General features: G+C 39.6%; 4 protein-coding genes across 18 annotated transcripts in view; 3 read left to right on the top strand and 1 right to left on the bottom strand.

Annotated features, from left to right (window-relative positions):
- The window catches only part of si:ch211-200p22.4 (phosphatidylinositol-binding clathrin assembly protein), a 54,383-nt gene extending 34,012 nt beyond the window's left edge, over window positions 1–20,371 (top strand). For 3 of the 6 annotated variants that reach the window (XM_058393982.1, XM_058393981.1, XM_058393979.1), the window contains 9 exons: window positions 3,527–3,666; window positions 3,844–3,944; window positions 5,390–5,500; window positions 9,224–9,355; window positions 10,774–10,804; window positions 10,907–11,042; window positions 13,800–13,859; window positions 13,958–14,071; window positions 15,238–20,371. In XM_058393982.1, coding sequence (XP_058249965.1) covers window positions 3,527–3,666; window positions 3,844–3,944; window positions 5,390–5,500; window positions 9,224–9,355; window positions 10,774–10,804; window positions 10,907–11,042; window positions 13,800–13,859; window positions 13,958–14,071; window positions 15,238–15,252 — 840 coding nt within the window. In that variant the 3' untranslated portion in view covers window positions 15,253–20,371. Of the gene's footprint in view, window positions 1–3,526; window positions 3,667–3,843; window positions 3,945–5,389; window positions 5,501–9,223; window positions 9,356–10,773; window positions 10,805–10,906; window positions 11,043–12,800; window positions 12,882–13,799; window positions 13,860–13,957; window positions 14,072–15,237 lie in introns of those variants that run through there. The other 3 variants (XM_058393980.1, XM_058393983.1, XM_058393984.1) reach the window with 3 other exon arrangements.
- Window positions 20,372–25,114: 4,743 nt separating this feature from the next.
- On the top strand, window positions 25,115–34,833 carry zgc:92429 (uncharacterized protein LOC445063 homolog). Its single transcript, XM_058394609.1, has 11 exons — window positions 25,115–25,935; window positions 26,555–26,604; window positions 27,219–27,275; window positions 27,907–28,061; window positions 28,466–28,569; window positions 29,590–29,642; window positions 30,980–31,050; window positions 31,592–31,694; window positions 33,143–33,262; window positions 33,689–33,751; window positions 33,876–34,833. Exons 1-11 carry the CDS (start codon window positions 25,872–25,874, stop codon window positions 34,197–34,199), a joined length of 1,164 nt encoding a protein of 387 aa, XP_058250592.1. The 5' UTR covers window positions 25,115–25,871; the 3' UTR covers window positions 34,200–34,833.
- A 221-nt stretch (window positions 34,834–35,054) lies between these two features.
- On the bottom strand, window positions 35,055–119,476 carry si:dkey-172j4.3 (diacylglycerol kinase eta). 10 transcript variants are annotated; one of them, XM_058394603.1, is made up of 30 exons: window positions 119,312–119,476; window positions 118,251–118,470; window positions 64,823–64,933; window positions 64,663–64,743; window positions 60,109–60,213; window positions 59,767–59,899; window positions 59,521–59,627; window positions 59,300–59,425; window positions 58,662–58,764; window positions 57,600–57,759; window positions 57,202–57,310; window positions 56,978–57,117; window positions 55,869–55,953; window positions 55,540–55,625; window positions 54,630–54,729; window positions 54,004–54,229; window positions 53,572–53,670; window positions 52,311–52,392; window positions 51,311–51,418; window positions 49,884–49,980; window positions 49,525–49,632; window positions 48,288–48,401; window positions 48,060–48,194; window positions 47,290–47,453; window positions 46,549–46,663; window positions 45,852–45,944; window positions 45,058–45,174; window positions 43,715–43,826; window positions 42,418–42,548; window positions 35,055–36,942 (listed from the first exon to the last, which is right to left on the bottom strand). In XM_058394603.1, the coding sequence occupies exons 2-30, from the start codon at window positions 118,401–118,403 to the stop codon at window positions 36,868–36,870; spliced, it is 3,375 nt and encodes a 1,124-aa protein (XP_058250586.1). In that variant the 5' UTR covers window positions 118,404–118,470; window positions 119,312–119,476; the 3' UTR covers window positions 35,055–36,867. The 10 variants fall into 10 exon arrangements, with proteins under 10 accessions (XP_058250586.1, XP_058250591.1, XP_058250588.1 ...); XM_058394608.1 differs by having other exon boundaries at window positions 45,852–45,941; XM_058394605.1 differs by lacking the exon at window positions 42,418–42,548 and having other exon boundaries at window positions 45,852–45,941; window positions 119,312–119,474.
- Window positions 119,477–139,149: 19,673 nt separating this feature from the next.
- gpr185b (G protein-coupled receptor 185 b) lies at window positions 139,150–143,224 on the top strand. The gene is made up of 2 exons (XM_058394135.1): window positions 139,150–139,678; window positions 140,423–143,224. The coding sequence occupies exon 2, from the start codon at window positions 140,425–140,427 to the stop codon at window positions 141,421–141,423; it is 999 nt and encodes a 332-aa protein (XP_058250118.1). The 5' UTR covers window positions 139,150–139,678; window positions 140,423–140,424; the 3' UTR covers window positions 141,424–143,224.
- Window positions 143,225–144,179: the final 955 nt, after the last annotated feature.

Here is a 144,179-nt window from a genome sequence, read left to right as displayed (position 1 = left end):
ATTCGGACAACCCTAAATCTTGGATTGATTTCTAAATATATTGATGTCAATAATTTGTGGTGTCCTCTTTTTTCCCTTTGCTATGCCACATTAAACTCTTCAAGCCTGTGTATTTGAACAAGCAAAAGAGAAAATAGCGAACGAAAGTAGCTTAGTGGTGTTAACTCACTGTGATTGTTGTGTAATGATGTTTGGTCGTTATTGCTACACATACGGTTATACAATCCCATTTCTTGCCATTTGCACGCTTGTGTGTGTTTGTTTCTGCTTGAATGGTGATGGCAGGCTCTGCTACTCTGATAGGAAAATGTCAATCATTTATGCTCATTAGAATTTTACGCCACACTCATCGGTTCTGGAGGTCAGTTGCCGAGGCTTTTATCCGGTTTCGGTCACGCTGTATAATTCAGACTTATCCGTGTGTGTGTAAAAGTTTAATATTTTACACCATGTTGCCTGGAACTTATTAAATATGTTTTAATCAGCGTGTTATTAATACAGAGGGTTTTCACTTCTCTAACGGATTATCGTGAAAGGATTACAGCAAGCAAGGACGGAATACCTAGGTGGACAGCCGCACGGATAATATTACAGGACGTTAGGCGAGGACATTCACAGCAAGGTTTCAAATAAATACTGTTTATGTCCCTACTATTTGTATACAGGCTAATAGTTTCAGGCTTATTTCAGTAAGCCTGAGTGACATGGGAACTTTTGCAGTGAGATAAATATATACGCAGTGTAGCTCAGATCCTCCACAAGCTTTTCTTTTTCTTTTTTTGTTTGTCTGTGAAGAGGAAAAAAACCTGAGTCTAGAAGCTCCTGGTCTGATGAGAAAAATGAACATGTTCACAGATCAGTGTGTGATGAGAAAGATTCAGCACTTCCTTTGGTGTTTTTAGAACAGCTTGGATAGGGTCAGACCCGTGCCGCTCGGGGAACACGGTGTCCTTCTCTCAGGTAGCACCGCATGCACACCCGCATTTGTTTACACCACACGTCGTCATCGTCACGGCAATGATTACCCCCCCGGTGACGAGAGGGGCGTGAGGTTAGCCAAACTCCTTTGTCTTTGTCGGGAGACTTTGTCGTCCCATAAGGAACACACACACACTGTAGCCTCAGGACACCTGGAATGTGTCCTGGAATGCACTCTGCATTTAGATAAGCTGGATTTAGTAGCTCAATATAGTACCTGGAACTGGGCAAATGTTCAGAGAAGCTATGATGTCTAAACTAGTCCCACTGATCACCACTGGGATTAGTGTGTCGGGTATTTGTATGCCATTTTTGCAGGATTTTAATACAAGTTTATGCTAATTATTGAGGGTGCTTGTACACTTGACTTGTTTTGTTTGTCGGAATAAATACTAGAGGATTTTATGTGCTGATAAGGGGGCCTAACTGGCCGAGTTTTCTGTCTACACCAGCCTTCACGTCAATAATGAAGCCGAAATTAAGAGGTGTAAGTGATGCAGATGTTATTTGACTTCACTGTAGTTTTGGAGACAAGTGAAGAGAAGTCGCTTGTATAATGTGACTGTATGCAACTGCACTTAAAGTGGGACATTGTGTACCATCTGTCTCAAAAATAACCAAGTTACATTACGACGAATATTGATTTTCTATTCAGCTTGTCATAAATCTCCTTAAATGCCCTAACTAGGCTATTTTTCATAGACACTGTACTCCATCCTCTGCCTCTACCCCCCAGTGTGTATGATATGATTGGTCTGGAGGTTAAACGGTACTAGATGTCATTTAGGTTCCTTTTTGGAAAATTTCTTTTGCAAGCTGTGCTATGACCAAAAAAGAAAAAGTGCTGCAGCAGCATTTTTAAAGTACCTGCATTATGCATGCATATTTATACATATAATACACGGGTTAGAGGATGAGCAGGGCAAAAAAAGTGGCCCTAGTCACTTAATTTATGGGCACGGATTTAGTTTTAAGCGCCCTTCCCCGTGTTGTGGAGGACGTTCGTAAGCCATATAGGCCCCTCGTATGTAAAACAGGCTGCTATATTTGCTGTTTGCATGTGTGTGAGATGAAGGCAGTTATTCTGTTTGCTTAGTGGTTGCTTCAGGACGGTCTATAGTCAGCCTCTGCGGTATGTTTCATAGCTAGACAGGGTTTGGTTACGTGGTCACTGTTGTTGTTCAGAGGTTATAATATGTTTCAGCAATAGGTTGGGTTGTGGTTGCTTTTGTGTGTCTGTGTTTGGGGTGGGGTTATCAGCTCTGTCATTTCTAGTGGATGTGGGATCATTTTTGCATTTTGATTGCTTGGTTCATGTATTTGTGCCTGGCTCATTTCTTCCAGGCCGAACTGATCAGCTTTCTCTTGACAACATTCAAGCATTTGCACATTTTGATTCGATGTATTTGTCTGAAGAAAATACGAGAAAGCCTAGCACAATCTCCATTTTGATACAAACATACATTAAGAACGTCAGAACACAAACACAGTGTGAAGCTGTAGTCATAGCAACAAAATAGATGTCTCACATCACCCTACGAACACTTTCATTAAAAAAAAAGAGTTGCACATCTCTATAGCACTATAACTGTGCTTTATTGGAATTTGACATTAACATTAAACTATTTGAGGAGGAGAAGAGCGATGTCAAAATAGCCAACTGTTAAATGATCAGAGTAAGAAATTTGTTGCCTGGATGAAATGACCAATAAAGTCTTTTACATTTCTGTGATTTCCAGCATCTGATACCAGTCAAAAGTTTGGACACACCTTTTAATTCAGTGTTTTTTGTTTAGGGATTTATTTTCTACGTTCTAGAACAATACTGGAGATTTCAAAACTATGAAATAACACACATGGACTTCAGTAATCCATATGTAATGACAACAAAAAACAGTCCGTTGTTATTGTAAGACACGAAGGTCAGGTGTTCTGGAATAGTTCTTGCAAGAACAGTATTGTCAAGTGCATTTGCAAAACCCATCAAGCACCATGATGAAACTGGCTCACATGAAGACCATCCCAGTAAAGCAAGACCAAAACTGACCTCTGCTGCAGAGGAGAAGTTCATTTAGAGTTACCATCCTCAGAAATCACCAATTAACAGCACCTCAGATTAGAGCCGTTATGAAGGCTTTACAGAGCATCAGTAGCAGACATATCTCAATATCAACTGTTCAAGCGACATTATTGTGTATTTCGGCCGCCTTCAGCATTGTTTAACAATGTAGAAAGAAATAAACATCAGGAAAGACCATGGAATTAGGTGTGTCCAAACTTTTGACTGGTAGTGTATATGAAACACACATGTATTGAAATACTTTGTAATTCATGTTTAATTATCTTTTCCCACCTGCTATGGTATATATACTGTGCTCCTCAGTGGAGTGTGACTGGTGCAGTATAGTTTACTGTATATTTAGATTCCTTCCCGCAGTCTGTCAGCAGCACAGCACATGCTGTCAGACACAGTTTGAAGACTTGCAGCTTTGCGCTTTTTTTGTCATCTGAAAAGTGAGGTGACAAAAATGTTTGTGTGTGTGTGTAGGACCAGCGGCTGAAAGAGATTAGCATGCAGACTCCCTCTGTATCCCCTGCTACTCAGTCTGCAAGCAGTGCCAACAACCATAGTGCAGCAGTGGATCTGTTCTCCAACCATAACACCACCCCTGCCCCCATCACCAACAGGTCTGTAAAACACACACACCGTTTTCTCTCTGTCACTTATACAGTGCACTACAACCCATAGTGGAATCTGTTACTCTTAGCTACGCACAGTATTGTCTATATTTTGCCTATGTCTCTAACACGTCATATTATAACGTCCTTAGAATAACTTTCTTTGCCTCTGCTTCTTACTTGCAGCGTGCCAAACCTCACCAGCGACCTGTTTGACCTCCAGCCAGCTTTCATCCCTGCCGTGCAGAGCACTCCATCCATATCCACAGCCAGCAGTGCCTGGGGAGGTAAGACTTCCTCTCTCTGATTTTTCTCTCCATTTGATAGATTTTAATAATTATTAAAAAAAAAAAAAAAAAAAAAAACCTGCTACCATTTCCCATCCACTAGCTAGCTCTTTCCTATTACACAACAGCTTAAGGTAAAATACATCTTGACCTGTTGCTCATTCTGAACCTTGCCATGATTGGCAAGGTTTGCTCTGATTGACAGGAGAGGGAGAAATCTCATTGCTCCCCAGAGAGCAGGACAACAATGCTCTCCTCAACCCCTTGCCATAGGTGGCTATGGCATTGTCAGGTTTCAAACTCATTCCCTTTCTCAAACCCACCCCACTACCTATGGCCCCTCATTTACTCACCAAGATCATCATGTGACATTGATTGTAAATAGTCTGTTCTTTTGTACTCCTCTGAATGGAGTTCTAACAGTGTTTGAGTGCTTTGACTACAGGCATTAGTGTTGATGTGGCCTGTGCTGAATGGTTACGCTCATCCATCTGGCCTGCCTTTACACAAAAAATGTGTGTAAAATGAGGACATTGTTGGAAGGGAAGATGGTCTGGGGGACAGTTTTGTTTTTTCTTTTTTGGCTTTCATGTAGTGTGTGGAGAACAGCAGGAGAGATAATGACTTTTCACATGTAACATGGTGGCACTATATGATGTTAAATGCTAATGAAGCCTATGATGTAAGCATCAGGAAAGTGTTTTCATGCATTTAATATCGTTCTGCAGCTGTGAATAGCACTGGAGATCAACAGTGTTATACCGATGGTATCACTGATGCTCAGAAAGTGTTAGTCCTTGCACTGATTATTTTCCTCTGACAGCCAGCATTTGCCAAAGATTACAATTTTTATTCATTAAAAAAACGACACATTATACATTTTATTGTTTATTGTTGCGTGAAAAAGACTTGTAATAGAGCAGCTGTAAACAGTCCCATAAAAGTTCAATAAAAATCTCCTGACGGAAAAACATCACCAACAATTAGTTTTTAAAAGTTTTTCCTTGTTATGCTCACATTAAGAAAGGCACATTAACATAAACCTGTGATTAGTCTTGCATACAGGATTGTTATTATATAAAAGGGCTTATACATAAGATATGGTCATCAAAATACCTATTAATTAGTTCATCTGCTGATTTGATTTTAAAAAGCTGCTATTTGGTGCCAAAAGGAGAAAGAAAGGCCTTTTCTTGACGGCTACTATAGTTTGTCAAGCAAACACATCTCTTGGATAGTTCTTAAACAGAAAAAGCGTCAGCATTAACACGTTAGATCTGAGCATTCAGGGCTGAAAAAACTCCAGGTCCTGGATATGTGCAGATCTAAACACATGACTAATAAACCATTGTGTTGTTATCTCCATGTGCAGAAGGTCAGGATGGATCGTTCAGTGTACAAGCCAGGACTAAGGTTTTGTGTACGCATGTGATTTTCTTCCTCAGGTCTAGAGAGTGGCGCTCCCCAGCAGGCTGCTCATATTTCCACCATGAATGTAGATTTTGACGCAGTGTTTGGATCTCAAGGTGCCAATAAAGATGTGAAGCCAGCAGCTGGTAAAATCCCCACTAAAGAGCTTATTTAAGCTTCTAACCCACTGCTGTACAAGTCAGCAAGCTGAATAACCTTTAACCTTCTGCTCAGCTAACCTCTCTGCTCTGCCGTGCTTTAACGGAGCCGGGTGAAGTGCTTCCTTTAACAGATCTGACCCACAAACTAAACCGCTATACTAAAGGAAAATGTGAAGGCTTCTGCTCTGGTTTGTGCCATTTTAAAGTGCTCTTCAGGTTCTTTTACCCAGGCCTCGGGTCTTCTTATGGTACAACACATTAAAAAGCAGCAGTTTAGTATCTGCCTTATGCTTATATACACACAAGATTCACATGTGCAGCTGTGGACATGCGATAAAACCCATCAAGTTATAATCACCGGAGGGGGAATGTAGAGTTATAAACCCCCATCTGCTGCCTGCTTCACTAGAGGAGTAGACAATATCCATCCAGCCATTCTAAACACTCTTCTTCTCTGTGTGTGTGAGGAAAAGACATTGACTAAATGTCCTATACACTTGCTGTCCACTTCATTAGGAATTCATTCAGTTGCCTAAGCAGCAGCACCACAATGCGAAACAATTATGCAGATAAAGGTCAAGAGCTTTAGTTACTGAGTTAAGAGTTCAAGTGCTTGCTTGTTTGGGGTTACTCACTAAGTGTTGTAACATGGTGTTTTTGAAATATCGGAAAATATTCATGGTTACATTGTTCATGGTAAAGCTCATTGTTTCAGGCTGCTTTGGTTCTAGCAAAGCCATAAGCTTCCTTTTTCCATTTGATCTTTTGCCTTTTACCCTTTCCTTACTCCTATTTTCTGTTTTATTTTTTATTTTTGCCCTTCTCATTCTTTGCTTGTACTTTCTGTTCCTGTCCCCTATATTCCCCTTACCGTTTCTGTCTTCCTCACCCCTTCACCTTTTCTCCTCGCTATCTGTCCTATTTCCTACCACTGTGACAGAACAAACAGTGTCTCTGCTGGTGTACACTTGTTAGCAGTTTGAAGTGTATGTGGTATTAAAGGGTGGTTGCTGACTCGCAATTTCTCCATCTGTTTGGTGCTTTTCACTTCAGGGCTCATCCACATAAAGCAGAAGGACACAGATAGATGCCTCTCAGCTCTCAGTAACCACAGTACTTCAATCTCTCTCTCTCTCGCTTTTGTTCTGCACTGTATTAGTTGTGTATTGTTCACACAGGCTTTCAATGCTGCTGTTAAAGCAGAAAGTCGGACTGGTTAAATCTGTTCACCCGCCTCTCTCTCTCTCTCTCTCTCTCTCTGTCTTCCTTTCTCTGTCTCTGTCTTTTCTGTCTCTCTCTCTCATACACACACTCACAAAATCATCCTTTCATTCTCCTATTATTTGTTTATTCATTCATTTTTTATTTATAGAGTTTAGCCTTCTGAGTGAGCAATAATATTGCACCTGCTCATATTCAATCTAAAATGAATCTTTGCTTATTCCAGATGATTTTCTTTGCCCCTGTTGTTTCTCTTATTGAATGAACTGTTAAGCATGAGAAAGGCAGCATGTGTTCTCAAGCACAAGCATCACAATACTTCTGAAACGGTTTAGTGTAAAAAATATAAAAGGAGATCAGATAGCGTTAGGAAAAAAAACCCCACAAAGAGCTGTGTAAAGAGACTAATAGAAAATAAATGTGAGATCAAGCTAAGTAGTGATAAGAAATCATTACTATCTAAAAGTAAAAATGTTTCTGAAGCATTAGATTAAACATGACAAGGTTTAGAAATTTGGAATATATATATATGTATGTCACTACACTGCTAACAATTTTATTTCTGTAGAGACGTGACTCCAGCCATTACAGTAGGATTAGGATATCAGGATGTCTGGTATGATTTGGACATGAAGGGTAACTTATTTAGCATGAGCTCTTATTTGTGGTACAACCCACACCCCCTACATTCCTGTTAATATATCGGTATCAATATTTATATCTTTCGCTACAGCTACCTCAGCCTGATTCTGCACAGCATTGTGTTGTATGGATTGTTGTACAGCTTCACATACTGTTGCTGCCATCTTTCCTTTATATCCTTATTTTACTTTATTTTATATTTTGCCTTTCATACCTATTTAAAAGTAAATTCTGATTTTGTATTCCATTTTTATTTTTTAATCATCATTGGATTGTTTTTTTTTTGTTTTTTGTTTTTTTATGAATCATTTTCTCTCTCCCTCCCTCCACATCTCTATCTTCCTCCCTCTCTCTGTAATGTGTGCCATTAGCTTGAATAGCTGCTGAGGATTGTTTACAGGAGGATTTGCTGAATTACTCTGCACAATTGACTGATGGTAAAGCAGCAATCGAGCGTGTGAGGAGTCGCTGTATGAATCAGCTTTATGGCTGCACTTCAGGACTCCGTTCACTTCAGACTGAATGATAACGTTTTGTTTGTAGGTTGTTTTACAACCTCAATGAATAGCCATTGGGGAAACATGTACATTTAAAGTCATTTAAAGTGCAAAGGCCACATTGCTGCATCTCCATCTGACTTTAGACAGCGCCCTGATCTCCGTGTCACGTGTTAGGTGCTGAATAACAGGGTTTAATTTGTCATGTTACTTCCTGTTTCAAGTTTCACAAAGGCAGGAAATGAGACGGCGCAGGCTGCCAAGGAGCCGAATTACCCTCGATAGCACTTTTCCACCTAAAAAGTGCTGCCGCTAGGTAAAATGTGCGAAGAGGGAATTCGAACGAAAGCGACGGCAATACACCAAATACTGTAACAGTTTCTGCTGAAAAGCTTTAACTGAACCGTAAATCATCAAGCAGATGTAGGTCAGTAACTAGATGGATAGATTTCCATTTTATTTGTATAGAGCTGTTAGACAATAGACATAAATCTATTAAGATGTATATGTAGGTTTTTTTTTGAAGTATGGATGTAGATTTAGATCCAGAGATGATAATGGCAATGAAAAAGCATGAAGAGGAAATGATGAGAGGAAGCAGAGTTTCAGAACAGAAAGGGTATGAATCCTCTCCTGGGTGACACGTGGTAGTGAGACTGTAAAACTACAAGTAATGAATATTCGAAATATAAATGAATATTGTACGAACAATAAAGGCAACCTATTGTGTGTGGGGGGGAGAAGCTGTAGTCATCAAAAGTCCCATATAAAATTGTAGCTCCAGAGAAGCCAGAATCAATCCCAGATCCTGTAAAGCCTAGAGCTGAGCAGTGGATTCAGATGAGTTATTGCACAGTACACTGAAGAAACAGGAAAACAATGCACACACAACACTTGTTTCAGATTTGTGTGTGTGTGTTTCATTAAGTTGTATGATTGTGAAAACTGCCATGTGCTGAACACCATTCACTGGAGGTTTTAGTAATGTCTCTGTTCATCTGCCTTGCAGTGTGTAAGAGTGGGTGTGGATGGGTTTATTTATTTTTATATATATATATATATATATATATATATATATATATATATATAAATATATATATATATATTAATATATATATATATATATATATATATATATATATATAATATATAATATAAATAAACCCTGCTCAACTGTGTTAAGCAATTATAAACATATTGCTGCCTTCTGCTGCTCTCTGTCTGTCTGTTCGCTCTTCAGCATTATTTCTTTCAGAATGAAAAGACAGTTATTTTTGTTCTGTACCTGCTGACAAGCATCAGTTTTCAACATATTTTCCAAATTGTGTCTCTCTCGTCTTTCTCACAGGGTTCGATTCTCTAGGAGACTTATTGAAGCCCACTTTACCAGCTCACAGTCAGGCTCCCATGATGCCCCCACACACGGGAGGCAAGCTGCTGGCCAATGACCTCGATTCCTCCTTGGCCAACCTCGTGGGCAGTGAGTACACACTCTGTTTTCGTTCCACACTTCCCTCTCTGCTCTTATTCTACTTGTTCGTCAGCCAGATCCGATCAGACATCTTTTTTTCAGGCCACTTGCTTGTTCAAGCAGCGAGCAAGTTAGAGACAATGTGACATGACCGTATTGCAGGTTTCTATTAAACACTATTTGTGTGTATTTTCTTATTTTTACATGATCAAATTAGTTAAGCCTCATTTATGACCAGCCTCACAGAGCTTGTTTTTATTTACTCTGTTTTATCTAATGCTTACATAATGCTTACACAAATGTAAAATGCTTACACAAATGTTAAACCGCCTCCATTTATATCTGTCGTGCAACTGAAATCTACCGATTGTCATGCGACTTGGAAAGATGGATGTTCTTACACTTGTATGATTTCCGACAGCAATGCATCATGGAGACTCAGTAGTGTTTGAACAGTTCGATTTAAATCTGAGACCTGGGTGAATTTTACACCTTCATCCTTATGTGAATAAATTTGATCTGAGGATAAGGCAAATTGAAGACGCTAGGTGTAAACAGGCTCGCTCTGTCGGGTCTGTCATCAGACAGCTAACACGCTGTTATTTCTCAAAGCACCTTTTTGTCTCCCATCGCTCAGATTTCGAGTACATTTACTGCACAGGCATTTCATCAGACTCTAAATCCCTTCCTCACCTCATTTTACCCGTAAAACCTTAAATCCCCCAAATCCTAATACATATATAAATTATACATGATACTCCATTTGGGGGTTGAAGTAATAACTCTTTTTATATAACATCTGGCTGAAATGCATGGCAGACTTTGTGAAGTAGCTTCGGGTTTAAATGCACGCTGGTGCTTTTGTGGTTAATCTCTCACGATACATGAACCAGTGAGGTGTAAATATGTCCAGAACATATGCTTGCTGTGTGGTTAATTATTAAAATAAAAACCTGTTTCCGTCAATATCATTTTATGAGGATGCAGCATGTCATGCTCCTGTTTTATACCCTGCATTTACAAGGCAGATGGCATAAGGCAAAACAGGGAACTGTGTGAGAATACTGTAAGCCTTTTTGTTTTGGGAATAAATTAGCATGCTTGAACAAGGACATCCGAGTTTAAAAACATCTGATAAAAATGTTCAAGCCATTTATCTCGGGTTGGATTAGAGATCAGAGATGTAGGCACTAGTCTGGTTTAAGTCACATAACATGACTCAGCTGTGGGGGTCTGTAAGTGGTCTGTCAGGGGTTTGTTGGGGGTCTGTGGGAGAGTGCAAGCTTGTGTGAGGGCATGCTGGAGCAGTGGACATGCAGGAAAATGAAAGTCCTAATCATGCTATTGTGGGAGTGTAACAGACTCGTGCTGTTTTGATTAAGAGACTTTCTCTCTCATGTTCTGTCTTTTCATTTGTCATGTTTCAGATCTGCAGTTCAGTGGATCATCAGTTAAAAAGTGAGTAGCAGTTTTCTTTTCTTTTCTAGTGAACATAATCGCACTAATCTATGAAGCGAATTAGAAGTTGTGTGTGTCTGTGTGTGTGTGTGTGTGTTGCAGACCGGACATGCAGTGGACACAGCCTGGGGAGAAGAAGATGACCGGCGGCACTAACTGGCAGTCCAAAACTATGAGCAGCACGACTGCCTGGAGTCCTGCCCCCATGCCACCTGCTCCCATGCCTGTGCCCCACATGGTGAGAGAACACACACACACACACACCTTTAAAGGAGATTTTGTCTCCTCTCTCAAACACACGAAAGCTATAAATTCACTTGACATGACAGACTCGGCTCTGTGTTGATGATGCATCACAACACTTTATCTCCAGCTGCTGTAGATACGTTGTAAAGGCACTGCAAATTGAAATCTGCTCTCTAAAACAGACATTACTATAAAGCAGAAGTGTATAAAGGCAGAGATGTTACTGTATGATACAATATATTTTTTAACTTCAGAGAGCCACATGGTTTAATGGAATCATTATTCTGTATTTAGTTTCACAGAAATGAAACTCGATTTTTGTTCCAAGCATAGATTATTTTTTGGCTCAGCAGAAAACTGAGAAACGCAAACAAAATCCTTAATATAATTTTAACAGCAGGGTTGTGTTCAATCTAGCAGACACCCCCCCCCATTTTACTTACTAACTCGAGCACAGAAAAGTTACAGCAGACAGCACTCAGACTGTGCCATCACCATTTAATCTAATTAGCTATTATAAATAAAATAAATATATTAAAGCAAATTATACTCACACACATAGAGAGACTTGAACTGAAACATGAAGAAATGTTTCCCGCAATCTTTTTTCCACAGTCTGCTTGTACTGTCTGTTCCTAACCTTCATATTGGACTGACCAAACACGATACTTCTGTCCTGTGAATGAATAAATAAATAAGCTGCATCCTTATTACCTTCGTAATGCACTAATTAGTGCTGTAGCGTGTCACAGGCTCGCTGGTATCCACATGGAAGTAATGTAGAGCTCCAGTGTCTACAGTGTGTTCTGTAGGTGGGGAGCAGTGTTTAATTATGCGTTGTGAATCATGCTGCTAGCTGAGCTCTGGATGTTGGTTTTATCTCCTATAGTTTCTTCATTCTGTATGCATGCACTAAATCAGCTGTGTGTGTGTGTGTGTCTGTCTGTGTCTGTCTGTCTGTCTCTGTGTCGGTCTGTCTCTGTCTGTCTGTGTGTGTGTCTGTCTCTGTGACTGTCTGTCTCTCTGTGTGTGTCGGTCTGTGTGTGTGTGTGTGTCTGACGGTCGGTCGGTCTGTCTGTGTGTGTGTGTCGGTCTGTGTGTTGGTCTGTGTGTCTGTGTGTCGGTCTGTGTGTCTGTGTCGGTCTGTCTGTCTGTGTGTCGGTCTGTCTGTGTGTGTGTGTGCCTGTCTGTCTGTCTCTGTGTGTGTGTGTGTGTGTGTGTGTGTGTGTCTGCCTGTATGTGTCTCTGTGTCTGTCTCTCTGTGTGTTGGTCTGTCTGTGTGTGCGCCTGCCTGTGTGTGTGTGTGTGTGTATGTGGGTCTGTAGTAGTATTTCCTCTGTGTACACACACTGCTGTCTCCTGGGCTTTGGATTTTAAATTAGAGTGAATTTCAGTTTTGTGACCAGCTCTCTGTGGGAACGAACATATATCACTGTCTATTTAAGTGTGTGCTTCAGACTAACCTCTCACCCTCCTTCCTCTCTCCTCCACTCTGCCTTTTCTTTCTCTCTTTTTCTCCTCTCTCTTTCTCCACTGTGGTCAGCATTGGTTCATGCAAATGTCTCATGTCTAATGTCTTCTCCTTCTCCATTCCTTCCTCTTCTCTCTCTCTCTGTCACTCTCTCTCTCTCTGTCTCGCTCTGTCTTCTTGTCTCTTTCTCTGTCTCGCTCTGTCTCCTTGTTTCTTTTTCTGTCTCTCTCTCTCTCTCTGTCTCTCGCTCTTTTTTTCCCTCCCATATGCCTAACCCAGCAGAGTGGAATGTTCTATACTGGTTATGTAAGTACTCTATATGTAACGGAGCGAACTCTACTATAATTCAGTTTTTTTTCCCCAAAACTCCTTTTCTCCCTTCCACACGTGTGCACATCTCTTTTTTTTTTGTGTGTGTTTTTATTCACGTCATGCAAACCAAATGTAGATTTTCTTTTTTTTTTGCATGTGAATATGTAAATATTGAGTTTTACTTTTAGCTGCTTGACGCAAGTCTGTTGAAATTTGACGCACACAGTGCATTGTGTAGTACACTGTCTCAACATATGTTGATGTAGTTGTTTTGTGGTGGCGTTCTGTGTGTGTGTGTGTAGTGTCTGTGTGCTCTGCTTAATCTAATCTCCACACTGCTTCTGTCCCAGTCTGCCGCCTCCCTCTGTCTATACTGTACTGCATACAATAAATATAGCTGTAGCTTCAATGCCTTGGCATGTAACAGTAGGCACCCTGCATTCACACACGTGACCACGACCATGCGTTTTAGATTTAAGCTTGGGACTGGTGACTAGGAGCAAATTTTATGGCAGGGTACAAATGTGACAAATTCACACAACTTTTTTGCTAGTAAATTCCTCCAAGTCATCCTATGTGCAGGTGGAAAAAACACCTAATCATCACTGTGGACAGGACACACTCAAGTAATAATGATTGTACACCCACAAGAGTCAAAATTGGAGTGACCTGTAGCTGGCTAGTATGAATGCAGGGTTCCAGGTTTAGTTTCATGCATAAAAGTTCTTGATCCTGCTCAGACACAGCTGATTAAATCATCGGCAGAGTGAGAGGTAGGAACAGAACAGTGGACGATTTCTGGCACTCAGCACCAGTGTGTTAGTATAACCTTTCTACGCAGGAACATTAGCAGGCCAGTGGTGTAGTACTGTTCAGTACGCACTGTGATTTGTACTGTAGTATAGCCTGTGGTTCAGAAGCTGGAATGCCAGATGATGTCTATTCATTGTGCCCTGTTGTGTCCAGCAGGCTCCGGCTCCCATGGCCTTCCCCATGACCACACCTCAAGTGCCTGTGTATGGAATGGTGAGTTCCTTGTAGCTGCACAGAACACTAGCACATATGCACAAAATAACATGGTAATGGTAAATAAGGGTATGTGGGGGGGTGTGTGTGTGTGTTAGGTCCCTCCTCAGATGGGTCAGATGGGAGGGGTTCCAGTGATGACACCACAGCCCATGATGTACCAGCCTGTCATCAGATCCACCAACCCATTTGCTCCAGTTCCTGGAGCTCAGGTACACACACACACACACACACACACACACACACACACACACACCAGTGCATCTACAGAGCCATACTACCTTGACATCTGTTTAAACAGTACATACTCAGGCTCTAACATTATCTGGATTGAACAGATATAACATATAGCAAATTCATAATTATTATTTTAAAACTGTACTGAAAGGGTTGAGACTTATGTTAAGTCTGCATGTGGATACAATAAAATATTGGAGCCAGTAGAAGTTTTTACTTTGAGTGCAGATATGAGCTATGACGCTTCTCTGCCTGATGCTTAATAATAATAATAATAATAATAATAATAATAATAATAATAATAATAATAATAACTGCCTGGTCAGGGTCATAGTGCTTTAAATTAGGCTGCTACTTTATCTAGGTGAAATTCAACCACCTAAATTTGTTAGATAAATAATACAGGGTGTTTTTTTGTTGTTTTAACAAGCCTGTGTTAAGCCTTGCACTCATCTCTAGTTGAGCTCCTACAGAACTGATGTAGCTGTCAGACCCGGCTTGCTCTGTTTTCTTAGTGATGTCCAGTTTTTACAAAGGGCATAGTGGTAGGGGTCATATAACCTGATACAATACAGATACAAATATATTTGGGACACTGAGTAGATACAGTGGCATTGCCTTTCACCCTTACTGTATACACACACACACACTGTCCAAGCCTCCCATCTTCGTCCACCTTGTAAACACTTCTGTAACTTTGTGTGTGAGAGAATCATCCTGGAGGCTGAGGACTACTGTCTGCTGCATATTGTTGCTTGGTGAACTTGTTCTCAATCCAGCAGTGATATTAAAATGTATGAAAACCCCAGCACTCTGCTTATACCAGCCCTACACACCTCCATGTTGGTGTAACTGCTGAGAATGATCAATCACCCAAATAAAATCCCAGTTGTTGGTTTCTACTGATGGATGAGAAGGAGGGAGTGATGAATTGGGCATAGGGCAACAGTCAGTAATGGTGTACACATACAGATAGAGTGTATATGTGAGCTGCAAGCGTATATTTAGGATTCTCTGTGTGTATGTGGTATAAAAAACTACTGCAGTGTTTTCCTGTACACTTTATTAAGTGTGAGTTTGAAATGAACTCTCAAGTAAAATCTCATGTTGAAACCTGTTTTTCTGTCTCCCTTTGGTGCAGATGCAGTTTATGTAGTAGCGTTGTGTAGCGGCGTGCCAAACAGGACGGCAGAATGACCCACAGAGCAAATCGAGCAAGAGAGGAGACAAAGACACCACCCACCATCGAATTCAGGGAGCTGGAGGAGGAGTGATGAAGCATGTGAAGAGAGAGAGAGAGAAAATGCAGAAAGGAGGAGTACAGGAGACGCAAGAACATTTTTATTGCCAAGACTCTTCACATTAATATCTGACATGCCTCTCTCTCTCTCTCTCTCTCTCTCTCTCCCTCTCTCTCTCTCTCTCTCTCTTTCTCTCTCTCTCTCTGACACACACACACCATAACAGGGTATCAGATCAGCCTGTTACACTTTTTTTGGTTGTTTTTATTGTTAATGGCTCGTCAGTGTTTTATACATCACAGGTTCATTTGATCATGTCCTGAGGATTGTGTTTTAGTGAAACATTGTTTTCTAAATCCCATTTCATGTCTGGAGTGACGACATTGCTTTGCTATGTTCCTAAGATGGCCCTGAGCACTGTGTTCGGGTTCGAGCTGGGTGTGGAGGCACGGGCAGGCCGCAATTCTCCACCCAGGCTAGTCCTGTCTGGTTAGTCGCGTTCTCACAGCATTACACACGTCACTGCTTCTCTCAGATGAATCACCGTAGAGCTCTTTGCTTTCAATTCCGTTGAGAAGAGAGCCAAATTTGTTTATAATCTCTAGTAAATTGTGATGTTTGCCATTTCCAAGCACTTTAACTTTGTGTGTATGGTTTGTTAATGGATTGTATTCATTCACTGAGCTGGTCTCTGCATGTTTGGATGCATTTTCACTAATTCAGACACCAGAGTTCTTCTTCTTGTTCTTCTTCTTTAGTGAACTTGTTGGTGGCAGCCTCACTTTTGGGTCGACCTTAAACCGTCCAGCAATCTGTCCTTCCTGTGTGTTGGAAGATAAATATATTAGACAGCCATATTGGTGCTCCCACACTCAGGCCCCTGTGCTTTGATTTGGATGCATTTAATTCCTCCTGCCACTTCATTAAAAAAAAATTGTAGTTCCTCTGCTTGATCCTCTGACTAATACGTGTGTATTGTAGTCTAACGAGTACTACCCCACCCATGCAAATGATGGAACAGAGAGTCAGTTCGATTAGACCTCTTTTTATCTAAGCACTTACACGACACCTGTTCTATCTGTTTTTATATATTCCTGTAAACAGGGTCTTAGCTTCATGTGTATACTGATATTAGAAAAGCTCTTTTCAAAGATCATTGATAAGCCTTTGTTTTATGACACAGGGCTGTAAAAGTTTGATATCAGTATTTGAGTAATTTAGAATATTTTTCAAACATAAGGTAACACTTTCTTTTTAGCCAAGAGTAATAATAAAAATGGTGCACATACACTTGCAAATATGTGTGTGGCAGCCTGGGAAAATATTCCCATGGTGAACTTTTGACCTTTTCTACTACTACTGTAGAGAGCTACAGGTTTTCCTGAACTGAAATATATTTCTCTTCTCCTTCTATATATATATATATATATATATATATATATATATCTCTCTCTCCAACCTAAATTAAACTCCTAGCATTTTCAAATGTGGTTTCTCCCCCAGAAGTGAAAAAGGCAGAAAATGACCTTTAAAGATTTCATTCGGACCGCGGCGCCAACGCGTGGCTGACATTTTGACGGCCGCTATCAGATTCCAAACTGAATTGATTAGGCTTACGGCTGCTTTGCTACAGCATGCGACTTTCCAACAACTTGATCAAATCATGAGCCTGTTCAGTTTGTTAAACTGCCTCCTTATTTATTATCTTTTCACCAGGATAGCCAAGGCAGGTTTTGATGAACCTTGTTTTAGTGGGAATCATTTTGTTCGAGATGTCAAAGTTTGGGTAAAAAAACGTGACTCTTTTCAACCAATAATATTGCGTCTTTCAGCTCCCGGAGGAAACGGAGGAAACATGAATGTGCAGCTTTCTCTAAAACACTTCAAGCTAGGATTCTAAGCTGCCTATAAACATATTTGTTTGAATATGATCTGGCACGTTATATAGATGCAGTAAGAACAGGACTCGTCACGTGACTTGTGCGTCAGATATTTCCGTCTGATTTCTTTAAATGGAAGCAGACGTGATTAACAGCATTCTGCAATTAAAGCTGCCAAATTAACAGTTGTGATTTCAATTTGCTGTGAGCATATGCTGTCTCTCTTACACCCCCTCCCACTTTCCAGGCACATAGCCACGTTACAATACTCTCTCTGGCTTTGAGGGAAGTGAAGATCTGTGTGCCAATATTATTCAAAGAAATTAGTGCCTGCTGTTTATTGCCAAGTTTTCTCTTCATCTCTAAAACGAATATCTGCAAAGTGCGAGCGTTGTCATGGAAGCGCTGGCAAAGAATCGTTTCCATGGAAGAGGCGGCTCATGTCGGTTTGAAGGGCTTTGTTTTTGTCTCGTTCTAGTCACTGTGGTGAGCATAATGGCATGTGGGGGTCAAACTCCGGCGCTATTCTTTACTCTTCTGCCGCCTAGGTGATAATGCGATCTGTTTTTTTAATCATCTTCTCTTTGCCTTGTTGGTCACTTCTCTGGGGGAAAGAGAGAGAAGGCGAGGCGACAGGAAGTCTCCAAGCTGCTTCCGTATGAGCAGGGAAATGTCAGTCATGCGCTCATCAGACACTCATTGGCCGCAGGAACTTTCGTCATGATCTTCAGATTGTTTCTTAAGGAGCATTTTAAATCCTTCTACAATTGTACTAAAATCTCTGATTTGCGTCTCGTACCACTAACCCCGAGCCCTTGTGAGTTCTCTTTATAGAAAGGGCTGAGCAGCTCTGCTTCTGGGGGTGGAGCGAAGTTCTGGGCCAGAAAAATGTAAACAGAAGGCTGAAACAGAACAGTAGCAATACCTATAAAAGTGAGTGGCAGTTTTGCAAATAGTATGAATATTTCAGGGCCAGAAATACACGAATTGCAAACTGCTGCTTTAAGTTCTGGCGCGTGTTTTGGCATTTTATAAAGTCGCCTTGTGTTTTTGTATCAGTCTGTTGTTCTCGGAGCATTTTTCAGGCTCTAACTGCTCCTTTTCTATCCGTTTGCATGTTTTTAGCAGCCGTGTGTGTGTGTGCCGTGCCATGAGGTTTTTGTGTGTCTTGCACTTCTGGTTTTTGTCAGGTGAAAGTAGCGAGAGCTCAGTGTTGTGTTGATGTTTTTATTATTATTATTTTTCTTTTGTCAGAGTTAAAAGCATGATCTTCTCTGTAGTTTTGTTAACTTGTTTTTGTCAAAGGTGAGTAGAGAATGGTTTAACGAGAGTCCTAATGTGCCTGTCCTATTATAAATCTGTCCTAATGACCTTTTAACCCTTGTGTTCACTACTTGGCAGTGGATGTACTGTTCATGGCTCATACTGACAGCTGAAAAGGGTCTCTGAAACGGATGACCAAACAATGGATACGTCTTTTTTTTTTTTTTTTTTTGGTCAACAGTAAAGACACACTGATACCTGGTGACGCTCGGGTATGAGCGCTAAATAAGACACGGAGTAAAAGAAATGCACGTTATGGCCAAAAGTATGCAGACACTTGACCATCATACCCATATGTGCTTCTTCACCAGACAAGCACACAATTGTCTAGAATATCTCTGAGCAGTAAGACTTTCCCTTCACCTGAGCCTGTTGTGAACACCTTTGGGATGAATTAGACCAGGTCTTCTCAATGCCTGACCTCACTAATTCGCTCGTCACTGAATGTGCGTCAAAGCCTTTTTTAGCATAAGAATGAAGTACATTACTGCAGCCAAGAGTGACCAACTCCATATTACTGCTCATCAAGCACATGTGTGTGATATGATCATGTGTCCACATACTTCTGGTGTAGGATCTTGGCATAGCAGATGCACCAGGTGTGGAAAATGTTACAGCATTGTTCCACTTTAGGAAGAAAAAAAAAAGGTAATATGGATCATTATGACCAGACACAAGAGTTAAAACTGGTACCTGCTATGAATTATTTACTAACTATATTGAAGTTAGTTACAATGGGAACATCTGGACATGGTTTAGGGTTTGAACCAGAATTTTAATATATAGCAACTTTCTCATACTTAAGCTTGTTTTCTTCTAGCATAACAATGTTACACAAAATTCTCCTAGCCTAAGTCAGATTTGGGGTGAGTATATATAGCACTTATTGCACTTCTGCTACTCTACTTCCCTCTAGTGGACGTTATCAGAATTGCAACACGTTTCTGTTGGGGTTTGAGAGATCGTTGTATGTTTCATTTGATGTGTATATTCAGGAAATCTGTCTACTAAAAGCTTTGAATCGTCTCTGACATGAAGGCGTGAAGCTGAAGGTGTGTTCGAGTCGAACGAAATGTGACAAACTCCCTTTTCCTCTTCATCCTGTGTGTGCTAAGAGTGAGGCCTGTAGTTACAGCCACTGGCAGCTCTAGTTCATCCAAACCTCCTGAGCACACATTGTGAAGCCCAGCTTTCAACCTGACCTCAGTGCTAAAGCTAAAAATACAGACAGGGGTGTTCTCCTGGTCAGAGTCTGACTCTGAAGTTGATACAGGGCTCTTCTCACTTCAGCCATCAGGACACCTTTTAAAGAGAACATAAAAACCTGTGTTTTAAGTGGTGGTCATTTTGTCAGACCTTATGCACATGCACGCTTTTTTTTGGGGGGGGACGGGGGGGGACTTTCTTTTGTTGCCGGACATAGTCATGTATATACACATACTCTGCATTTTGAACATTTTATCCCTTTTTATTTTGCTTCTGATCTTCTGTACTGGAGATAATTGCCTCATATATAGATATATAGATATATATATAGATATATACACACTGTCTCTGTGTAAGTGCCGGGGTGGAAGGCTTCAGATTTTTAATTCATCGTCATCGTCATCATTATCAATGCCAAATGAGAGGAAGAGTGAGTGGAGGAAAAACCCATTTGTACATTTTTTTATTTTTTTTTCCCCTATTTATTTATGCAGAATATAAAGATTTTAATATGCACGGTAAATACATATAACATGAAATCATGCAAGTTTTGGGTTTGTTTTTCATTTTATTTCATTCTTTCAGTTTTTACCAAATGAAATAAAAGTCATTTTCCTTTCCTAAATTGCTTTTCTCGTCTGTCATTTCAACTGAGTTTAAAACCGTTATCCATGTACCATACACACTTCAGAATGTTGTACATGACGGATGGTTAAGTGAAAACATGCTTACATAATGAGATTGCTGGGAAAAGCGCAGGCTGGAGCGCGTATTCTTCTTCATGCCATCTCTCATCAAGATGTTTTCTGGTCTTCCAGCCGTCTATCTCTGTGAGAGAGAGAGAGAGAGAGAGTGTGTGTGTGTGAGTGAAAGAGAGTGTGTGTGTGTGAGTGAAAGAGAGTGTGTGTGTGTGAGTGAAAGAGAGTGTGTGTGTGAGAGTGTGTGTGTGTGAGTGAAAGAGAGTGTGTGTGTGAGTGAAAGAGAGTGTGTGTGTGTGTGAGTGAAAGAGAGTGTGTGTGTGTGAGTGAAAGAGTGTGTGTGTGTGTGAGTGAAAGAGTGTGTGTGTGTGTGAGTGAAAGAGAGTGTGTGTGTGTGTGAGTGAAAGAGAGTGTGTGTGTGTGTGAGTGAAAGAGAGTGTGTGTGTGTGTGTGTGAGTGAAAGAGAGTGTGTGTGTGTGTGTGAGTGAAAGAGTGTGTGTGTGTGTGTGTGTGTGAGTGAAAGAGAGTGTGTGTGTGTGTGAGTGAAAGAGAGTGTGTGTGTGTGTGTGTGAGTGAAAGAGAGTGTGTGTGTGTGTGTGTGAGTGAAAGAGTGTGTGTGTGTGTGTGTGTGTGTGAGTGAAAGAGAGTGTGTGTGTGAGTGAAAGAGAGTGTGTGTGTGTGTGAGTGAAAGAGAGTGTGTGTGTGTGTGAGTGAAAGAGAGTGTGTGTGTGTGTGAGTGAAAGAGTGTGTGTGTGTGAGTGAAAGAGAGTGTGTGTGTGTGTGAGTGAAAGAGAGTGTGTGTGTGTGTGAGTGAGTGTGTGTGTGTGTGTGAGTGAAAGAGAGTGTGTGTGTGTGAGTGAAAGAGAGTGAGTGTGTGTGTGTGTGTGAGTGAAAGAGAGTGAGTGTGTGTGTGTGTGTGAGTGAAAGAGAGTGAGTGTGTGTGTGTGTGAGTGAAAGAGAGTGAGTGTGTGTGTGTGTGAGTGAAAGAGAGTGAGTGTGTGTGTGTGTGTGAGTGAAAGAGAGTGAGTGTGTGTGTGAGTGAAAGAGAGTGAGTGTGTGTGTGTGTGTGAGTGAAAGAGTGTGTGTGTGTGTGAGTGAAAGAGAGTGTGTGTGTGTGAGTGAAAGAGAGTGTGTGTGAGTGAAAGAGAGTGTGTGTGTGTGAGTGTGTGTGTGTGAGTGAAAGAGAGTGTGTGTGTGTGTGTGAGTGAAAGAGAGTGTGTGTGTGTGTGTGTGTGAGTGAAAGAGAGTGTGTGTGTGTGTGTGTGAGTGAAAGAGTGTGTGTGTGTGTGAGTGAAAGAGTGTGTGTGTGTGTGAGTGAAAGAGAGTGTGTGTGTGTGTGAGTGAAAGAGAGTGTGTGTGTGTGTGTGTGAGTGAAAGAGAGTGTGTGTGTGTGTGTGTGTGAGTGAAAGAGTGTGTGTGTGTGTGTGTGTGTGAGTGAAAGAGAGTGTGTGTGTGTGTGAGTGAAAGAGAGTGTGTGTGTGTGAGTGTGTGTGTGTGAGTGAAAGAGAGTGTGTGTGTGTGTGTGAGTGAAAGAGAGTGTGTGTGTGTGTGTGAGTGAAAGAGAGTGTGTGTGTGTGTGTGAGTGAAAGAGAGTGTGTGTGTGAGTGAAAGAGAGTGTGTGTGTGTGTGAGTGAAAGAGAGTGTGTGTGTGTGTGAGTGAAAGAGAGTGTGTGTGTGTGTGAGTGAAAGAGAGTGTGTGTGTGTGAGTGAAAGAGAGTGTGTGTGTGAGTGAGTGTGAGTGTGTGTGTGTGTGTGAGTGAGTGTGTGTGTGTGTGTGAGTGGAGAGTGTGTGTGTGTGAGTGAAAGAGAGTGAGTGTGTGTGTGTGTGTGAGTGAAAGAGAGAGTGAGTGTGTGTGTGTGTGAGTGAAAGAGAGTGAGTGTGTGTGTGTGTGAGTGAAAGAGAGTGAGTGTGTGTGTGAGTGAAAGAGAGTGAGTGTGTGTGTGTGTGAGTGAAAGAGAGTGAGTGTGTGTGTGTGTGTGAGTGAAAGAGAGTGTGTGTGTGTGTGTGTGTGAGTGAAAGAGAGTGAGTGTGTGTGTGTGTGTGAGTGAAAGAGAGTGAGTGTGTGTGTGTGTGTGAGTGAAAGAGAGTGTGTGTGTGTGTGTGTGTGAGTGAAAGAGTGTGTGTGTGTGAGTGAAAGAGAGTGAGTGTGTGTGTGTGTGTGTGTGTGTGAGTGAGTGAAAGAGAGTGAGTGTGTGTGTGTGTGTGTGTGTGTGTGTGTGAGTGAAAGAGAGTGTGTGTGTGTGTGTGTGTGTGTGTGTGTGAGTGAAAGAGAGTGAGTGTGTGTGTGTGTGTGTGTGTGTGAGTGAAAGAGAGTGAGTGTGTGTGTGTGTGTGTGTGAGTGAAAGAGAGTGAGTGTGTGTGTGTGTGAGTGAAAGAGAGTGAGTGTGTGTGTTTGAGAGAGGGAGAGAGAGAGAGAGACTCATGGACTACTGGCCCTAGTGAAAGCCGACGGTGCGATGCTGCTGCTTCAGTTTCAACCTTAAACTCTGATTATTTTTTTTCTGCAATGATGCGCTCGATTCAGGACCAAGAAGCGTGCCATGTTTCCGATTTGAGTTGAATTTAGTTCTTGTTTTTCTTCTCTTGCATGTTGATTTGTTTTGTTTTTCTCTCTGACCTGCTTGAGGAACCGGACTTCCGTGTATTGTTTGCAAAGTTCTATTAAATATGGTGCTCTCTTCTTTTTTTTCTTTTTTTTTGTTTTTTCTTCTTCGTTGAGTAAACAATCTGTTGTGGATGTAATTGACGACTTCTGTGTATTTTTCCTGTTTTCTGAAAGCTAGTTTCTCAGTGGTTGCTGTGCTTCGTCCGAGTTCAATCTTTTTCATTTGAATATTTTTGTATGTTTTTCTTGGTTTTCTTTCCTTCAGTCACTTATGTTGTGTGTATTTGTGATGCAAGCTCTTACCATGAATCATGAATGAAGGCCTTGTGAAGTAATTGAGTTATCGCTTGTGCTCGCCGGTTTCTTAATAAAAACACATTTTTAACATTCGGGCTGTCGTCTCTGTTTGCTCTCAAACATTATGACGAGACTGTTGATTTTTGATTTTTATAAACTATTAAAATCTGAGCTGTATTCGTGCGTCAGAGTGTATTCTCGCCTCACTCCAAGCTTTGGATTCACTTCCTCCTCCAAGACCAGCATACATCTGTAACTGCAGAGGAATGAATAAACCCCGCTGCTAGGATTGTTTTTAATTATTCATGAGCAATATGTTTTGAAACGGTGCGAATTCCGTCACTGAGGTTCATTAGAGTGTTTGTGGTTCATTGCTTGTTTATTCCTGTTTGTGTTCATCAATCCCTTCTTTTCTTCATCATCTGAGAAAGAACAGTGCTTCTGGAGGTGGTCTGACTATAAAGTCTATTTATAGGCTTCTTGATGACGGTTTTCATTTCTGTTAAGCTGTGGTATTACTTTATAGGCTTACTGACTATATAGTCTATTAAGCTGGTATTACTCTTGTTAAAGTTTCTTCTAAAACAGAAACACACATCTGGTATAGAGGTCATGTTTATTAGTGAAGCCAAATTAATATTAGTTTAGTTTTGTTCATTTTGTTTATTTTCGTTCCAAACTTTTGAGGTCCTCCATCACTCACTTCCATTCACAGAGTGAAGCAGTGAGTGAGAAACAGATTCACATCTGATCATCAAGAACAGAATAATAACACACGGAGAATTCTCTTAAACATTAATCATAATCTCACACATAGGAAAAAGTCTCTCTTCCTTCCTTCCTCCCTCCCCCCACTTTTTTCCTTTCTTCTCTTCCCTTCCTTCCTTCCTTCCTTCCTTCCCTCCCTTTCTTCCCTTTCCTTCCTTTTTTTCCTTCCTTCCTTTCATTTCTTCCCTTTCCTTCCTTCCCTCCCTTTCCTTCCTTTTTTTTCCTTCCTTCCTTTCATTTCTTCCCTTTCCTTCTTTTATTTCCATTCTTCCTTCCTCCCTCCCTCCCTCCCACTCTTCCCTTGCTTCCCTTCCTTCCCGCCCTTTCCTTCTTTCCCTTTCCTTCATTCCTTTCCTTTCTTCCTTTCCTTTCTTCCCTTTCCTTCCTTCCTTCCTTCCTTCCTTTCCTTTCTTCCCTTCCCTTCCTTCCCTACCTTTCTTCCCTTTCCTTCCTTCCCTTTTCTTTGTTCCCTTTCCTTCCTTCCCTTTTCTTCCTTACCTTCCTTCCTTCCCTCCCTTTCTTCCCTTTCCTTCTTTTTTTTCCTTCCTCCCTTTCATTTCTTCCCTTTCTTTCCTTCTTTCCTTTTGTCCCTTTCCTTCCTTTATTTCCTTTATTTCCTTTCTTCCCTTCCTTCCTTCCTTCCTTCCTTCCTTCCTCCCTCCCTCCCACCCTTCCCTTTCCTTGCTTCCCTTCCTTTCTGCCCTTCTTCTTTCCCTTTTCTTTCTTCCCTTTCCTTCTTTCCCTTTTCTTCCTTACCTTCCTTTCTTGTCTTTTCTTCCCTTCCTTCCTTCCCTCCCTTTCTTCCCTTTCCTTCTTTTTTTTCCTTCCTTCCTTTCATTTCTTCCCTTTCTTTCCTTCTTTCCTTTTGTCCCTTTCCTTCCTTTATTTCCTTTATTCCCTTCCTTCCTTCCTTCCTTCCTTCCTCCCTCCCACCCTTCCCTTTCCTTGCTTCCCTTCCTTTCTGCCCTTCTTCTTTCCCTTTCCTTCCTTCCTTTCCTTTCTTCCCTTTCCTTCTTTCCCTTTTCTTTCTTCCCTTTCCTTCCTTCCCTTTTCTTCCTTACCTTCCTTTCTTGTCTTTTCTTCCCTTCCTTCCTTCCCTTTCCTTCCTTCCCTTTCTTCATTTCTTGAGTGTTTACCAGTTGTTTAATAACCGGACACATTACGATAAATTACAGTGTATTTTTAAGGTAATTATAGGAGTTTTCTTCATTGTTAGATTTTCATATTGTTCCTTAGATTTATTAGTCTGTATTTTTGCCCTGATGTCGAAGCAGTCTTCCTCTACAGGATGATAAATATATCTTTCACAGCCCTGTCATACTCTACCATTTTATCGAAATAAATATAAACTGTAGTACGATGACTTGACTACCTTTCCTCAGGCTTGTTTCCTGGCTCTGGCTCTCTGCTCCTGCTCTGTGTCAGTGTGAGGCTCTCAGCTCTCCTGCCCTGGATATCGGAGCTGTCAGCCTCTTCAGATAAAACCCAACAGCTGTGAGGCTCCTGACTATTTATAACTTTCATTCACACTGTTCCCCCTCTCTCTCTCTCTCTCCTTCTCTCTTTCTCTCGTCTTCTCTCTGATTTCCATTGCTCTTTCTGGATCTCTCCTTCTTCATGACTGAAAGTTCTGGAGGGTGAAGAAGGCGATAAGAGGAGGGTTTAAGAGTCCGTGACCAACCAGGCGAGCAGCAGAAGAACAACGGATCAGTAAAAGAGAAGTTCTGAAAACAAACTAAGTGCAGATCAGACCAGAATGGCTTCGCTGTGTTATAACAGAGGCTGCGGCGAAAGGTTTGATGAGGATAAGAACTCTGATGGTAAGACTTTCTTTTCCACATTTTCTGAATGAAACTTTTATCCATGACCTCTTGTGTGTTTAATTATAGTCAATGTTTAAGCGTAACAATTTCCTGAATAGTTAATCCTACTCTTAAGAAAACTCAGTGATCTTATCTAGAAGTGCACAGTCACATACCAATAGATCCCTTTCATTTATTACTGTGTTATTACATGTGAGTATTACGTATTAGGTAGTTTATCCTAAACTCTGACTCTAATTATGCTAAGAAATTTAAGAAAATATATATATATATATATATATATATATATATTCAGCATTTATTTTTTGGAAAAGTCTATTTCTTGGTAGATACAGTGAGAAGAGAGGAGCTGTGATTGTCCACGTGTTTGTAGAAAAGACTTGATAGTCACTCATGCTTCCTCACAGCTGTTCCTGAGTACCATAAATGTCCCCTGTTCTCCTCTCTGATTGGCTGCCAGTGGCAGGGACAGCTGACTAACACTGCTGTGTGTGGTACAGGGTGTGTGACTGCGCACATTTACACACACACACACACACACACACACACACACACACACACACACACACACAGAGATAGGAAGTGATGTGTAATGTGTGTTTCTTTCTGTGTTTAGATGCCTGTTGTTTTCATCCTGGAGTGCCTATCTTTCATGATGCCCTGAAGGTAAACACACACACACACACACACACTTATCCGCTACCTGCAATGCAAATGAAATAATTTCAGTTAAAAACAATTTTAAACTATTAAAAGCTTCACACTTCCCCAAACTCTCTGCTGAAGTTGTGTTTGAGAAGATCCAGGAGAAATTGAATGATTCAGATACATGCTGCAAATATTTCAAGAAAATGAAGAAAATAGTGAGACCCATCACATTAGCAATACTGGAAATCACAAATGATTATTCAATAAAGGTAAAGGTTATTGTAGTTTAAAAAATAAATACCTTTACTATATTATTAGTGGGAATTCTAAACTTTTTACACACTCGTAATCTCTTTTCTTTATTATATTTACTTTTCTGGCATTTGGTAGACGCTTTTATCCAGATTTATTCAATTGAGGGTTAAGGGTCTTGCTCGAGGGCCCAGCAGTGGCAGTTTGGTGGACCTGGGATTAGAACTCACAACCTAGTCCACAAGCACAAAGCTACCACATCCCTTATTACACCAGTACATGATTCATGCATGTTTGTAACACCATAACATCGGCTTGCTTTACTGGTCAGCTGATAATATGTGGTTTTTAGTGTAAATGTTCTCTGTTTCTGTCCTCAGGGCTGGTCATGCTGTAAGAAGAGAACGACAGATTTCTCAGAGTTTCTTTCGATCAAGGTAGTTGAAACACTTCCAGTGAACATCAACAAGTTGATTATCAGTTAGTTATTAGTTAGTTATTATTAGTTAGTTGATTATTTACTTGATTATTTTCCTGTAACAGCAGGACCCACTGCAATTTGGCAGCAGTTAAAGTCTATTGAAGTTAACAAGACAAAAAATGGTTCTTTGTCTTTATAAGTGCTGCCTTTATAAGGAGACTCCATAAATATCTCTATGTAGAGTCAGATGTTTTTCTCTTTGTTAAATATTGTTTGTGAGGGTTTTAGTAAACATGTTTTAGACTTTTATGTGATACTTTTATTACTATTTATGATACTTTTAGATTATGTGGAGTGTCCGCTATACAGGTCTATTAACTGTGACTATAGAAATGAAAAAATATTAGAATGAGCAAAATAATAGAAACTTGTGTGTGAGTTACCGAAGCACTAATGAGAGAACTACTCAATCCCGACCTTCTGACCAATCAGCATTCAGAAATCGACAGATCTGTTGTCTTCAAGCCTTTTAAACAAAAAGCTCACTGCTGCTTATTTATAGCATAATGTAATACATGTCATGCCAATGTAAATCTGAATACTTTTTTTAAATTAACCCTTTATGTTGTATATCCCATGATGCTCAGGGTTGTTCCCGTGGACGTCACAGTAACGTGAAGCCTGAAGAGCCACTGAAGCCCGAGTGCAAGTCTGATAAAGGAGAGCGGAATCTTCACAGCAGCGAGGAGATCATCTACCAGGGCCCAAAATCTGCTGAGGCTCTGGAGAAAGAGCGACCTAGGTACTCTCTCTCTCCCTCTCTCTCTCTCTCTTTAGAAAGCTTCCTTTATTCCTGTCACACACACACCTTCGCTCTGCCTGCCTCTCCCCTGAGATTCTCCCAGGGTGAGAAAGAAAAGAACAGGACTTGTAAAATGTCACAAAAGTTCATCTAGCAGGCTTTCTGTTTTCTTCTTTAAACCCTGCATCACAGGAGGAACAACAGATCCATTTCTCTTTAGGCTTATTTTTTCCCCCACCAGTGTTCTAGCTTCCACAAGTGTGTACAGGTGTAATGATGGTTTCACAAAGCGTTTCAGAATGTCACTCTCTATAAGGGAGTTTGCTGAGCGCTGTAAATGTCTGTGTGTGTGAGTGTTTAAAGGAATATAATATGATTCTTTTTGTGTATCTGTCACCTATCAGCTCTGATGAGCCGAAGTCCAAGCTGAAAGTAAAGGTGTCTCCTTCTCTGGCTCAGATCATGGAGAAAATGGAGATCAGTGAAAGACAGAAGCATGAGAAGCTCGGTGAGCTGACGTTTCTCTTCACTCCACAGCCACATAAGCATCATCATGTGCTGACGCTGACAATCCCCTAATCCCAATATTCCCTTCAGTGTCATCTGATTTGAGATCAGCTAAGGTGCAGATCTTGAATGTTAGAGTATCATGGCTCTCTAGAACAGATAGAGGAAATAATAATAATGATAATTTGGGTCAGCCACCAAACTTGAATGACTTTCTGACTGCAGTACAGATACATGATACACATACACATATGTGCCATAATATTTGTCATTAGGAGCCATTTCATCAGTCCATAAAACCCAAACCATTGTATGTTCCAAACCTTTTAGGTTCACTGGAATTGCTGTTAGGTTCCATGTGTTTTAGATGAAACTCTTTTGACTAGTCAAATTAGGTTTATAACAATCATAGCTAAATGATAACAGTTTGTTAGAAGTTAATGCCGTTTCCAACATCATAACAAAAATCTTTTAAACAAAAATACATTTTTAGTATTCTAGCTGAAATAAAAAAAAATAAATAGAAAAAAATAAAATAAAAATAAAAATAATTTAAAAAAAATGAAATTAAAAAACGTAAAAATTAATTTTAAATCAAAATTAAATAAATACATCTTGGCTATATTATACATCACAGCCCCTACTTTCATAGCCATTGCTTAACAGGAAGTGTTATTGCTAAAGATTGCAGAATTTGGATTTTTGTTCATTGAGAATATGTCTCATACAGTTACATATGATTCCTACGTGCTTTCATGCACATCACAATAAATTCTGTCCTAGTTTTTGTTGCACTGTGACTGAAATTCCCCTCATTGATAGCGTCATGTAAACCTCACAGAGCCGAGTGATGTGGCCGTGTCACCCCGTTTCAGTGCAATAACCTCGGCATTGTTTACTCACTTGTGGTTTTATAAATAGCAGTTATGAGGTTGAGAAGCATCATCTTCCTTTTGTCATAGTACATGTTGTTCACTGTGTTTCCTGTCATGTGACCAGATACACTGCTCTTCTCTTTCAGACAGCAAGGTAGTCATCCTGGGGACAAAGTGCAAAAACTCAGGATGCAAAACAGTAGGTGGATCTGTGTACCTGTGTGTGTGTGTGTGTGTGTCTGTCTGTCTGTCCAGATTAAATTAATTACACTTTATTTAAGGCTTTTAATATTATGACCATCTTTTCTGCAGTGTAGTATAAAAAATCTCCAAGTCCAAGATATGAATATTCATATTATGCAAATTAGAAACAGCCGCATGACCAAATGTCATCCCTAATAACATTCTGCCTAATTATCTGTTAGTAAACTAGCCCAGATTTGTCACACAGAGAACTAAGTCAACATCACAGTCTAAATTTGGGGGGAAAAAAAAATCCTAGCTGGAAGAATTCTGACACAAAACCACACACTCCAGCAGGAATTCAGGCCAGTCCCACTTGCTCTCCAAGGAATTCTGTTCAATCTGGTCCTCTCTCAATGGAATTCTGATCTCAATATTATTCTGATGAATCTCTCCCATTCCAGTAAAAATTCTGACCGATCTAGCTGGCTCAAAGGAACTCTAAACCAATCCTGTCCACTCTCCAAGAAATTCTGACCGATCCCACCCTTTCCCGCAATAATCATTTCTTTTTGCCCTTGCTGGTTATTGTCTACTTAACCTACTTCCCAGAATATTTGCAATACTAACCAGGGATAAAGCATGAACAAGAATTCATGCCATCAAACCCCTGCAGTTATATATGAGCTCAAATGAATCTCATTATCAGATAAAACTCCAGATTGAGATCCCCACAGGACAGAGTCATTGATGTGATCTCTGCTGCTGTTAGAATATCCCAGGCGTCAGAGAAGGATGATGTGTAATAGTGTGAAGATAATTGGCTTGGTGTGTAGGCAGATTTTCTTCATTACTTTGCGAAACATGTCCATTTGCTTATTAGGTCCTATTTGTCACTGATAATTGGAATAGATACCTCACTCTTTCATTATAGTGTTATTTATGTCTCCTTATGCAAGCAGACACTTCAGATTTTATTCTGCTCCTCACTCTGATTTTGTTCATTTTTACAAAGTAAAACAGTTTATAGATTTTTTCTTGTCCCTGACAGCTGTGACCAGACACCAGACAGATAAAAATATAACAGAGTGGTGGAGAATTTTTAGGCACATTGGTGTGTTGACCATTTTATCTCTGTCTGTATGAATGCTGAGTCATTGGACTGCAATGTTTGAGGTGTGGAGGCAGACACAAGTAATGCATTTTAAAACCGCTGAGTTGCTCTGATGAGTGTGTGTCTGTGTGCATGCACAGGTGGATGTTGAAGAGAGTCTGTGGGTTATTAATGAGATGAGTTCATTCTTTTGTGTGTGTGTGTGTGTGTGTCTGTTGGTGTGTGTGTGTGTGTTATAGTTGTACCAGGGTCCAGAGACAGATGCAGAGGTTTGCACACATCACCCTGGAGCACCAGTCTTTCATGAAGGGTGAGCTTATAGCTGTAAAGTATTTATGAGAATCTACTTCTATATAGTTTCCTTTCATTATTTTTTCTCTCCATCATATAACCGTTCTTGTTTAGGTCTGGAACGGCATGAAAGAAAATGGGAAAATCATGACTCTTCTATTGTTAAAAGAATATCTGTCAAACTCTTTAGATTTAGATAGTAGTCACTAAAGCACCAGACTCACAAAGTAATGAAGTTTTAAAATTGAGACCAAAAATTGTAATTTTTCATCTGGATAGACCAATAATAAAATATGAAATAAAGATATGAAGAATGGACGCATCTAAAGTAGAAGCAGGCAACTGGGTGTAAGAGTTATAAGAGTTAAAGATGAAAAGTTTCTTTTATGTGTCCAAACAAATGGTGTTACATATATCTGCTTTACAAACGAGTTCAAGGAAGAAGAAGAAGAAAAAAATCTTTTTAAGCCCGTGGAAACCAGAAGGACGTAAGTTATATGCTCTGCAGAAACTGAACTTCATTCTTGTGAGTCATCAAAACTATTTCAATCAACCTTTAGATACAAATACTGGAGCTGCTGCTGCATAAAGACCATCGACTTTAACGCTTTCCTGGATCAGAAAGGCTGTACTACAGGCAAACACTGCTGGGTCCAAAAACAGGTACAAGCATTTATACATTCCTCTGGTCCTTTATGTGCAAATGCCACATTCAGATTCAGGATACATTTTTCATAGTTCTTACTCAGACCAGAACTGACCTTCAGAGAAACCTTGAAGTATATGGTGTCTACTTAGCATATTGATTACTTTTCTTTCATTATAAATGGATGTGCTTTAGGAGTAGCATACTTAATCTGCTTGTATTTTTTCTGTATTATGGCACTGAAAAACGGACATAACTATTAATCTAGTTATGTCATATATAATGTAATATATATATATATGCAGGTGGACATTTTAACATTATGAAATTTAAAGAAATGCTTCAAGAAAGAAGAGCCTGAGGTTCAGGGGTGACGTCATGATATCATGCCAACAGAAGATCAATTAAACTAGCATGATACTGTCTGCATAATAATCTTATATTCCAAGAGTGGATGAAGCTACTCAGAATAAAGGATGTGCTCACATACAGTGACCAGAGATCATTCATTTTTAATGAGAGCCGGTGACATGTGTGACAGCAACCTTTGGCGTCTAGGATGTGAGTGTGTACAGCAACATACCAAAGTTGGGAAAAGTTGAACTTTATGGAAATTTGGAGCGACTACAAATGGGAGTGAAGACAGCAGAGTGCATCATGGCAAAGAGCACACACTGCTTCTCTTTCATATCATATGATATGATGCAGACATACACTGCTAAATTTTATACCCAAACATCAAATCTCCCTCCAGAATGTTTCTTATTTGCAACAAGAAAACTGATTTGAAATGCTAGCTACACCACACACTGATAAACGTTATCACTATGAGTGACAGTGACGGGTAACAGTAACAGTGACAGTGGCTCAAGTGGTTAAGGCTGTGGGTTGTTGATCAGAGGATCGGGGGGTTCAAGCCCGAGCACCACTAAGCTAACCACTGTTGGGCAATTGAGCAAAGGCCCTTAACCCTCTCTGCTCCAGGGGGTGCTGTATCATAGCTGCCCCCGTGCTCTGACCCCAAGTTCCCCAGCTGGGATATGTGAAGAAAAGAATTCCACTGTGCTGTAATGTATGTGTGGAGATAATACCCTCAGTTCTATGGCAACCAGTACAGTAGTTCACTGGTTCACGCTCACTGGCGACATAATAAAGACTTCCGGAGGTAAAATTGCTGTATGTGTGAATATAGCTTAAACGTCTTGACAACAATTTGTAGTTACATCTTGTGGAAAGTTTGCAAAACAACTCCATTCCTGTTATTAGTTGTTGTTATTATCATTGAAAATCAATAAAGAATTAGAACAAGTGCATTTATATTAATCTGTTATTTGAGAGCTGCTGCTATCGGACATTAACCAGCAAGCTGTGACCAATCAGATTCCAGAATTCAATGGCGCTGTGGTATAACACTGAATAAGCTTCACATGTGAACTCCATGGTGATTGAGCTGTTCTGTTGACAGGATAAGAAGAAGGTGGCATGTCGACATGACTGGCACCAGACGGGCAACCAGGTGGTGGTCACTATCTATGCCAAGAACACCAACCCTGAGCATTCCTATGTGGAGGCCAACCGCACTGCGGTGAGTCCATATCCCTAATAGCCCTCTGTGGTGCTGAAAGAGGCTGAAATTTCACTCTCGAGTGAGATACACTTCTGAAAGTTAGTTAGTTTATAAAAATTGATGGATAATGGTTGAGGATCAAGGATTTGAACTTGATGCTAAATTAGTGTGAACCCATACAGTCCCAGGAGGCTAGTATCCTGCATAGGGATTCATTTCCTTGCTTGAAGAATCCAATTCAGTGGTTAATTACGAGATTTAGCAGTTGTTTCAAGCTGAGAACTCAGCAGACTGTAGCTCATCCTAAGCAATGCTCACTCCACTGGGACTGAATGCATGGATGGAGAGAAATAGTGGTCTTATCTTAAAGCTCTTTTTAACATTACATGCTGATAATGTTTTGATATACTGCACCTTAAGAATTTTCTGTTTCTGTCCCGATAGCTGACGTGTCATATCCAGTTTGAGAACGACAAGGTGTTTCACAAGGACTTCTATCTGTGGGGGGTAAGAAAGAGTGCTCATACTTTTCAGCAGCACCGCCAAGCAAATCCTGCAAACAGCTGCGATCTAAATTGAAAGCGCACATATCAGTCATCAGTCAGTCACCTTTGCTGCTTTTATCCCTCAGGTAGTTGATGTGAAGAACAGCTTGGTCAACATGGTGCCTTCTAAAGTCGAAGTGACCCTAAAGAAGGCTGATGCTGTGGCTTGGGGAAAACTGGAGGACTCAAAACACAAACCCGAACCTGAGGTCACAGAAGACGTCGCCTCCACAGAGCCAGAGATGAAAGCTGAGGAAAAACCAGACTGGTACATCTCAGACGATGACATCAGTGAGTCAGACTGGGAGGACGATGAAGATGACAAGGAGGAGGTTAAGAAAGAGGAAGAGCAGGATGTGGACGGTCCTCCTTTGCTGGAGGAACCTAAACCTGTACCTCCAAAGAATTAGAGGCCAATTCATCTTCACGGGGATCGTTTTTACACAACATGACAGTAGAGGTTAGATGGGCATGATAGTGTTTGGTGATAAATTCATTTGAATTTGTTATACTGTTATCACTGCAATATAGTGATATAAAGAATGAGTGAAAAGTATTCATCTCAGGTACTCCACATTTCTGCAACATTTTCAGACATAATCTTATCACCCAGGAGTTGGTTATTTTCCAAAAGCAGCATATTCCTAAATGATTTATTTCTCCAACACCAGAGCAATTATAATTTATTAATGAACCTCATTACGCTTTTAATCCCTTTATACTTGCAGTTAAAATTGCTCAATGCCCAACAGGCAAGTTGTCTCTGAACTATAAACAGTTTTTTTCCCTCACCAGCCTCTTTTATTCTCTCTTAATAAGAAAAAAGAAAGTGCAGTGTGTCGTGTTGGCAAGAAACACAAACTCCTCAGTCCTGAAGACTCTCTTGTGGTGGAAAATGTTCTGGTTGTTAAAACATGTTCATGCCCCCTTGTCTATTTCCATAAATAAACATCTAACAGAAAACGACACTTTCCAGATTATCATTTTTTTAAGTAGTGTTTTCGAAGTACGTTTATTATTAGCCTTAGCTTATGTAGCTCGTCCCTGTGAATGAGTGTATTAATAAACCCATGAATTAAAATGAGTGCTGTCACTATTGTCAAAGCTGCTGTTCTACAAAAATGAATCAACACAACTTTGTCCACTGGGTGACAATGAAATAGAGGAACAACAGCGAAAACATACACTTTGAATAAATCCTGAATCAGTCGATTATCACATGAAACTAATGCATTAATCAAAAAAAAAAAACTAACACACTCGTGTCAAACAGCGATGGCCAAACTTTATTTTTGCTTCAAATAAACAGCAACAATCCTGGATCAGAGGCGATTGCAGCCAACAGACAAACTCAGAGCCATGGAAAGTAAATTACAACTCATATGGCATAAAAAAAAAAATCATATTAAATAATTCCAAAAGTTAAATATACTTTAAGTAAACAATAAACAGTAAAGCAGTAGTCTCATCGATGCTGAATTATGAATAAACAAAAAAAGCTGAGTAGTCTTTTTTTTTTTTTTTTTTTTTATTAGGCCCTTTTCCTTTTCAAAAGGTGAAACCGAAATCGTGTGGCTTCCACATCCACAGGCTTCCTCGTCGTCCCTGATAACACTCAGTAGTTTGACACTTTAAGGAGACAGGATAAGGGACACTGGACTTTTGATCACGACTGTAGACCAGACAGCGAGGATGATTTCCTGGAGTTCATACACGTGCAAATCTTACAGTCCAGCTCTTAAAAACTCTGAACTGAAATACTGTTCCACTTTCCTCACACACGCCCATTAATGAGAGAATATCATTCCTTTATTATGCAGCCCTTTTTTTTCCTCCCTCTCTCAGCTACGTGTCATTTTTAAACCGGATCACTTCCTCCGCAGTCGCTTCATCTTCATTACCAGCAACCTTAATTCTTAATAATTGTGGGACTTGCTTTCCATTACACAGAATCTGTAACGTAGAAATGTCATCCTTACGCACGGTTACGAGATCTAACTCCGACGACAGACACATGGATTTAACATTCATAGTTAGACAATATATTATTATTAATCACATGTCTCTTAATAAGTTTGCAATAAATAGAGATATGCTTTTCATCATAGGTTAAAAACAGCTGAGGAAATTTGTACATCACACCACGTTCAAGTTTGATTTTTAAAGACCTTTTTCCTCACTAAAGTGCAAGGCAATGAGAAAAAACACTTTCTGAAATGTACGACGTTGCATGGTTTTTTTTGTTGTTTTTTTCCCCTTGTATGATTTTCTTTTAAGAAGGGGGGGGGAGAAAAAAAATAAAAAATAACAGCTCACTGTAACCACTGCGATTTTGCTGAGGAACTTGGCACAAATTTACATCACTACAGCTTGCAGAACAACAGCTCACCTGGCACACGAGCGGCACAATAGCACTATTTGGCTGACTATTTCATTAAAAAATAAAATAAAATAATAATAATAATCTAACGGCTTTTGTTTTTCTGCTCGAGGATCGTGGACGCAAAAGGCATGCAGAAACACCAACTGTCTTTGAATACACAGAGACGGAATCAGACAGAATGCAGTTCTTACATTGCATTTTCGACAGCTAATACAAATCCACAATACATTTCAAATGATCTTTTTTTTGTTTTGTTTTGTTTTGCATTTTAAATTTTGTTCATTTGACATTGTTCAGGTGACTCTAAAGAAGAGTTTTCTGGAAATACCAGTTTGTACCTCTTGGCTTTGAAAGCAGACCGAAAGAAAAGAAGGAAATCATTAAAAGAAGAGGGGGGGGGGAAGGTCCGTCTCATGCGTCAGAAGAAGAGCACAGGAAATCAGTAAGAAATAAAGAATGCAGAAAAGGATTCTGGGTACTCTTGTGTACCGTACTCCCAGTGTCTGTTGATCACCGAGGGCACCAGCAGGCAGAGGACAGATGGAGAATGTAACTGGAACGTCGATGCGGTGCAGTGCGATGCCATGCCTCTCACAGCCGCTCACACACACACACACACACATGCGGTGTGTGATAGTTAGCTCTGAACACTCATTCCTCGGTGAAAGGCAGTTTCCCGTGGCGCGGTGTGTCCACTACAGCAGACCCTCCAGCTCTTCAATTGCCTGCAGGATCCGTTTCACATGACCCACCTTTGATATCCCAAGATCCTGTGAGAACAAACGAAGAGAGTTTACACGAGCGCTCTGTCGTGAAGGAGTTACAGTGTGTTCTCGCATAGACAGCTGGTTCCACTGCCCTAATAGTAATAACAATAATCATAATCATAACAGTCTAGAGCAGGAGTGTCAAACATGTGGACGGTTAAAGGGTTTAATCTGACCCACTAAATTAATTCAGACTCCGAGTTTTGAATTAAAAACTTGTGGACGATAATCGAAATGAAAGATAAAAAGAGGGAATCCACTAGGGGGCAAACTAGAGCAACAAACAATGGGCTAGTGATGCACTAATTCTTTAGCAAGCTATATATTTGATATTCTCTCTATATATTTGATATTTTCAAACAAGCAACTGGGTGAATTTTTATGCAATCATGCAACTTTCTTCGATTTATTTGCACCTTGCAGGTAAATGCCAACAACTGACCATTGTTTATGTATTGTTGGTCTTCTAAACTAATTTAGCGTTAAAAATAAATAAAATGGCTCAGTACCTTTTCAATTCAATTCATTTGTATAGCGCTTTTAACAAAGAGCATTGTCTCAAAGCAGCTTTACATAAGAAGCAGCAAACATATAAACAGACAAACAGTCCTAGATGTTATCCCGAGTGAGCAAGCCTGAGGTGACCTACACTGAATTTGACCCTCCTGATCTGGACTATAGGCTGTGTCTCAAATCACATCTCTAGATATTCCCATTATGAGGCAACAGCGTTCACACTGAGAAATCTAATGTAGCAAAAAAAGGCCAGATGATGGTATATCGGTTCACACAAATTAAATGTGACTAATGGACATCTTCCATGCTGTTCTGTCAAGCAGTGAAGACTTGTGTAGATGACAGACAGAGGCAACAAAATTGATACTAACTGTATGAATTTACTAAATTACTAAAAGTCCAATACCATGTTAAATGGTAGAGACTGTGTGTAATGTGTTAAATGGTAGAGACTGTGTGTAATGTGTTAAATGGTAGAGACTGTGTGTAATGTGTTAAATGGTAGAGACTGTGTGTAATGTGTTAAATGGTAGAGACTGTGTGTAATGTGTTAAATGGTAGAGACTGTGTGTAATGTGTTAAATGGTAGAGACTGTGTGTAATGTGTTAAATGGTAGAGACTGTGTGTAATGTGTTAAATGGTAGAGACTGTGTGTAATGTGTTAAATGGTAGAGACTGTGTGTAATGTGTTAAATGGTAGAGACTGTGTGTAATGTGTTAAATGGTAGAGACTGTGTGTAATGTGTTAAATGGTAGAGACTGTGTGTAATGTGTTAAATGGTAGAGACTGTGTGTAATGTGTTAAATGGTAGAGACTGTGTGTAATGTGTTAAATGGTAGAGACTGTGTGTAATGTGTTAAATGGTAGAGACTGTGTGTAATGTGTTAAATGGTAGAGACTGTGTGTAATGTGTTAAATGGTAGAGACTGTATTTAATGTGTTAAATGGTAGAGACTGTGTTTAATGTGTTAAATGGTAGAGACTGTGTGTAATGTGTTAAATGGTAGAGACTGTGTGTAATGTGTTAAATGGTAGAGACTGTGTGTAATGTGTTAAATGGTAGAGACTGTGTTTAATGTGTTAAATGGTAGAGACTGTGTGTAATGTGTTAAATGGTAGAGACTGTGTGTAATGTGTTAAATGGTAGAGACTGTGTGTAATGTGTTAAATGGTAGAGACTGTGTGTAATGTGTTAAATGGTAGAGACTGTGTGTAATGTGTTAAATGGTAGAGACTGTGTGTAATGTGTTAAATGGTAGAGACTGTGTGTAATGTGTTAAATGGTAGAGACTGTGTGTAATGTGTTAAATGGTAGAGACTGTGTGTAATGTGTTAAATGGTAGAGACTGTGTGTAATGTGTTAAATGGTAGAGACTGTGTGTAATGTGTTAAATGGTAGAGACTGTGTGTAATGTGTTAAATGGTAGAGACTGTGTGTAATGTGTTAAATGGTAGAGACTGTGTGTAATGTGTTAAATGGTAGAGACTGTGTGTAATGTGTTAAATGGTAGAGACTGTGTGTAATGTGTTAAATGGTAGAGACTGTGTGTAATGTGTTAAATGGTAGAGACTGTGTGTAATGTGTTAAATGGTAGAGACTGTGTGTAATGTGTTAAATGGTAGAGACTGTGTGTAATGTGTTAAATGGTAGAGACTGTGTGTAATGTGTTAAATGGTAGAGACTGTGTGTAATGTGTTAAATGGTAGAGACTGTGTGTAATGTGTTAAATGGTAGAGACTGTGTGTAATGTGTTAAATGGTAGAGACTGTGTGTAATGTGTTAAATGGTAGAGACTGTGTGTAATGTGTTAAATGGTAGAGACTGTGTGTAATGTGTTAAATGGTAGAGACTGTGTGTAATGTGTTAAATGGTAGAGACTGTGTGTAATGTGTTAAATGGTAGAGACTGTGTGTAATGTGTTAAATGGTAGAGACTGTGTGTAATGTGTTAAATGGTAGAGACTGTGTGTAATGTGTTAAATGGTAGAGACTGTGTAATGTGTTAAATGGTAGAGACTGTGTGTAATGTGTTAAATGGTAGAGACTGTGTGTAATGTGTTAAATGGTAGAGACTGTGTGTAATGTGTTAAATGGTAGAGACTGTGTGTAATGTGTTAAATGGTAGAGACTGTGTGTAATGTGTTAAATGGTAGAGACTGTGTGTAATGTGTTAAATGGTAGAGACTGTGTGTAATGTGTTAAATGGTAGAGACTGTGTGTAATGTGTTAAATGGTAGAGACTGTGTGTAATGTGTTAAATGGTAGAGACTGTGTGTAATGTGTTAAATGGTAGAGACTGTGTGTAATGTGTTAAATGGTAGAGACTGTGTGTAATGTGTTAAATGGTAGAGACTGTGTGTAATGTGTTAAATGGTAGAGACTGTGTGTAATGTGTTAAATGGTAGAGACTGTGTGTAATGTGTTAAATGGTAGAGACTGTGTGTAATGTGTTAAATGGTAGAGACTGTGTGTAATGTGTTAAATGGTAGAGACTGTGTGTAATGTGTTAAATGGTAGAGACTGTGTGTAATGTGTTAAATGGTAGAGACTGTGTGTAATGTGTTAAATGGTAGAGACTGTGTGTAATGTGTTAAATGGTAGAGACTGTGTGTAATGTGTTAAATGGTAGAGACTGTGTGTAATGTGTTAAATGGTAGAGACTGTGTGTAATGTGTTAAATGGTAGAGACTGTGTGTAATGTGTTAAATGGTAGAGACTGTGTGTAATGTGTTAAATGGTAGAGACTGTGTGTAATGTGTTAAATGGTAGAGACTGTGTGTAATGTGTTAAATGGTAGAGACTGTGTGTAATGTGTTAAATGGTAGAGACTGTGTGTAATGTGTTAAATGGTAGAGACTGTGTGTAATGTGTTAAATGGTAGAGACTGTGTGTAATGTGTTAAATGGTAGAGACTGTGTGTAATGTGTTAAATGGTAGAGACTGTGTGTAATGTGTTAAATGGTAGAGACTGTGTGTAATGTGTTAAATGGTAGAGACTGTGTGTAATGTGTTAAATGGTAGAGACTGTGTGTAATGTGTTAAATGGTAGAGACTGTGTGTAATGTGTTAAATGGTAGAGACTGTGTGTAATGTGTTAAATGGTAGAGACTGTGTGTAATGTGTTAAATGGTAGAGACTGTGTGTAATGTGTTAAATGGTAGAGACTGTGTGTAATGTGTTAAATGGTAGAGACTGTGTGTAATGTGTTAAATGGTAGAGACTGTGTGTAATGTGTTAAATGGTAGAGACTGTGTGTAATGTGTTAAATGGTAGAGACTGTGTGTAATGTGTTAAATGGTAGAGACTGTGTGTAATGTGTTAAATGGTAGAGACTGTGTGTAATGTGTTAAATGGTAGAGACTGTGTGTAATGTGTTAAATGGTAGAGACTGTGTGTAATGTGTTAAATGGTAGAGACTGTGTGTAATGTGTTAAATGGTAGAGACTGTGTGTAATGTGTTAAATGGTAGAGACTGTGTGTAATGTGTTAAATGGTAGAGACTGTGTGTAATGTGTTAAATGGTAGAGACTGTGTGTAATGTGTTAAATGGTAGAGACTGTGTGTAATGTGTTAAATGGTAGAGACTGTGTGTAATGTGTTAAATGGTAGAGACTGTGTGTAATGTGTTAAATGGTAGAGACTGTGTTTAATGTGTTAAATGGTAGAGACTGTGTGTAATGTGTTAAATGGTAGAGACTGTGTGTAATGTGTTAAATGGTAGAGACTGTGTGTAATGTGTTAAATGGTAGAGACTGTGTTTAATGTGTTAAATGGTAGAGACTGTGTGTAATGTGTTAAATGGTAGAGACTGTGTTTAATGTGTTAAATGGTAGAGACTGTGTGTAATGTGTTAAATGGTAGAGACTGTGTTTAATGTGTTAAATGGTAGAGACTGTGTGTAATGTGTTAAATGGTAGAGACTGTGTTTAATGTGTTAAATGGTAGAGACTGTGTTTAATGTGTTAAATGGTAGAGACTGTGTGTAATGTGTTAAATGGTAGAGACTGTGTTTAATGTGTTAAATGGTAGAGACTGTGTGTAATGTGTTAAATGGTAGAGACTGTGTGTAATGTGTTAAATGGTAGAGACTGTGTGTAATGTGTTAAATGGTAGAGACTGTGTGTAATGTGTTAAATGGTAGAGACTGTGTTTAATGTGTTAAATGGTAGAGACTGTGTGTAATGTGTTAAATGGTAGAGACTGTGTGTAATGTGTTAAATGGTAGAGACTGTGTGTAATGTGTTAAATGGTAGAGACTGTGTGTAATGTGTTAAATGGTAGAGACTGTGTAATGTGTTAAATGGTAGAGACTGTGTTTAATGTGTTAAATGGTAGAGACTGTGTGTAATGTGTTAAATGGTAGAGACTGTGTTTAATGTGTTAAATGGTAGAGACTGTGTTTAATGTGATGCTTTACATTACACAGTGATTTTATCTCACCAGTTAATGCTCCTACTACTGGTTGGCATAGTCATAACATTTATCAGTGCATGGAGCAGCTAGCATTCCAAATCAGTTTTCCTGCAGCTAAAATGAAAGATTCTGGAGGGAGACTTGACGTTTGTGTACATAATTCAGTGTATATCTGCATATGAGATGAAGCAGAAGCAGTGTGTGCTATTTGCTACAGATCACACATAGTGCACTCTCCTGTCTTCACGCCCATTGGTAGCTACTGCGCCAAGTCACTCCATATTTACATAAAGTTCAACATTTCTCAACATAGTAGTATTGCTGGACACGCCCACATCCAGTCACCAATGCTCACGGTCACTCATGATGCCAGAAATGAACGTCCTCTGGTCGCTTTTTGTCTGTTTGCACTCATCTGTAGGATCACATGTCAAAAGTCTTGACTCGTTAAGCTACAGGATTTGAGACACAGCCTGTGATTTGCGTGTGTGTGTGTATAGGTGTTGCAGTAGAAGCCACTGTCTGAGCGCTCGCTGTCCCGCTGTACCTTCAGATCTTGTCTCTGGAGCTGAGCCAGCTGCCAGCCCTGGATGTCCCGGGCCACAAACCTCTCCCTGTACTCCCCCAACCCCAACGAATCCAGCCACGTGCCCACCTCCTCCGCACCCCATCTCTCCGCTAGCCCCCGAGAAGACACACACACACATATACACATATACACAAACAGAGGAATGAAACAGACCCAGTAGCACATAAAGCCTGCACAGACACTGACCGGCATTTCTGGAGTGAAAGTGTGGTGATGGTTTAGGTGTAGAGATGAAGACATTAAAGGAATTCTCCAGTGTTTCTTTTCTATATATAGTATAAGTTCCTCTACTAAGAAAAGAACAAAAGACGCGGTTCCTTGAAACTTGCTTTCCAAGGCCAGCTGTCAATAAAAGCTCAGTTTGTATGGAACCTCATTTTCTTTAATTGGTTAGAGATGTACATTAAACTGAATCTGTAAAAAGAAATTGTTTCAGAGATAAAACTAGTTTTTAGATGTTGGAATTTGGGGTTTTGTGCTACATCTGTGTGTGAGGCTGACAACAAAACCTTCAGTATACAGTGTACTGTATGTAACCAGAGTAATTGTTACTGTATAACTACGACTATACTAATATTTTGGTAAGAAATGCTCTGGTTAGACATTTACAAGTGAATAGTTTATATTAATGCTCTTATTCTAATATAGACTAATGTAGAGACTTTTATGGTCCCTCTGCTTCGTGCTGATGGGATCACATCACCCTGTGGTGGAGTACTTGCCTAGAACAGCACACCAAATAGTGTTGTATTCCTTACATACATAATGACTTCCACCATAAATAACTTAAGTAAACGGAGTAGAGAAATGCCTGTTGATGGCAGGTAAAGATTAAACACAGAAACACTGGAGTAACCCTTTAAACTCACTGTTTCACCAGATTTCAGGCTAAAACAGTGATCACTCCATGAAATGCCTGTGCGCTCCACAAACATACAACCAAATGTGACAGAAACTTCATGAAGCCACAGAGCAAACATAAGGACAGGCCTGTCAGAGTAAGACTGCTGATCTCATATCAGTTTTATTTTATTTTTTTCTGGTTCAATCAGACAATGAGCACAAATCAGTCTTCTTACTCTGAGCTGAGCAAAAACAGCAGTGAGTGAAGATCAGCTATGAAAGTTGTTATGTACAAAGAGACCAAAGTACTGTAATTTTCAGAGTTAGGGGACAGGGTGTCCACTTCCTGTTTGCAGAATGAAAGTCAGAAATATAAGTTTTAGAAGGATTTCTATAATAATGAGTATCTAACCTGAGAGAGAGCTGTTAGAGCGCTGCTTATGCAGCTTCTCTCTTTCCTTCTTTACTTTGGGGATGATCTTCAGCTTCATGCTGCTGCTCTTAGCACTCGTGCGGGATGAGTCCTACAGACATCAGAGAGAGAGCGAGAAGAAGAAGAAAACAAAAGCTTATTTGAGAAGTTATTAGTTAATTCTCCTGCTATTGTATGTTGGGTTGTAAATGACGAGCATGTTTAGCCAATATAATCATTCAGCATTTGTCTAATTATCATTTCTAATGAACATCTTTCAACTGTTTTACCCAGAGGCCAAAAATATGGAATTTGAGCCTGTTTTGTTGTGTTCATGTTCAGCATTGGATTTCTGTCACACACCACTGTAGCGCTTAATGAAACATATAAAAATAGACACTCAGTGCTTTAGCGATTTCTGTTTGTGCCTACTACAGGCAATATATTCATACAAAAGTTCCAATATATTCCAAAAATGGTTGTTTATTTTTTTCAACACAAATTTCAAAGTAAATGCTGATATCAAGCCCATGTCTGCTCTTTGAGATGCTCCAAGTGCATGTTCATAAGCAACTAAGCTGTTATCTTCAACCACTTAAATCCTGTGTAAGGTTATCTAACAGAGGGAAAAACACGTCTCACACTGAAAAGGCGTCCTGGCTCATTTTATATCAGATTCCGATAAAATAATTCATTTGTTTATACTGATTTCTGATCAATTTCTGATAATTTATTTATTTTTTATTCTACCAGCAGACTGGAACACAAGTGTGGTGGTAAAAAAAAGGGTTAAAAAGACAATAATCTGTAAAGATAATACAGGATATTTTCAATATAGTCTTTCTTAAATTGGTAGGCTAATGTCCCTTGTGGAAACCGTGAAAATGTTTAATAGAACTGACAGTTTTCAATGTTGTCAGTTTTTCAGGACACTTGAGGACTCTGGTAATTAATTTTTACTGACAGTCTAAAATTTGATGAATGTCCAAAGAATTAAAAAACAAACAAACAAAAAAAACATTATTAAACTGTTGGCATGTCTGTGCATGAAAAAAGTCCCAGGTCTGATTTTACATGTGGACTCCATGCATAAATAAAGCCTTTATAATTAACAGTGAATATAATCTACCAACATTTATGACAAAATGAACTATATTGCTACTTTATTATAGTAACTTAAAGAATCCGCAGCCTGATCTACAAAATATTTCTTTAAACCCAGAAAAAGTGAGACTGAATTTCTCTGCTAGAACAGCCATGAGCTAAAAACGCTGCTATGATGACCAGCTGAATATCCATGTGTTAACTGTGTGTTGTTTATATATGCTGATGTCCAGCCAGACCTCCTCAGAGCAATGCATGCTGGGACAGATCCAGTGGATGTCCTCTAGTTTGATTAACTCAGCACTGAGAGAGTTGAGCGTGGAAAGCAGCTCTTCCTCCTGAGGAGCCTCCAACTGCTACACAACACACACACAGAGAAAGAGAGAGAGAGAGTAACTTTTTCCATCTCAGACAGATTATTCAAGCAAGTAAACAAGGTTGAATCCCTGCAGGGAAATAGAGGAAAACAGCAAACCCGGCACAAACAGATGTCACACTCAGATATAGAAGCTTTATAGTATTTATAACCAGAAAGATGTAAAAGCAGCCTGTAGCACAAGCTAACACTGAACACTTAACACTTCCTTCCTGAGAGGAATTCCTATTTCATTTCAAATTGAGACTTCTTCACATGAAATCATTGCCTCTCATTTTATTGCAGTCTCTAATAGAAAGAAGGATGATAGTCTGCTCAGTAAGCATTATTTCTGATCAGGTATATAGCGTAAACATTTGTTTTTGTTTAAAAATGTGTTTTGTGTAAGCTGAATAGGCCTTTACACTGAGCACAGCGTGACGCTTTTAACAACTGAATGCAAGCAAATTTCCATTTTTATTAGTCAAGCTCCATTTATTCTTATTTTCGTTTTGCTAACGTCAAAGTGACGTACACCGGTACGCGGGCCAACAGTGTGAAGCTGTTCTGACTGCAGGTAGAAGTAAATACAGCTGAAATTCTGTCAGTGGAGTGATTTATGGATGGGGATGTGTGAGTCGACAAAGAGAAGGAGAAGGAGAATAAAATGCCTCTCACCAGCAGTTTCCCTTCTAACAGCATTTTAGTCTCCTGCTGCAGCACTTTACTGCTGTTGACAATCTCCACAGCGGTGCTGCGACTCAGACACTGCTAAGAGAACACACACACACACACACACACACACACCTGTGTAAACCTGTCTGTTCAGTGTGACCTTTTTTTGAGCTCCTGCTGCTGGATATCACACACACTGAGCAGCTGTACTAATGCAGAGCTCAGAAATCATTCAGTGGGATCAAAATGGGTTCCTTTTGCTTCCTCACATTCACACACACAATTGACCAAAGCACTAAAGCAGCAGTGGTTCTCTACGAACTGGGCTGCATCACTGTGTGTTTCCACATATACTGACAAATAAAGCTCATTAAACTGTCATTAAACAAACTGAAGGCACACAGATATAAAGCTACAGCTTCAGCCGTCTCTAAACACGGTTCTGTCTTCTCTACACAGTGCATGATGGGTAAATATTTTCGCATGATATTATGATTGTACTGATGTAGGGACAAGACAGTTTCCCGGTATATGTTGTTCGGATTTGGATTGTAACCTGTTGAACCAGTATAATGACACTGGGGTTAAAAGAGAACATTCTGCAGTTTAACTCTAAACACTGTACTGTATATGATAATGACAGTATGAGGCACAGTGTCCTCAGATGGGTTTTATTAGAAATAAATATCAGCAGCTGTACCTCAGGGCTGGAGGGTTTAGACGGAAAAGCCTCAGTGAGTACAGAAGCACTGGCATTTACAGCATGAGCCAACTCCTGTTCCACCACCTTATGGGTCTTAGCCACCTCCCGTATCCTACACACACACACACACACACACACACACATACACAAACAAAGAATAACATTATGACTATACTGTTTGTGCCTCAACATTTTCACAAGCCTAGAATATATAATAAAGCTAATTACTCAACAAACCATTAGCAACCCTGAGACAAGCATTAACTTTACCCGAATATAACACTAACCCTGACACTAATGCACACTTTACCCCAATATAACACTAACCCTAACACAACCCTACCTCTAATGCAAACTGTACCCCAATATAACGCTGAGCCAAACTGTAACATTAACTTTACCCTAATATAACCCTAAACTAAACTTTATCCAAATAAGCACTAACTCGAGTCGAAACTCTAGCATAATCTTTACCCAAATATAACACAAACCTTAGCACAAGCTTTACTCTAGCATCAAATGTACCCCAATATTACACTAAACTTTACCAAAATATAACACTAATCCTAGTCCAACCCTAACTCTAGTGCCAGCTCACCCCAGCATAACACTAACCCTGTCCCAATCCTTGCCCTTGGCTAGCCCACTTTTCTTTATGTGGTTCATGTCCCCAAAAGGTCATAATTCATCATTACATTCCTTACAAAAAAATAAATGAATACCCACACACTCCCCTACCTGTTAATGAGCGAGTCAGCCACCAGACCTAGTTGTTGCACCTGTGCACACTCCTCCTCGGTCAGATATTCCATGGACTGCTGAGAATTGAGACGTGGCCGAGAAGAGCGGCAGCTATCATACTTCCTCTTATCCTCCCACGACTTCAGAGTGCTCTCAAAAGCCTACAGTGCCAACACACACACACACTCAGCATGGCATGGTTCAATGCTGGTTCACTCCTCTACTATACTTCCTTACAGCTCAGCTAGTGCACTTCTACCAAGTTCCCACACATCCACCTACACATTTTGTTTTTCCTAGTAGGAACTTGAGTAACTATGATTCACTAATCCTAAACTTCCACGTTATCCCTTCAGCCAAATTTCTCACACATAACAAAGTTTTCGAAGTTCTGCATTTTTAATGTTTACCTAAATATTTTAGGAATCAAAGTTGTAATCCTGCACTATTTTATTTGCACTACTTTATCCTGATGATGTTAGATATTGCACAAAATACATTTGCAGACTATTAAATTATTGTATTCCTTTTATTTAATATATGTAACATGGCTTGATTGCAAAACAGCCCACTCTACTTGTAGAAAGTATTTGTATGTTGTGACAATTTACAAAAAAAAAAGTGCTTCCCTATTCTCAGTAATAAATAACAAAATTCCATAGAGTGCAAAACTTTTACAAGTGTGTAATCAATTAAACCTCAAAATAAAATGTCAGTAATATTTGTTTGGGAACAAAAAAATGCCTGCAAGTCATATACATACTGACCCGGTCTCTGGTAAGCATCTGAGCTCGATTCTTGTGGATAATCTGGACAATACCAGGCGGTTGAATCCAGGCTTCTCCATCCACCTGCACTGGAACCCCCTCATCTCCTTTAATAGTGATCTTTACCTGCCGACACTGTTTACACACACGAACACACAAACACATCAGATCACACATAGAGCATGTAGACTGTGTATGATTGTATGTACAGTATATACGTGTTTATACCTGTGTGATACGATGATGCTGTAGGTTAATGACTCGAGACATGGCCATCTGCATGCTGCCGAACACAGCCACAACCTCCAGCTTCTTATCATCAAATGATGGAGCTCCAAAATTCTACATCAACAACAATTGTAATTTGTTACTTTTTGTAGCGCCTTCTCCAGTCTAGGAGGTGAAATGCAACTGGAATGAAAATACTGACACGTCTTTCCTTCCGCAGTTGACCACAGACTTTTTGCTGCAAAAACACCTTGCTTTCCAAACATGATCCATTCAGGAGAGCTTAATCCATCATTTCCCTTTTCATTCAAACTAAAATCTGGGGCTTTTTTTGCTAATCATTTGGCACAAATGCTTTCATTTATAATAGAAATTCTCATTGGAAACCTAACAAAAATGCTGATGTGAAAGAATTCGGTCGAACGCTGGAACGCTGTCACCATCTAGAAATAATCTAACTATGTAACATGACTGTGGATTGTTTTTCTATGGTGTGATGTTCAATTTTATTTTAAGCTGCCTCTGGAACTGTGCAGATGTTTACAGGCTAAAAATTAAATCAGTGTTATTCATTAAAAGTGGGTGATTTTTGTTTTACAATAAAGAGGCAGAGCTTAGGGATAGAGGTGTATCTGTGCTGAAGTTAGGGCTAAACTGAGGCTGGGAAAATGTTGGATTGCTTTGTCATGCTTTATTATAAAACAGTACAGTTAAAATAACATCTTATGCCATATATTTTCTTTCTGAAGGTAAAAATGTGTTTCTGTTGGCTCAGGCCTTTATATAACATCACAATAAACCTCACCCCAGCCTCCTCCAGAATGCTGACTCAGTGTTTTCTAGTTCTAGCTGTGAAGGAAGAAAAATAGGCCTTACTAAGCCTTAAACCTAAATCTATCAGTTATGAGCATAGCGAAAGTGTCTTATCTGTATACGATTTGCGTCACTAAGCTGTCACTTAGAGGAAAACCTCATCAGAGACATCAAAATTTTTCACTCTCTCTCTCTCTCTCTCCCACAAACAGACTTATTATCAGTTATAACAGTTATAATCTTTATGTTTGATCTCATCTGAGCAAAAGCACAGAGACAAACTCTACAGTCTGCTCTGGCAGGGTTCACAACTTCAGCTTAATCCTCATAATTACCTAGAACAGAGACTTTCCCTATTATTTTGTCTTTCATGTTTCCAGATAATTGTGTTTAAGACATGCAAGGACAAGACAAGGGGACTCACGTTATCCTCCTTGGTGCCTCCCCAAAAGTTTATGCCCCCGGCATAACTAGGGATGTTGAGCACAGCCAGACCCTGCAGACTGGGCAAAGACATGGGCACTCCATCACACTGAGAGAGAGTGAGAGAGAGAGAGAGAGAGAGAGAAAGAGAGAGAGAAAGAGAGAGATTTTTTACTACACAATAACTGAAAGTTGGCTCAAGACAAGAAAAACAAGCAAACAATAGGCTCTCTTCTACCCCCACACACAAACACCACGCCACCCACGGGTAATCATGTCTAATCTGCAATAGAAGTTGAACACAGTATATTTCTTCATTGTTCAGAGAGGTTATGTGAGTAGTCTCACACCCACACACACCTCCAGTTGCACTCTCTGTTCCAGGTTCTTGTAGGTTTTCTGAACAAGCTCTTTGGTCCCCAGGACGCCGTACCACATCATGTTTTTCGTGCGACTGCTGTTGAGGGCACAGGGAGACCGACATCACACCATCAACACACATTAATACACAACATGCTCTATTATATACTGTCAACACTGCTACGAAGAAAAGACAATCCAAGGGAACAAGAAATATGTCAATTTTTTTAAATGAGAACAGAGATGACAGTCCCATCTATCTGCTCACAATGGTTTTGTACTAACAGGCTAAAATTTATCAAGAAAAATAATTCAGCACAAAGTCAAACGTTATTGTCAAAATAAAAGAACATCTTCCACTTTCAGTGAATTCTGCCAAGCAAATTTTATTTCTGCTTAGTGTGGCTACTACTTAAGGTGAAACAGCGTCAACGAAGGTGTTTCTTTTATATCTGTGATCAGGGGTCAATGACTGTAAAAGCTACAGCTAAACCATCAGTATTACACTTTTAGCTACTGTACAGCTATAGGTGAAACGTATTTTCAATTCAATGGACATTGTCTCAAAGCAGCTTTACAGAAGTAGAGAAACAGAAGTAGAGAGGGAAAAATAAATGTATCTATATAAAGTTTAAATTAAAGTTACTCTTTTATCCCTATTGAGCAAGCATGTGGCGACGGTGGCAAGGAAAAACTCCCTGAGATGATATGAGGAAGAAACCTTGAGTGGAACCCATCCTCATTTGGGTGACAGTGGACGGTAAGTAATGTAAATGTAACTAAATAATGTCCTTTCTACAACAGCAACCAAGGGCTTATGGGGAACTATTAGGTCAGGGTAGTTTCTGAGTTCATTATAGGCACTATCATGAAAAACTTTGCAAGACTGATTTGAAAATGTTGGCCAATAACAACATACATCATGTTTTAGCATACATAAAACTAGAAATATTACCTGAATCATAAGGTGAAGAATTATTATTTGGATATGAATACAGTAAAACAAACCAAAAAACAAAAATAACGGCCTAACTGTAAAATAGTGAGCAGTCAAAAGTGTATAAAGCAGAAGTATCTGTATCTCACGCACTTATATATGTCCACGTTTCTGAAAGTGGGGCCTCTGAAGTACAGCCAGTAGGCTAGGATGCTTAAAATTTATTTAAAAAAAGGTCTCTAAAATGGCTGGAAAATTCAGGAAAAAATCAGGCTCCAATAGACAGCCAAAATATTCCTGTAGTCGGCCATTTATAAAATATTTTTTATAAATCTGTACTATGGGTGGGTGTGATTTTTTGTGTTTACAGTTAATCAAACTCACAACTGTGCAGAATTCAGTGTGTTCTGAGACAGTTACATAACTGCATAAAGCTGATCTAGAATCCAGCAATGCAGGTGAGAGGGGAAAAAATAGCCTCCTACTGCACCTGCACTTCTTCGGGTGCTCATCCCTCTTGTTGTTGAACTCCAGAGAGATTTTGGCATCTAGGCCAATTCCGAAGTAGTTGTTCATCACACACTTCTCTGTGCACTGCCTGTATGTGGAGAGAGAGTGAGAGAAAGGAAGTGAGATACATACACCTCTGGAAAAAATGAGACCACTGCAAAATAATCAGTTTCTTATGTTTTTTTCTTACAGGTGCATGTATTGGTGAGATGAACAGTTTTGTTTCATTTTTTGTGAACTGCTGACAAGATTTCTCCTAAATTCAAAATATAACTATTGTTATTTAGAGTGTATATTTAAAGGAAATGACAACACATCAAAATAACCCAAGATCATACAGTATTTGCAGAGATTTAATAACTCAAATAAAACAAAATGCAAACTGTGTTAATGCTTTGGATAATTAACATTAAGAAATCAGTATTTGGTGGAATAACCCCGATTTGCATGCGTTTTGGCTTCATGCTCTCCACCAGTTTCTCACATTGCTGTTGGGGAACTTTATACTACTCTTTATACCACTCAGCTTTGCTTGATGGTTTGTGACCATCCATCTTCCTCTTGATGACATTCCAGAGGTTTTCAATAGGGTTCAATTCTGGAGATTGGGCAGTAGTCTCTTATTTTCTTCCAGAGCTGTATACAGTATATATATATATATATATACTATATCTCAGTTGCATTACAAACACAAAATGCAGACCTCATGATTACTCTTTATTTAAAATGTAAATGTAAGGAAATGTATGGAAACTATTATCAGCATTATAATCCCTATTAAAACTGGAACCATGAGAATGTCATATAATATCTTGACTAACAAGTCCATATGCAGCATGTAGCAGATATATTCTATTTTAGAGCTACAGTTAATATCAGTGTGGTAGTGTGTTCATCTTCTGCTATCTTCTGAAACATCTTGAAGTGCTCTGAAGTGTCTGACAATGTCTGACAGTGTGTGTGTGTGTGTGTTTTCTTACTCCTCAGTAAAAGCCGTGGTACTGTTGCAGCCGTCTGCTTTCTCCAGCACTATAGAGGTGGTGGGACTGAGGGCACTTTGACCTAAGAGGAACAAAAAAATGTACATATGCTAAACTTTGACTTGATATAAATGGCAGAAAGCTTTCATCATCATATTTTCTTTGTATCGCCTTTATTCATATTATTGTACCTATTCTGAGACTTTAGGATGTGTCATTTCATACACACACACACACACATCAGCACAATGAGATTTTCAAACCCAATATATTTTCCATAACTGCAGTGACAAACCCAATGACCTCCCTCTTAGCACCAAAAACAAGACCAAAAATGTGTTTTACAGAAGAAATCCTTTCCTTTTCTTCCACAACTGCTTTTGTAAACATCCACAAATCAGTCCATAGTTCAGATTGCTAACTAAACACAACAGACTGAATCATTTTATCTGTAAAAAATTCAAACATACATCTTAATTGATACATATAAACACACACATAACAAATGCCTTAGAAAAAGTGTGATAAATCTGGTTAACTACCATATCTTAATCTACATAGACATATCCGAAAGACTCACATTTAAGACACTTACTGTTGTAAGCATACAAGAAATAAATGTATAAAATTAAACCCACATGACCATAAATCTTGTCAGCCAGTGTGTTTTTTCTCTGTCTAAAATACTGAACTGGCTCTAGAAGTAAAATCTAATTACACAAATGGTTCTGACCTGATCCCATTAAAGGGAATGAGACATTTGACTGGCTACCAAAGCAGCAGCCTAACCACATCCCTCTTTTTACAATAACTCCTCATCATGTTTCCACCAGTTCTAATCGTAAACACCTATCAAATTATATATGATATCTTGATTCTTATGACTTTTTCCCCTATTTTCTCACCTATTTTGGACTTTTTTCCAATTACCACCCAGCCTTTAGAGTTCCATCATATAGCTAAACAAGCTACCAGCTGGGGAAGGTGAGGGATTTTGCATTATTCCTCCATGACATGCGAAACTAGCTATCCACTGCTGCTCATGCTGCATCACAGGGCAGTGTAACACACCTAACAGAACGCAGTTTGCCCTCTTCCACATCCATGAGTCCATAGAAAAGAAGGCATAAGTTTCACAGATGGCTGAAACACTTTTCTGCTGAACCAATCCACCTATAAGCATGTTTTTGAGAGCTGAGAGGGTAAAGCTACCTGCTCTGTGTGTAGAATAAGTACACAGATAGTTTGTAATGTCACTCACGTGGCTCCGCCTCCTTCAGGTCTTCGCTGCTTCCTCTTTTTATTGAAGAGGAGGAAGACATCCTCTGCACCTGGGTGTGTCTGTTCTGCTCATCCACCACTGATGAAACAGGAGGGGGGGGGCAAAGGGAGGAGTCAATATCATAGCTGGCTGCGATGGTTTGATTTGAATATCATTTAGAAACAGTGTGGATAGTGGTCGAGTTTTTATGCTATACATACACAAAAAAATGTTAGTGTATTTCTAGCTGCTGTAATATATATTTTAATCATGTACATGTGAGGGACGATGGTAATAATAAGCATTTTAATAATTCCACTCAATAAGATTAATATATTCGAAGTTAAGGCTGTAGGAATAATTATAAATAAATCAATATTCTCATCATGCTTAAATAATTCAGGTCTGCATTAGTGTGAGCAGAGAGCTGACCTTTCTCTGCCTGCTCTATGATCTGCCGCAGTGCTTTCTTCAGACTGTTGGCTCTCAGCATCAGCTGCTCTTTGGATCTGAAGGGTCTGGGGACACTGGGGGCATCCGGGCTACTCGACTCGCTCTCCTGTTCAGGAGACTGGGAGCCTGCAGGCACTAGCTGAGCATCAGCCTCCTCGCTGAGTGCCTGCACCAGAGAGTCCAGCTTTTCATTCAGCATGGCACACTGAGGAGGCACACGGGGTTAGAATTCAGGTGAGGATGAGAAGATGTCATGTGTGACGTGTCAGAAACAAGATCAAACAGCGTTAGGAGTTAGGCGTTAGATGTGGGGATAAGTAGGTATATAAGACATGACAAGTACACACACACACACATCATGGTGCATAGTTTTAATATTACAGATCTAAGAATAATGGATTAAAGAGCACTGAGTCATCAGGCTGAATGTGAACTGCAGCACTGAGCTTCAGCCTACTAATGTCAAATACACCTTTTACACTGTCACTTATACAACCTTCATAAAACACACACTGTTTAACCACCCCCTACACACATCCACTTCAAATCCACCCCAACAACTCCCTCCCACACACATACACACACACACACACACAAACACGCACCTTTTTAGCCATCGCATCAGCCTCCTCCTTGTTTTCAGTGGCTTTCTCATAGGCTTTTCCAACCTCAGCTACAAACTCATTGACCGTCCCACACAAAAACCTACACACACCAGCAATAATCAGTTTTATTACAGTTAAGTAAGCAGAAATGTAGAAATGTAGGACGACAGACTGTACAGGGTTGTGCAAAAGAATCCATCATGTCCAAATAATTTTATATCTACAATAATTTGATGAAAATATTCACATGCAAATACATGACCTGATAATGGAGTAAATCCTGACCTGCATATAACTAAGCAATTAACTAGTGTTGCTGGAGCACTGCTATATTTTAACTAAGTCATGTGAAATGAGTCGTCATACTGATGAACCCTGCATTGCTTCTCTCTCTCTCTGTCTCTCTCTCTCTAGATGTAGCATTAAGCCACAAGTTAACAATATCTGATAACTGAGTTACACAAACTACTGAACTAATGAACTGATTTTAAAAATGTGTAGCTTTCTGACAAACAAAAATCTATCACATTGCTGGAATGCATCGTTTTCTGTAGGGAAAAAGTCTGCAGTGTCAGAGGTAACTTTCAGAGTTAAAGGTGCAACAGTTCCACCAGAGGTGAAGTCTTCAAGACAGTTTCTCTTTAGCACAAGCTGCATATCTTAAATACTAACTTGAGAAACCGAAAGGGATATTTATTTCTCATCCAGGATATTGTAGACTGCGTACTTGACTAGCTGAACAATCTTGTTCCTGCTGACATTAGATGATGACGTGAGCAGGTGACTAAAGTAAAAGTGTTACACAGCTTATGATTGCAGAATAACTTGATTGCTGCTTGTTATGTTCCTTAAACAAGACTGAACATGCCTGGAATGAAAACTTGAATGTGACACACACAGATGCACTTACTTTGCAGAGGATATGACATCACTGTGTTTGTCTGAGTCCAAGATCTTTGTCAGATGCGAGGCGACAGAGTCAGCATAGTGAGTAATCTGGAGAAAAACAAACACTATTAAAGAACAGAGCTGAAAGTTATATAGCTATTATAAGATTTATGCATTTAATGAGAAGGTTTAGATAGATGGATGGATGGATGGATGGATAGATAGATAGATAGATAGATAGATATATAGACAGATAGATAGATAGATAGATAGATAGATAGATAGATAGATAGATAGATAGATAGATAGATAGATAGATAGATAGATAGATAGATAGAAGCAGGCTTGTACCTGGAGTGGAGATTCCAGTTGATCATCCTCTTTAACAATAACAGGAGCAGTTTTAGTAGGAACTTCATATGTCATTATACTCCATCTAATAACACAACACACACGAGACACATTTACTGGAACCATTAACCCAAACCCAGAGGTGAAATTTACAGTAATATTTGCTGAAATTTGTCTAAAGGTATTCACATAGCAAGGAAAATATTTATTTAGGTGTCTATTTTCTAAATCCTATTTTTATTGGTCCATCCATTTTCTGTACCCCTTATCCTCCACATGGGTATGTGGAACCTGAAGCCTATTCTCTCTCTCTCTCTCTCTCTCTCTCTCTCTCTCACACACACACACACTACAGATAATTTAGAGCCTCCTATCAGCCTACAGCAAATGTCTTTGGACTGTGGGGGAAAACTGGGAAACCTAGAGGAAAACCCTGAAGCACAGAGAGATCACAGAAATAACACACACACAAAGAAGAGGAATCAAACCTCTAAACAAGGAGTTGCATGGCAAACATTCGAACCACTAACCCCATCTTATTATCACACCTTGTAATTTACAGATGCCCAAATCCAGTGTGTTTGTTCGAGATCTAACCATATTCGCTCACACATACACACTGATTGTTATAGCAATGACACAAACACACTAAGTAGTGCAGAACAGGTGAGAGTCATCTATTTAGCTAAAAATATGGAGGTGTTTTAGGGAAATATCTTTGTTGTACATATCCTGACATGATACTGTACATATTCAGTGGAGAAAATGGCTTTAAAAAATGGCTTTTTTATACCAAGAAAGGAAAGCAAGGTCACTTCCTTATTGTCTTCCAGTTAGAATATAGGAAAAAAAATGACTAGTGTGATTGAGATCCAGAAATCAAATTGAAAACCTCATAGAAATGTGATTTAAATTTGAATGGAAAAAAAATTCTAACAAAAACATTTTATTTTTTTTCATCTTTTTCACTTTGCAGGATCTTTCCTGTTTCAATAGGCAGAGAATTCAGATAAAAAAACTAAGCTAAAGAAATCCTTTCACAGGGTATGTATTAGGCAGTGTGTGTACGTGCATGCATGTGTGTGTGTGTGTGTCTGTGATAACTCTACCTGTCCAACATCTTGGTGGTAGCTCTCTCCAGTTTCTCCAGGATCTGAAGCAGCTGTGCATCATCGTCACACAAGCCCCCCCAACCCAGCACCCTCGCCAGATCATTTCCTGTGCCCAGAGGAAGCACACCCAACTGACACTGCAACAAACACACACACACAATCACAGTTAATAAGAACGACTCATTTTATTGTAACATAATTAGTTGCTTATTAATTCAAACCTGCTTGTGCAGTCCCAGTTTATCCAGTTCAGACAGAACCCAACCAACGCTGCCATCACCCCCACACACCAGGATACGAAATGTCACAAACTTTTGAAATAGGCGAAGTCTACAAACACACACACACACACCAACATAACGAGATAAAGAAGACATTCATTAGAATTAGATACATGTTTTTTTTTTAAATTAAATTTATATTTAGCCCTAATGAGCAAACCTGAGGCATCATTTCTAAATTTATTACAAATTTAACACTAATTCCAATTTAACACTGCCAGAGCTATCAGATTTTCAACGATGGAGCCCAGAGCGCAAAACCGACTGCAGTTCAAATTTGACGGCATAGTCTCCAAATGGTTCTGTCCACATCCATCCCACAGGCTTCTAAGTCTTACCCCAGCTGTGGTCCTCCATTCATAAGGTCAAAGACCTGGGCAGGGTTGAGTAGCTGTTTGAACTTGCGCAGGAATTTCACTCCCTGGTTATCACCACTCTTACTGTTCACCAGCACCAGCAGAGGACTGGAGCAGGACGGACTCGTGGCTTTCCAGAAACCTGCACAGAGACATGCATGAGAAGAGTACAAGATCTGTGAGACTCATTTAGAATCTTCGGCATGTTTGGTATCTTGGCAGCTTTGGAGTGAGTGGATTGTTGTTTTTTTGGCTCACTTCACTCAGCAATGGAGGAACAAATAAAAGTCTAAATTTCACCAACTGTAGTCATATCAGGAAAAGGACATATGCAAATTAACCCTTGCTTTGTTTGAGTCAGCGGCAAAATATTCACAAATATTAAAACGTGACATCTTTTCAGCTGATTGCTTCGCACTTTCATATAGTCTCTCAGTGTATGAGAGAGAACTCGCGCTTATTCTGATCTCCTTCTGAAAAAATATTCATTCAATTCAATTTATTTGTATAGTGCTTTTAACAATGGACATCGTCACAAAGTAGCTTTACAGAAGTAGAGAAACAGAAAAAATGATAAAGTTTAAAGAATAGTTACTATTTATCCCTAACATTTATCCCAAGTGAGCAAGCCTGAGGCGACGGAAGCAAGGAAAAACTCCCTGAGATGATATAAACAAGAAACCATGAGAGGAACCAGGCTCTCTTATATACATTATATATATACTGTATGTGCTGCTGGCTTTATTCAGGCCAATTCACACTAGACAGAGGAAGAAGGCTGGGTTATTTTGCTTATTTTATGCCAGGTTATTATATTTAGGCCACATAAAATCTTAAAATCTTTAACTTCATCCATCAGTAGCATGTAGATATAATCATATATAGGCAACATATATGTAAATGACCTTTGCTATTGAAACTTGACTGGTTTAAACATTATAGGTGATTTGTTCAATAAAAAATTTTTAAGGCTCAGGTTTTGCAGGTTTTCTATTTTGGATGGAAACACGTGTGGTGCTGATGCAGTTGTCAGGCAACACTTACCATCTGAATCAATGCTGTTGAGAGCTGTGGGAGGAATGATGGACACTTTACACTGACCCAGCGGACACACCTTCCCCAACTGCTCCTTACAGCTACTGTGTACCTGCACACACACACACAGAGATCTGATGATGTGCATGGTCTTATTTACATATGTGTTAAAAACTATAAAGGCATGTAATATAATCATATACACATATAAATTTAGATTTGGGTAACAAAGTGTTATTTCTAAATCTGTGAAAAACTATGAGGTTAAATAAATTACTCCTGATATTTATATATATATATATATATATATATATATATATATATATATATATATATATATATATCTATATATATATAAACATGGAGCTGCATTTTTTGTAACAAATATATATATATATATTTGTTACAAAAAATGCAGATCCATGATATTATTATCCCTGGTATTATTATATTATTTGGCAAAATATTATATTATAAAAAATATATAAATGAAAAAATAATATATCAAATATATTTTTATTATTGAATTATAAACTAAAATAATATAATAATTACATTTTAATTAATACTTTGTTTTGATACCACTGAGCAATATGAGTTCTAGTCTTCATCAATGCTGTGTGTTAATCAAAGTCCAGTACACTTACGATGGCTTTGCACCAGAGACAGCGCCAATCCTGCAGCCTGCGCACACTGCCACAGGTCCGATCACACACCACACACTTAGCACTGACCGGCAGGTTGCCTTCCAGCCACTGGTGAGGCATGGACACCTGGACACACACACAGCATTTGTTAGTTATTCACCTATAAATGCATAATGACACAATAACAAAAAAGATACGTCTATTCAAAGATATAAACTCACCCCATCTTCATCCTCGATGATGTCATTTCCTATGGAAGCCAGAGTGGTCCACTTACAGTTGTTAGTGGATCGGACAGCACAGCGTTTATGTGCTTTAAACTTGCACACTGCACCACACAAAGAATGAGATCATGAAAGATTACATTGAATGAAAGATGCAGCAATAAACACTAGTTAAAGAGACTGGAGAGTTGTTGTTTTGTGTTGTTGTTTGTGCTGGTGGTTAAGCTGTTGTTGAGTGTTTACCTTCGCAGGACAGGCCATGAGAGGTGACTCCAGGCAGTGCCTCCCGACAGACGTTACAGAATGCAGGGCGAGCATGAGAGCACGCATACCAATTATGCATCCCGGAGAAGTGTTCCATATTAAACTGACTAGCCTGAGATCACACACAACACACACTTCATCACGATACACTCATCTGAGACAAAAACACATTGCACCTATACATCTGCATGAAGGCAAAGTCACTGGACAAACATTCACTGACTCTGAAATACAAATGTAGTACATCTGACACCACCAGAAAGCAGTGTCCATCACCTATAATATGCTAACAGGAATAAAGGTCAAAGGTCAAGCACCAACCTCGTATGTCTCCCATTTCTGTACAGACTTCAGAGCGCTGATCCAATCCTCCATCTCTTTCCTGCTCTCCGCACATAGCATCAGCTTACGGAAAGGAGTGATCACCTGACAACAGATTAAAGGAGTGTGAGAGTGCGTGTGTGAGGAGGTGGAAGAAAAGTGAAAGTAAATAGTTTAAACAGTTAGAGAAAGAATGCCAGGGCGTGTTAGTGAAAGTGAGGCAGTGCATGACAGCGTAAGATAAAGAGAACGATATAACCTGCAAACCCGTATACACTCACTGTAAAGCTGTACACTCAGTGTAAAGCTGTAAATATTCACTGTAAAGAGCTATACACTCACTGTAAAGCTGTGTGAAGTTACTGTAAAGCTGTGTGTAGTCACTGTAAAGCTGTGTGTACTCTCCGTAAAGCTGTGTGTACTCTCTGTAAAGCTGTGTGTACTCTCCGTAAAGCTGTGTGTAGTCACTGTAAATATGTGTGTAGTTACTGTAAAGCTGTGTGTAGTCATTGTAAATATGTGTGTAGTTACTGTAAAGCTGTGTGTAGTCACTGTAAATATGTGTGTAGTTACTGTAAAGCTGTGTGTACTCTCTGTAAAGCTGTGTGTAGTCACTGTAAATATGTGTGTAGTTACTGTAAAGCTGTGTGAACTCTCTGTAAAGCTGTGTGTATTCTCCATAAAGCTGTGTGTATTCTCCATAAAGCTGTGTGTACTCTCTGTAAAGCTGTGTGTAGTCACTGTAAATATCTGTGTAGTTACTGTAAAGCTGTGTGTAGTCACTGTAAAGCTGTGTGTACTCTCTGTAAAGCTGTGTGTAGTCACTGTAAATATGTGTGTAGTTACTGTAAAGCTGTGTGTAGTCACTGTAAAGCTGTGTGTACTCTCCGTAAAGCTGTGTGTACTCTCTGTAAAGCTGTGTGTAGTCACTGTAAATATGTGTGTAGTTACTGTAAAGATGTGTGTAGTCACTGTAAAGCTGTGTGTATTCTCCATAAAGCTGTGTGTACTCTCTGTAAAGCTGTGTGTATTCTCCATAAAGCTGTGTGTACTCTCCATAAAGCTGTGTGTAGTCACTGTAAATATGTGTGTAGTCACTGTAAAGCTGTGTGTAGTCACTGTAAAGCTGTGTGTATTCTCCATAAAGCTGTGTGTACTCTCTGTAAAGCTGTGTGTATTCTCCATAAAGTTGTGTGTACTCTCCATAAAGCTGTGTGTACTCTCTGTAAAGCTGTGTGTAGTCACTGTAAATATGTGTGTAGTTACTGTAAAGCTGTGTGTAGTCACTGTAAAGCTGTGTGTATTCTCCATAAAGCTGTGTGCACTCTCCGTAAAGCTGTGTGTAGTCACTGTAAATATGTGTGTAGTTACTGTAAAGCTGTGTGCACTCACTGCAAAGGTGTGTGTAGTCACTGTACAACTGTATGTAGTCACTGTAAAGCTGTGTGTAGTCACTGTAAAGCTGTGTGAAGTCACTGTAAAGCTGTGTGTAGTCACTGTAAAACTGTATGTAGTCACTGTAAAGCTGTGTGTAGTCACTGTAAAACTGTATGTAGTCACTGTAAAGCTGTGTGTAGTCACTGTAAAGCTGTGTGTAGTCACTGTAAAACTGTATGCAGTCACTGTAAAGCTGTGTGTAGTCACTGTAAAACTGTATGCAGTCACTGTAAAGCTGTGTGTAGTCACTGTAAAACTGTATGCAGTCACTGTAAAGCTGTGTGTAGTCACTGTAAAACTGTATGCAGTCACTGTAAAGCTGTGTGAAGTCACTGTAAAGCTGTGTGTAGTCACTGTAAAGCTGTGTGAAGTCACTGTAAAGCTGTGTGTACTTACTGTAAATCTGTGTGTACTTACTGTAAATCTGTGTGTAGTCACTGTAAAACTGTATGTAGTAACTGTAAAGCTGTGTGTACTTACTGTAAATCTGTGTGAAGTCACTGTAAAGCTGTGTGAAGTCACTGTAAAGCTGTGTGTAGTCACTGTAAAACTGTATGTAGTCACTGTAAAACTGTGTGTAGTCACTGTAAAGCTGTGTGTACTTACTGTAAAGCTGTGTGTAGTCACTGTAAAACTGTATGTATTCACTGTAAAGCTGTGTGTACTTACTGTAAAGATGTGTGTAGTCACTGTAAAACTGTATGTAGTCACTGTAAAACTGTATGTAGTCACTGTAAAGCTGTGTGTAGTCACTGTAAAACTGTATGTAGTCACTGTAAAGCTGTGTGAAGTCACTGTAAAGCTGTGTGTACTTACTGTAAAGCTGTGTGTAGTCACTGTAAAACTGTATGTAGTCACTGTAAAGCTGTGTGCACTCACTGTAAATGTGTGTACTCACTGTAAAGCTGTGTGTAGTCACTGTAAATATATGTGTAGTTACTGTAAAGCTGTGTGCACTCACTGTAAAGCTGTGTGTGCTCACTATAAAGCTGTGTAGTCACTGTCAAGCTGTTTATCCTCATTCTAAAGCCGTAAATTCCCACTGTAACGATGTACACTCACTGTAAAGCTCACTGCAATTACTCACTGTAATGTTGTGTGTAGTCACTGTAAAGCTGTGTGTACTCACTGTAAATATGTGTGAAGTCACTGTAAAGCTGTGTGTAGTCACTGTAAAGCTGTGTGTACCCTCAGTGTAAAGCTGTGTATGCTCTCTGTAAAGCTGTGTGTAGTTACTGTAAAGCTGTGTGAAGTCACTGTAAATCTGTGTGAAGTCACTGTAAATCTGTGTGAAGTCACTGTAAAGCTGTGTGTACTCACTGTAAAGCTGTGTATACACACTGTAAAGCTGTGTGTACTTACTGTAAAGCTTTGTGTACTCACTGTAAAGCTGTGTATACACACTGTAAAGCTGTGTGTACTTACTGCAAAGCTGTTAGTAGTCACCGTAAAGCTGTACACTCAATTTATTGCTTTGTGTGCTCACTGTAAATCTGTGTGTACTCACTGTAAAGTTGTGTGATGTCACAATAAATCTGTGTGTAGTCACTGTAAATATGTGTGTAGTTACTGTAAAGCTGTGTGAAGTCACTGTAAAGCTGTGTTTACTCTCTGTAAAGCTGTGTGTGCTCACTGTAAAACTGTGTGAAGTCATTGTAAATCTGTGTGAAGTCACTGTAAAGCTGTGTGTACGCACTGTAAAGCTGTGTGTACTTACTGTAAAGCTGTGTGTACTCTCTGTAAAGCTGTGTGTACTCTCTGTAAAGCTGTGTACACTCACTGTAAATCTGTGTGTACTCACTGTAAATCTGTGTGAAGTCACTGTAAAGCTGTGTGTAGTCACTGTAAAGCTGTGTGTACCCTCAGTGTAAAGCTGTGTATGCTCTCTGTAAAGCTGTGTGTAGTTACTGTAAAGCTGTGTGAAGTCACTGTAAATCTGTGTGAAGTCACTGTAAAGCTGTGTGTACGCACTGTAAAGCTATGTGTACTTACTGTAAAGCTGTGTGTACTCTCTGTAAAGCTGTGTACACTCACTGTAAATCTGTGTGTACTCACTGTAAAGTTGTGTGTACTCTCTGTAAAGTTGTGTGTACTCTCTGTAAAGCTGTGTGTACTCACTGTAAAGCTGTGTACACTCACTGTAAATCTGTGTGTACTCACTGTAAAGTTGTGTGTACTCTCTGTAAAGTTGTGTGCACTTACTGTAAAACTGTGTGCACTCACTGTAAATCTGTGTGTACTCACTGTAAAGTTGTGTGTACTCTCTGTAAAGTTGTGTGCACTTACTGTAAAACTGTGTGCACTCACTGTAAGTCTGTGTGTACTCGCTGTAAAGTTTTGTGTATCACTGTAAAGCTGTGTGAAGTAACTGCAAATATGTGTGTAGTTGCTGTAAAGCTGTGTGTACTTACTGCAAAGCTGTTAGTAGTCACCATAAAGCTGTACACTCAATTTATTGCTGTGTGAAGTCATTGTAAATCTGTGTGAAGTCACTGTAAAGCTGTGTGTATGCACTGTAAAGCTGTGTGTACTCTATGTAAAGCTGTGTGTACTCACTGTAAAGCTGTGTGCACTCACTGTAAATCTGTGTGTTTTCTCTCTGTAAAGCTGTGTGCACTCACTGTAAATCTGTGTGTACTCTCAGTAAAGCTGTGTGTACGCACTGTAAAGCTTTGTGTACTTACTGTAAAGCTGTGTGTAGTCACTGTAAAGCTGTGTGTACTCTCTGTAAAGCTGTGTGTACTTACTGTAAAGCTGTGTGAAGTCACTGTAAAGCTGTGTGTACTCTCTGTAAAGCTATGTGTACTCACTGTAAAGTTGTGTGTAGTCACTGTAAAGCTGTGTGTACTTACTGCAAAGCTGTTAGTAGTCACCGTAAAGCTGTACACTCAATTTATAGCTGTGTGTGCTCACTGTAAAGCTGTGTGTAGTCACTGTAAAGTTGTATGCTCACTGTAAAGCTGTGTGTATTCACTGTAAAGCTGTTTGAAGTCACTGTAAAGTTGTGTGTACTCACTGTAAAGCTGTACACTCACTTTATAGCTGTGTGTGCTCACTGTAAAGCTGTGTGTAGTCACTGTAAAGCTGTGTGAAATCATTGAAATGTTGTGTACTCACTGTAAAGCTGTTGTTAATGTTCTTGGTGCTTGTCTCTGCCACACTGGCATCAGAAAGGTCGACCTCATCAAATATAAGGGACTGCAACAAAAGAATCAGGTTATTAAACAAGGTCAGACAAACTGAGTGCCATTAAGATAAGAGTTATTACTGCTATTACCTTTGAGTCCTTGGCATAGTAGAGAGTCCTGCCTCTTAGTTTGAAGTACCTCCTCTTCCATCTCTGAAAGGAGCTGGTCTGCTTTAACAGGATGCCCTCCTTCACACTCTTCTACAAGGCAAGTGAAAGAAGGAGAGAGTTCATGACTAGACACTAACCTATGTGGGCATAGCATGTGAATCTGTGTCAGGAATGTCCAAATAACATGCCTTAAAGGCATCATTTGTTCAGATTCCACAGTGGCACAGATGGAAAATTCAATTTCTACTGCAAACGGCGTGACCTGACCTCTGCTTATTTTTGATATAATTATTGTAACTTCAAAGTAATGTAGAAGAACATGATCTAAGTTACCTAGCAACATTCCTGAGACTTTCACACTTCCAGGAAGGAGGAACATTTTCAATGAGGAAGCATGTCAAAATTTCAGTACAGCAGGTATTTAGACAAAGGAAATTAACAACTTCCAGACAACTTCCTGTGTATCTGTGACTGAACAGGCAGCTCTTTTGTTTTGCAGTAACGATTTTCAGAGGGCCAATGTTTCTGTTTTCACTTAATTTGACTCATAAAATGCACCTCCATTGGCAGACACTCTTATCCAATTAAACTTGCATTTTTATCTCATTTTATACAATTGAGCATTAGTTGTAACAATTGGACAGCTTAGTAACCCTAGGATTTGATTGTACAAGCTTCTGATTAGTAGTCCAGCACCTTAACCACTCAGCTACCACAACCCACAAGCCTACAAAATATTGTAGGAAAGAGTGACACACAATTCAACACAACACTTCATCCCATCTCATTGGCAGATCAGTTTCAGAACACCTGAAATAACATATCTTTTAACTATTGTAGGAAAGACTGACATCTTTAAAAGAGTTGCAGTGAGGTGTACAAATTTTGACTGGCAGTGTGTGTTAGACAGAATGCATAAACTGTGGGACACACACACACACACACTATATGACGTTCGATGATGACTCAGACTCCCGAGAGTGACGCACTGAACTCCTTTAATCTTTACACTTCCTCCTCTGTCCTCTCTGCCCTCTCCCTCTGCGCCCTCATTCCCGTCTCTCTGCACCCGTCTTCATTCTTTCATTATCCCCCCCCATCCTCCCCTCTATGTTCTCTGTCTCCTCCGTTCCACAATGTCAGTCACGCTGCTGAATCTTACAATCCCACAATGTCCAGCAAAGTTTATTAGTTCCATTTAGGTGTTATTGTTTTCTGCAGTCCTGGGTAATGAAGGATCTCAGTGAGGCATGTTCCAAAATTTAATTCGGTCTTTACGCCTGTGTGGGGGTGAGTGCAACAGAAAACTCGAAGACATCAGCATCATCTGCTGTCAATGTGGACATGTGAGTAGATTGTTAAACTGCTGCAGTTAGTCAGAGCTTGCAGGATTTGAAATGTTTAGCACACAGCTATGAGTAATTATTCTAGGAAGCTGAAGTCAGAGAGAAGCTTTAGCTTTTACCTTTTATGCACCTTTTATCATAAGACAGATTTACAGCATGAAAGAGATAGAGAGGTCAATGAGCAACAGAAAATGACAAACCTAAAGTCAAAATAAGGCAACGAAAAAATAGATGTAATTATGTTCTCTAAGCAGAGTTCACACAGGAAATCAGCTCAAAGGCAATAAAGTGGTAAGAAACAAAACATTATAACAGCCATGTTCCTGCAGCCAGGACTAATCATTACCAGAGAAAACACATCTGTTGAACACATCTTTTTTTCTATTTTAATTATGTACATTTTTTGAAAAATCTATTTTTAAAATCTGTCCATCTCTTGTTAGTTTTCATCATGTCCTTTTCATCCTTGCTGACTTGAAATGATTTGGAATAGGTTAGGGAATAATGACAGTAAACCTGTGCGATGGGAGACATTCTGTGTTAAACCAGCTCATGTCCATGCAATGTGTTTGCTATTGACAAGTTTATTTGCTAATAAGACGGACAATGAAATGCAAAACCATAGCTAGCATAAAGGAATGGGAAGGTTGCTGTCTGTTCAGATGGGTAAACAGTCAGCTAGCTTCTCTACATAGTGTATTAATCTGCATATGTATAATTAATCTAAAAAGTTAAGCATGCTATTTCCTTTTTGTCCGGTTACCTCAACTTAACTTCTAGCTAGCTAACTTAGCTAACAGGTTTTCGTTGCTTGTATGTATGAACTTGACTGACAGGTTAATCGCCTTTGCTAATGCCCTAGAGGAGATCTGAAACAGTTACAAAACATCTAAACACCTAGTGACTGTACCGTTTATCCTAGACAGGATCTCAAGGAGCCTCGAGTCTATTCCAAGAGACTCGGGGGACACCATCACATTGCAGGGCACACATTCAAACACTTTAAGATCCCAAATAGCCAACCATGCATGTGTCTAGCCTGGGGGAGAAAACTTAAGAACCCAGAAGAACAGAGAGAACATGCAAATTCCATGCACCCAAGGGAGAGGCAGGAATCAAGCCAAAACCCTGGAGGTATGATGCAAACTGGTTAACCTCTAACCCACTGTGCCTCCTACAACAGCACAGCATATTTCTCTAAAACATAATGAGAGTAATTGGTATAATTTATGGAACAAAAATAGCATTACTTGTAATTTATTATGTTTATTATTTTTAAATGGTGACTCAGGTGCCATGGGTGTGCATCCTCCCCTCCATCCCAGTCCCAAAGATAAACCTAAAGCAACACTACAGGCATCAAGTCATATGCCACAGAGAGAAACCTGATTCAATTCCCTTTAAGTGGATTTGTCCATCATTTGCATTAGACTACACTAACCACTAACATTTTCTCTTGATCTTCAAAACTTCATCAAATATACCCCAACACACCACCACCTGTCAGGGCTATAATCTTCTGGTTGGCTATAAAAGGTCTACAGAGTGTCACACCTGACCACCTGATCAAGGTTCTCTACACAAGTCGCCAGAAAGCAATCATCTAAGGATCGCTCTCTGATAGCTCCATGTCAGCCGATCACTCTTATCTGTCAGTTACCGCGGTAACACCAATGAGTCTTCGGCAAACACAGTCGTCATTTGTTTAATCAGTGGACTGGGAAAAAGGTGGGGCAAACTTGCAGGCGAATAGCATAATAAACACACAGCTTCAACAAAGAAATAACTGACTGCACGCATGGTGTGGACTGGGTTATATATCAGAATATACTGTATGCTATATATAAACTATTTGTCTGTTACATAGCCAAATATCAAAGATGTAGTAAAATACACCTGAAAGTACAACAAACCTAAACCCAATCCTGGAGGACATTTCCTAGACAAATTTCCAGGACCTGTCTGCATTCTGGACTCTTATTTACATTCACAGTGAATAAGTGGATTAATGTGCAGAGGATGAGGGCGATAAGAACCTTGGTTAAGATACAAAATAAGTTTATTTTTCAGTGCAGGAATCTACTGAAATATCTGGACTACAGCTTTATTTTAATCACCTGGACTGTGATAAGAGTTTGGCTTGACCTTAGTGTGCAATATTTGATGAAGTGTACTTTAAGTGCTTTTCGTACCTACTGACTGACCTCAGCGCAGGAGTATTACACACTGGGAATGAGGCTTATAGTGAAATTTCACACTTGAGTCCATTTACTGATTGGACTTTATTACAAAATAGCAGCTCTGCAAATAAAAACTGAGCAAGTGCATTTTCTCTCTGATTTCATTAAAGGTGCTTACAAATATGTGTGGATTGTCATTAAGGCTGAATTCTGGGCAAAAAAATACAAAAATGGAAGATTTTAAGACAGTTAAGACAGTCAGACAATCAGATATTGACATTCTGTTGCAGTGGAATCATAACACGAACACAGAATTTAGTCTGAACTGAACCCTTATGCTTTTAAGCCAGAACTTGTCTGTTGGCTATGAGAGATTCATCATCCAAGTATGATTCAACTGCAGTCCAATTCAATCCAACTGTCACAATAGTCAACCCAAACAGTGCATTCGAACTGTATGCTGTTTAAGAATCTTCTCATGGGGCATGTCAATGAGATCAGTGACTGTGCCATGAGTTACATTTCCCCTGGTGCTGTTAGACACAGAGCTCATGTTAATGTGCAGAGACACTGAGCTCATGTTAATGTGCCTGGACATGGAGCTAGACCAAATCTGGTTAGCAGGAACATCACACACATTTCTGAGCCATATGCAAATGCAATCTCTGCGGGGTCCCTTCATATGTCTGAAAAAAGTTTCGAATCCATGTGCCTTGAGGAACTCTAAAAACTCTGGCTCAGAGTCAGTTCCACTTCCTTCCACACTAAGAAATCGGAATTACAATCGGGCTAGTGTTGGTGTTAAACATGCTGGGCTTTAGAATGACATTTGATATTAAGAAAAATTTACTTAAGAACTGAAAACAGTGCAGTCTGGTATGTCATGTGAAAGTATGGTCCAACATTTACAGCTGCAATAATGCTCTGTAGCAAGTATATTAGCAAGCTAGCTAGTCGTATAGCGGTCACAATAAACCTGTAACACATCTTTCACTAAAATTACATAGCAAAGGACCACTTCTGTCCCTTCTGACAGAGAATTCAGTATTTTGTAAGGCTTTCAGGTGGATTTTGTTTTCCACCTGTGTATTTGCTGTTTTAACCAAAGTCTACTGGTAACAGCTTGATCAATGAGGCATATGTCTCGCTGTGTTTCTGTTATAAGGAATAGAATAGGTGTATAATGGGAGTGTTTTACTGCACTCACATGACTATTGAGTATTTAACCCAATTTTATTTTTCCAGCTCTCTCAAATAGGAGAACTGATTCCTCATTGGTGGTTCTGTGTATTCTGATGATATCATTGTCTCCTACGGCCAAAACAATTAGACAAATCATCCAGCATAAGACATCTTCTCTGTCTTCGTCAGCGAGTAATTAAGCTAATGAGGTCATTACATCCCCAACTAACCCTCTCTTTAAAAAGTGAGATTCGAAGAACTGATACTGATTCAATTCCAAGCCAGCTGCTGAGTGAGAGAATCCACGACCATCGTAATATCTATAATTCATTTCTGCAAATTCATTTAACAGCACAGACTGTGTCTGTGCAAAGAGACTTCCACACTCGCCTGTGGAAGTTGCCATAAAAATGCACTCCGGCTAAGACAGCAACCATTACCGTTTACCACAAATGCACACACTCAGAAAAAGCATCCCATCTGAGGCTGACCTGAGTGTCTCTGGCCCCAGGTGAGAGGAGAGTCGTAAATGCTTTCAGGTTCTAAATGGATCCATACAGTGTCCCTAGAGGCTAAACATTACATAACCAAGTGCTGCCTTGGTTATGAAAAGCTAAACAAACCATTAGCAGCTCACTTTGGTGGATATCAGACAGACCACAAGGTTTTATTTAAAGTCTCTGGCTGCATCTATTGGATATCTCAAACCACTAGAAAACATCATTCACTGCTTTTTAACACTGTTTCAATTAATGTATGGGTTTGGTTACAGGCTAGCAGAGCAGCTAATAAAGCTTCAAGGCCAGAAACCTGATCAGCAGCTGACACAAGACGTGATCAATGCTAATCCTGCTCCAGTGCTAATCCACTTAATCCAGCAGTCAGAGCTGATAGAGCCATGCCTCCTGCTTTTTAAAGCAGTCTGTTCAATTCTTTGTAGTGTTTCCGTATGTTGACTTTGTATGACAAATCCAGCTAAAGAATTCCAAGCGACTTTTCTGGTTCACACAGCACCACAATCCACTTCCTAAGAGGTTTCATGTTAATGTTTGAGGAGTTACATTTACTCTTAGATTTAGTTGTTTCGCTTGTATCAAGTGCCACACGGAAAAAGTGCAAACTGTTTAACATGCAATGATCATGACAAAAATGACTGCAGAATATTTCTGGAAAAAAAATGTAATAAATTCCAAAACAATACATGCTATTAAAAGAAATAGAAGATATGAGTAACCCCAGATACACTATATTGCCAAAAGTATTCGCTCACCTGCCTTGACTCGCATATGAACTTAAGTGACATCCCATTCCTAATCCATAGGGTTCAATATGACGTCAGTCCACCCTTTGCAGCTATAACAGCTTCAACTCTTCTGGGAAGGCTGTCCACAAGGTTTAGGAGTGTGTTTATGGGAATTTTTGACCATTCTTCCAGAAGCGCATTTGTGAGGTCACACACTGATGTTGGACGAGAAGGCCTGGCTCTCAGTCTCCGCTCTAATTCATCCCAAAGGTGTTCTATCGGGTTGAGGTCAGGACTCTGTGCAGGCCAGTCAAGTTCATCCACACCAGACTCTGTCATCCATGTCTTTATGGACCTTGCTTTGGTCACTGGTGCACAGTCATGTTGGAAGAGGAAGGGGCCAGCTCCAAACTGTTCCCACAAAGTTGGGAGCATGGAATTGTCCAAAATGTCTTGGTATGCTGAAGCATTCAGAGTTCCTTTCACTGGAACTAAGGGGCCAAGCCCAGCTCCTGAAAAACAACCCCACACCATAATCCCCCCTCCACCAAACTTTACACTTGGCACAATGCAGTCAGACAAGTACCGTTCTCCTGGCAACCGCCAAACCCAGACTCGTCCATCAGATTGCCAGATGGAGAAGCGCGATTCGTCACTCCAGAGAACGCATTTCCACTGCCCTAGAGTCCAGTGGCGGCGTGCTTTACACCACTGCATCTGACGCTTTGCATTGCACTTGGTGATGTATGGCTTGGATGCAGCTGCTTGGCCATGGAAACCCATTCCATGAAGCTCTCTGCGCACTGTTCTTGAGATAATCTGAAGGCCACATGAAGTTTGGAGGTCTGTAGCGATTGACCCTGCAGAAAATTGGCGACCTCTTCGCATTATGCGCCTCAGCATCCGCTGACCCCGCTCCGTCAGTTTACGTGGCCTACCACTTCGTGGCTGAGTTGCTGTCGTTCCCAAACACTTCCACGTTCTTATAATACAGCTGACAGTTGACTGTGGAATATTTAGGAGCGAGGAAATTTCACGACTGGATTTGTTGCACAGGTGGCATCCTATCACAGTTCCACGCTGGAATTCACTGAGCTCCTGAGAGCGACCCATTCTTTCACAAATGTTTGTAAAAACAGTCTGCATGCCAAGGTGCTTGATTTTATACACCTGTGGCCATGGAAGTGATTGGAACACCTGATTCTGATTATTTGGATGGGTGAGCGAATACTTTTGGCAATATAGTGTATTTCCTGAAGAGGGACATCTTTACACCTTGCTAGAAAAAGAGAGACAAAGACACTAGAGAATAAAGGGAAGATGATTCCTTCAGAGAGTCTGGAAATCTTGAGTACTGAGCATGCTCAGAATAGGACGTGATTTCCGTTTCACATTTTTCAAGTCAAACCAGCCATCCTCAGCTCCTCACCTTTTTGCATAGCCAAAAATATGTGACCAGTATAGTAGACCAACCAGTTTGCTAGAAAGTGCAACCAACTAAACTGAAGCAACATTGCTAATGTTGGTTATTAAAACACCTACATCATATAACACCTGGTATTACAGAACTGCTGATTCCCTGAAACTTCACTGGCTGCAACACTTTACCATTGCAAAGGTACTGAAGTCCTCGAATCCACCGAGTCCCAGTGGTAACGGGTGCGAGTGTATTAATGTATTAATGTTATTTGCAGCTGCACTAATATCGGAGTTGCTGTTAAAGACAACTAATCAACACCTCCTAATAGTGCTGTGACTTAATAGTTTAGTTTTAGTTTAGTCAGGGTTTAAAGTCACAAGTCTAGAGACAGCCAGTGTAGTGTCGTTGAGCAGGAAGTAGCCCTTTTTACCCTTCCACTGTTCATTCATGGACTAGATTCTGACTTGTAAGTCATCTCGATTCAAAACGTCTGACTAATGAATAAACGTACAGCTTCCTGGTTAATGTATCACAGACAAGACGTATCTGTTAAACTTATTTTATTTCTGTTTATCTCATAGAGGCGTTTAGAGGAGAAATGACAGACTTAGTTCCAAAATGACAAAATCAAAACAGCAAACTTATTTTATGGATGTGGATCTGACCAGCGCTTACAGGAGACACTACAGAGACACTGACCAGGATACAGCAGGTACTGCACTATGCATCTGCTCTGCTTGAAATCACTGAAAGTTCAGTACTACAGTATAGAACTTTATCATGCCTATAGTTCTTCATTAATCACTTCTACCTAGATGTATGGAATCTCTGACCTTAAGGCTCTTAATTAGTTTATGATCATTTCTGCAAAGCACATAGAGAGAGAGAGAGAGAGAGAGAGAGAGAGATTATTTAACAGAGTAATAGCAGAGAGTGTCTTGATGAGCACCAAATGCCTCAGCAAGTTGAGCAAAATGTGACGGTTTGACCTTCGTATTTACTGAAACTTTTAATTAAAAACCGAAAGAGGCAAATTTTCCTTTTAGTTACAGAGATTAAGGTTAGAAGGTATTTAGGACTAGGCATAACATTAATTAACTGCATTAATAATTGTCAATGATTGCTCCTTACAAGAATAGTTAGTGTGTGCGTGTGTGTGTGTGTGTGTGTGTATGCTGCTCTTGGTCCCCGTGGGCTTTTCATTAATGCTACTATAATCAGATCTGGGCTGAGAAAGAGATCTGCCAGCTTCGATAAACACTAAACACTCTCACTGACTTAATCATGTGCATACTTAAACACACACACACACACACACACAAGTCAAATAACTCACCCAGAAGCTACTGTTACACACACAAGAGCAGGAGAGAGGAGATAGAATAGTGTATAGAAATGTACTAAAAACATCATAGTGTTCTTCAGCTTCAGAGAGTTGCTCACAGACACACAAACACACACAAGACTTCTTAGCTGTACCGAGCTACACACACACACACATACACGAACATTCTGTAAAAAGCAGAACCCATAAAAATGAATGGAAGCAGTTCCACCAGTATGCAGTTCTAACCTCAGTGTTCACGTCAACATCTCTCTCTGTGGAGGAGCGAGTAGTGTTGCCAGAGCAGCGCTCTAAAAAATCCTCCTCACTGAGCCGGCCCTGGTCTCCCTGAACCCCTCTAAGACAGGTGAAAGGCAGCGGCAGGCAGCACACACCACCCGGGCACAGCCTGGCCATGGCCACGTTTTAGCCAGCGCTCACACACTCACACAAGCAAACTTTCACACTGACTTCCTTTCCTGAACACACACACCCTCTTAAGAAAAAAGAACACCTCTTCCAGGTGAGTAGGTTAAGTTTAGGATTGTTCTCTTACCTGGAACCGCCCTCTGAGTCGCGCCACACACACACACACACACGGGCGTGAAAGCGGAAAGACTATAAATAAAGGCAGGTAAACCGGTTCTACAAGCCTTGTAAGAGGAACATATAAGGAGAAGAAGAACTGCTATTGGTCCTTGCCTGCTGTCAATGAAAACCCAGACAGGAGCAGACTGTAGGCATGATAATGCACTTATATGAGATAAACAAAGGAAATGCAAGGTATAATTAGTCCTTTCATGCTTCTAGATTCTAGAATTAGAACAGCTCGTATCTGATACGGCATTATATCAATCAAAAAGCTGACAAGCAAGAAAGTGAGCTTAATGACTGAAAAAAATGTTATAATGGTGATGATGATGACATCATAGAAAAAAAGTTGTGTTGTGGTGCATTAAATGTACATGATTTGAAATAGAGGGAAGCATTTTTACCCTTTTTAAACGATCCGTGTTTCTGAAATCACATTTTTCTTCACTATTCTAGGTCTGCTTTGAGCGTATATAATTAGTGAAAAAAGAAATAAATATAGTGAATAAATAAATAGAAATACGGTAGGAGATTGTACCAAAATAGCTCCATGAGAAAACTAAAATTAAAATAAACATATTTTATTAGTTAGCTACCATAAAGTAGCACTGAAAATACTGATGCAATAGTGTTATGACATTTTTTATTATTAATATTCCACTTAATTGTTGAGCATATGAGTGTATTGCACCGTTCACGTATTCACCCAATTAAAGTCTTTCTGTTCTTTATTAAATATCTCAGAAGCTTCCTGTAAAAAGTTTCCCACTTGCAGTATCAGCAATGTAAGTCTGATCTGTCATTAAGGTTTCAGTTAGCGTTGTTTGATAGACCTTAGAGTCACAATCACATTGAAATGACGATCATTTCCTGCTGAAGTTATACACTAGGGGTTTTATTACAGTATTTGTTATTTAGCACAGAAAACCAGTTTCGAACCAATTTCTAAAAAGTTGCTCACCCAAATGTATACAAGCTCCTCCCCTTTAATATACTTTACACCTCTCTTTACACTACTGCTTTACAGTGCCCGTGATTTACACACAATCTGACATTTATTCACGAGAGTCTGTTAATCACATGCTTTGTCATTTAAATATCTACTGTAGGGAATTTCTAGGCTTTTGACAGACGTGTGGAGTCTAGTGTGGGGTGTGTGTTTAGCCTTGGATAACAGATTTGAGTGATATGTTTAAGCAACTGATGGGACATAAGAGGAAAGAACAAGGGGCTGAGTAAGCACAAGGACACACACACACTAGCATAGTCTGATGTGCTGCAGTGGCTGTCTGCTTGGTCTTGTCTGCTCCTGTCAGCCTACTACCGAAACTAATAACAGGACTGAATCAGCACATCCTTTTAAGTATACACACACACACACACACACAGTGAACTCCAGAGAAATCAGGAATCAGAAATAAGCATAATTAATATTTCTATACATCTCTGCCTCTGTTTCTCTCTTTAGCCCTCTCTGTGTTTCTGTTTCTCTTTATATACCTGTTTCTTCCCTGCAACAGATTTTTCCCTCAGCACTCACTCATTATTACTTGCTTGTCTGTTCTGTCGATAAATCAGATTCTGGGGTAAACAGAAAGCAGAAAAAGAAATTCACGATATATAACAATGTTAAGCTTGCAGCTTGGTGTAAAATGAACATTCACATAATAACATCACTGCTTCCTAGATGCTCTAAAGCTCCTCATACATGAAGGTCAAAATAGCTAGAAAACTACAACAGTCCTTTAAAATCAGCATGAGCTAGACGCAGATCTGATGTATTAGATCTGCATTAAGTGTACAGGAGTAATGGATGTCTCAGAGTCTTAAGGTCAGAGGCACTGGATTGGCAGGATTTTTATTCATAGACTGTCCTTGTGGCGTCATCACTTATTTGTCTCTGTTCGATTTATTTATGAATGAAACTCCATTGCTGTGCTCATACTAGTGTATACAGGAGAAGTGATCCATCCTTGATGTTCCCATTTTCCATGAGTTGTATTAAATGCACTATTGTTCGGAATGAGAGCAGGTGGGCCGTTCTATCATGCATTGCACATCCTTGCATTTGGGTGAAAAATAAACTACTTTTAATGAACTAATCGTTATATATTTGCTCATAATTTAAGGCATTTGGTAGCTACAAAATACAACACCAGAATGATGATGTCATTTAACATGAGTCTGCATTAAAAGTGTACTGGGTGTACCATAAAAGTGTATTGGATGTCTCAGAGGTCATAACTGAAGTATCAAGGTTTCTTTCAAGGGGGTAAATGTGTCTCTTATGCTATTATTTACATTTAAGGCATTAGGCAGACTTAGAAAGCGACTTACAAAAGTGCTTTGAAGTCTCTATCAGTTCAGACATAGATACTGGTTCACCAGGTCATCATTTGAAGGCAGCCAGTGACTCAGCTGTTTGGACGTCTTAGGCAAGTTCATTCCATCACATACAGTAGGTGCAAGAACAAAGAAGAGACTTATTGTTATGTCTCTTGCTTAAGCACATAATAACAGGAAAAGGAATTTCCATCCACCTAGTTCTGTTTCGTTCACCGAGCCAACGGCACCTACAGACTGATATGTTTATTTGTATTAATATTAATGCAATGTCACTCCTCGAACTAGCAGAACCTGTAAGGTTTAAACATCTCTGCTCTCGTGGATAAAGCGTTAATATGTCTCTCTACCACTAGGGGGCAGCAGAAGCAGTTGGCATGGAGAGTCGGAGAATGCTGCAGTCATTTGTAAATGCCTCTTCTGGATGAGCTCTATTGCACATCACTACACACACACACACACACACAACACACACACACATGCCAAGAGAGGGTCAGACATCTACACAAGCAGGTCTACATGTGTATAGTGATGGTACATATATACACTAACAGACAAACACAAACACACACACATATATACTCACTCAGTCGCAGATGACACGACGCAGAGCTCCATGACAGCCTGATGGCTTGCAGGGTTGTCATAGCAACAGGCCAAGTTCCCCTTGACTGGGCACTGTCAAAGATGAAGCTGCCAGTACTCACATTAACACACACACAAACACACATACACACACACACACACAACACAAACCCCCACGGTCTGTTTCAAACACTCAGCACACACTGCCCGGCTGTAAAGAGGCGGCATGTCACTTCCTGAGTGGGCATAAAATATCCGTGCTCAGAGCTCTGGCAGCATGGCAGCACCCAGAACCATATGGGGCTTAGCAGGTTAATCTCTTTCTACAGAGCTCTATGCCTGAACACACACACACACACATAGACACACTCACATAGCCTATATACATCAACTGTCTCATAACACAGTGTGACATTTTGAGCTGGCTTATTACTAACACCAGGATTCTTATTTGAGCTTTAATGCGTCAGATAATAGTCCATACTCCATCTGTTCTCAATCTATCAGAACTAAATTTAGATCAAACCAGCATTTCGCTAGGCACTGAGATTACAAATGGAGCTGAACATGAAACTTTTAGACCCTTTTTTATATAAAACCCAGTATTAATTTATAGACTCTTACTGTGGTGACATTAGCTATTGTCTCTGTTCATCTCCTGACATTCATTCATTCATTCATTCATTTATTCTTTATGAATATACTCCACAGTTCCACTTTAAACAATGGCACCTAGTGACTAGGGATGACCTGATCCATGAATGGATTCCCACTTTTTTTTCTGAACTAAATCATATTCCATGACTTACATAACAATACATACATGACAGCAATTGTTCATGGGTTTGTCTGAGAATGACTCATAGTTTACATAAAGAAACAAATGACACAGCAGGACACGACATAGCTGACAGACGTTCAAAAACTGAAAAGTTGCTATGAAGTCTCCAGGTTTTCTAGGATGTGTGGAAGCACTGTGAAGTCTGAGAGCCATTCGGATGATCTGGCTCAGGTCGTTCAGTTCATAGCTGAAACCATGATGGTTATAGTACTAGGACTATAGACAAAACCTAATCTCTCAACCAGCAAAGAAGAAAACTGTTCTAAAGACCTAAAAACTGTGAAAGGTAAAAAGTAAAATAGATTAAAAAAAATAAATAAATAAAACCGTCTCTAATAAAACCAACTCTAAAATCTGTCATTATTTTCATCCATTTTTTTTTTTCTGAATTTAAAGATGAAAAATCCCACAACCAAAAGCGAAAGCACTTCAGTTTTCATTTAAGTTCGTGATACACTTCAAAGGAAGAAAAGTTCCACAGCAAAAAGTCGTCTTTTGAATGAGAAAGGTGTGGTGGTTTCAGGTTGTATGCTGTGGTGGCTTCCAAACACAGCTCCTAACCACCTCGCCTTTTCGTACTGAGACCTGCCCCTGTCCAGGTCTGCTATCAGTATCACACAGCTGCTTACAGGAACATCACCGTGCGTACTGGCAGTTTCGATTTCTAGGAGCATCACATGGAGGAAAAATTCAAGTATGCGATCACCTTTACTCCAAACACTACAACCAACATCTCACCCTCGCCTCTTTCACCTCTGCTATTGCTGGTTGATTTGTTCAGACTCCCAGTGTTTAAAAAGCAGTCTAAAACGAGCCGAACACCTGAATAATCCTCTTCTACACCCTCTCCACTTCTATTCTGAAACATGTTGGAATGTTCAAGAACTAATGACTCAACATATTTTGAGGAGGCGGTAATAAAAATATGATTTGCTTCTGACAACTTTTTCGAAGAAGTCCATGCTTTAACCTGGCAACATGGTGATGTTTCATCATTCAGTTTTCAAAACAATTCTGCATCATCATTCAGACAGTCCTTGAAAAGAACACACCAGGTTGTTTTCGCATACAGATATTGTAATGCTAACAGTGTAATGCTAGATAAAACACGACCTCCTTGTACTGACTGTGTGTGTGTGTGTGTGTGTTGATGGCTCACATCAACTGTTACCTGAAATCGTTACTCATGAATGCACCATTTCTGTGGTTCATCCTAAAGGATACAATAAAGATGAGATGCTATTATACCGTTTCTAATACAGAGATCATGGCTGTAAATGTGATTTCCTCACTGAGATCTGAAATTGGCTTATTTATTATCATAAAGGCTCGTGCATGCAGAGATATTGGGGTTTCTATTAAAAAGACACCTAAATAACTAAGGGCACACGCACACACACACACACACAGATGTGGGTCACAGTGATAATGCTCGTATAGCAGACAGTTTCTAGTCTCTTTGTGCTACTGCGGCTGATTGCTTCCAGCATGCCTCATAAATCTGCCTCTGATTTCTCATAATCCCTAACACAGAGAGAGAGAGAGAGAGAGAGAGAGAGAAATTGAGAGACCCCAGGGCATATTTTCTAACATGTGGTGCTCCTTTGAAGCGTAGAGATGGACAGAGGGAAGGAGACGAGCGCAATGAAGGTTGAGGATGACATTCCACCTGCTGATCTGGTTGCACTTTTAAAGCTTTGCCCGCGATTGAAGTGCAAATGGAGTGCACACACACACACACACACACACTCACTCACTTTAAGGAGGTCTAACATCTTTATTATGTTAATATGGAATGTCAGATAGACAGACAGACAGGCAGATAGACAGACAGGCAGACAGATAGACAGACAGACAGGCAGATAGACAGACAGGCAGCCAGACAGACAGACAGACAGGCAGATAGACAGACAGGCAGCCAGATAGACAGACAGACAGGCAGATAGACAGACACTTCATCTACTGCTGAGCTTTACTAGCAAGAACACAACACACATGACATACTTTATAATAAAATCAACATGAACAAGAGGTTCATCTGAATTTAAACTGAATAAAAACAATTACTGAACAATACAAAAGTAAAGAGGAAAAGGAGACACGAATAAACAAACAAACAAACAAACAAAGAATAAGTGCACAAAATTTCGAATTGCGTATATAATTACAAAAGTGCAATGAGGGAAAGATGAGCATCATCCCCAAGTAATAGCACGAGTTAGCTCCTAGTACGTGCCTTTAACAGTAGACTGAGTTATTAATAGCAGGAGTCGTACTGTTTCAGCGTACAATAAGAGCAGCGTGACAGAACAGCAGCAGCTGATAGTGGCAGTGAGCTGAATTATAAATCACATGGCTGTGTTGTCAGGTCTGGGGTCAGAACAGCACAAGTGGAGTGGACAGGGTACAGTCAGCATAATATTCAGATATGGAAGAGATTCCTTGCTCACACAAGCAAGTCATTGGTGTCACTTCCTTTTTGCTACTTATGGGTGTGTAACAACATCTACAGTTCTCGCTTATGGGTGTGGCCTGTTCAAAACTTTTCACATCAACTGCCCTGTATTTAATCCGGTTCATTTATATTGTATATATATGCTTATATATATATATATATATATATATATATATATATATATATATATATATATATATATATATATATATGTTTAAAGACGATTTTAATCGTCTTTATCTTATCGTAGACTTACGATTATTTTAATCGTAGACTTAGAGATTCTGGGGCCCTAAGCAATTCCAGGTATGGGAATCTCGTGAATGTGCAGTACGATAGGAACGTTCCACTATTCGTGACTCATGGGGGGGGGCCCCTAATTCCCCATGGCCCTAAGGGGCTGCTTACCTCACTTATTGGTTAAGTCCGCCCCGGTTATGAGGATTTCCTTCATGGTTTTGGACACTGCTGAGAACCGAAGTTGTGAAAGCAGTGGTGGATTTTAGGAAATATATCCTAATGCACAATGAGACCCTGAGCCATAGGACTGGTCTGTGAAATTTACTGCTGGCTTTACAGAAGTGTCAACAGAGATAACAAATACAAACCCTGTAGGTAAAGATAAAACAACAACAACAACAATGTGAATTTTACCACGAAAACCCCCTGTGTGTATTAGAGGCGAGACTGCCTCTAAAGATTTTTTTTTATACGTTCACCAAGCTACAGTGAGAAGTCTGCTCTGACTGCTATTCTTAATTTTATTTATTTTGTAAAATCCAGAGAGAGCACAGCATGACCCACATGGTTTCTACTGGCTCACAGTAGAGAGGTTAGAGAACCCAGAGGTATCATAGGTGATCAGCTCAGTGCAATAAAATAATAGTAACCACAACCAGAAGCTAATGTAAATTTTATTCACGTTTGGTTTGCGTAATGTTTATCCAAAAAGGCAGATCAGTACACTACACTCCCAAATCGTAAATGATACAGTTAAACTGTACATGTTAACACCTCTGAATTTGCATGAGCACCTGTGTCTTGTGAAGAAGGCCAGCCAGAGCAATCGGACAGGAACTGACACTGACTCACATACACATAATGATAAACATGGGTTTGAGACAGAGGATATATTTATTTATATATTGATGTTTTCTTACACCCTCTCTCTCTCTCTCTCTCTCTCTCTCTCTGTATTTCAAAGTACTTTATTGGCATTATTATTAATACAATGCAATATTGCCAAAACATTCCTCCCTCTCTCTCTCTCTCTCTCTCTTTCTCTCTCTCTTCAGCTTTAATAGACAAGCCTCATTAGTAGAAACAGCTGCTAAGTCTGACAGTATGTATATGTGCACACCCACACACACATACTGCTTCCCTGTACACATACATATCAGATTAGAGATGCTTCAGTAGATCTCATGAGCCGCACACACACACACATACACACACAGCGACATGAAAGCATACAGTATAACTATGCATGTTTGCATCTTTGTGTGTGAGAGTGTGAATTAATTTCATTAGGCAGACTAAGATATAAGTTCCCTGGTGGTCTAACGGTGAAGGATCCTGTACTGGAAGGGAACAAACCCAGCCACTGGGGGCTGTACAAACCAGTGCATCTTTATTGCCAGGCTCAAGCCCGAAAATAATAGCGAGAGGGTTGCATCAGAAAGGGCATCCAGTTTAAAACCTATATCAAATCAACTCAGATGATCTGCTGTGGTGACCCCTAAAGGGAGCAGTTGAGAGAACAACAACAGGATGTTATGTAATGATATTACAGAAGCAGTTGCCGTGCTCTATTCTTACACTTTATTAGAAGCATCTACTTCCTTAATCTATCTTGTAGGTGTATAAAAAAATCTTTCCCTGACACAGCGTCTTCTCATCATCCTCCGGTCCTTGAACACTACTGTTTGGTTAGTGGACATGTTTCTCAAGCTAACAGTTTGTTCAGGGTATTTAAAGCTACTAACAACACCTCTACACACACTCACCTCTACACACACACGCATGTCAGTGTCATTGCTGTGCTGAGTAGTGAGAATCTACACCTCCCAAATAGTGCCGCACCCTTTCTGCCGATTGACACAGGAGACGGAGGTTATAAATAGCGCTTAGCAACCAAGAGGCTTCAATGTGAAAACCTATAAAGGGGTGTATATACAAGGTTAGTGTAGATAATAAACACAGTGGATGTTACACACCATTACAGAAACGAAGCTCCCCGAGCTGAAGTGCCGGCTCTAAGCCAGCTAAGCTGTAATGATTTACCATGTGCAGTTTGCAGTGAGCTCAATCAGAAAGTGTTCTCAAATGACCAGGCAGTGCCTCACACATACATACACACACACACTCACACAATGTGTGACCCATGTGATCAATCAGTAGCTCCTGAGACAACCCACGCCACCCACTCACCCTTCCTCTTCCTCATTACTGAGATTTGGGACATGGTGGACCATTGATCCCATAACCATTTAGAAACACACACACACTCTGTATATATGCACATACACACACTCTTTTCTCACACATATCACACCATCATGTCTCACTTGCTATTACTGTTACATCCATCTATCTACATCTTTTACACATACACACACACACATACACATTGTGGTTTTTTCTCCATTCCTGCCTCTCTCTTTCTCATGCATTTATATATGGTTTATATTCTTTATCACCTCTCACTTTTAGTTTGCCCTGTCAGTGTAATTAACAAATAAAGATTTCACTTTAACAGCTGAACTGTTAAATTCCTTAAGATCCTGTTGTCGATTTAAATATTCATAAATTCAATATTAATTACTAACACATTAATTACTAAGCACTAACACACAGTTAGAGTAAAAACCAAATGGCTTCTTAATGGCGGGATATATGCTCACAACACAGAGCATGACATGACGACACTTTACACAGCGCCCTATAAGACTCGCTTTTCCAGATAGCTATAAGGAACAGCATATTGGTAGTGTAACAGAAAAAAAGAAGAAGCTACAGCACAAAGATGATAAAAGGATGATAAAACCCATTCGAAGTGCAATTACATGAATAACTGCAGTTGTGTAAACACGAGTTCATCATGAGTGGGAGAGACGACTCTGTGTGTGTTTACAGAGAAATGGCAATCATGTAGAAGATGTTTTGTTTTGCTAAAAAGTGTTAATTTCCCCTGTGGGATGCCCTGTAGAACCTACACGGTTAACTGTGATGTGATTCATCCGAAGGAAGAGCATGACTCCAGTGGCAGAGTGTTAGAAATTCATTACTTACATATAGTGTTTGTTTTCTTCGTTTATTTCATTAGAAAATGCATTTTTATGGTGTGAATGGCCTTTGTTCAGATCCATCATCCAGTGTAACAGCACAGGAAACTTACACTTTAAGAGTATATTAGTTAATTTTTCACCTTTGTATATGTAAATGTTATGGAAATTTGAAATGTAGTCAAATAGTGTGTGTGTGTGTGTGAGAGAGGGAGAGAGAGAGAGAGAGAGTCTGTTACATCACTTCCCCGCTTTCGACTCTGTGTAGCGAGACCTATTGTGACTTCATTTCCCCGAGTGTAACCTGTAGACATAGAGGCTCATATAACCTGCTCCAATTCAATTACTCAAGCCCTCTCTATTCAATCTTTTCTGCCTTCAGTACAGCTTGGGCTTGGCTCATATACCCTGTGTGTGTGTATGTGTGTGTATGTGTGTGTATGTGTGTGTATCAGATGGCAACCGCATTCAGCTAATGATGTTGATGATGATGATAAAGGTGCATCTGATTATTGTGCCTTTTCACCGCCGTCTCTCCTGAAAGATGACTAAATTCCTCTCTCGTCTCTATCTGGCTCTGTGTAACGCCACTTTTTACAGCGTGATGGATTCCTTCATTGTCCTCGACCCACACGGCCCATTAATAATCAAGGCTGGTGCTCTGGTCAGATAACTCTTTCCAATTCCCATTTGCAACACAATGGCTACAGTAGTGTGGTGACCACAAGGTTGCAATTTCAGGCCTCGGGACTTCCGGAGAGCCACAATCGAGTCTTTTAGCATGAACCCCAACAGCTCGTATATAAAGCTTTCTATTAATAGACCAAACAAAATAGAAAATCGAATTTATACCTAAATCTGTGCTGAACTTATTAACTGGTCACTCTCAGATCAGGCATCATAAAAGTGTGTTTTATTAATGACAGATGGACCTGAAGGGAAACCTGTTGAGGCTATAGATAAAACACTCATATTAGCTTCTACTCATTGTAAAAACTTAAATATATGGTGAGCTATGAGTGTATAATTATAGTGATTATATGGCCTTGTCTGATTAGATTGGATCTATATTGCTCCAATAAAATCATATAAATAATATAAACATTGCAAATGTCATCTCAGCAAGTGAGAATATCTTGAACGTAGTCACACTGATCTAGCATTTAATATGATTACAATAAACTAAATATAATTTCCATGAAATACACTATTGACTATTTCTAGAAGTAAATGCTCCAAAATGAATAAGTCACTACATGACAAATTACAGACTGAAAACATTAAAAAAAATAGTCCAAAAATAGTATTTTTAGTAATTATATATATAAACTTATATATTATATATGAGTGTAATTGAATATGATTATATTTGATTTACTGTATATAATACCAGGCGTATTTGGGAAAAAAATAGTTTTGCAGTGATATTAATCATTTCTTGATCCACTTCCTCACTCATAAAAAAGTGAATTAGGGAAAAATTTTACTTATCATTTCATTTAGCTTCATTCATTTAGTCATTTCAGTGTTCAATTCATCTTCAACCTGGAAAATCTGGTACAAAGTGAAAATACAGCCATGGCAAAACATATATTTAATATATATTTATATATTTACAAATATATTTATTTGAATAAATAAGGGACTCGGCCACAAGGTGACACCCTGGATGGGATGGCAAAACATCACAGAGCATAATCACACACCCTTTGGACAATTTAGAGATGCCAATCAGCCTACACTGAATGTCTTTGGACTGGGAAGGAAACCAGTGAACCCAGAGGAAACCCTGAAAGCACAGTAAGAACATACAAAAAACTCTACACACACAGGTCAGTGGTGAGAACTTATCTCTGGATGTTTGAGGCAAACTTACTAACCACCAAACCACCATGCCCCCCATCTAGCTTTAATTTATGTCGCCAAATCACTTACCAGCATGTTTTTTATGAGAAAAGTGGACTAACTGGAGGAAAGCCATGCATACACAGGGAGAACATGTGAATCTCTACACAGAGCTCAGGATCGAACCAGAGACCCTGGAGCTGTGAGTCACCAACACCACCCACTCGCTAACTCACTTTTCATAACAGTGCTCTTTCAGACACATGCTATTTATTTAACTGAAGGTGTTATCTCTTTTCTATTTTCACTGCTTCTTGATGATCACTGAAGCCTCAAATACACTTGAGGAGCATGGGACAAATTAGAAATGCAGCAGCAGAGAAATGACAGAATGTATGCATTTCTTTTAAAATGTGGATAAAACTAAAGAATTGAGTGAGAAATTCTCATCGCCTTGCTCTAGCTGTGTGCTTGTATAAATACATAAATAAATCATCAATTCATCTTCAGTAAGTGCATTATCCCGGTCAGGGTTGAGGCAGTCTCAGTCTTAGATGTTACGCCCACGAAGCTTTGGCTGAACGTCTGACGCATATGACACAGAAAATTCTAAACACGTCAGGAATTTTTTTTGTCGTCATCTGATTGCTTTCCATGTCGGTCAGACGCCCTCCTGGATGTTCCTTGACCAGTAAAAGCTGCTATGGTGTCTAGACATTACCCAGTCAGTCTGGCTCTATGAGACAATCCATAATAGAAGTACATGAATAATCCTGCACTTAGGCCTAGACTACCTGAACTATTGATGAGTTAAGGCATGTACTAATCATGAACTAATGAAGAGCTAACTTTAACTACGATGTGAGTTGTATAAATGCATGCATTAGTACAGGCTTATTAGTTAATGTATTAATTAGCAGGGGTAAATTCTATCGACCATGCTCTAGAAGAAAGATGATGAATTAAACATGCATCATTTCAAAGAGTTTAAATAATTTGCTATATTCGGTGAGCATGTTGGTTTGGACTTTATATTAATATGTTAACTTAAAACATGTAAGTACTAACATATATATATATATATAGCATATACATATAAGCTCACATCATAGTTCATCTCTTTATTAGTCATTAGTTTAGTTATTTCTTCATGTATTAGTGGAAAGTATTGTAAATAAATATCAGCAATGCACTGAGCACTGACCTCAGCTTATATCGTAGAGTATTTTAATACTACAGCACTGATTGTGAATGAATTCAAGCACATCGTCTTTCATGGCTCTTTTTTTAAGGAAATCATTTCCACATGTAAAACATGATGCAGGTCATCAGCCATATGCTTGTAGCAGGTGTCACTGAGTGACTCGGACCAGATGATGCAATTTGTTCATGTCATCACTAACATAACCGGCTGTGTATCTGGAATATGGGTCCGACTGCAACTAATGAGCAAGTGAAAAAGTATTTGAGCATTGTCCAAATAAATGTGTGTGTGTGTGTGTGTCCAAAAATGTCCTCGGGAAGGCCCTCTTCTAAGCAAGGGAATGCTGTTTCAGCCCTGAGTTCAGTGACAAGGAGCTTTAGCGGAGGTGTGAGAGGCTCTCTCTATCTCTCTCTCATTCTCTCTCTCACCATCCATATAAATCAACCCCCCAAACAATCACCTCTCTAAAACACTCACACACAACCCAATACACTCAGATACCCACTCAAACAAGACCTCCTCCCACTCTCTTGCACTTTCTGTCTCTCATCATCCATCTTGTCACCACGTGCAGCTCTGTCCAGCGTGAGGCCAGACCGCATCAACATCCTCACCAAAACAGGGCTGAGTTTCCTAGCTATCTAGGTTATGGTCGGTTGGGCTAGTTAGCAATACCTTTTTTTATTTGTATTGTTGGTTTAATAGAACATTGTTGGTTTAATACAAATCTAACTAGCTTTATCATCTAACTAGCTATATTTATTACCTTAATTTATTAATACTTTGTTTTAAAAGGTGGTAGTAACTACCACCAATTATCATCCTCTAATGCGCAGATGACAATGGTGGTAGGTCATATTAGCAAACAATGATGATTTGCCCTACAGGGAGGAGAAAGCTAGCTGTCTATTTATAAATAATCACCTAATTGATAACCTCACATCCACACAGTAACTAGCTGGATATACTTAATGACTCATTTCATGATGCTCTTAGCTCTTCTGCTAACACTAAACTAATGGTGGGCCAAAGTGGATTGGTAGTTAGCATGTTTGCCTCACACCTTCTGGGTTGGGGGTACAATTACCACCTCTGCCATGTGCGTGTGGAGTTGCATGTTCTCCCAGGGCCTTGGGGGATTCCTCTGGAATTTCGGGATTCCTCTGGGATTTTGGGATTTGCATTGTAAGCTTACTGACATCACTAAACTGTGTGTGTGTGATTGTGTCCTGGTAACCTGCCCAGGGTGTACACTGCCCTGTGCTCCAAGTCTCCTGAGATAGACTCCAAGTTCCCTGCAACCCAGGGATGTGTGTAATGGTGTAGAGAATGGATGGATGGAAAATAATGCTAGGTCTTCACAGTCTTCACATTCTGTAGAAGTGATTTAAGTAGCCACATGACTCATTAGGAAGTATACAGTAGAATGTATGAGCAGTACTTTAGGGCAGCGGCTTACCATAAAATGTTTTTCAGCAGTGAATACAGAGCAGTTTGGTAAGTCCTTCTGAATAAAGGTATCTGCCAAATGCTGTAAAATATACACTCAATATCATGGATCCACTCTGCATGCTCTGGCTCCAATTTACACAAGATCGCGACTCGCATTTCAACCCCAAACAGGCTTCAGAAATGCACCATGGAGCGAATAGTGCCATGTTATCCACTCATATATACAGTCATTGCTGTGAAGTGACAGAATACTGCGACAGTGAGTCAAATTTGCACACGAGCAAGACAGACCTAATTCTCCTGGCCATCACTGCTTGTATCTCTTACATTTCTGTAGAGATTTGTTTTCATTCGCTCAGGTTGTATGTTTTTATTAACTCACTAGACTTCTTTTTCTCCCTTTCATGCTGCTGGACTCTGCTGTGTTCTCTCTCCTCTTCGGTCCGAATGCTCATGTATGAAACGTGACTGACAGACAATCCAAACTGCGTGTAGAATTAAATGAAATGAAATGAGGATTATGTTTCAATAGCTATCTAGCGGGACGTCTCTGCTTCCCTGGCTCAGTGTATGATAGGCCATGCGAGGACCCTGGCAAAGCACGTGACGTGTCCAAGAAACAATAAATACAATGTGTGTATGTGTGTGTGTGTTTTAGTCTGTGTGTGTGTGTGTGTGTGTGTGTAACACGTTATTTCAGGCGATTCTTAAAGGCATCTACTGATCATTTCTTCCCCTTTCCTTTCCTTCTGTTTATTTCTCCTCAATTCTCACACACACACTCACTCTTACACACAGAGACACACATTTCAGCACAAACAAACATCAATCCTAGTAATATTCAAATCGTAAGGCATTTGAATATCCAATGGTGTGACTAAAAAAAGGCCAAGTTTCCAAATATAGCAGCTCTCTGCATGCATGGTGTAGTACTGATAAACGATAAGTTGTTGTTTGTATCTTATCATGCAAAGCAGATCGATTTGCCAGTCAAATTTCAGTTATGGAGACAGTGGCAAAATGTGACAAATGAGCAGAGGACGCAGAAGCCTCAGTCTTTTCCTCTGTGTTTAATCTGGACAGAAATACGAGAAAATCAAACAGTGTGCCAAAAACTAAACAAAGAAATATGACAAAACAATAGCGTTGTTATATACCGAAATTCATTTTCTATCATTTCTATTTTTCCATGATACACTAATGTGACAAGTTTTAGTTGAAAATGGTGGCTGGCAGGAAATGATGAGTGTGTGGGAATATTCTGAATTTAACACTTACACAACAGACCCATGTGTGCGGTTTCTAATAATAACACACTCCAGTGATGAAATCGAGGGAAAGCCCACCAGCTGAAATGTGTCCCCTACACATCAGGCATCTCTCTCTCCGAAGAGCTTACCTCGAAATTACAGACTGACAAAGGTAAATGTAGATAATAAAAAAAATGAAATAAACTGAATTTCAAACAAAAGTAGGAAGTAATATTGACAAAAAATAAAAATAAAAATCCAAGCGATAGCGCTATGGCAAACAATGTACTTTCCAATTTAGAAAATCTACTGTGTGCGGTGAAAGAACACACAAGGAAAAACTAGGAAATGAAGAAATGGAGGCTGATGTAAGAGATCAGGGCCGAGATCCAGGCAGGAGAATGGGGCAAGATATTGAGAAAGTAGATGGGAACAGAAGAGCAGGGTAGGTGGGGGAGATGGGGTAAGAAGAGGCAGATGATTGGGGTAGGATTTCGGCATAGGAGATTGAGGCATGAGAAAGTGAGGCTGGAGATCAGGGTAGGAAAGTGCAGGTGGACAGATGAGGTCAGATTTTCACATGAACATCCCCTGAAAGAGGAAAAATGCATTTTCACTATGAGCATTTTTTCCAGATAGAGTGTAAAAATAAACGCAGCCCGAAACCACAGTGTGTGTGTGTGTGTGTGTGTGTATGTTCTCTCCCCCACAGATTGCTCGGGTCAGTATGAGTGGCTCCTATGTGTGTAATGCTCTCGTTGGCCGCCCCCTCAGCCCGCACAATTGTGTAACTGCTGTACTGCGGCACCAAACACACACACACACACATACATGTACACATCAATACACACACCACACTTACATGCATTAGCAATACTGTACTTAAAACCCAGATTCTGGTACAACTTTTATATCTTTCAGTTGCAGTGACGGCTTGATCTATGTCAGTGTCAGTAAAGGAGGCGTGGCCTCTTTCACAATGAATTATTTAAATAATTATTTTAATTAAAACATTTATTTAAAGTGCATTGGGACACATTGAACCATGGATCAGGAGAGCAGTTCTCTACTGTGTCCAGACACACACACACACACCAGGAATAATGTTCCAGCAGCACAAGAACCATTAAAAGGATAAGAATGGTAAACACAGCTCATTAGCATGCTGGTGACCATAGAAACCGGGACAACACACGCTTACATATTATACTATAAGCATTTAGGAAATGAAAAACAAATGTAGGCTCAGATGTCCTACAAACATGACGAGACACAAGATTTGAGTCTAGACCTGCAGTAGAACTAAATGAAAGGAAACCTACGCAAGATTATAGGTGCGTTCGGCTTCACAGATTTCCTGTATCACAAGTACAAATGGTAAAAGAGCCAATGTTATATTTGAGTCTAATTCTTAAAAAGATCAAAATTCAGTTGATATTCGTTCATAAGAACCAACATTTCTGCATGAGATATAAATTATAAATTGAGAGATAACAGGATCAAAATCCAAGCAGTTAAATAAACAATAAAGGAAAAGCATTAATTCCTAATGTGAAACGTTTCCCTCTGGTCCAGTGATGGAGAAACACCCGTTTCGACAGGCTGCCCCTGAGCTAACAAATATATTGCAATATCTGTTTCATACGGTGTGTTTTTTTAATCGAGTGTCTTCTGGGAGGCAGTAATATCAGACTGCTGTGCTGGGTAGAAGGGCACTAGGTTTGAAGTGAGCACACTGTGATTAATAAACAACCTGTGGCCTTGGCACCTTCAGTGTGATTTTTAATAGTAATTATCTAGTGCGGTGATTGATGTATATTTTCGAGGACGCATAAAGAGAAAAAAAGAAGTCACATAAAACTATTGTATTACAAGATTAGTGTGTTGTACTTTTCCTTAACCTCACAGATTATGATAATGAGGCCAGATCACGCATCAACATGCAAAAATAAAAACTAAGCCAGCTCAGATTGCGCTACAGACAAAGAAAAAGAGGGTGTAATTTAAGACAAGGGAGCAGGGATGCGGTGAGTCAATGTGAAGCGAGGCTACACACACACACTCAATTGATACTGAGAGAAACAAAACCCTTATCTCTGCACATCTCTGGGGTTAACCCTCCCTCCTGCTCTCTTTTTCTCTCTCTGTGTGCTTTCTTTTTGTCTCTATATCGCTCTTGTCATCTCTGTACAGTCTCTGTTCTGTTTCCGCCACAATTCAAACACACATGCATCTGTATGTGTTGGGGGATTGATCTGTGCTTTCATCTCATGGTGACACAAAATCCCACCTTCTCTATGCTGCACCTGCATACTGTGTGCTTGTGGTGTATGTGTGTGTCTGTGTGTTTGTTGTGTGTGTCTGTGTTTGTGTGTGTGTGTCTGCGCGTGCAAGTGGGCTCCCTCTTTCTCAAAGCTCTCAAAATGCACAAAAGGAGTCTAAAAAAAGCAGCGACCGTGGCTCTGGGTGCTCTCTTTCCGCTGTTTTCCATGGAGCTCTCCTCCGAATCTGGGGCGTAAAACCCAAGATCTCAGCTGCGACTCAGCTCCGTAATAAACATCTCAAATCGACTGCGCCTTCTCTAAAGAATTAGATCAGAACCTTGTAAAAGACTCGATGATGATGTGAGTTCTGGGAAACACACGCCGCACCGGATGTGAGAACTGCAGCGCTAAAGGCCTGGCCTCGAATACACTTCTGAAGACGTTTGTTTAACCTTCAGATGAAACACAGAACATTTCAACATTCGATTGAAATTTAAAAAAGCTTGACTTTTGTGTACGCAGAACATGCAGGTGTATGAAGCAGTTCCTATGTTCCTACATTTTGGACCTGATTCATTAAAAATCATGTTTTACTTGGGGAACCAAGACAAAATAGATTTCCTGTTACACTGGAATAAAGACACCAAACTTTCCCTTGTCACTGGGATGACACCAACAAGGAAGCATCTTCTTTAAGGAAAAATCAGCAGTCTTTAAAGTCCAGATATGTCCTTTAGATTATTTTTAAACTATCTTTAGGTAAAATATACCTCTTAAAGGTACAAAAAATAAACTATTGTTATATCACACTATCAGTAAGAAAAGATATCAGTTACTACCGTTATTTCTGAGATTGAAGTGTGTGGAAAAGTTCATTCAATCACATCTAACTATACTTCCTGACACCGATACTGAAATCTTCAGTTCCTCCCAATTTCAACATCCGTTCAGTTTTTTTTTTTTTTATTAAAAACGCTGAAAAAAATCACATAGCTAAAAACACTACTAATCACACAAACCCAACTTTCACACAAAATTCACTTATATTGCAAATATATTAAAAAGAATATAGTGTAAAGTATACATTCCATTTTAAACAATCAATCTTAACAACAAATACATTTAAGTCATTTATGTGAACATTTACAGCTCCGAAATATCATTTTCCCCAAAAGCAATTAGAGGATCTAAAAAATTTAGTCGACCTGATACTTCAATCCTTTGAGAGTATCTTTCGGAGATAAGAGAAAACACGACAAACCTACAGATATCCAACCACCCATTCTCTACACCATTTAACCTGCTGGATCGTGGGGAACATGGAGTCTATCACAGGAGACATGGGGCACAAGGCAGAGCACACCCTGGACAGGATGCCAGCCTCTCAGAGGGCACACACACTGCACACACACCCATTCACACACTATGGACAACTTAAAGATGCCAATCAGCCTACAGCACAGTCTTTAGACTGGGGGAGGAAACTGGAGTACCCGGAGGAAACCCCTGCGGCACTGGGAGAATATGTAAAACTCCACACAAAATCTTAAGTTTCTGTCACCATATTGCCAAAAACACAGCTGGTAACAGTATTGAACAATTGCTATGTAGAGACAGCTTGTAGATATGTGTGTCATTGTGTAATTTTTAAGAAAAGAGTAAGGTTTCACGAGTGTTAACATAATCTTAAAGTACAAAGCACAATCCTCATGACACTAAAGCAAAAAGTACAAGCCATTTATTATCTACTATCCCCCTATCGTTTTACCAGAATGAAAACCTAACTTGGGATCCATGAACAGCCAGTAATTCATGTTCCTCTTCAATTATTACCCTCTAACTAAAATTACAAAACACACCCCCATGACAGTACCACAAGGATCAAATCACACCCAGTAGCTTCACATTACACCGCAATACTGCCGAGGTCACGAGTATGATACAGAGCAGGGGCTATCGCTCTGTTTGGCTTCTGAACGACGTTAATCAGAAGGCTGTTTTGATCACAGCCGCTGTTAGAAAACACAATGATTTAACGGCAGAACATTTCTAACAGGCGATGTTTAAAATCCCCGTTATTCTGATCAACATATGGAGACCTGAGAGTTTGCAAGGAGTGTTACCATATTTCATGTCATCTCTCTGTCCATTTATCTCACTGACATTTTCTATTATAAGACAATACTCAATGACAGATTGGTGTGTTGTGTATCTTCACCACTGCTGTTTGATATTTGCCTCAAATTCTGTTCATTTCAACACCACAAACCAGGAGATTACAACGAAGAAGCAGCACCTTAAATTACAATGTAGGTAATGAGATCAGGCCAAGTGATAAAATCCTTATTAAATCTCTGGTAAACTATAAGCGTTGACATTTTTATTAAAATAGGCAGTGTAGTCAGCATATTTGCATAGCGATTGTTAACAGCCATTGTTAACAGCGCAGAAAAATTGCTTATGTGTAGAGAAAAGCCAGAAAATATAGAAAGGTCATGACACAGAGTGCAGGTTTGAATCCCGCCAACTGCATTACTTTAATATTTAGTTACACCACAAAACATAGTTAGGATGTAAAAGGAGACATGAATTAAATATTTATTAAAGTCCTTGTCAAGAAATACCTCAAAGACAGAGCATCTTACTCATAATTAATTAATAGCTCTGAAAACTGATATACGTTTATGAAAAGAGAAAACAATAATAATAACTCGGTTAGGATTGGATACTAAAAGATGGGGGCAGTGGTAGCTCAAGTGGTTAAAGCTCTTGGTTGCTGACCGGAAGATTGGGGTTCAAGCTTCCACTGATGGCCCCTTGAGCAAGGCCCCCAACCCATCTGGCTCCAGGGGTACTGCATCATGGCTGACCCTGTGCTCTGACCCCAACCCCCAAGGATGGGATATGTGAAAAAAGAATTTCACTGTGCAGTAATGTATACGTGACAACTTAAAGTGTTTTTAATACTAATGTTGCAGAAGATGAAACAGTCTAGCTTTAAAATTGTGTCACTACACTACAAGTCACACACTTGTCAATGATGATGTCTTTTCATCGTCATGCTGTCCATTTTAGACAAACTTCAAAAAAAAATCCCAAGGAACAGAACAAGGCAGGAATGTGGTATGTAAATCTACTAGCTGCTCCAATCTGACCAAGTGCCATTGACAAGAAATGATGATTTTTACTTCAAGCCAAGAGTATTTCATCAAGACAGAATGTGTGTTGGGTTAACTGGAGACCCGGTCCCTCAACTTGTGTTCTTATTATCTTATAAGTGGTAGCTCAGTGTTAAAGGTATTAAGCTGCTGATTGGAACGTTGTGAGGTCAAATCCCAGGACAACCAAGCTGCCACTGCTGGGCCCCTGAGCAAGGCCCCTAACCCTCAACTGCTCAAAAAAATTTAAGTTGCTCTGAATAACTGTGTCTTCCAAATGCCTAAAATGTAATTGGACAAATAACATAGTACTATAACATCTCATTTGACCAATTCTAATTGCTCTTTTGGTAAAATGAACAGTGCTGTGACCTTCACTGTTTCAATGAAAATCACTGGAGCTTTACAGCTGAAGAGATAAACACACTGTAATCTCCTATCACTGACCTAAATAATATACATACACAAATCCACTTTATAACATGTCCACTAATTCTTCATACTCTTCCTTATAAATCTCTCTCTCTCTCTCTCTCTCTCTCTCTCTCTCTTAACATGTACAGTGTTATTCCACCTCTACTGTTTAGGAACAATGGCTTATCTATTCTAAAAAAAGAAAAAAGACCAACCTTGGTGTATTCAGTAGATTACTATACCTAAGACACCCCATTACACACACACACACACACACTTCTGCTGTCCTTTGTTAAGAAATTAATTACAACTCCTGCATCGTTCATACTACATCCCACCAAACGTCAGCTCCCAGCAACCGTTCCGTGTTTACAGTGTTTACACAAGATCCTGTCATCAGACCTATAACACGACAGAACATGGCTGTTAACCACGAGCAGTGAAACCTGATGATCATGACGAAAACAACACAATACAGAACTGTCCGATTACACTGATGCTCTCATCAAGCCTTTTCATAACCATTTGGTTCATTCATATGTTTACTCTATATATAATGCACTTTTGTGTACTAAGCTGCAATTCTTAACAGCTTGCTAGACATAAGGAATATAACACTTCAGGTTACGTTGCTATATGAGAAAATAAGCAACAACAATGAGGTGCAGTCTGTTACGATCTGGTATTATTTGTTAGAAACTTAATTTCAACCAGGGTTGATCTTTATATTGCTATTTAAAGCAGTATTAAACAGTCGTTTCCTCACATTGTCTTGAAGAGTCGCGATATTATAAGAAATTCATTAACACCTGCTCACCTGTCAGGAACAGCTGGACAGTTCCCTGCCAGGCCCAGAGAGGGCGCTGGCAGGTGAACCTTGGAAGCCTGCTTCTTTGTGTGTCTTTTGTTACCCCCTTCCCATTGTTCTAATCCTGTCACCTGTATCACATTAGCCCTAATGTCTACCCCTATAAATAGGGATCCTTGTGTTTGTGTCCTTGTCCATGATTGTTACCTGTACCGTGGTTTCTGTTTGGGTTTTGTTAAGTTCTATGTCCAAGTTAAGGTCTAGGTTTTGTTTTTGTTTTGTTTTGTTAACCACGCCATGTCTTGTGTTACGTTTGTTTCCCTATGTCGTGTCTTAAATGTAATAAAAGCATTGCTTCGCTGAATCCTGCGCATGGGTCTCATTCCACCGTGTGCTGGCGTGTACACACACACCACGGGCGTCTGGGTTCGAGCCCCGCATAGGGCGGGGGTCCCGGACGTTACATCACCAATCATATTAAACATCATACGCATTTGTTCGATCAAATTTCATTTGTTTAGCAATAATTTTTCTCTTTTGGCTGAAAAGCAGATTTTCAGGTTAAACCTTTTCAAGTTAAAACTTTCAGAGGTGTTCTGTATATTTGTAGGGATGTCCAATTAAAGGTAAAGTAAATGTTAATTATATACTTATTAAATGACACAATGTTAGCAATGTCGAACAAATTGATAGATTGATATTTAAAACGTTCCCAATTTACTTTGGCAGAAATGAGTGAGAGAAAGTTCTAGATGGAACATTTAGTCAAAACGAAAGCACCAGTCAAAACAATTTAGGATGGGGGAAAGGGGCGGGGCTTCTGGTTGCTATCAGTTAATGTCAGACAGTTCAAAACACTTGTGCAAATCATTCAAAAATTCATATGTGTTTCATTCTTCTGCTGTTTTTTTTAAAATGGGATACGTTTAGTTTAATGATGGATTATCTCACTGAGTCTTGCTCACTCTATCCATCTTTTTCCTGCTTCCTACTGGAATAATCCATACAGGCTTCCAGTATAACCTTACAATGGAAGGCTGCACTGTAAACCTGTGTAAGTTAGGAAGCAGGAGGAAGACGTATGGAGGAAGCAGTGCAGAAAAAAAATCGAACAAAAAGCCTTATATTCTTGGGAATAATGAGGTATATTATAAAAACTAAGTTTGTCATTATTGAGATTAATTCTCTACTAGAATGCATCCATTGATTTAAAATAAAAAGTTTCTCCTCACTCTTTGCATTATTTCCTGTTATAGCTGCCAGTCAGGACACATAGGTGGAAAAAGAGATAGTAAGAGACGAATAGTAGTGTGTGTGTGTGTGTGCGTGCGTGTGTGTGTGTTTTACCCTAATAAAATTGAAGGAAGAGATTAGATTAGTTTCATCTTCATGCCGCACCATGTGCCAAGTCATCTGAAAGACGAGGAAATGTACTTACTTAGCCATACTCCACACAGCTATCTATCTACTCTAATGATACAGTCCCTCTCTCACATTCACTCTCTCTTCGGCCAGGCTCCAGATGATACATTAAGGGACAGCATTGTCTTACTCATCCCTTTTCTGCCTGTCTGTACGTCAACAAAAAACAATGAATCACAACTCCGAACAGAAGCGGCGGAGAGGACAGCGATCCTGAGCCACGCAGTAATAGCGGCAACATTAGACAACATACAGATCAACAATCAATAAAAATAATATAGGACACAAGATATACAATTAATCTACGGGTACAAGATAAACTGTAAACACAAGCCTGGTGTTCCTAGGGGTTGTGCAGAACTCTGATGGCTAACAGTGACAGTTCAGCAAGCACACTTTATCTCTGTCAGCTGTGGGAAGACCTACACCCTCTCTATTGACATGATTTAGACACAGTTTTCTCATCACTGACAATTTTTTTCTCAAGGCAAAGCCACGCGTGAATTGCACAGTGTGAGATGGTAAATAAATATATTTCACCGAGCTGTCGGAGGTCATAATGAATTTCAGACATGTCAGGATACCAGACACTGTGTATTGTGCACACTGTCACCAAATGAGATATAGAAGCAAAGCACATATCTGGGCTAGAATAAATGAAAAAAAACTGCCCAGAATGAACTGAATGAAGGACAACAGAGTTGCATATCACACTGTCTCTCATTTATTTCTGAAATGATAGGCTAAAATAATGTATAGCACCGACCTGTCCAGGGTGTACCCCTGCCTTTCGCCCTATGTGCGCTGGGATAGGCTCCAGCAGACCCCCATGACCCTAATTAGGAATAAGTGGGTATAGACAATGGATGGATGGATGGATGTATAGCACCTTTAAAGGCACACATCTAATGCTAAACAGTAGCTTTACAAACCGCGGCACACAGAAACCAATTACAGTGTTATTCATTTCATTTACTTTCAAGAAGAAATTTGTTACTTTGAGCGCTGCTTGAGAGCGCAATATAAGTATTGTCAAGTATTCCCTTTCCTAAACCAAACCCATGTCCTGTTGTGAAACCTTGGCTGTCCATGTTGTTGCCTTTTAAGGAAAAGCAGAAAAGCTCCATATTCTGACAGGGGGTAAAGCACATCTCAGGGCCAGAAAAAGGCAAAAAGACACAGCTTGGAACAACAGTGTTGGATATCATGCTGTCTCTCGTTTATCTTTGAAATGTTAGGTTATTAAAGGTTATTATTTCATTATTAAATGTTCCATATTTTATAATGTGTGTGTGTGTGTGTGTGTCATATGTGGGGTAAAATTATGCTGGAAGCATATTTTTATTCTTCAAATCTTGCCTAAGGCTCTCACTCACTCACTCACTCTCTCTCTCTCTCTGTCTCTCAAACACAAACACACGCACACACACACACACACACACACACACACACACAACTCTAATAGTGCTGAGACTGCAGGAATAAAGGTAAGACACTCTGTCTCTGTGCAACTCTTTCTCTCTCTAACCATCTGTCTCTCCTTTTCTCTTTCTCCCTGACAGAGCATCTCTTCTCCCTCCTGCAGGCTGAAAGTTCTAGGCCACTTTGTAGCATTTCTCTATAAGGAAACCCTCTTGGCAAACGCCAGAGTTGCTCAAAAAGCAAATGTCATTCATTTTTAATCTGTCTCTGCAGAGTGGCTGTCGGTCTGCTTCTCTCAGCCTGAGGGACGGCAGCTTTCAATAACGCCTCAGCCTTAATTTTGTTTTCCGCTGCAGAGGTAGCAGAAACACACGTTACTGTTCTCATACAATCGTTCTACACATCTAACCACAGCCAAAAATAGATTCAGTGTGACCTAAAAATGGACAAACTGTCACTGAGGTTTACCGAAACTGCAGAGAGAGAACGACAGACAGACAGAGAGAGAGAGAGAGAGAGAGAGAAAGGGAGGTGGAGACACATAATCTGAAACTGATCTAAAAACCACTTCCTTCACTAGTCAGCTTGGTGTTGAATGTGAAGAAACATGCAAAAGACCTGGAGGAAGTCAAAGTAAGACCTTTCCAGTTTCACATCTTAATCTTTGTAAGATCTTCACTCGTAGTTCAGCTACATGTTTCTAAATTTGGCTTCAAAAAGTGAGCCGATCATAACTGATCAAATAAAGTAGCACTACAAACTGTGGTGCAGAGAAACATGCAGTCACGCTAAATCTTTATCAAGCAGCATCACTTACAGTGTTATTCATTTCGTTTACTTTTAAGGAGTAACGTTATTTTTAGTGCTGCTTGAGAGTTGAAATGCAATGTAAACATTGTCAAGTCTTCCCTTTCTCAAACCAAGCCCATGTCCTCTGGTGACACCCTGTCTGTCTATTGGATTCACCTTTTAAAGAAAAGCAGAAAAGCTTACTCTCAATAGGAGAAACATTTCAGGCCCAGAAGAAATGCACAGAATTAAGAATCTATGAATAGCCAATGGATGACAACAATGATTGCAAATCACATGTCTTTTTTAAGAGGTTATTAAAATCTCAACATTTTTATGATCCCCCTTTACCTAAAAGACATTTCAGTGCACAACTTACCATGCAATTATTAGTATTTAAAAAAATTTATCACCCCTTATATTCACACCTTCTGTGAGCAATGTAGTAGTGTTGAACTTTTTTAAAAATGTTAAATGAAGATTTTTCAATAAATATAAACAACAGCTGTTTTCCAGTCAGCAGCTGTATCCGTAATTGTAGTTGTTACAGTTATTATTAGTATTTTTATTGAATTATTTTTATTTCATTTCTTTAAATCAACATTTCTTCATTAAAATGATATCACAATATCCATAAAATCTCAAAAAAAGTATACTCTTACATAATTTATCACCTTATTGATATTATAAGGGCAGATCACACATTTAAGAAGATTTCATCACCTAAAAATGATACAGATTTCTGCATGTTTCCATCCGATTTTTAGTCGTGTGTCGTCTATGGAAACAGGACAGGTTCTGGTTTGCACATCTTAACCACATAATACCCTGTTTGGAGGTTGATTCTCTTCACTCTGCAATATTTTCTCATATTTGGATTCATGAATATTTGATATCTAGATGTTGCGTGGTGAAACAAGTAGAAACGATTAAAAACCAAGTCAATATATACAGTATATATTATTTAAATAGGGGGAAAAAAAATAGAGACAACCTAAAAGCTTTTTTATGTTGTTTTCCTATTTCCCATGTAAAGCTGTTTTCACACTTACACCAATTTTATCTCTACTGTGTCTCCAGTCACCAGTCGGTGCTAATACTACTGGTTGCCATAGTGATAACGTTTATCGGTGTGTGGAGCAGCTAGCGTTCCAAATCAGTTTTTTTGCTGCTAAACTGTAATATTCTGGAGGTTTGTGTATAAAATCATATCATATGAGATGAAGCAGAAGCAGTGTGTGCTCTTTGCCACGGATCCCACACATGTTGCGCTCTACTGTCTCCACTCCCATTGGACATTACTGCACTGAGTGGCTCCATATATCCAAATATATCTGTACATGTCGCAGGACACGCCCACATCTAGTCACTCATGTCGCCGGAGCTGTTGCGTGTGAACGTAGCATATTGAGCTTACACAATCAGAAACAGAGGACAGGCTTTACTGGACCTCAGTGTGTGTAAGTGTGTGTGTGTGTATCATTACAGTACCATACTATTGTTATTTAGTGGTCTGCTTTGACGGTACAAGTGGTTGCATCTGAAAAAGTCTGTCATGATCCTATTTTTTGGTTCCTACTACAGCTGAACACAACAATGGCCTTTGATTACACAGGAGGGGTCGACTCTCTGTAGGTCTCTCCTTTATGCGCCCATGCTGCTGGAGTGTGTACAGGAGACACAGCTGGCACCGGGGTGCGTCCGTCTCTCTCTCTCTTTCTCCCCTCTTCACCCCTTCCATCTCAATCTACACTCAGTCTGTCACGAACAGATGCAGCATCTCTCTATCTCTCTTTGTTGTTGTTTTTTTTAAATAGCTCTTTTCATACAGCAGCAAGAGGTTTGACAGCTCAGAGCCTCCACTTCAGCTTCACCAGGGCCCACTGATCTGACTACACACTGCCACCCACAGCAGCGCTCAAATCAGCCCTGGAAGCAACACGGCACTCCTAAAATGAGTCATTCTTGGGGAATCCATCTTTGCTGTACGGATTTTAAAATTAAAAAAAAAAAAAGAGAGAGAGAAAATCCAAAAATGATGTGAATCAATCAGAGAGGAAGGAAGACAGAACACTATGTTCAGGTCTCATTGCAGCATAAATGACATACTACAATTGTGTTGCACTTCTCTGGTCTATAGTGAAGCAGAACCACGGTTACTTCCTGTTTTGCGGCTGAGCGCGTGTCAAAAAAAAAAAAAACAACAACACACACACACACAAAAACACACAGAGGGGATATTTTTGGTGTCACACAATATACCGAGAAATAAAGTAGGCGCAAAAGAGGAAACACAGACAACAGTTCCTTCCTGTTTCTGTTTTCTTCTTTTAAACTCTGAGAGATAGAAATAGACGAGTGAAGCCTAGACGTTCCTGACAACCAGAAATGAGAGCAGGTTTATTTTGGGGTCTGTGTAATTATCATTCATGGCAAATTAAATGATCCAGACTTAAATAAGTCAAGAATAAAAAAGAAAAGTTCAGCGTCAGCTTTATGATCTGACAAAATGCTGACATGTTACATCACCATGTTCCTGACATTTTACTCACTCCCCCTGCATGCCACCTGGTCCCTTATCTCTGTAGAGCTGTAGAGAAATACAAATCTCCTAGGAACTACGGTACTGATTTGGTCCTGAACCAAACTAGAAAGAGACAAAGAGAAAGAAAAGAAAGAGAAAGAAGTGAAGTGTGTCTTTGTGTCTCAGTTTAGGGCAAGACTCCCTTTTAGTTCTCAGACCTGTGCTATCCATCTCCATTAGAGAAATGAATGAGACTGGCCTACAGAGTGTACCATTCATCTTACCAGCTAACCATGATCCTCTCTCTTTCTCTTCCTGTCTCACTCATGCTGACACATTCTCATTTAATGACTGTTTAGTTGTTGCAGTGATCTGATGACTGTTGGGGAAGCTCTTAACTCTATGAAATCTCTTGGACTCATGATGTCAACGCTACTCACGCTCCTGTAGACTTCTGTTTAGTCCAGACATGTTGCTGTGACATCTTCCCGTCACTGTCTCTCGGTGTATTCATAAACACACTCTTCAGGTGGTGTCCTTCTCACTTGCTCACTCTATTATCTGCTCGGTTTGAGGCTGCATTATGAGCACAAAGCTAGCCGAGGCTCTAAGCCTTGCACTCGATAGAGAATTTCCAAGGAAATTCTTTACATGACATGTGCTTTGATCTCATTAATGATATATCACTCGAGCTTAGAGAAGGCAACATGTGAGCACTTAAAGGAATACTTCAGCATTTTTTAAGCATCATTTCTATCCACTAGACTTGCAGATCATGTGTCTCCGTACTGAGAAAACTTTATAATGCAAGTCTAGGGGCAGCTGTTGAAATCTTGTCAATAGCTATTTAAAATAGGGATTCATTTATTCTTTAATCATTTTAACCACTGACATTCAGGAAATAAATTATAAATTTGGAATTTAAATCCAAGCCAGGGGTGAAGGTGCGGTGGTAGCTCAAGTTGTTAAGGCTCTGGGTCGTTGAACAGAAGATCAGGGTTCAAGCCCCAGCACTGCCAAGCTGCCACCATTGGTCCTTTGAGCAAGCCACCCTGCTCCAGGGGGGCTGCATCATAGCTGACCCTGCACTCTGACCCCAACCCTCATGGGGTATGCGAAGAAAGAATTTCACTATGCACTAACACATATGTGACACCCTAACTTAGGTGGCAAAGAAAAATCTCACTGAGTTGATATGAGGAACCAGACTCAAAAGGGAAGCCATCCTTATCCGGGTGACACCAGAGGGTGTGATTACAAATAATTTCCCCTTCTACAACTGTGTAGAAGTAACAAGGAAATAATTCTAGTTTAAAACAAAGTCTGCCTTGATGAAGTGTTCAGTGATGGAGACTTGAGTACAAAACTGTTCATGGTAATTACAGTCCTAAGACATCTCCATGTTTTTAAGTGGTATCATGCATAGCAATCCTATATATCTCCAGGGTGTCGATGAGCAGCGAGCAGCCTCCATGTGCTGAGACTCCAACCAAAAGTAGGGCATCAGGAAGGATCAAGCAGGTCCGGAGAAGAAATTTTAAAATATTTAAATTGTAAATAAAATATTTAAAATACACAAGTTTAGAACTGCTGCACTTCATGATGATGTGTGAAATTTCCCACCCTTCCCTGTCACGCAAAAATTACCCACTGGTATTTCAGTGTAACAAGTAAGCGTGAAGGTTTTGAGAATCTGAAACCAAATCTTGAGCTTACAAACTTGCACACTGTCTACAGTTTCATTCTTGCTTTTGTGTATGAATGTTCCAGTTTACAGAGTTAACCCAGCTGCCATGTGCATGACACAGCAAAAAAAAAATCACATGGAGTTGCTCATTTTCTCTGAAACTATGTCAATTCCTCAGTGCCACACCAACATGAACATCGTCTCTGCAATAACTATACCGAGGCCTTTACAGTAACCAGCGGAGGGAGAGAGAGAGAGAGAGAGAGAGAGAGAGAAGAGTACAGTGATTTAGCTACTTACGCTTTCTTTAGTTTTGTGTTACTCCACCTGAAAAAGTAGTCCCATTTCTGAAGGGATTAATTAAACAAATTTAGCAAAATTTAGCTAAAGAATAAACAAAACATAAATTTTTCTATGATTTATATAAAAAAAATGTCTTTTTTTCCCCCAGTACAGGGAAACATAGAAATGATTTTTCATAACTTATGCTTAAGTTAAAAACTACTTAAAAAGCTAAGAGTGTGCGGAGGTGAAAAGACATGCAGCATGGTTACTGCGAGTCAGAGGGCAGACGACGGCTTTTACCGTCCTCAAGATTCAGTGATGGAATCATGAAAATGATTTTACTGGACATTCCACAGTCTGAGGTTGTAATAAGGCCAACCTCTGACTGCATGAAGAGTGAAAGCTAAAGGAAAAACCATCAAACACCACATTCATACGTACTGATGCACATGACCATGTGCCCTACTTACACGCAAAGCCACTTCCGTGCACACACACACGCACACGCACGCACACACACACACACGCACGCACGCACACGCACACGCACGCGCACACGCACACACACACGCACGCACACACACACACCTCAGCTCATGTTCTGTGATTAAAACTCCATGTACTGTTCTTCAAAACGCTCACACTGTCTGTCACACACAAGCTCATGTAACCTGCCCTGGAGTACAGAAGGGTCAAAACATGCGCTCCACACACAGCCTGATACACGACTACATCCTCATCCCTTTCTCTCCTTTCTCCCCTCTCTATCTTTCCTTTACACATCTCCTCTCCCCTCCTGTGCTACACTCCATTGCCTTAATGGCCCGAGAAGGCAATGATGGACGACACTCCTCTAATTAGGTTTTCAAGTTCAGCCCAGACAGATAGAGAGAGAGAGAGAGAGAGAAGAAAACTAGACATGAGTGATGAAAGAAGGAAGAGAAAAAAGAGATTGAGATGAAAGTAGATTCATCAATCTAGATCAATGAGGAGAAGATCAATGAGGAAAATGAAGTGAAGGTTCTAAAAAAAGAAAAGAGGGCTGGGGAGAATACTAAAGGTGAGTGCAGACAAAGAGTGGCATTAGGGTTAGGAGAAAGGAGAAGAAAAAATATACACATTCATATGAAAACCAATGAAATAGAAAAGAAAATGGTCATCATCCCATCTGTGCTACATCCATCTATCAGTCCTCTGATTTGGCTGCAGTAGTGTGTGTGTGTGTGTGTGTGTGTGTGTGTATCAGGAACACCAGCAGGCTCCAGTCAGTCTTGGCATCAATAGAAATCGTGTTTAGAATTTGTGAGTTAGCTAAAAAGAGAGAGGGAGAGAGAAAGAAAGAGAGAGACAGACCACGCTTTTGAATTCAATTGAATTCAGCTGAAAGTTTGTTTTCTACGCACACAGGTTTTATGTGCAGTACCGCCAAAGTAATTAAGCTGCAGTTAACACTTACACAGCATGTGTTACACGGATCAGCTGTACCGCTGTTCCACACGTCGACTAGAACACACGGAGCCTGGAGTCTTCATCATGATAAATATAAACACTTACCACTGTTTCAGTGCACCTTTAGTGAACTAAACATACATACAAATATAAAAACATTCTTAAAATCACACACTTAGGTAGACAGTTTCTATAGTAACACCATCGCACTGATTATTGTGTGTATTATATGTAATGCCTTTTAAAGCAGATTTAATTCCTTCACATCTTAGACTTCAAAAAATATGCATTCAAGACCCACAATTCAGAAATATCATAAAAGTCCCAGAAAACACCATAAAAGCAGAAACCACTACATTACATTATATAATATATTACATTACATCACGCTGATTTTTCCCCTTAGATTGGCATATACTGTACATACAGAATGAATCATTTGTACTGTTCTATTTATTTATCTCCAAAAATGGATTCATATTTTACAGCAGTACACCACATCTTTGTTAAGCTGGGGCCCTAAAAAAAGATTTCAGTTTCCTTTTTTATTTAATAATGAAGGCTGTTAAATATGTTCTTTTATTCGTTAGAGATACAGAACATAAACTTGTATGTTTAATGAAATTCAAAACAGGTATGATATTAGGAACAGGTTTCACATCGTGGTTTGTACTTTACTCAGTAACAAATGTAAAATTCAATTCAGTTCAATTCAATTCTAGTGGTATAGAGCTCTTAACAATGGTCATTGTTGGACCAAACCGCTTTACAGAAATATTGAGAATAAAAAAAAAAAAATCAGAATGAAAATGAATAAAAATAAAAGAATAATAAAAAAGATTTCATATTTAAATTTATATTTATTTCTAATGAGGAAGCCAAAGATAACAGCAGCAAGGAAAAGGATGATACAAGGAAGAAACATTGAGAGGAAACCAGGCTCAGGAAGGAATCTATCTTCATCTGGGTAAAAATATAAGCTAAATAATATCAGAGTGAGAAATATCCATCCATCCATCCATCCATCTTCTGTACCGCATATCCTACACAGAGAGCTCATGCAAGAACATGGGGTCATGCAAACTCCACACACAGGGCAGAGGAATCAAACCCCCAAGCCAAATATTCTAACCTCTAAGCCACCATGCCCCCCAAAGCAGCAAGTATCTAATGAAAAAAATGATCAGTTTTGTAGAATTTTGTAGAATATTTGGATTGGAACAATTATTAATTTTTTACTACAGAACTGATTACTTGTAATGATGTCTTTTCAGAACAGAACAGAGAGAAATAACAGCAGTGACCCGAGCTGACCCGCCGCTCTCCTGCTAAGCAGGTATTACCAGTTCCTCCTAACAAAGCACTCTTGGCCTTTGGCTTCTTCAGCTGGACACCACTAGCTGACCTAAAAAGCTCACGTACAACACCATCTGCTTTACTGCCTTTTTATAAAAACCACCCCTACACGAGCACCCACTGGATCCTCACTGGATTATGTAAAACAACATGATCACTGGTTCCCTGTCACAATATACCTTATGTAAAGTATATCTTATGTAAACATGTTAAACCCTTCTGGAGGATGAACCTGATCCTGTTGAAAGAGCTGGTATGTGAAACAAGTCCAGCACAAACACGTCTTCCACGGGAAGCTGTTTTTACACGTCCGTCCATTGCACCACCCTTTCACTGCAACGAGTCCTTCTCTTTACTTCTTTTTTTCTTCTTCTTTTAATCAGTTAAAACATGCTTCCTTTTTTCGCAAGAGTGTTTGTCCTGATTTGATCTAGTAAAGTGTTTCGTTGCTCATTTTTAAAAGGTAGAATATAAATATGTATAAATAAATAAATCACAAATAACTGAAATTTCTGACATGATCATCAAGACTCTGTTCCTATCAGTAGCCCCAAGTGAGCTCCTGAGGGGAAAACCTGCCCTTTGTGGTCCCTAATGTTGTCCAGACTTGAGGGTAGCACACTTATCCCTCACTGTGTGTGTAATCCCTACATTCTGTTCAACCGAGGTTTCAGAAAGTTTCAACAAACGTGACAGACAAAACTGAGAAGAATTAAAAAAAAAAGAAAAAAGTAAGCCTATTGCTGGTCTCATGGCTACATATGATGGCTGTAACAATATATATAGACTTATCTCAATTTTATTTAATACGATATAGTGTTGTTATAGCATGATACACTTTCCCATACAGCAAAATAAGCATAGTCTGAATGTTTCAGGTTTCCGTGTTCAGTTGATTAAAACATTCGACATAATAAAAGTACAATAACTGATGCTTAATAAAGATAACGTCGTTTTCCTGACCCGTGGGAACATGACACTTTTATTAAAAGCCCTGTTTCAAGTCTTTAAAAAACTGAGGAGGGATTGTAGCCGTGATTAAACTTCCTAAAATTTCCTGAAGAATTCAATCCTGGAGTCATATTCTGACTTTATGGATTATCAAACATCACATCTTAAGCAGCTAAGGCACTAGTTTTAGTTGGCTAAATAATTCAATTTAGCAAACAAGAGTGCTGCTGATATTTTTTTCCCGGCTTGAAGAACTAGCTAGTCATAGTGAATAAACAAATGCGGTGTACTTTAGAAGCTATGACATAACCACTGTGTCTTGTTGCCTAATAATGATACGGTTGCTAATCCAAACCAGTTCATATCGTTCAGTTTGATGCCTTCACAGCTGTAGGAAACTGTTCTTGTTAGCTAGGGAGCTGGTTCAGTTTATCCACAGCTGGCTATCTTTATCAAAATAAATAATAACCAGCTTCAAAATTTCAGCAGATCTTTATCTTATATCTGCTCTGATAGCAGCAAGATCTTTCCTTTGTGCAAGCAAATAATGGAAGCAAGATGGCCGCCCTGTTGTTGTTCTTTTTAACATAAACTCTGGGGGCAGTGTAGCAGGATGTGGCACGCTTGACCACATCAAGTATAACAACAAACATGAATGTTGTAGAAAAATTATAGAGAAGTGATAAGAGTGTTTTAACATCCCCATGTCACGCCACAGCGATAATGATGTTTGTCGGGATATTTACAGATTAACATGGAAGTTTATTCTCAGACCTGCGCTCTCATGGATAAAGCTTCTGAATCGTCCAATAGCGTGCTGGCTTTATGGCGATTTGCAGGGTTAAATGTAAACATTCACAATTCAACACAATGTCAAATTTCGAAAACATGCAATCCATCGAGTGCATAAAACCGAACAAATATAAAAGGATGTGAACAGAATAAATAGAGCTGACATATCTGAGCATGTGAGGTCGCTGTTTTTTAATATCTCTAGCAGTGAGAGTGCTTCATATCAGTGGTTTTTATCGGTGGCTCTTGCTTCAGCAGAGTCATGGTCATGTTTGCCAACATTCTGCTATCCACCTGCACGTCTCTCGTTTCTGTCGTGTTGATTATAGGGATGTTCACGCTGGTCTTCTGGCTTCCTGTCACAACTCATAGCAGGGTTACTTCCTTTATTTGTGCTGCTCTTAGCTGGACGGCGGCTAATTGGGCCTCACTGACTTTTTTTTATAATGTACTGGGGAGAGTCTAAATGTGGACTCAACAAGCAAGAAGAGCTTTCCTTCTCTGCCCTGTTTCTCTGACCTCCTCCTCACATTCACAGCAGAGAGGGAGAGAGAAACAGAGTGAGAGAGAAAGAGAGATGGACAGAAAGACAGAGAGAGAGAGGGAGAGAGAGAGAGAGAGGGAGGGAGAGAGGGAGAGAGAGAGAGAGACCTTTTTTTTAATCAAGGTTTCACATACACAAAATGTTCTATCTTCAACCACATTCACAATTTGCACAGACATGCAAAATAACACACACACGCACACACACATTTTCCAGCTGCTCTCGTCTAGACGTGTCACATCAACCTGTCCTGTCATCATCCAATATACACTGACATGAACAGCTTTAAGAGTCCTGTGTGCATGCACGTGTGTGTGTGTGTGTGTGTAACTGTGACTCAAATGAATTAAATAATAAATTAACTAATTAAATCATGCTCCAGTGACATGCCATGCTTGATAACATTTACTGCAGTCTTAATGAGGATGCAAATGAAGGGAAAGCGAACAGGAGGTGGAAATGTGTTAGGTTTTTTTCCACATACTAATCTGTTACACCAACTCTCACTTACACACACACACACACACTGACAGAATGGTGCACACACACACACACACACACACACTGACAGAATGGTGCACACACACACACACACAGACACACTAAATACATTATATCCAAGCAATTTTAGAAAGGTCAAACTCCACAAATCACCAGGAGCTGCGCTGTTTTCAGCTGGCATGCAGACTGTTAGATTATTATGAGAGATCCTCGGTTCTGACCACACACCCGGTCATACACGCTGTACAACAAATTCATCCCTTTCAGCTACTCTCAGACCAGTGAAATCTCCAACTGTTATGCTGTCACTAAGCGCTCTGATGTGTTAATGAACGTGACGGACGTGTGCTCGTCAGTACCAAAGAGTTCACATGAGAGCCATCTGTAATGTAATGGCCTGAGTTAATAAATTCAACCTCGTTACTACGCTGATCCTGATTAATATCCTGCTAATCATCACACCTGCAGGGTTTTTCCTCACTAAAAACCAGAACATCTGGCACCAGAAAGCGCCAGAATCACATTTTCGGTCAGTCTAGTAACGACGGTCGCACTTCTGAGTTTTTGGTACCTTCACAACAACATCCTATATGATACATACAGACACACGTTGTATTAAATACAACTGATGCAGTACAATCAGTGCTGTGTGTATGTGCTGTTTAAAGCAACACTGTGAATTTCAAGAAAAGCTCGACGATTTCCTTTAACATTTTTTCACCCTCACTTGTACAGCAACCTTTATTTAACCACAGATTAAAATTATCCACCTTATTTTTGTCACAATTTTGTTATCTTGCACTTGATGAAACTGATAAGACTTCTCAGACAGTCTGTCTGTCTGAGTAAAAAACACTTGAAAATGCTGTTATAGGAAAATAATCATCACCAGCGTTGTGATGCAAAGCTGAAATACCTTCCAATCTTTCATTCCTTTTATATCGCAGCACTTTTCCTACATCATCACTTCTTATCCATTTATAGATATGTTGTGCAACGTCTGTGAAACAAGTTAGTTCCTGTTATAACTTACATTATAGCTGTTATAAACAGCTGTTCTCTCACATGCATCTTTTTTCTCACACTTAAGGCATGTTACTACGGAATCACAAAACCCACTATTCCCCTTCCCACGCTGGAAAACTTCACATCTCTGACTGTTATAAAGCCCTGATACTGGTGACTCCTTACAGAAAGCTTCACTACATCAACAGCTGCACATTTTTTATCAGTTTATGGAGCCACACATCTCTGTGTAAGATGTTATTGTAAGAATGATAACAAATTAAAAGCAGTGTAGGAATCAAATCGTTGCCGTTAGCGCTCACAAAATGTGGAAGATAAACCTTCACTGACTCCAGTTTGACTCCAATTCCTGCCCCCAAATGCGCTGTGAAAGTCTGTAAGACAACTCTACACACAGCGACGGCCAAGTAAAATGAGTGATAAGCCTCCGTTATTATCAGTCATTAGATATCACGTGAGATTAAAAGCAGACGATCTGATTCAACCGCTGCTGCAAAAAGAGAAATATGATACAACATAGCTATAAACCTTTGCACTGGTTTACAGGGTAGTGTGTCCTTTTGTGTAAACTGAAGGCCTGTCAGTCTCACACATTTCTGGCTTTCATGCTGCTCACCACATGACCCCGAAAAACAACCAACCAGGAAGAAGCACACGACCGTGGGGACAGTTAGACACAAGTCACACGCTGAACCTACAGATCTGTTTCGTCGCTCGTCTTTAACCCTTGACTTATCAGTAATAAATGGCGCTACTATGATACTGCTGCTAGGTAATATTCATTCCCACATGCAGTCATTCCCTGAATCTACAGATGAAGCAGAATCTAAACTTAACCCCATTACACAACCATCCCACCAACAAGGAGGAAATCCACTGGCTTTAATGAGAGAGCTGCAGCTTGTTTCCTGAATATCAGCGAGTCTCAGTTCATCATCAGACCCTTGTGTATTAAAAAAACAATTACAAGAAAACATGCTTTTCATGCTGTCTAGTGCATCGTTTCCTTTGTCTGTTTCGGTAACGGAGAGCTGTGGTATTAAACGGAAAGTCCTGTGTCTGTTAATAGCTTTAGAGTGAAGGCATTAGAATTCTTCTGGTTAACATAATACGAACAATTTAGAGCAAAATATTGCCAGAAAGACACAATGACTTCTCACACACACACTTCCAAGCTGACAGACAGCTGCATTTGCGATTTCTATTTTTCAAGTCTGTCACGCTTGAATGGATTCCTGCCATGCTTCCTCCCGAAAAACACACACAGTAAACAGAACGCAAAAATTCACTTTTTTTTTTAGCATTGAGAGACAATGTGGTTTAGCCATGCTAGCACATTTATTCTGGTAGCCCCCCCCCGATGGATTCATACAGAATCATTTTTATCCGCTGTTTCGTCGGTGATTATTTACAAGTAATTTAGACTCTTGTGGTCACAGTGAGGAATATCAGAATCAGACTTTCTGACTGTCTGTAACTTCCACACAAGTTTCGCCGCTTAACTCTAGGCTCTGTCAAGTGGTTAATGACCCTCGGTGTAAGAACAGACTAAGACGAGTGCAGTGCAATTATAAAAACCCCCAACTAAACACAGGTACACACAGAGAAGTGCAAAAGTCTGAGAGCGCTAGCGAAAATACTACTATTTTGCATTCATTTCTAATTTAATACAACGATTTTAATTACGAAATTATACTGTTGACAAAAATTGAAGTGAAACGTAGACTCTTTGAAATATTTACTAGAGTTTTTTAGAGTTTAGTAGAGTGTTTTGGTTCGTCCCTTTGTTGACTAATGATAGTGTGCACTCGAGCTGCCGGGAACTCAAGTTTGGGTGAAACTTTATGATTCATTTTCATTTCTTATTTAGTTTCTTTAATGTAGTTCTACATGGAATATAACTCAGTACATGACCAATAAACTCTTGAATCTCTTCTGTTTATTTCCAGTTTTTTATTTTAAAAACAATTAAGATTTTTACAGTTGTCTCAGACTTTAGGACCCTACTGTACATGTGTGAACACTTCCATCCTGGACTGTTTTCATAGTGACGGCATAAAAGAATCATTTTTGGTTCCACAAAGAACCTTCCTGTAAAAAGAACCCCTTTTCCTAATACCACTACACAACTTTTATAGTCTAAAGAAACGTTTTCCACTACAAAGAATCTTTTGCACAATGGAAACGTTCCATGGATGTTAAAGGTTCTTCATGGAACCATGCACCTGGACAAAGAACCCATTTAAAAAAGAGTGTATGAATTAAGCAATCATGAAAAGGTCTTCTCATAATAATCGTATTGCACAGTAATATTGGTATGATTTAAAAAGCATACTCAGGATTAAATTCTACATCCTGCCTCCCTCAACATTTACAGCACATTTACACTTATCTCATTTATACCACTGAGCTATTGAGGCTTAAGGGCCTTGCTCAAGTGCCTTGCTTTGGAGGTCCTGGGGTTTAAACTCACAACCTTCTAATCAGCAGACAGTAGTCCAACTCCTTGATTCATGTAGCTCAGACGATACGTCACATTACAGAAGCACAGAGTTCACATCCTGGGTAAAACAGAGCTCTCGCAGTTTCGTAACAGCCCGCAATTCTTGTGATCTGATGAGGGTCAAAGGTGAAAGGTCTTCTGACACCAAGGAAAGGAATGCCAGAAAGGTTCAAAGGAAAACTACAGATAGACACGCTGTCTTCAATGCAGAGGGCAACGTGTTCTGTAATCTTCACTGTAGCTGCCTGTAGGTTGGACACAGTGCAGCTGGAGTTTAATCAATACTTGAAACACAGAAAGCACTGAAAGAAACGTGTGTCTGATGTGCTAATAATAGCCCTTCTAGGTGCTAACTTTAAAAAAAAAAAGAAAAAAGTTGACTGTTTTCACGTCACAACAGGAAACGTGTGAAAATAGAAGCGATGCTTATCTACAATATACTATATCACCAGCTTGGATTCTTGTATCTTGTATTATCTTTCACTGAACCTTTAACTGTTTGCACACTCGGATAACAGTGTGTGCTAAATACCTAGCTGGCAGTGCAGTATAATTGGATAAAAATGCATGAAATAGATTATTTAAGTATTTGTACTTTAATATTACCTCCATATTTAATGTAACTATTTATTTACAATTTACCTGAATTCACAATACTGGGGAGGAATCTAGTACAGATATTCATTTTCTTGATCTTACGTGATTTTAATAAGCTCATTGTGGGTCAAACAAGTGGATTTCTGCTCAGTCTGCTTAATTTGGTCCTTAAGTGTTAAAATCTCAAATATTGTTTTCTGATTAGTGAACAATAAGTACTTTAAAGGTCAGAGGTTCTTTGCTAAGATACCTTTAAAAATACAGCAATGGACCAGTTATGTACTTTAAATAAGTTTTATTTAAGTATGTAAGGTCTAACTAAAGGTACAAAAGATGAAATATGTTTATACTGAAATAATTATGATTTATGTAGTGATAATGGTGATAATTAATGGGTGCTGTATTGTCATTACTACAGTGAGAAGTTAAAGGGCAGTTACAATGGCATTTATTCAGACTCCCAGATTTTGCGACCAAGACTGCAGCTTTTTCCAAAATTTGTGAAGCAACCTGTGAAGATTTTTGTGCTTTTTATTTTGAGGAAAACTACTTGAATTAGTTGTAAGGGGGAGTGGTGGCTCAATATTTAGGATGTTGACCTGTGGATCAGAATGGATCTGTGTTTCCCTGAGTCCTTGAGCAAGTCCCCTAACCCTGAGCTGCTCCGTTGTGTAAAGTTAGAAGTATGTAAAGTCACTCTGGAACCGGGCGTCTGCCAAATGCTAGAAATGTGAGGGGTAAAATTGCAAGGGTAGGATTTTTCATTTAAACTCCTTCCAGTGAAGACACCTATGTTATTACTTTCTATGGTAGCCATACTCATGTCTGATGAGTGAAGAGGGCTTGGCTGAAGGTGTGCCATGTCTTCACCTAAATCTGTGGACAAATTTGTAAAATTGCAAGCTCCTCCAAGCACATGAGCTTTTTTGCTCATGGACCAATTTCCAGTCATGTTTAATGTCTTCATTTGTTTTAAGCAGAATGCAGTACAGCTATACACCACAGACTCAGCTTGGCTAGATCCCGACGCTGTTGACGGTGATAATAGCATGAAGCTTTGGACCCTGAACTGTCTGAGAAAGCTGGATGGATTACAGAACTAAAGCTCTGCTGCACTGCTCTCATTACGCAGAGACAAACCAAAGGCTAAATCCTACTGATGCTATTATCAGTGGGTACTTGTAGGATTGTAGGAAATGTGGAAAATTGTTTACCAGTTTGAACATACAGACCAACATCAATGAAACTAAAAAAGTCAAGTCAGAATCGTGTTAGAAACTGATTCCTGAATGCAAAAGAAGTTGATGCTAATTATAAAGATACATATGCAGGTGGATTAGGACAGATTTGTTCCTTTCCCGGAACCAGTGTTGAGTGTTTCTGACAGCGCAGACAAACACAGACATGGGAATATTGATTACCAGCAAAAGAAGTGCAGTGCATCACTAAAGCTACAGGAAGATGTTTCACAAATGCACTTAACCCCTGAGTTATCATCATTCTAAACCCCGTTTTAACCTCGAGTAGGGGAACATTTCACACTTGTACCCGGAATTATGAAACCATGCTTCCAGTCAGAGTTAGCAGCACTTTTTTTTTTTACTGCATAATGGTGGCAAACTTTCATCGCCTAAAATGACGCAGTGTTAAAATGTTACAGCTAGATGCTTAGCAACAGACAACCAATCAGAAATCAGGAACAGTGTATGTGCTGTATACAATCACAGAAACCATGTGTGTTGTGTAAACAGATGCAGCATTTGAGGGAAAGCTTTTCAAAATAATGTCAAAGTTTCTTGCATCTCAAGAGGCTTTAAAACAGCCAATGAGGATTTATGCTGCAATATTATTTTCTCACTGATGCGGGATAAGCCGTTATTTAAAGCGGCTGTGTGCTGTATTTATCCAATCATGGCTGCTGAATTCCCAGGGTTTGGGAATGTACAGTGTGAAGCGTCAGATTATTAATACACAGATTTTAATGTTAACCCCTGGTGAAGTATGAGCAGTGGGAAACACTGAATAAGAAATCCCACGATTCAATTTACCGGGTTTTATACACTGACCCAGGAGAAGTAGCTCAAGTGTAAAAGCTCTAAAGTGTCCCATAAGTCTCCAATACACACAGTTTGAACTTTTTATTAAAATGTCTCATAAAAATGTCATATTTCATGCATATTATACATATTTTGTTCTTTAAAAACGCCTTTGACAACAACAACAACAACAACAACAACAAAAAACGTTTTGAAATTGTTCTCATGGCTGATCAAGAAACTGATATATATATATATATATATATATATATATATATATATATGTTATGATGAACTTTCAAGCACATCACACACAACACTGTCACCAAACTGGGAGCCAACGTTGGAAGAGACGACTCTGTGTGTGTCTACCAAGAAATAGCAATCATGTAGATGTTTTCTAAATCAAGTTACATTTTGCTTTTTTAAAAAAAAAGGTTCTTCTCCCTGTTTATGGAGACTTTTGGGACAGAGCATATAATGAAAGAAGCGCTTGAAAGCGCTGTCTCCAGCGTGAGTGCTGCTTGTGAACAGAACTATTTCCCTCATTACCGCGAGGCTAATTAACACAGTTTGCACACCCGGCTTCATATCTGATATCATGTGCAGCTTAATTGCTCATCTAATGACTCTCAGACAAACACTGACCTGCAGTGATAATGACACAGCACACAGACGCGAGCTGCTTTCAGCAGGCCAGGTATTGATATGTGCATCTTCTGGATCAATATGTATCATATTGCCACCTTAACTACAACGCTAGCTCTCATCCGTCTGTGGATCATGTTCCATTCGGGGAAGAATAAACACAGCGGTGAAAGGAAATGGATCTTACACAAGCTAGTGTTGAGTGTCTGCTCTCAAAGCTGGACTTTTTTTTTTGGATGAAATAAATGCACAAGTGATCTTAAACATGAAAAAAAACAAAAAAACAAAGAAAACAGAGATGGATGCATTTTGTCCAAAATGCCTGACATGTTAAAGTCATGCTTATATTTAATCTTTCTTGACTCACACACGCTACATACTACAGTTGTTTTTCTTTCTCTCTCGTTTGGAAGTGGGGGTTTTGCTTGCTAAACAAAAAATGTTTCCTGTTTTCGAGTGTTTTAAAATGATGTTGGTGTTTATTGAGAATTGTGGGTGTCTAAGAAAAATTGAAGACAAAGCACAGGATGAAGCAGTTCAATTACTTTTAGGAATCTGACCTACTACTACAACTGCTACGACATGCAAAGTAACTGATATTTTCAACTCAACACTGCAAACTTTTAATTATAGAAATAACCCAGGACTGTGCTTTGCTCTCTTTTGCATGTTGTGGGTAGTGATGCATGATGCAGACATGTTGTTCTTCCACTTATTATTTTCCATAAATGAATCATTTATATATTTAAATGACCCCTGAATCACCTCTCTGCCCTCGAAGTAGTGTGAATATAAATGAATGAAGCAAGTCATTTCAAAACACTAACTATCCCCCCTAACTTAAATAATGATTTTATGCTAAAATCAATGTTTCCTGAGAACATGTTTCTTATTTATACCTCACACAGCCTTGGATGTTGGTGAGCTGTTCTGTAGTCATTTGAGCTTAAAACTAGACTCGTGGCACGTTATACAATACGGAAGCGCAGAAGAGCTCGTTTTGTGCTAAATGCATATCACAAAAAATGATCGAAAAGTAAAACACCGAAATGCAAAACAACCAAACGAAAACAGGAAATAAAATAACACACCACTAGTGTGTCTGATAAGTAAAAATTTTCGGTCACATGCTCGTTTCTCACTGGCCTCATTATTGAAACGCTTATAAGTGGCAGCATATCTAATATATTTTTTTTCCCCTGTGGAAAAAATGACTAGAATAAAACATGCTAAAGCGTACTCTTTTAGATCTTTCAGTATGTATTTGTAGCTGCTGTGATGACACAGATTGATGCTGTAACTAATCTGGGGCAAGCAGTAGTTATGTTTTCTGACATGTGGGGTGTTTCGTTTAGTTATTTGATTTGAGGTCATGGTTATATTTTAAGGTCTAGTGTTCTGTAAGTTTTTTACTACTGTTTTTGATATTGTGGTCATATTTGTTGACGGTTTGTGGCTTGTGAGAAAAACAACAATAACACACAAATTAACCAACAAAAAAAAAAGGTTTGTTTGTTTCCATGCTCATGTGTTTTGCACCTCAGGACACAAAGCACTGTAAAACGTGATGTTTTTTAATTTCTGAAAATTATCCTGCAGCACTGAATTGTGGGTTTCTATTCTTTTCCTCTCTCTCTCTCTCTCTCTCTCTGTCCAGTAAGTATAAAGAGGAGCACAGTGGCCTACCTTGGCCCGGATCTGGCCTGAGGTGGACACTTTGCGGATGAGTTTGTGTGAGCTCTCCTCCGGCTCCCCGTCGCTGTCTGATGACTCGTCTCCCGCGTCGGCGCGCTCCGGCTCGCGCACGTAGAGTGTGTTCGGGTTCAGTTTCGCCGCCATGGACGCACACGGACCGAGAGGACGCGGCTCTTCACTCTCTACCTCCTGCACCGCCTTGTCCTCTGCTCTGCAAAACAAAACAAAACAAAAACAAAAGCACTATTTAACATATGGACAAAGGCAAATAAATAAACAACAACCAGGCAATGTCCGAATCTGCAGAGATAACTACCTGTATTAAAGAACACACTACAGCGCCTGGGGGGAGCGGCGCGCGCTGCTGCGGTCTCACGTGTCCTTTCTGTTTTGTGTGTTGGACTGGTTTTGGTTAGAGGAACACACAAGACACTATTGGATCTATTAAAAGCAACAGGCGTCCACAAGCGCGCGCTGTATAGTACTGTTCATGACCACGACGAGACAGCCATGAATGGTGATCTGATCACGGTATAGAGGTTGTTGCGTTATTAAGACATTCATAACAGCACGTTATAGTGGGTGTTCACATCGGCTTTGTAAAACTGCTGTGTTATTACAGATTATTCCAGCGTAACTACCTGTTAATGTTTTCTCTGTGCACTATAAGCACATGGCACATGATGCGATCGCGCACACAGCACAACACCTAGCCGACTGGCATGCATACAAACACCGCGTCCTGCGCGTCTATAGGCTCCAGTGTTCTTTTCTAAAAGCATCTCTCTGACTCAGCAGGAGATTTTGCGTCTTCCGCCGGCGCACACAATCGCTATCGAAACGCGCGCTCGTGCACCACGGTAGAGATTTCGATGTAGAACAAATGTGAACGACATGCACTGCCGAAACGGATTACAAGAATTCGCGCGTACACATCTCACTGCCCGGCTGCCGGTCGCTGGAGCGCTTTGGCTGTTTCCTGAATAACGCAATAAATGAGCGGGTCATACACGGTTCCGCATGTCAGATGGTAGTAGAGGGTTTACGCTTACCTTCGTGCTCAGCTTCACCCCCGCGCCGTGTCTCGCGCTCGGCTCTGTGTTGTCGGTTGCTCGTGAGGCTCCGCGCGGCCGCACTGATGGACAATGTGAAAATCTCCGACAAACACACAGGCACGCGCGCGGGCGCGTACGCATAGCCTCGGATCGGATTTGAAACTAATGGGAGGGGTAGAGAGAGAGAGAGAGAGAGAGAGAGAGAGAGAGAGAGATGTTACTACAAAGTTAAATTCTTATGAATATTTGTATTTCAATGCACAGTAGTTAATTATTATATGGCAGTCATTAGCCCACGTGTTTGCATGTCATAAAATAGTGTCACTATTCTCCACACCACCTGCTTCACCAAGCTGTTAGAAAATACTCTACAAGTACGTTCTTGCTCGCCATGCCACAGTGAAATTGACTTCATAATGCACCATAAATGTTTTTCATAACCTACACCACACTGACTTTGGCATGTGATATATAGACACACCACACATGTGACAGGTCGAAGGTTTTTTTCACTCAGAGTGCGTTTCTTGAAGTAAAAACTGCACAACAATGAAAGCCACATAGAGAAGTATAAGAGCAGCAGCTTCCCCATTAAACCATTTACCCACAATGAGAGATTGTTTAGTGGGCAAAAAAGAAAACATGCTACTCATAGTCGAAGTCGTAGTTTGTGTTACACCTACTTTAAACAGAAATGTGTTGGTTCAAAATAGTTTGGTCAAAAAAACTGCACTTATAACAGTTTATAGTTCCAGCACATGTTCATCTCAGTATCAGCAATAGTTCCTAAAGCAGTACTCTCGGGTGATTGCACAAAATTCCTGCAGTTATACAATATACACAGCCACATGCCTCAATGACCTGAGGTCTGATATTAAATCAGTAAAAGAATTGAATCAAAGTCTATTACTAATGTGACACGCTCGTGTTGGTTCCTTCTTTATGACATCAGAAGGATTAGGCTGTTTTCATCCAAACAGGCCGCTCAGGTGCTTGTTCAGTCTCTTGTCATCTCTCTGCTGCCAGGTCTACCTCCAAAATGATCCAAAATGCAGCTGTGAAACTTGTTTTCATCCTGTCTAAATTCTCCTACACCACCCCAATGCTGTGCTCCCTTCTCTGGCTTCCGGTAGCTGCACACATCAGATTCAAAACACTGATGCTTGCAGTTTAGACACCAGTTCATTACTGATATGTATTGAGGAGGTGGGAGGAGAACATACAAAACTCTGTACAGGATTGAAACCAGGATTTTGGAGATGTGAGGTGCTAAAAAGACCTGTTGCACAACTGTAAACAGGAAAAAGCCTGAATGGGCAAAGTGCTTAAGGTGTTGGACTTCTAATCAGAAGTGAGAACAAATTCCAGGACCACTGAGCTGCCCCACTGGACCCTTAATCAAGGCCCTTAACCCTCAACTGTGCAGTTGTATAAATGAGATAAATGTAAGTCTGGATAAGGGCGTCTGCTAAATGCTGTAAAAGTAAATATCAACGCCAGAGCACTTATACTTGGATAAACCCACACAGCACTGGTGCATTATAATTCACCCGACTCACTGGGTTTTATCACATATATTTCTTAACATACAGACTCAGATGTGTAAACGTGGGCGTGAAAGGGAATTATCTGGGAATTACCTCATTGCTTTTGGTGTTTACAGTAACAGTGGACTCAAAACGAGACTCGGTTCCTTTTCTGGACTTTACCCTTGGAATGATCACAGACCACTTGTTTTTCTACACCAACACTTCTTTAGAATGCAGAACACAGCTGATTTATGGGTAATGACATTCCAAATACTTATTTGTTTCTGTGATGTCAGATGATATGGTTGGATAAAAAAAGCAGAACTGAAGTGAAATAATGGGGAAAAAAAGAAAGAAAGCAAAACGAAAAGAGAATTTTGTTAAAGTCATCATAACCACATCATGCTTCAGAAAACAGGTCTGCATGTGACTCTTATGTAAGTGGCTGGCAAAGAAAATCATACAAATACAAACGCTACATACTCTGTATGTATTGTCCACTTTAATAGGAACACTAATTCCACCTGCTCATTCATGTAGCCAGTGCATGCAATCATCTGCAGTCAAGGTCAAGAGTTCAAGAACCTCAGTTAATGTTCACATCAAACATCAGAGTGTTTGATCTCAGATCCTTGCGACTCTAACCATGGTATGGTTGCTGGTACCAGAAGGCTAGTTATAGTATTTCAGAAACTGCTGACCTCCTGGGGCACACAAGGGTCCCTAGAGTTGATGTAAAATCACACTGAGTAAGTGACAGTTTGTGGTTGGAAACACTGTGTTTAGAAGCAAGGCCAGATGAAAATAAACAGATTGGTTCAGGAAGGATATAGTGACTCATATACTCTCTCTTTACAACTGTGGTGAGCAGAAAGGCATCTTTGCATGCACGAAACATTAAACCTTCAGGTGGATGGGCTACAACAGCAGAAGACCACATTGGGTTCAAGCCAAAAACAGGAATCTGAGGTCATCATAGTGATGGACTCTTCAACTGGACAGTTGAAGAAAAAAAAAATGACGGGTGTTGAACCTAATATTGTCTTCTGCTGGTGTAACCCATCCACATCAAGGTGTTTCACCCTCCAGACCCTCTTTACACAGCATGTAGTTAGATTTTTTTCACCATTCCGTATAAATATATTATTATTGCCATTATTATGACTGTATGGACAGCTAGCCTCAAGTTTTCTTGCCATGAAGCAAAGCATGATGCGGCCTGTATTCACAAGACACAAATCAAGTTGACCACAAGAGTTATAAACCAACTATATTGAGAGGATCTTTAGAGGTGGTCTGAGTGTGGTTCACTTGTGGGTCTGAGTTCATTTGTTCTGTTTAACACCTGGACTATATAAGGGATGCTAATAAACTAAAATAACACAAGTCTTCACGAAGGCTTTACAATGTGAAATAGGGCAGGTCATAACTTAGATCCCACCCCTGTAGTGTGCATCATGATTTAACATTAAAACAGAAGCAGGAATATAAAAAACCTGATAGTGGCTTCAGCAGCAGGCAGTCCAGTTACTCAGTTACTTCAACAGCGCAATATGTTTTCAAGCCGGTACAATGTGGAGGCTGTACAGTATGAAAAAACACCATATTATTTATTCTGAGATTATTTATACCTGATAAATAGTATCATATCCATATATGTGCATGCTAATCTCTATGTTTATTTACATGCCTGCTTTGGATCTGTGATCGTCGCTTATTTAGAACTTGCAATGTTATTATTATTCATACGAAGCTACTATGCTGTTTTATTTACATATCGTTTGGTTATGACATTAGTTACGGATTTAGCTATGTAAGTTATTTATATCTGTAGAATGTTTGCATAGCTTTGGTTGTTGAAATGTTGTGCCAGAGCCATTGTGTCATAGTTATCTGACTGAGAACAATTTTCAGTGGACTATCTTTATTTCTTTATAAAGGTAGGGCAGTGACGAACCCATGGCGGTCTGCATTATTGCGATCAAAATGTCCACTTAACTAGGCTGTGAATCTTTCGATCACCTGTATGAACTCTAATGTGAAGAGTTTGGGCAGAAGACAACAGTGCAGCTGGTTTGTTAGAAGACAAATGCTTTACAAACATTATTTTGTGCTTCTTTAAGCTTGTGTCGCCCTTCCTCATGCCACAGGTTTGCAGAACAAAATCAGCAGCACAAAATGAACTCCCACTGAGTTAAATGGAAGCTGTTTAACTGTGCAGAACTAAATTGAGCCCAGTAGGTGTTAATTTAGCCCTGGCAAGTTCACCTGCCTTTCCCCAGGCCTTTTCATTACAAGCAAGTGAACGGATGCAGTATTTCTTCCATTTTCCTGTTGCTCGGCTGTTGTTCTTTCTCCTCTCCTCTCCTCCCTTCTTCCTCCGACGCACTAACTGCAGATGGCTGGAGGCATCTCACGCTTCCCCTACACCCCCTCCCCCCTCCACCCACCAAATGCTATAAAAAAAAAAAAAAGAAGCACAAGTCGATCAGGACCTTCTCTGCTGACCTGGGAGCATTTTGTACATTTACTCTCCCTCTGGCTCTCGTAGCAATTGGTCGACGAATCTGCATTTGGATCAGTGCTGAAGCACAGCTCTTCTCTGAACTCTGAGTGTGATAGCCAGCCCCAGTGCTGCAATCTGAAAGAAAGATTCGCCGTACGCTTTAGCTCCTCACTGTCTCCACATTTCATTTCAGAGGCTTTTAAGCTCACTTTGAATGCTTTCCCTCATTTTCAATGCGAGTTCTTAGCTGAAGCTGCAACTCATCCGGGTGCATTAAGGACTGCCAGACATCGTCCGCATTAATAACCTCAATGGGCTTTTACCATCCAAATGATCTTTCACAATATTCGCTTTGTGACATTAAGCGGTTATTATTCCACTCTGCCAGAAGAGAGCAAAAATTGCAACGAATTGCGGTGTGCTTTTATGGTCGATGTGCTTTATTAGAATGTGTGCCAAGAGCTGAAATATTGACTGCTGAGCCAACAGATCTATATTTAATATGGCATTTATTTACCGATTACTCTCACTCACCTGGTCTCCCAACACACACACACACACACTCTCTTAGTATCCTTGTAAGGACCTTCCATTGACACAATTAATTTTAATCCAGCCTTTTAATCCTGTGCTACACCTAACTCTAAACATAATCTTAATCTCGGTAACAAAAATGCTGAAGTATTTCCTAACGAGGATCAGCCGAACATCTGTACAATGATCTAAACTGTCTATCCAAATTGTCAGATGTTCCTATCCTTATAGGGACATTTGGTAAGCATGAAGATATAAAAACATACCCCCACACACCCACGCATGTAGATAAACAAAGCTCAGAAAAGGCAGACCAGTAAGTTAGTGGTTCTCAGTTCCACTCTTGGTGTTTCCTGCACATGAATCTAACACCACATCTTTTCAAAGGCTTGATCATGAGAATGCAGACAGGTGTCACTAAAATGTGCATGGGTTTTAAGCAAGAAAAATCAGGGCCTGTTAATGTGCTCACTGTACTTCTTAGTGTGTGACTCATTCCTCAGTTGTATAATACCACCTGTGGCTGGTGAAAAGCATGGCGAGATTTTCAGCCTCCTCACTTTTCTATCCGCAGAGTGGAGTGTAAGCGTGCAGCTCTCTGCTGCCACCCAGCGGTCATGCTGCCTTTACGTTGCCTCGTTACTTCAAACCGCATTATATTACCTCAAACAGGTTAGGAACGATTGCACGCGTCGTGATTTTCACACGCAGAGCGTGTAATATCGTCACTAGGTCATGCGTCGCACAATATGAATGCGGCTTTATTGCACCGAGCTATGAGTGAATGAATGACAATTTATGCACGGCTAGGATGAAAGTGATGAATAGTCACTGTGCTGTCCGGCTGCGCGGGCGTGCAGCGTCACTCGGCGATGACGTCATCGCCGGCATCACCCTTCAGCCCACGCTGCTGCTGCTGCTGGCAGTGCACGCGCGCATGCAGAGGCAAGGAGCTGGAGGGCAACAGAACTGCAGAGTTGGGATTTTATTATTAATATTTTCTTTTTTTTTTTTTAACATCAACAACCATAAAAAAAAAAATCAATTCCCAAGCAGCCTAATAATGTGATAGTTAGCTGAATTGATTAGTTGCTTCCTGTGTGAAAAATAAGGGGAAACCCAGATAGTCAAAGCTAGACAAGAGCACACTAAGTGGTGACACAACCCAGTTATGTACAGGGCAAAGCTGCATTTACAGAATACTGATATAACAGAACCTATAACAGAATACTGATATAACAGAACCTATAACAGAATACTGATATAACAGAACCTATAACAGAATACTGATGTAACAGAAGGTGCATTATTCAGAACGGACGCATGATCTGTTCCAAACAGATTCTAATACAGATACAGAATAGGAAAGAGGTTTTAAAAGGCTAAAATGTTCACTAGAGGTTTACATTTGGACCAGGATCCCACTGACACACACACACACACACACAAGAAATATGCGAATAGGTGGTGTTTACTCTCATGCAGACATGACCAAGTGGTCAGACTTGAAGCTTATGGGACAATATGTTCATTTAGAAAGATGTGTAGTGCTGCAGTCATGCATTTCCACTGTTCTTCCATTCATCCTTAGAAACTGCCTAGTCAGGGCTGTGATGCTTTAAAGTAGGCTATATGTTTGTTAACCAAATAAACATGTTAATTCATAGATTAAAAATATAGACTCTCAAGTGGGGCAAGTGAAAAGCTTTCAGATAGCCTGTTTAAATCTTGTTAATTCCCACAGTCATAGAGATGGTATATTCTCTCTCACCTCCAAATCACTAGTCAGTTGTCAGTACCTTTGAGCTCATGTATGGAGAAAGGGGTGGATAGCACTTTCCTCTAAATGTGCTACACTGCCCTGTGACTAAGTGAGTAGCCCTTTGAGCGACACACTCGAAAAACACAGTTGGCTGGTTTCACACATAGTCTTCACCCTCCCCGGTTGGTAGCTGTCATATGTCATGTCATATGAAGAGCTGCCGTGTGGTGGGGATAAGGCAAGTGACCAAATATGGGAGATGATGGGGAATATCATGGGTAGTTCCAAACAAGAATGTAGCCACATGAGCAGGGTTTAGAAGCAGTCCCATGCACGTGTCTATTTATATCTAATTATGACCTTGACTGATGCAGCTGAGGCTGAGGGACCAGAAAACACACACCTGTAGACCACACCCACTTTAGGTTGAAATCTGAAAACAGATATAGAGGTAAATATTTGGATGTGATAATGTGTGTGTGTGTGTGTGAGTGTGTGTGTGTATATGGGCATATAATAGAACAGCCCTCATGATGGCATTAAGTATTCCTTGTAATAAAATGTAATGAAACAGGTCCTCAGTGCAATCATGCACAATTTTTATTGCTAAATTAACACCTACACCAGTGCTTTGTGTTTGCAAATTTGTAATTATGACTTATGCCCTCTAATATACCCACTTCAATCCTGAAAGATGCCGCAATAATTGGATTTTTTTTTGATAGGCTTACCAAATACAAATTCTCCAAGGACAAAGTTTTCAACAAAATTTCTCTAAGCAGTGGAAAACATCAGTAAGTTGAACATAAATATCTAGTTTAATAACATTTCTGCCATGTCTCAGTCTACCTTTGTCTTAAACTCCTAGAATCCTCAGCAATCCCATGGCAATGACTCAGTATCCTGTATTGAAGATGAAATCATTAATTGACGCACCATTGTCCATCCATGTCTTCATGTCGCTCTAGTATCACATAAAATACAAACCCCTAGTCTTGAGTCCCTGCTTATTACACTGAATATACTGAAGTCTTCTACACTGACCATTTAACTGTTTAATACTGTCCAACACAACCCCACTAGAGTCTATCAGCTGTTGGATGCCAAAAACAAGGCTGCGGAGGAGTACATCTCTAAGGTCATTTATCAGGGGTATATGCTTCCATCTGCTTTAGCTAGGTTCTTCTCAGGCCATATATTCATTACAAAGGACTAAATCAGGTCACTGTCATGTTCTGTTATCTGCTAATGTCAATCCCCTGAAATCCCAAACAGCTTTGCAATACTCAAAATTTACTCTCTTTGAATTCTGTGTAATTCTTTATGATCTGGTCAGTGCAATCATGAAGACCATTAGTCATGCCAAGTGTGTCCTAAAGATCTAAGTGAAAACTGAGATTCCTGATCATGTGGTTCTCAAATCCAAGGTCAGTGACCTCACTTTGTTGGCCAGTCCTCACAAGCATCATATTTCACTACCCACCCCCCACCATTCACAACCTTTTCCAACTTTATAGCTAGTTCATCCTTTGACTCAGGTCTGTTGCCAGTCCCTCACATACTTCCTAAAAAGGACACTTGATAGACACAAGCTCACCTGATAGACACAAGCCTTTCTCTGGCTTCAAGAGTCGTTCATCACTGCCATAGCTTTGAGACATCCTGAACCTGCATATCCTTTTGTTGTGAAAGTTGACACTTGGATTTCAGTCCAAGAAAGTTTCACACTCTGATCTTGTTTGACCTGCTGTACATGCCAGAGACTGGCCACAAAAATGCAAAATTCGTCTCCTTTTTGTTTGTAGGATTCTGTCAAATTGTGTCTGTGCACATCTCAAACCCTTAGAATCCTTAGCAAACCACATTATAGACAACTCTGAAAAGAACCACAAACACCATATCTCAGCTCATGTACTACAAGCTATGACACCTGAGCAGTCACACTATCCCTTTCACTTACAGTCTCATTACTGATAATACACACCTGTCTCCCATCCACCTGGACACACTGCAAAACCTCAGTCAAGCATCATCTTACCTAGGCGATTCTCAGCATTACACACATTCTTTGAACCACAGCCTATTTCAGATGGCCTGACCATTTGACTTGTTCTGATTCTGATTTTGGAATGTGGATATTGTTTGCAATGACTGGCTTTTGATTCACAATAGACACTTTGCAGTTGAAGCCATCTCTGGGACTCATATTTGACAAATTACAGTTTGTTGAAACAGCTGAAGAACATGAAGAAAGCTTAATTAATATTAGAAAGACTAAATATTATTCAGGTATTCAGTTATGGAGTTGTGAGAATGACAAATGTAAATCCTGACTGACCAAATGGCTCCTGGGACTTTGTCCCTGTATATAAAAGGCAGAAAGGTACAGCAGGCTACCATGTGTATCACCAAATCCAACATATATAGTCTATATCCTGTATCTAACAAAAAAAGTCCATGATTTTTAAATGGGTCCAATAGTTTTACCCAAAAATACATACATTAATGCTATATGGATACTACATTTTAAGTTATGACCATAAACATTTTAGAGTTGCCTGCTTATTATGTCAAATGAATTAGCTGTATAAACAGGCACTTTTCACCCACAATCCACAATCAGATGATTTATGCAGAAGAAATATTCTGCCATTGAGATGCTGGTTACCATGAGAACGTGCTCGCTGAGACACTCAGCCGTTGAATGACTAGTGATTCATTTCGAAGCCATGGGGACATTTTGGAAGACACTAGGGAGGCCTATGAAAAGCATGTAAACATATATACGATACTTTTTTAAAAACCCATTTAAATGATATTTGTAGCCTTAGAAACGATGTAGGCTTAGAAACGGGAAAGATTGGAAGTACAGTACATTGCATTATTCCAACATTTGTGTGATAACATCAATAATGTTTTGGTGAACTCCTAACAAAAGCCAACTATATCCAGCTTTCATGCGCTGCTGTGTCGTCACACATGTTAATTCCACAGACTTATACAAGATTGCAAACATAGGCCAGTTCTCTCTTCCTCTCCATCATCCCCCTCAAACCTCCTTCAACTTCTTCCCACCATTCTGTTTTAGCAGCTTATTTTGAGCGGGTTTAGGTGTATCTGTCTTCCAACCAACTGGCCTTTAACCAAGGCTTGCGGTTGAGATATATACAAAAATAAAACCAACATTTATGTAACCTACAAATCTTGCAGTATGAATATGTAGAAGAGGATATTTACAGAAAAGCTGTATTTTTTTTTTTTTCACCACGCTGAAAATCTAGGAAATATATTCAAGAAATAAAAAGAAAGTTAAAAATTTGTGAAAGATATAATATTTTATAAAATATTTTGATATCTTGTTTATATAATTATTATATTATTCATTTACAGCATTTTACAGACATCCTTATCCAGAGCAAGGTATATACTGTACATCATACATAAACATTTTTAATAACTAGCAACCTTTTGCTAACTAGATAACATCAGAGCCACCATTCCCCTGTCCATATTTAAGTTTCTGCACTTTTTCTATGTCCCTAATGAAATGAAATAAGCACAAATAAGCATTTATTTGTATTAATATTAATTTAAGTATTTGTGATATTGAGCATGTTAACTGCTTTGTACAAATGGTCAAGTTTTTCTTGGTTCTAATCTAATCCATTAAACGACAATCCCATGATTTTTTTGACATATTAAGATGTAAATATTTTTCCTAAAGTTATTGATGACCATCATCTGTAAATTAAACATACTGAATGACATTTGTAAAGCGTGCAAACAGAAGCATTTTCTTTAGTGGTCTCAGTGATATCTTTTGGTGGAGGGTTTTCCCAGTCTGCCACATTATACATGTACATTTCTGGCATTTGGCAGATACCCTTATCCAGAGTGATGTTTTTTCTCATTTTTACACAACTGAGCAATTGAGGGTTAAGGGCCTTGCTCAGGGGCCCAGCAGTGGCAGCTTGGATTGAAGCTCACAACCTTCTGATCAGTAGTTCAACACCTTCACCACTAAGCTACCACATCCCTACATTATACAAATATGAAACAAAGTCAAACTGCAGGAGTAGCACTAAGCCGAACATAAATGTCTAGTCAACAAGGTCTGATTATTGTGTCCATAAACAACTGTGAAAATTTTAAAAATGTGGTGCTGAACATAAAAAAAGCATCATCTAACAAACGAGGAGAAGCTACTGGCTCTAGCACAGTGCTGTTTTGAAGCTTATAATAATAATCTAGAAATGTACAGGAGGTAGGTAGTAACATGCCTGTGACAATAGTTTCATTAACATGTTTTTTAATAAGATGTACCTGTACTGTACACCTAGAGTACTTTTTTACGGGGTGATTTTTTACTTAATATAATTTGTAAATTGGTGGCACGGTGGCTTAGGGGTTAGCATGTTTGCCTCACGTCTCCTGGGTTCAAGTCTGTGTCTGTGTGCAGTTTGCATCCGCTTGCTTGGTCGGTTTCCTCCCACAGTCCAACGACATGCTACTAGGCTAATTGGAGTCTCTATGACGAATGAGTATGTGTGTGCCCTGTGATGGGTTGGCCCTCTGTCCAGGGTGTATCCTACCTTGATGCCTGAGATAGGCACAGGCAATATTCACTACGCACATCTAGACCTATTTACTTCTGTGCTTCAATCTCAAATTGTAGTTCATCGTGTAGGTTCATCAAGAACATTAAGTTCTAGCCTATGTAGAGTAAAATATGAACTTTTGTTGAGGCCAAAGACAAGCATAAAGTTGGAAGGTGGTAACATCAGTAAATAAATGAAGCAAATGTGAAAAAAAGAAAGTAACTTCTAGCCCAGGGATGTATTTTAGGGGTGTGGCTTCGGAGGATGGGTTATCTGATGCACTGTGTTTCCTAGTATTTTCAATTTCAAAATACTTACAGTAATAAATCATTGACTGTATTTTAAGATGCTGGCAGGAAAAGCTGTAAAAAGAAGAATATATATATATATATATATATATATATATATATATATATATATATATATATATATATTAGCTAATAGCTAATAGCTAATCTGCACACCTTTGGAAAGCTAGAGCACAGTTGACTTATAAATGGAGCACTGCTGGGTTCACAGAGTAAGTGAACAATCGCATTATGAACTCATTACATTTTCTACAAGCCATATTTTTCTCTACAGAGAGCAGGACTCTGCTCTAGATGAAAGGCTTGGAATAAAGCTGCTGGTCATTGTGCAGTTGAACCGATGGCTTTTAAAGCAGAGCAGCGTGAGCGAGAATGAAAAGGAGCCTTTCATTATAGCACAGGGCAGTGGATTTAAAACCAACATAGACACATACACACACACACACACACACACATACACACACCCAAAGCACTTCTTATCATTGTTAACATTGCCAACAAAACCTTTATGTCCTGAGAGGCTAAAAAATGACCGAAAACAACTTTCTCATATTTTCCCATTTCCCATCCCTCCTTTCACCACTCACCTTTTCTAGCCCTTATATTTCCACATAGCTGTTATCCATCTCTCTCAGCATCACTTGTTCCACAAATATACCAGATCTATTTTTATCCCTCCATGGCCCTGTTGTCGCCCACGGATGGCTAATATGATATGACGTGCTCCTGTCAGTTGGAGGACCTTCGTGCTAAAGCAGCATGGCCATGTCGCAATCTTCAGCAAGAACTAATAGAAACCCTTTAAGGCTGTTCAGCATAGAATACATCTTACTGAGATCTGGGTTAAACAGAGAAGCAGCCATGCCTGTGCCCCGGAAACTCAGCACATGAGGAGAGGAGGCAGAGACAGGAGTCGGATCAGTATCAGAGCCTAGAGGTCCACTGGTGACTCATATGAGAAGGGAGAGTTAAATACGCAACATCTGTCACTAAAAATGCTTCCTCAGGAGGAGTGTTTTCATGCTTTTTTTAAACACACACTTATGTGAACTCCAAGTGATAAGTGAAAAATGAATCAACACACACACACACACACACCACAGTACTGCTTGGGCAGCAGTTCCAGCTGCAGGGGTTATATTAATGTTTCTATAGTAACAGCTTGCACAGGGACCTGAATGTCAGATGTTCATATTATCAGATAATACAATTTGTGTCAGTTTTTCTGTGAAGGGATTTTTATTAATATGCAATATATACTTGTGTCAACACTTTGTAACATTCAGCAATAACACTTCAGATTGTGGTTTTTCACTAACAAGCAGTTTTGTGTCTCTTTTTTTTGTTCGTTATTTTTGGGACCTTCGTTTGACCCCGGATTTTATTTGGGTTTTAAAAGTATTAAAGAAATAATTTTTAAAAAAATTATATTTGCATAATGCACATTTTCTTATTGTACATCCTTCTATATTTACATATTTTACATATTCTACATTTATTATATTATATTTACTAATTCAAGGACAGAAAGTTACAAAAGATATGACAAAACTTTATTAGGATTTTTTTTCAGAGACTGCTTAAAGGATACACAAGAGAAATAAATATAAATGAAATGTGCTACATATACAAAATGTATATGCTTAAGGCTTAAGGTTTATATTACGAGATGATATTGCACATGCTGTCTTTATCTCAATCCCAAGCAATATAGATAACATTTGTTTGCAATTAATTTTAAAAAGTGTCATTTGTTTTTTTATGACAAAGGTATAATTTGTGTAAGACAACAAAACTATTATAAATCCCTTGTTGGCATAAATCCATGGAAAAAAATATGAAATGGAACAATGTTTTAATTCATATTTATTATTTTGAATGGATTCATCAAATTCAGGTGATGAAGAACTATAGAAGCACAAGAATAAACTGCCTCTGCAAACGAGAAACGCAAAACAAAATGTAAATAAAAGAATATAAAATGGGTCAATTTGACCTGAACACTACACAATGGTAAAAGGGAGTATTAAACACACTGGCATGGGAATTTACATAAAGTAAATGTTAACAGGAAATAAACCATGTTTTGGGAACGTTCCATAACATTCCATTTAACTTTGAGGATTAAATTAATTTATTTTAACTACTAATATAATGGAATATTTGGCAATTTGCTGAAGTATAAGGGGAATAAATCACTTCATGCTGTAAGTGCTATTATAGAAAAATAAGCTTCAAGGTGGTCACAGTTTTCCACTGTCTTTTCTATAACAGCATGTCCCAAAGTGTTTTAGTCCTTTTAATACTTTATGACTGTTAACAAAGAGGTAGTGTGCTGTATAGCAGATAGACTGGGTGATAATATAATACATCATTATATAGCCAGTATTTATTTTATATAACACTGACCTGTCCTGACCTGCACTACAAACTGTACACCATGCACCGTACACTCCAGTTTTGCTCAGGACTCTTTCTGCACATACCAAGATTTTGCACATTACCTTATTATCTCTACCTTTAAAAGTCTAGTATTTAGTATTTTTTTGTTATATTTCATTTCATTGTCTGTACTGCTTATCTGATCTATCCTAGGGCCTATCTCAGGAGTCATCGGGCATCAAGGCAGGATACAACCTGGATAGAGTCCATTTCTATTATATTTTTTATTTAGTTTGTGGATACTGCTGGAAGTTGTAAATTTCCCATTGGGATGAATAAAGTATCTATCTATCTATCTATCTATCTATCTATCTATCTATCTATCTATCTATCTATCTATCTATCTATCTATCTATCTATCTATCTATCTATCTATCTATCTATCCATCCATCCATCCATCCAACCATCCATCCAACCATCCAACCCACCTGTCTGTCTGTCTATCTATCTATCTATCTATCTATCTATCTATCTATCTATCTATCTATCTATCTATCTATCTATCTATCTATCTATCTATCTATCTATCTATCCCACCCACCCACCCACCCATATATCTATCTATCTATCTATCTATCTATCTATCTATCTATCTATCTATCTATCTATCTATCTATCTATCTATCTATCTATCTATCAGGTGAACTCACAGCAAAAAGTAACTCTTCCTTTATGATTTTTTTTAAATGTTTTTTTAAATACACTGTATAAATGCTGCAGTATATTTTTGCTGTTCTTGCACCTTTCCACACACCAGTTTGTAAAGAATAGGAAAGCAGATTCAACAAACATATATAAATCCTAAATATTGTTGAGTGGCTCAGGAATGAACTAAAATCAACTTCACCTCACATGAAGCGTTGAATTTCATTGTGACATGAGAAACAAATGAGCTAGAATAAACACCTACTAATGTGATAGCGTTCACGTTTTGAATATTATAATGAAGAAAAAAAATATTATAATGAAGAAAACAAACATTTTTTGGTCAACTGTCAGCTTTAAATGCTAGAATAATAGACTAAAAAAATAAAATTGTAGTGTATGGTGCATTTAATGAAGAAGCATCGAATGAGAGATGAAGAGAAAGTAAGTTTATGGTTGTGGAAATCTAGAGAACATGGCTAGTAACAGGCTGAAATGATGTCTTCCAGATTTTCAGATTTTCCAGAGTACAGGTTTCATGGTATTTGTCTCTGATAAAGATGATTCTATCAATGATCCTGGCAGTGTACATATCACTGTTTGTAAGACAGGAGAAGCTGAGATCATTCTAAAGTGCTCATAGGTGGAAAATATATGTATATATATATTACACCCTTCAATCTGAGTATGTGTGTGTAACATTTCACAGAGCCATCACCATTAATCCTCCTGATCATCAATAACAGTTTAGAGACAGTCATCGTGTGTCTTGTGATATTTTAAATACAGCAAGCAATGTAGAGAAACCCAATATCACTCACTCTCTCTCTCTCACACACACACACACACACTTGGTGAAGACAGGCTTCCTCTGCTGGAATAGTGTCAGCAGGATTTGCCTGTTGAATTTATGGAGGTAAATTTGCTCTCTTGGCTGAACGCACCGTTGCAGTGTATTCATCGATACACACAATCATTAAGTTAAACTGACAAGCGCTTAGTTAGCGAGAACGCCTGATCAAACACAACACACAACAGCCATCTCCTTTATCAAATTGAAGCTTTATAGTATTAAGATAGACAAGGAGCTTTGTAGTATTAAGATAGCAGGAGAATTCTCCATTTCTGAGAGGAAATACGTTAGTATCTACCGTATTAGCCGAGATCGTTTGGTGTAACGGTGCTGAATGGGAAATTAGACCCTGATAAGTAAGTGTCATGTAAAAATTGTTGAGAATTCAACAACTTTCAATATTTATTCTCCTGTTTGAGTGTCACTGATTGACACCAGGTTTTAAATGATTATCTAAAAACAAAGAGAGCATGCTTCTTGACCTGTACCTGTACCTGCACCCAAGACTTGTACCTGCACCCAAGTTTAAGAAAAGTCTTCCAGGTTTTTTAAATCATTTAAAATCTAATTTAAACCCACATCTCTGTTCAATATTGATCAATATTGATTAACTGTTTTATATTGTTATTGTGTTTCTATGCTGTATGTTTCATGTTTTGTTGCTGCGGTGTGTGACTTTGTGTTTGGTTTATTATTTGATTTTCTATTTGGAACCATTTGCACCGCATTGGTCAAGTCAAGTCAAGTCAAAGAAGCTTTATTGTCACTTCAACCATATATAGCTGATGCAGTACACAGTGAAGTGAAACAACGTTCCTCCTAGACCAGAGGTGCTACACATAAAGACAAAGTACAGTGACGCAGACAAACATAGAGCTAAACATAAATAAAGTATAGTTTAGATAAAACTAACAAGAAAAACTAAACATACAACAGAAGTGCACAGGATGACAAGACAAGACAAAGAAAGTGAGTGCAAATATTAAAGTTACATGTACACAGGATCAATATAAAGTGTAAAGTGGTCAACTGCTGTTGTATTTAACTGTGCTCTGACACTGACATAGACATCTGTTTATACCTGACTAACTTATTAAACATTAAACATCAGAAAAGTGATCTCAGTGATTATGAGCATTGTTTGTTTGGGCGGCTGAGTGTTTCAGAAACTGGTGATCTCCTGGATCTGTCTCTGGAGTTTACACAGAATGGTACAAAAAAAAAAACATCCAGTGAGTGATGGTGGAAAAGCCTTGTTAATGAGAGAAGTCAGAGGAGAAGGGCCACTGAGATTCAAATAGCTCCTCTTCACAACCATGGTGAGCAGAAAAGCATTTCAGAAAGCACAAACCTTCAGGTAGATGATCTGTAACTGCAGAAGATCACGCTAGAGTCAGCCAAGAACAGGAATCTGAGGCTTCAGTGTGCACAGGACAGCGAAAGATGAACGTTTTTAAATGATATAAACAAGCCGTTCTACAGTAGTCTGTATAAAGCATGCTAAAAGCATGTCTGTATAAAGCACCTTAAATACCAACACAATCCTGTGTGTATAAGCTGTAGTGTCTCGCAAAGCAAAATATTGCAGCTCTTTAGAGGTGCGCTCCTGCGTTAATGATGTTTTTATGAGTCTGTAACAGTATACATTATTCAAAATATGTGTAATAAACAGCAGAACTTTTCCTCATAAACAGAGTGGAGAAGATGAAGCAGAGCTCCCCTGAAATTCAGAATGCTTTAGTACTGTATTGAAATGGATTTTCTTTGTTGCTCCTCACCGCAGCCTTTATTCACGCACTGAGGCCCACAGAGCATGACGTCAGAGTGACTGAGGGAGAAACACAGTCTGAGAGAGAAACAAAGCACACAGTAAAGGGAGTCTGTCTGCAACCAAGCTTATTTCTAGGAATATGAGTGGGGTCTATGTGCTACTATATGCACTAATAGCCCAATCCATCAGATTCATCAGACGTCATGAGAGTGTTCTCCATGTATATATGCAATTAGTCAAATTGTTTAAAGGAGCAGTTTGTAGGTTGCTCTCCTGCCTTCAAGGTGAATGGGACATGGGTAAGAAACAAAACAAAGCTACTTTGTGGGTGAGATAAATGAAAATACAGGCTTAAAATGAATATGACACCTCGAGCCACTACATGAAAATATTGAAAATCATTCATAGCTCAAGGGTTGCAGGTTCGATCGTGAGCTTGGATTACTGTGTGTGCAGAGTTATATATATATTAACTATGATCTCTGGTTTTCTCTCACCTCCAAAAAACCTGGCAGTAGGTGACTCTAAATTGCCCCTTATAGTGCATCTATGATGGACTGGTGTCCCATCCAGGACGTATTCCTGCCTGATGCACACTGTGTGTCCAGGATAGACATCAGATCCACTTCATCGCTGACCTGCAGAAATGCAGATAAATGAATGAATTTTACTATTTTTTTCAGTAACTGTGTTATCCTGGTCAGGGTTGTTGTGGATCAGGAGCCAATTCTTTCATCACTGACCACAAGGCAATGAGTTTTATTTATTATAGGTTCTTATAAAATTGCATGTGGCTGTTTTTAAAAATCTATATCAAATGTTCATCACGGAAATTGCCTACTGCAGTTCAGGTGGTGGATATTTATTGACTACATAAAGTATATTTCCTATTGAACTCTCATCCATATACACATATCACAGTGGGATGAAATTACATCTCCGGGATCATGGTGCAATACAACAAGCCCACATATTTCTGGTGTTTGCAGAACGCACAGGACCATAAATCATAAATAGGGTTTTTTTTTATTTTTTTTCAATTTTGTTACAGTGGTGGAAATCCCAACCTACCATAATCAAAGTTATTATATTTATCTTTGAGGTCTGGTACATATTAGGCTGTTACTAGAATTGAATGTGTTACCTGGGTAACTCAAAAATAAGCAATCATTATAAATCAAGCCATAGTGACAATTTTATTAACAGTATGTTGGTGGAAATATAGGAATAAAAAGCTTAATCGCAATGGAGCAGTCTTTAAATATATTCTGATTCTCAAATTGTACAAGGTGCTATGTGCAAGTATACATGTATTTTTTATTTGGATTCACTTCCAGCATATGCTCCTGCAGCCGTCAGTGCTCTGTGTGTGTGTGTGTGTGTGAGTGCAGCTTTAGTGTTGTATAACTGTGGAGTCACATGTATATTTGAATGTACGGAATAGGAGGTGATGTAATAGGTTTACCCACAGTGCCATGCGGGGAAGATGAATGGAGGAGTGTGAGCTCGGGCGATTGGCGGGAGCTTCATCAATGAACCAGCGCTTGGGCTCATTGTCATTCTGATCAGGTTGTGTGATTCATAACAGCAGCCGCCAGGGAGAAAGCAATAAAACAGCATTCCTGTAGACAGCTCAATGCGATGTCTCGCTGTCCCTGTCTTCCTGTTCCTCTCCTTTCCCTTTCTCTCCCTCTCAGTCTCTCATCTTTCCCCCCTCTCTCTCCCACTCTCTCTCTCTCTCTCTGTCCCATTTTTTTCTCTTTTTCTCTCCCTGCCTTATCACCTCCTTCTTTTTTCTTTCTTCCTCCATTCATTCAAGCATTTTCTCTTCCTTCTTCCATCTTTACTCTTTCTCTCTGCATTTTCTCCCACCCACTGTCTCTCCTTTATGTCTCTCCAACACTCTTTGACTCTTCCACCCCCCATGGATCTCCAACTACCTACAAAATCTCACCTCTTTATAACTGAGAGTTCATTACAATTTTAATCGGTGAATAAATAATGACTTAGGGAGAAGTAATAACTTCGGTGCTTCCTTCTTATGTGGAATATCACAATTTTCACCATTTAAGGAACTCTCATGAGACTGTAAGTGAAGAGGGAAATCTAAAAACGTCTGAATCTACAGTCACAAATTCATTCATCCATGTGATTCATTCATTCATTATTCTGGGAATACTGGGTAAGTTGTGAGAATACACTGTGGATTGCATTTCACCACATACATATTCCCATATAGGGGCTATATAAAGTCTCCAATCCACATATAGTTTTAGGAGAAAACCAGAAAACATGGAAGAAACTGGGGACCCTGAAACCGTAAGATGGAAACATTCACTGCTGTCTTTTTTCACCCCAGGTTAATCTTTATTACCTCCTGGAAATATGGATATACAGTATAGTGTACTTTTACAAATACCTTAAGGTCCATAATTGGACCACTTATCCTCTTTTCTACGTATAAGATACAGACTAAAAGAACACAAGGTGACAAATCAGCTCAATCACATACACAGTACACTGTAATGATACTTAAGCAGTGAGTGGACAACACCCACTGGGGAAATGCGTGAGATTTCAGAACAGAGTGTGAGGAACACACACACACACACCAGCCTCACATCTCATCAAGGACAATTCAATCCACATATGGAGACACTACGCTAGAGCCAAGCTGTTGCGTAATAAAACACGGAAGCGGAGTCACCGAAACAAAAACAGAGGGGAAAATTGAAGATTACAGGCGGAATGCCAACTAGCTCAGGACATGGCGCACTATAGCAGGATGGAGAAGTCCTTTACAGAACGTGTAGACATCTGGGATTAAGACAAGCATCAGTAAAGCATCGGTGCGTAATTATTGAAACGTAAAGCACAATATGTGGAGGTGTTACACACATCCCTGAGAGGGCACCTTGACACTGTGTGTGTGGGGGGGGGATGCTGAATGACCTGCTATACATTATATATATATTATTATAGATAAACATGTTGGATATGGACAGTACCCTGTACTCGTGTTGTCTTGCTGGCGTTCTATTATTAATATTATGTCTCTGATTCACAAACTCGATCATGACTGTAGTGAAGCCGCTTGACGTCAAAGCGGGAGAATCGTGGGCGTGGCGTGTGGAAGGGGGCGGGGTCATATCAAAGCCCAGGCAGCGCCGCGGCTCGGCTTCATGCACTGATAGCAATGCTGAGTGAGGAGCGGCTGCTGCGCCTTTGCCGAGGATTCCGCCTGAGAAGTGCCACGATTGCACTCGATGACACAGAACAGCGTGGAAAGGACGGGATAAGGACCTGATGATTTTTTCCTAGCGCCACTCCTGTCCTGTGTCCTCTACCTCCATCTCTCTGTCGTACGAGAAGCGCGGACTGAGAGGGAAACACACTGCAGCTTCATGGCACTAAGGTACGATGTGATGTTTGCGTCTTTGCGTGCTTTTCACTGGCGTTAGGAAAGAACAACTGCGCCGGAATGACGGTGCTCACTTGAACTGTAATTCCAGAGGCTTGACCTCCTGACAGTCCTTGTCAGTCTTAGTTGTTTTTTTTGTTGTTGTTGTTGTTTTTTTTAGATGAACACAGCGCGGGTCACTGGGAATAAAATTTATGAATGAAGCGAGCTCTGTGGTGCGCGCCGCTCGAGATTGTGGAGGCGCAATGCACGACGCCTGCACAGGAGACCCGGTTTATTTTTAGACGATTTCTAAAAATAGAAGCCAAGCGAACGGTGCATATTTGAAAGACCTGCTCCTGGTCTTGACGCACATTTAAGACAAATGAACACGAGCAAAACGATTTTGACCTCTAAATGATGTCATTTCCATACTGTGTGAATACGACGTGTTTGCCTGGGAAGGGTGGAGGTCGCTTTGTGTGCCACTGATGGGTCATGGTGGGATGATTTACAAAAATATCGATTCTTTTAGTTAATTATAGCACGTGATGCTGCTGCAAATAGTAACTCTAGTTCTAGTCTTTCTATATCTGTTAGCTGGAGATCATTATTTTGGTCATATTTGGAGGTTGTCCTAAACAGGTCATTCTGATATGTTCTCCCTTTTTTCTCTCATTTTCTCTATCCACCGCACCCTCTCTCTCTCTCTCTCTCTCTCGCTCACTCTCTCTCTCTACATTTCTTTTTCTCTCTCAGCTATGATTCACTCTCTTGCAGCAGCAATGAGCAACCAACTTCAAAACACCTCCTCTCTGAACTCAGTCGGCGTGTGGAATTTCCAGGACGCACGCAACTCGTCACCTGTGCACACTGCAGACCTGCAGCCCCTTACCGTTAGCCCTTGGGACATTGCGCTGTGTGTGACTGGGACACTCATTTCCTGTGAGAATGCGATTGTGATCGCCATCCTGTTCTACACTCCCACCCTGCGGGCACCCATGTTTGTCCTGATAGGGAGCCTTGCTTTTGCGGACCTGCTTGCAGGCCTCGGCTTGATTCTGAACTTTATCTTCATCTACATGTTCAACACAGAGTTTGTCACGCTGGTGTCGGTCGGGCTGCTCATTGCTGCATTCTCTGCCTCTGTACTCAACATCCTGGCTATCACAGTGGACCGATACCTGTCTCTCTACAACGCACTAACCTACAACACGGAACGCACAATGACTTTCACCTACGTGATGGTGGTGTTCATTTGGCTGGTGTGCATCACGCTTGGTCTGCTGCCTGTGCTTGGATGGAACTGTCTCCAGGACGAGGCCCACTGCAGCATTTGTCGCCCAGTCACCAAGAACAACGCCGTGGTCCTTGCGGTGACTTTCCTGCTTGTGTTTGCGCTCATGATGCAGCTCTACCTGCAGATCTGTAAGATTGCCTTCCGTCATGCGCAGCAGATTGCTGTGCAGCACCAGTTCATGGCTATTTCCACCACTAAAGGGGTCTCTACACTTTCTGCCATTCTGTGCACTTTTGCCGCATGCTGGATGCCCTTCGCCATGTATTCGATTGTGGCGGATTCTAGCTACCCAATGATCTACACATATGCCACAGTACTGCCAGCGACATGCAACTCCGTTATAAACCCAATTATTTACGCCTTCAGAAACCCAGACATTCAGAAATCCCTGTGGCTAGCCTGCTGCGGATGTGTCCCAGCCAATTTCTCCCAACGACCAAGGACATCAAGTGACGTATAGGTCAGATCACATATGATTAGCTTTCACTTTCACATGGAATTTGTCCACTCCTCCAAAAAAATACCCCAACAATATAAAAAAGAGAAGGACACAGAAAACAAAAAGTACATATTTGATCATGCTATATGGTTACTGGGGTAAAATATCTCCAAGAGCTCTTTACTATATGTTGGGATCAGTGTCCACTGTAGTATAAAGCAATGGTGTGGTGAATTTAATCCTCTCTAGCCAGTAGCCAAAAATGTGCACAATAGCTAAGGTTCAATGAAAACAAATCCTTTATATTGTAAATCAAAGGCCTAAGTTCTGGCACCCTAACCACACACACCTAGCCATATACATCAATCAAATATGGTGCCAAAATTAGTCTGAGTGTCCTTCTTTATTAGTTGACATCAGAGTTGGTCACTGTGCCTTTTAATGGCCTTCATATAAAGAATAGCTTCATGGAGACATGAAAGCCTCTAGAAATGAAAGAAACTGGTGATCGACCTTGCAACTGTCTTGACAGAAATGTAATATTTGCATGTTAACCTTGATTGTCAGTCTAGAATCCATGGAAATGTCTTGGTATGATAGAGTATAAACATACTGCCAGAGATGCAGTACATTTACATGCACTGCCTTCAGCACCATGGACAGCAGCCAGTGCGCTGACCAGGCCATTCCTGAAGCCCCACGTTCCTTTATAATGTAGAAAAACAAAGCTGTGTGAGCAAAATCCACAGGCACTTTATAATCTCTCTTTACTCCAGCTGTTCATTCAACTGTATTAGACACAGATAAAGACAGGGCAGGTTGACAGAGCTGTATGCGCAAAGGTTCTCAGGCTAGTTAACACTTGTTTAATTCCCATTTACATTTTGCTTACTTGTTTATCCAAAGTGTGTTAAAATTGAAATAGGATACAACTGAGCAGTTAAGGGTTCAAGGACCCAACAATGGCAGCTTGAAAGTGCTGGGATTTGAACTCTAAACCATCTGAAGAGTAGCCTAAAGCCTTAACCACCAAGCCATGATGTCCTCAAAGTAGAGCCCTGTCTGCAAAGGAAAAGCATCTGCTGCAGTGTTTTACATGGAATCTTTAAGGGTTTCCCCAAAGGGACAGTCTAAAGAAACCTTTATTCTAGATTCTAGACTTAATCTATTCCCCAAGAGCGCAGAGCATGATACTGACTAAAATGTTGAACTGCAAAATTCAATAAACCATAGTAGCTACCATCAGAGTAGAATTAATAAGCTGCTTCATTTAGCTCAATATTATTTCTAGAACTGGAATTGAAAAATGGGCTTGAATTAGATTGAGGAAAACATGCAAAGACATTCTCTTGTCCCTTAGTCTAATCCAAACTGACACAAAACTATTATAATGAACTTAGTTATTGGACTGTATGACGGAACACACAGCAAAACCTGCCCTGTCTTTTTAACCTAATCCTTTTATAGCAATTGGCTTCTTCCTTATGAGTTTACAATTATGCATTGAATTTGACACCCCTGATTACACACCGCACTACAGTGTAACACCAAGTGTAGAGCATCAATAAACGAGACTTTACTGTGAAACCATGGAAACAGTGATACACACAAATCATGAGCATAGTGTAGATATGAATATATTAATAGCTTATATTGGTATCAGGTAACTGGGGCAGCAGGCACTGGACTGGATGTTCCTGAATTGAGGTTAATGAAAATAGACCATGTGCTATAGTTCAAAATTGCGGCTATGTCTTAAATCCATCCATAACTGCTCATGACTGGAGATTCAGCTATTTAAAATTGTGTCCCATGTAAAAAAAAAAAAAAAAATATATATATATATATATATATATATATATATATATATATATATATATATATATATATATATATATATAAAAAATAAATCTAGGGCACTGGAACATTTGTCCCCTCAAGAATCACATGTCCTTCAAAATATATGGGACTAACAGCTGTCCTAACCACTCCCAGATTACACGACTGAAAAGAAGAAAAAAATGTAAGATGTTGATGGAGTCACTCGTGTCATAACAGTCACTCGTGTGTATAAATTATTAATAGAACATACACATTTCTATTGTGCATTTTAACTTTTGATGTTTTTGGGGGTTTTTTTAAGTGAAGTGTACACTTTGTTGTCAACCAACTGCATGGAAATAGGTGTAACAACATTTCGTTCTGGAAAGAGTGGGGGAGAAAAAAAAAAGCCGTAATTCTTTTCACTCCCTTGTCTAAAATGTATGATCTTGTTTTGGGCCTTATCTTCTTAATAACTGCAATAATCTATCAATGTGCACTGTCCATTGATAATGCAAATCTCAAGGAGGCCATCGATAGAGCTAAGTCAACATTGAACTGACCTTGAACAGAGCTAATTTAACCTTGAGCAGAGAGAATTCAGCCTTGAACTGAACTCAACTAGAGCTAATTCAACCTTTGACACTTGAACAGGCCAAACAGGTCAAAGAACAAGTTCTGTTCTTAAAAATCTGAGCTAGGAAAGTTTAGGGGTCTGAAGTTTGGTGGAGGCCCTGAACACACACACACACACACACAACACACACAGAGACTAACCTCAGCCACTTTAGTGACCTACACTTTATCTGATGGACTTTTATTTTCGAGCTGTCCTACCGTCTGTACACTCAGAAGACATTGAATTTGCTGTGTGTGAGAAAGAAAAAGAGCTAATAGTGTGTTTATATCACTCAAATGTATCTTGAGTGGGCATCAGTGGCCAATCATGTGTGCCC

The sequence above is a fragment of the Hemibagrus wyckioides genome, linkage group LG07 (genome assembly GCF_019097595.1).
Source record: "Hemibagrus wyckioides isolate EC202008001 linkage group LG07, SWU_Hwy_1.0, whole genome shotgun sequence".
NCBI lineage: Eukaryota > Metazoa > Chordata > Actinopteri > Siluriformes > Bagridae > Hemibagrus > Hemibagrus wyckioides.
Note: the sequence above shows the minus strand (reverse complement) of the source record. Positions and strands in the feature narration are given on the sequence as shown.

Excerpts from the sequence above, each read along its gene's own strand:
- si:dkey-172j4.3 (XM_058394601.1), bottom strand. The coding sequence starts at position 73,955 with ATGGCCAGGCTGTGCCCGGGTGGTGTGTGCTGCCTGCCGCTGCCTTTC. Across the intron at positions 60,214-64,662 it reads ACATTAACAACAGCTTTACA|GTGATCACTCCTTTCCGTAA; the intron begins GTGAGTACACAA and ends ATCTGTTGTCAG. Across the intron at positions 57,311-57,599 it reads AATGGAGGACCACAGCTGGG|ACTTCGCCTATTTCAAAAGT; the intron begins GTAAGACTTAGA and ends GTGTGTTTGTAG.
- zgc:92429 (XM_058394609.1), top strand. The coding sequence starts at position 25,872 with ATGGCTTCGCTGTGTTATAACAGAGGCTGCGGCGAAAGGTTTGATGAG. Across the intron at positions 26,605-27,218 it reads TCTTTCATGATGCCCTGAAG|GGCTGGTCATGCTGTAAGAA; the intron begins GTAAACACACAC and ends TTCTGTCCTCAG. Across the intron at positions 27,276-27,906 it reads CAGAGTTTCTTTCGATCAAG|GGTTGTTCCCGTGGACGTCA; the intron begins GTAGTTGAAACA and ends CATGATGCTCAG.
- gpr185b (XM_058394135.1), top strand. The coding sequence starts at position 140,425 with ATGATTCACTCTCTTGCAGCAGCAATGAGCAACCAACTTCAAAACACC.